The sequence below is a fragment of the Rousettus aegyptiacus genome, unplaced genomic scaffold (genome assembly GCF_014176215.1).
Source record: "Rousettus aegyptiacus isolate mRouAeg1 unplaced genomic scaffold, mRouAeg1.p scaffold_m13_p_5, whole genome shotgun sequence".
Taxonomy (NCBI): Eukaryota; Metazoa; Chordata; class Mammalia; order Chiroptera; family Pteropodidae; genus Rousettus; species Rousettus aegyptiacus.
In genome coordinates, this window is record NW_023416308.1 from 57,913,235 (window position 1) to 58,057,413 (window position 144,179).

Here is a 144,179-nt window from a genome sequence, read left to right on the forward strand (position 1 = left end):
GAATTAAAAGATTTGTACTCTGAAAACTATGACATTGAAGAAAGAAATTGCAGAGGACAGAAAAAGTTCTATCCTCAAAAATTTTTTAATGCGTGAAACAATTACAACTAAAAATAAAACCTAGTTATAATGTACTAGTTATAATGTACAATAAGTACTGTACTAGTGCTATGATAAAATGTTTTTAGTTAATGAAGATGGGAGTAGTTACTTTTGCTTGCGGTGAAGTTTAGGTAAGGAAATGCTTTACAGTAGTGTGGACTTTTGAGCTAAGCCTTAAAAGTAATAAAGAATTTGTATTTGTTTTCTTTTTTATAGATTTGTTTTTATTGTATGGAGATGAAGAGAAAAAACTTTAAGTAAAGAAACTGCATACGCATGCCTTGAGGTATAAAAGTTCATGATTTCTTAGACAATATTCTACCACAAATAAAGAGGAGAGTATAGCAGGTGGGGAAGTTGGAACTGTAGGTGGAAAGTTCTCTATACCATGCTTACGTCTTTGTGATTTTTTTTGTTGCTATTGATGTTTTGATTAGAGAAGTATTCCTAGACAGTTACTTGGAAAAATAAAAGATGCATATAAAACTTATTTTACTTGAGAGAAAGGAAGGCGGGAAGGGAGGAAAAAAGACAGGATTTAGATTTTTAAAAAATACTAACATTTTATTTCTTAATTTTTCTTTCTGAAATTTAGAGATGAACTTCTGCCTTAATATGCAGGAGGAAAAAACATTTGCTTGCTAGAATTCCTATGAAAACATCCGAATGAGCATTTATATTACTTTGGAAATTTCGACTCCTTACCTGTCTGTACTATCTTTCTTGTTGGTAGAGCAGTTGATTATAAACTGCTGAATTTAGATATTTATTAGCATTCTTAACAATAACAAAAAAATTGTTTATATGTGAAAAAATTTCCAACAGTCTTTAAAAAGCTGAGTTAATTATGTTATATTAAGATAGGGGAGATTCTAAGAACTCTGACCTAAATAGGGCCCTTTTGTAGGCAGCTTCTAAAAGGTCCTCTGTAATTCCCACCTCCTGGTATATACACGTTTATTTAATATTCACCCCTTGAATGTAGTCTGGAACTAGTGACTTGATTATAATGAAGGGAATATGATGAAAGTGATTGATGACACTTCTGAGATTGAGTTACACAAAAACTATGACTCCTGTTTTGCTACCTATCTCTCAATTTTCTCTTCACTTCCTCTGTGATGAGCTAACTCTCACGTGTTTTTTTTTTTTATTGAAATATAATTGATACATAACATTGTATAAGTTTAAGGTATATAATGTGTTTATTTGGTACATTTACATATTGCAACATGATTGTGATCATAGAACTAGCTAACACATCTATTAAGTCACATAATTATCATTTCGTTTTTAAGATGAGAACAAATCAGGTCTAGTCTCTTAGCAACTTTGAAGTTGATTATACAGTTTTGTTGACTATAATTTAGCTGCTACATTTTGAGTAGCTTTATAGAGACGCTCATATGGCAAGGACTAATATCTCCTGCCAAGAGCCAGTGAAAACTAGAGTCCTGCAAACAGCTACTTCTAGCTCGAACATGGATCCTCCCTCAGCCGAGTTTTGTGATGACTGCAGCTCTGAGCAAAACCTACATCACAGTTTTGTGAGAGATTTTGACATAGATAAACCCAGCTAATCAGCACCTGAATTTCTGATCCATAGAAATTGTAAAATAATAAATGTTTGTTATTTTAAGCCACTAAATTTTATAAAGATATATTACATAGCAATAGATAGTTAAAATGCCTTTCTTTTGAGATGCTCAAATGGCTTTCATTGCTCTATTTTTCCCCCTAGTCACCATCTCTTAGTTTGCTTATTTCTTTCAGGAACAGAACAAAGAATAGCCTGCACTAGCCCAACCAAGTATCACACTTATAACCATATCATAGCGAGAAACATATGACGTATTATTGAATTGTACACTTGAAACCTATATAATTTTATTAACCAATGTCACCCCAATAAACTTAATTTTAAAAAAGAAAAAGAAACATTTGTATATGTATATATGGTGGTAATGACTTCGGACAATGTCTGCTTCAGAAAGCCATAGAAAAGGGGCTGAAAATCCTGCCATTTTGAGAGTGAATGCTTTTTCCTACTAAAAAACATGGTGTGATCTCTCAAACATTCTATAATGGAGATCTTTTTCTTATAAATTTCTTTAGCATGTGTACAATTAACAATTTCATGGGAAAAGGTGTTTAACTCCTCTAAGGGGAAGGGGGTATGTGTTAGTTTGTTAGGGCTGCCATAACAAAACATCACAAAACTCAGTGGTTTAAACAACAGAAATGTATTTTCTCTCAATTCTAGAGATTAGACGTCAAGGTCAAAGTGTCAGCAGGCTTGTTTACTCTTAGGCTTCACTTCTTTTCTTGCGTATGACTGACTCTTGCTCTGGCCTCACATGCATGTCCCTCATCTGTGTGTGCACTTATCTGATGTCTTTCTCTCTCTGTGTCCTGACCTCTTCTTATAAAGACACCAGTCATATTGGCTTGGGCCCTATTCTAATGACTCTGTTTTACCTTAATTATCTTTTTATGCCCTAAATATGGTTACAGTCTTAGGTTTGGATGGATTGGGTTTTAACATAGGAATTTTGAGGAGACACAATTTAGCCTATAATGCGACAGGCAAACGTTCAGGTTTTCTTTTGTTTTTAAACATTGGGTAACACTGAATAATGCAGTTCATGTGCTTGCCTCTATGTATTTTGTGAAAAGGGGCACATTGTAGTCCTAGTTCAGATTTATACACTAGTTCATCTTTCTTGTCAATTATCTTTACAGTATGATGATTTAGTAACAGGTCAATTATTCAGCAAGCATTTGTAGAGAACCAAGTTTGTTCAAAGTTCGTACTTACTCAAAACAGCTAGAGCAGATAAATTACTCTCTTTCTAAACAATCTCTACTAGAGTTTTAAACAAAACTAAGATCCTGATTCAGTTTTTCTTAATATTCTAATTTGTGATTTCGTATGTCTATATATAACATAAAGATGCTAAAAACAATACATACATTTATCTCCTGTTTGCATTTGGTATGAAACATATAAGAACAGAAACCAAGAAGAAAATATATATTGCTTCATATTTATAGATAAAATATGTACATTTTATTCTATTTATTTTGATTTAAAATGCTTTAAGAGGTTGAAGAAAACTGGTTTCAGGTCCTGGCTTGACTATTTACTAGTTGTGTAGTCTTTAGTGAGTAACTTCATTTTTCTATACATCAGTGTCTTCATCTTTAAAAGAGGAGTAAATCATGCCAAACTTGTAGAAGTTCTATGTGAAAAAAAAGAAGCATGCTAATATATGGAAAAATGAATGAGCGTAGAAAAAATTTAAGGTGAAAGGACAAAATATTGCTGAAAATCGAAGATTGATTATTTTATAAGGTTGCTTTTTAAAATTGTTTTGAAAATAATGTGACATCTGTCATGGAAACCGGTTACAATGTTATATGATAAAATGAGTGAAAGAATGAAAAGCCTATTATCCTTACTTTCCTAATAGAATTCTTAAAACATTTTCTGTGCTCCAGAAAATATTGCCTTGATATGCTAAGTAGAGAAGCAATGTGTTTAAGACTCATTAATCTCAATTAGCTTTATTTTCTATCCAAAAGTTGTTCAAATGACCTTACCTATGCAAATTAGGCCTAATTATTCTCAGTAAAGGAGCTAAGTTCAATTATCTGATATCTTGGAGTTTAGCCAGTGTGTTTTGTCCCAAAAATTTCAAACCTTCAGGAACTCATTTAACATCTCTTTTAACAAAATGCCCCTTATGGCATCCAGAATCTATAGAACTGGTGATATAACTTAATTTGTAATTTACTGTGCTTTGTCTTATCAACATATCTTAATCATGGCTTTCCTTTAAGCTAAATAGGTGTAATTAGAAACTCTGCCAAAAGTAGCAGCACAACTTCATTTCAAAACCAATATATAGTAAAATGAAAATCTTGAAAATGAATGTCTCATAAAAGAAAACAAAGTTTTAGAATTATTCCTAAAACCAATTATATTTAATGCTCCTACTATATTGCTGATCTTTAGCATCAGAGCACCATTGTTTGAGTAAGAAACAAACACTGACATCTTAAAATGTATACTTTGTACTGGTAGTGTAGTGTGTACTTTTTAAAATGTTAGACATATATCGTGTGTGTGTGTGTGTGTGTGTGTGTGTGCATGTGCATGCGTGTTTAGGTGGTAAAAAAAATAAAAATAAAGGTCCAAGGTGCTAAAAAATAGGCATCTATGGTTTGATATCTGGCTCTATTAGATACTAGCGGTATGAATTTTAATGTTAGCCTCAGTTTTCTTATATTCGAAGTTGGGACAATAATGGTACCTACTATTTAATCAGAATTAAATGTGATAGTTTGTGAAAGTGTTATTAGCACAGTATTTTATGGAGGAAACATTCAAATGGCATAAGCCATTATTACTGCTATGATGTTGACATCCTTCTCAAGATCAGTAGTACTTAACTTTGTTCTATGAATTGGAGTGACATATAGTTGCTAGGCAAACTTAGAGTTCACCAAATGCAAACTCAAAATGTGCCTACTCTTTCAGGACCATTTGGTACCTTTAAAAACTCAGATGAAACAAAACAACCAAATGTAAACAAACATCTCTAAATTTTTTTAAGCAAAAATGTTAACATTGCTTTTGTGAAAAATAGATTATTGCAGTGTCCCCAAACCAATAGATAATTTTATGTGAAAGACTTTGGCCTCCTCATCATTCTGTTTCCTAAAGCAAAGAACTGCTCAAAGATTGCATAGGAGATGCCAAAATGTTTAATAATCAGCTTAGATTTCACTGCTCTAAAGTAATGTTGTCACTGAGATTAGTTATGATGAAACATGCTTCTCAAGAAGTTGTGCTTTCTTGGATAAAACTGAAATTACACCTAAAAGCTCTTTAAAGTTCTGAAATATCTGTCATACAATATTAATATTTTTGCTTAAAAGAATTTAGAGATGTTTGTTTACATTTGGTTGTTTTGTTTCATCTGAGTTTTTAAAGGCACCAAATGGTCCTGAAAGAGTAGGTACATTTTGTGTTTGCATTCGGTGAACTCTTGTTTCTGTCCTCTGGGATACCAGAATGATATAATATTCTTATTTATATTTGTAGCAAAAGAAATCTCATTATGTCTTTAATTTAATTTTGTAGTTTATTGTGATAGGCAGAAAGATGCCTCCCGCAAAGATGCACCTGACCTAGTTCCTACAATCCTTTGAATAAGTTAGACTGCAGAAGGTACTTTGCAGATGTAATTATGGTTGTATACCTTAAAATAGGGATATTATTCTGATGAAGCCCAATCTAATCACATGAGCCCTTTAAAGATAAGAGCTTCATCTGACTCAAAATAGAGGAGAAATGAGACAGATGGAGAGAAGAAAGAGTTGAAGAATGTAAAAGACATCACTTGATGTTTCTGGGTTTGGAGATGGAGACAGATGGACATGAGCCTGGGAATATGGGTGGCCTCTAGAAGCTGAGAATCACCCCTAGCCAATAAATGAAAACCTGTAAACAATCATAAGGAACTGAATTAAGCCAACAACCTATATGAACTTGAAGGGGAATTCATCCCCAGAGACTTCCAAAAGAGCACAGTCCTGTTGACACCTTGATTTTCACCTCCTGAAACCTGGAACAGAGATCTAACTGAGCTATGCTCCCAGAGTTCTGACCTACACATTATGAGACAATAAATGAATATTATTTTAAAGTACTAAATTTATGGTAATTTGGTATGACAGTAATAGAAAATTAATGCATGTATTAATATGTTTTTCTGCATCCATGAGGATAATACTTATAAAGCCAATTAAATTTGGTAGAACAGAGATTTCCATTTCCACTCTAAAACTATTTTTATTTGCTTTCTGAATCCCCAGCTTAAATGCGTTTTTTATTTTATTTTTTATTTTTCAAAATGTCACATTTCTTGCTATTTATGTATTTATTTATTTAATCTTTACAATATTGAGGACAGATTAACTCTGTAAGAAATAATATGTATCAAAACTATGGAATAAATCTTTATTGGAATATATTTACTTCTTAGAGACATTCAGTTCTAACCCTAGAATATACAACCCTGCTGTGGCAGATAGGTAGCTTCCATCATTCCTGTTTCCTGGTACTTGTATGATTCTCTTCCTTTGAGTGAGGTAGGCACTGGGACTTACTTATGATAAATGGAATATGATATAAAAATATTATAAGAGATAAAGAAAGGCATTTATGAAAAGTAAAGGGCAAATCCAAACAGATAACAGTTAAAAAAAGTATGTACACCTAAGAAGTTACCACCAAAATACATGAAGCAAAAACTGGAAGAAATAATGGGGAAATAGATTATTCAACTATAGTAGTTAGAGGATTAAAATGCCTCATTTTCAATAATGGATACAGTAATTAGCAAAAAGACCAACAGAAAATAGAAGACTTTTATAAACCAATTTGATTTAACATATACTAATAGAACACTATAACCACCAGTAGCAGAATATACATTTTTCTCAAGTACACATGAAACATTCCCCAGCATAGACCATACACTAGACCATAAAACCCCAATGAATTTAAATGGATAGAAAAGGACAAAACATGTTCTCTGACCTCAAAGAACTTAATTTAGAAAATAATAGCAGAAAGAAATTTGGTATACTCACCAATATAGAAATTAACACAGTTATAAATAACCAATGAGTCAAATGAGAAATTAAAAGGAAAATTAGAAAATATTTTGAGCTGAATAAAAATGAAGACACAGCATACAAAATTTATAGGATGAAGCTACAGCAGTGCTCAGAAAGATATTTATATTGGTAAATGCCTATGTTAGAAAAGAAGAAGAATCTGAAATCTGTAACCCAACTACAAATTACAAAAATGGAAAAAGAAGAGAAAATTAACCTATGGAAAGTAAAAGGAAGGAAATAATAAAGGGGTTAATAGCTAAAGAGATGGCTTTACTTTTGAAGTGAGAAAAATTTTCTAAAATTGACTTTTTGATTGTAGTAATTGTATACTTAAAATGGATGAATTTTATATTTAAATTATATTTCAATAATACAATTCAAAATAATGTTAAAAAATTAATGTATTATCTCACAGACTTTGAAAAACATCACCAAACTAAAGAAGTATATTTTATTCATTTGCAATTATATGTACTTATAAATAAACATAGAATAAACATACTAACAATTGTGCCCTATATTTTTAAACCCTATATAATTTTTAGTAGAAATTAGAAATGTTTAGTTTTGTAAATTTTATTTAAACATCTGTACATTTAGGAATGTGAATATATAATAATTTTATAGTTCAATAATTACATGTGTAAACAGCATACACATCAAGAAGCAACATTATCTGTATCCCAGAAGCTCTTTCTGCCTTCTTGCAGTCAGTGTTCCCACCTCCTAGGATAACTAGTAGCCTGACTTCTATCATCATAGATTTGTTTTCTTATGCTTCTCTTTAATTGAAAAGAAATCCATATATAGATATATAAATACAAATGTGGATATAGATATATTTCCATATATATTATCCTATAAATGTCCTATAGCACATATACACATATATATACACGCATACATAATTTTATATCTGGATTTCTTGTTCAACACTGTATTGTTCCCTGGTGCTTTGATTTTCCATTATAATTATTAAATCATGTTCTAATTAAGAATGCCGATATGTTAATGTAGATTATGTTGAATCTATAAATATATAAATATATTTGGAGATAATTGATATATTTGTAGTAGTCAGTCATTCAACCTATGAAAATGATATATCTCTAAGTCAATTTTTTTCAATAATATCTTGGAGTTTTTAAAGATTTTTTATTAGATTTATTGCTACCTATTTATGTTTTATGATGCTATCATAAATTGTATTATTTTTAAGTTTTCACTTTCTGTTTTATTTGTTGCTGGTATATAGAAATATTATTGATTTCTTCATATTGAGGTTACATCTTTAACTTTGTTCACATGAGTTCAATTAGCTCAACTATATTCTTTTGATTTTCTGTGCACACAAAAAATGTCATTTGTTTTCTTTATAGTAGATGATATTAAGAAATTTTAAATCATAGAATTGTCAAAATTAAAAATTTTCTAGACTTGGAGATGAATGTCCTATTTAGAAAGGCCTTCTATACACTGAGTTTATCAAAACAATAGTATTGCATAATTTTGTTAGGGGCAACTATCAACCCCTTGGCTTCATGTTTACATTGGAAGGGACTTCTGCTAGATTGGTAGTTCCCAGCACTGACCAAATATGAAAGTCATCTGTGAAGTTGTTGAAATACACACACACACACACACACACACACACACACACACACACACACACACAGACAGATTGTTCAGGCCTGTCTCCTAAGACGTTGCTATTGTATTGACCTGGGATGGTTAGGACATTATTAGTTTTTTTCTTTTAAAAAAGTTTTTTTAAAAATATAGCTAACATACAATATTATGTTAATTTCAGGTGTGCATCATAGTTATTTAACATTTCTATACCTAAAGAAGTGATCACCATGATAAGTCTAGTAACCATCTGACACTGTACAATGTTATTACAATATTATTGACTATATTCCCTATGCTGTAAGTTATATACATCCTCATGTCTCTTTCATAATTACCAATTTGTACTTTTTAATCCCTTCACCTTTTTCACCGAGCCTCCCAATGCTCCTCCCATCTGTCAACCATCAGTTTGTTCTCTGTATCTATGACTATGTTTCTGTTTTATTTGTTTTGTTCTTTAGAGTCCACATATAAGAAATCATATGTATTTGTCTTTCTCTGTTTGGCTTATTTCACTTAGCATAAGACCTTCTATGTCCATCTATGTTCTTGCAAATGGTAAGATTTCATTCTTGTTTATGTACATTATTTGCTTTTAAAAACTCCAGTACTTAGGGAGGATTAATAATTTATAAGCTAAACAGTATTCCTCAAACTATTCTGTATCAAAATCAGCCATAATGCTAATTCAGCGAATGTGTGGTGGGGCCTGAAAACTGGCATTTCTAACAACTTCTTCAGGTGATTCAGATGCTGATAGTCCAGGGACCACATTCTGAGAAACACTCCTCGCTTGACTTCATGCCCTGCTCATTCTATCTAGAATGAGGAAAACATGGTTGAGGAGTTTCGGTGTCTTTAGTAATTGTTTTTGTGGATAGTGAATTGTGGTTTATTTTTCCTTGTAGTTAGACATTATAACCATACAAGCTCTGCCCATGTGAGAAAAGCTTATGTTTATTCAGACCTAATTACTCTGGGTGGGTCAAACTAAGGAACGCTAGCATATTCTTCTGGCTGTACCCTTTAAGATTCAAATTCTCAATAAGGTTTATCAGTAATAAAGTTACTATATTTCCACTGTCATATTTCTCAACTAATTATAAATTTGGAAGGGGCTTGAAAGAGTGTTCGATAATATTGAGCAATTTAACATGTACATAATTGTAGTTTCAGAAGTTAGAATGGAGTAGAATATGTATTTAAAGAGAAAATTGCCAAGAATTTTCTATAATTACTGAAAAAGACTAAACTACAAATCAAAGAATTCATATGCATACATATGCATACCCTATGATGCATCAGATCCTCCTAGAAATAGACATAAAAAAATGTTAAAAGGGGTAGAACAAATGTTATAAAAATATGCCCATAGTAGTGCTCTTCATGGTACTCCAACACTAGCAAACCCAAATGACTAACTACAAGGAATAGGTAACTTCTTTCAATGAAACAATATACAGCAATAAAGAGTCTACTATTATATAAAAAACAATAAATGTCAAAAGTATAATATGATGATCACATTTAGATGTAGTCTATGAACAATTAATCTACTGTGTTGACAGTCAGCATAGTGGTCCTCTCCCTGAGGGAGGAGAGAGTGTTGATTAGACCGTTTCATGAAGGAGACTACATAGTTTTGTTTTCGCGTATATGTTATATTTCAACAACAAAGAATAATAATAATTTGTATACATATTTTTTCTTTTATTTTTTGCATTGATGCTAGCCAGAAATTTATGAATTTTATTTTGACATTTGTAAAGAACCCTCTTTTGCACTTAAGGATTTATTTAATTATTGTTTGGTTTTCTAATTCACTTGGTTTCTACTTTATCTTTATTTGTTTATCCCTCCTGTACTCTTAGCTTTGTTTCTAATTATCTTTTAATATGTGGAATGGAATTGATTATATTTATTTTATCTTTTATAAATGAAAAGAGCTTTTTTAAAAGGATACTGTTTACAGTTAGGTTTAGTCCCTTGTTTCATAAAAAAGCCAATGTTTTAAGGGGGTATTAGAGTAAAATGGCTTTTAAGTTTCAAAGGAGTACTGTTTTTCTTAATTTACCATAAATTGTTCTTTCCATTAACCTGATATTTATATCTATCCTATGGGACTGATTGCATCTTGATCAGACAAGAATGTACTATTTGGTCAAATAAAAAAAAGGCTCCAAGTAATGTTTTCATACAGTTTTCTATATATATTTTTTAATTTAATTAGTTTCAAGTATATAGTACATTGGTTAGATATCTATATAGTTTGCAAAATGATCTCCTCAATTGCTCCCTCCCTCCCTTTCCCCACCCCTAGCCAATGTATTAATGCTAACTGCATTCCCTATGCCATGCTCCTTTTCCTCGAGACCATCCATCAGCTACTAATTTGTACTTCTTTAACTCTTCACCCCATTCTCTCAAACCCCCAAACCTCCCTCTCCTCTTTCCATCACTAAATTATCCACTATAGTCTGTTTTTTTTATTAGTTTGTTCTTTTTATTCCTTAGATTCCACATATTAGTAAAATCATATAGTGTTTATCTTTCTCTGTTTGACTTAAGTACCTTCTAGGTCCATCAAAGCAGTATCTTTTTTCATCCTCTTCCTTTTCATATGTAGGGTTCTTGTTTTCTTATCCATTTAGCCACTCTATCTTTTTGTTGGAGCACTTAATTCTTTTCCATTTAAGGTACTTATTGATAGGAATGTAGTTGTTACCATTCTCTATTCCTGTTTTTGATACATTTTTTCTTCTTAAAAAAAGGCCCTCCAACATTTCCTGTAATACTGGCTTGGTGGTGATAAATTTCCTTAGCTTATTTTTGTCTGAGAAGCTCTTTATCCGTCCTTCAACTCTAAATGATAGCTTTGCTGAATAAATTATTCTTGATCGTGGATCCTGGGTTTTTGTCCTGTCAAATATTTTGTGCCAAGCCCTTCTGTCCTGCGTAGTTACTTTTGAGAAACCAGCTGCTAGTCTTATGGGTGTTCCCTTATAGTTAACTAACTTCTTTTTTTTTTGCTGCTTTTAAGATTCTCTCTTTGTCTTTAACTTTTTCGCATTTTTATTATGATGTGTCTTGGTGTGGGCCTCTTTGAGTTCATCTTTCCTGGGACTCTCTGAGTTTCCTGAGGTTTTATATCCATTTCCTTCATCAGGTTAGGGAAGTTTTCCATCATTATTTCTTCAAACAGTTGTTCAACATCTTGATTTTCTTCAATTATGCCAATCAGATGGATATTTGGACTGTAAATAGTGTCCCATATTCTCCTTAAATTATGTTTATAATCTTGGCATCTTATCTCTTGCCATTCTGATTGTATGTCCTTAGCTTTCAAGTCCTTTAGATAAGGCATTTGATCCTTTTCTTTATTCCCTTTGTTTATTCATTTGTTTATTCCATTTAATATACTCCTCATCTCAGATAATGTATTCTCCATTTCACACTGGTTCCCTTTTAAAACTTCCATTTTCATTTTTATGTTTTTTTTTTCCTTTGTTGGAGTTCTCTACACTTCCTAAAAATTCATTCGGCATCTTTATAACCAATGTTTTGAACTCTGCATTTGTTAGATCGCTTGGCTCCATTATTTCTGGATCTCTCTTCTACTCTCATATGGTTTCTGCTTCATTGTCTTCCCATTTTGGCTGCCTTTCTATGTCTGTATCCATGTACTAAGCAAAGCCCCTTTAAGAGGTGTCTGCCACTGCTGCAGCCTCTGTCTCACTCAGCAGCTTGAGACTGACAAGCTCTGCATCCTTGCCCTGTCCTACCTTCTGCTGTTGCAGGATGCTTTCTTGGATTTCTCCCTAGTTGTGTGGCTTGTTCATCTAGATCCCAGGTGACTTTTCCTTGCTGCTGCTCCTTGTTTCCATTGCAACTTTGATTTGGTTGCCAGAGGCATGAACTGAGGCTCTATCACCTATGCCATTTATTTCCCTCTCTTATTTTCCATATTTTCAGTATCTATAAGTTTCACTGAGGTGGAGAAAACTCTCCATTTGTAAGTATTAGGTGAAAAAAATCAAAATATAAAGTAGGATTAGGCACATTTTTAGGAATATGCTCTATAGTCTTAATTAGACATTTATAAACTTTCATGGACATGCTTTAAGGAAAAAAAACTAGACATTTAAATATTTGATATTTATAAGTTATTAACATTTCTAAAAGCTTTAAATATAGTTTACTATATAGGTGTATATATATATATACATATATATATATATTTTTTTTTTTTAACAAATTCAAGGTTTGTGGCAATCCTGCCTCAAGCAAATCTATTGGTATTGGTGCCATTTTTTCAACAGGTTCAAAAAAGGTTAACATTTTTTAGCAATGAAGTATTTTTAATTAAGATTTGTACTTTTTTTTAGACATAATGCTGATAAACTCTAGACTACAGTTTAGTGTAAACATAACTTTTATATACAGTGGGAAACCAAAAGTTTTATGTGACTCACTTTATTGAGATATTTGCTTTTTTTGTGAAGGTCTAGAACTAAACCTACAATATCACTGATGATTGCCTGAACTGTAGATCAAACATGCACACATACGCATGATATTCACCCAATGTAATATTATTTATGAAGTTTACTCTTGTAAGAAGTTAGCGAAAAGAAAAAATAATTATAACATGGTGAACAATAACAATCATTTTAGGTATGCATGCTAAATTAAAATATAATCCAATCTCTTGCTTCTCAGAATATATTACTTGATAATATGTTTAGTGATAAATGTTTCATGCTTAGTATACAACTTTTTATTTGAACCATGTTTGATACTTTCTAAAATTGTTTGACCTTTATGAGAAAGAGCCAAGATAGACTTTAAGACATAAAGCATTGATTAGATTTTGATATAAAGAAAAACGTGCTCATTATTCTAACATTGTCATTCCAGATATTTCATTTTATTTATCATACCTCTGTACTGTTAAAATTTAAAGTAACAGGAATTTTAGAAATTCTTGCTCTCAGTCAACATAATTTGTAAATGGAGATGCTGAAATCCAGAAAGGATTAATAGATTTACTTGTTAGGTACTTACTCAAGTATAAAAGATGATTAGAATCTGATTTTCATACATTCCAATAAAAGCATATTTCCTACTACAAAAAAATACCTCTTTAAATTTTTTAGGCATCTCATATTTCAAAATTTATATGTCCTAATTTGTATAGGTACATTTCTACTATAATAAAACTTAAAATATTAAAATGGGATTTTTGGACACTTTTCTAGGTTATGCTTCATTAAAACCATGACCTACTATCAGTGATATATAATAATAAAGTTTTTTTTTTTGCTCTATTATATGTGCTTTATGGATTTTTTTTCTGTCTCTATGCTGTCTTCAATATAGAGCTCATAATTCAGGATTAGGCCCTTAGATAGAACTCAGGGTAGATAAGGATAAATGCAGTAACAGAGCTAGGTAGCAGCTCTTAAAGCTCATGCTCAGAAGTGACAAGCATTCCTTTTGCTCATTTTTTCTCTGGGCAAAAAATATGGCCAAAGTGACTAAAACTTATGAAAATGAGATAAGAAGGTATATTTTTCTTAAAGGGCAAATATTCTTAAAGGGAATATTTTGAAAAATACCATTTTCCACAAACTTTAGTTATACATATTTTCAAATTTATTGAAGTATAATTGAAATAGAGGAACTGCAAATAATCAGTGTAAAAGTAGGTGCGTTTTCACATATAAATATATCCATGAAATAATTTCCAAAATCAAGATACAGAACAATTCCATCATCTGCAAAGAATGCTTCATGCTCTTTTGCAGTCCCTCTCACCCTTTGGTGCTATCACTAGGCAACAAATTTAAGCCATGAAATTTTGTTCACTTTGCCTGATATACGAAAGGGGGTCATATTGGATGTATTACTTCTTATCTCATTTCTTTGGCCTAACATAGAATTTGAGATCCATCTCTGTTGGTTGCATTTTTCAATATTTTGTACTATTTTAATTGTTTAGTAGATTCTATTAGACATATAAAACTGCATATGTTAATTAGTTATTTCTCGTTATTAGCTAATTTTTTCCAGTTATTGGCTACTATGATTAGTAACACTAAGAACACTCTAAAAATTATCTGAGTGGGTATATATTTTGATTCTTTTTGGATAAATACTTTGGAGTAGCATGACTTGATTGTGTAACAATTGCATACTAACTTTACAAGGAACTGCAAACTGTTTGCCAAATAGTTTGTATACTTTTCATTCAGATAGCAATATCTGAGAATGCAAACTGTTCTATATCTTCGACAACCATGGGTTTTATCAGGGTTTTAATTTTACTCATTTTTTTTTTGGCTGTGGTGGTTTTATTTGAATTGCTCTAATATTGATAATTTTTTCATGTACTAATTGGTCAATCAAGTAATTTAATTTCCTTAATAAAGTGTTATTCAGATTTTTAATGTTTCCTGTTTTAAGTTGGATAAGATATATTTCAAGGCAATTGTTTATTTTTTGGAAGCATCAACTTTGTTGACATGAAGATGTTCATAATTTTTATTAGCCTTTAATAATTTAATTTCTCTAGAATTACTGGCGATAACATCCACTTTAGAAATGTGTGTTCTTTCTTTTTTCATTTCATGAGTCAAGTTAGAGGCCTTTCAATAAGATAGACCATAAGTTTTTCAATGTTAGTTTTCCTAACATTTTATATTCTCTGTATTTTATTGAATTTCTGCTCTTAATTTCATTGTTTCATTGTTTTTCTTATTAAGGTTTACTTTGTTCTTACTTTTCTAGGTTAATATGGTGAAACCTTGGGTTCTTGATTATAAACTTTTAAAAAATTTTCTAGTATAAATATTTAAAGCTATAAATTCCTCTCCTAGCACTGCATTAGTATCATCTTAACAAATTTTATATATACTTTGTGTTATTATTTATTTAATTTTAAAAATTCCTTGTGATTTCATATTTATTGTTTAGAAGTGTTTTCTATAATATTGTTTTCCAAGGGTTTTCCAAGATATTGTTTTCTTATTGATGTCTCATTTAATTACTTTTTGGTTCAATACAGACAATTTTGTATATATTAAGACTTTTTATATTTTGGAATATCCTCTTAGTGATTATACCATGTCCACTTGAAAAGAGCGAATATTCTGTTATTCTCAGATATAGCGCTCCCTTAATATCAATTAGATTAAGGTGGTTGATAGCATTGTTCATATATTCTGTATCTTACTAACTTTTTGTTTAGTCTATCAATTACTGAGAGAAGGATTAAAATCATAGATCATGATTGTAGAATTATCTATTTCTCTCTTAATTCTGTCAAATTTTTACTTCATATGTTTGGAATCTTGGGCATTAGTATACATATTTTTACAGTGAATTTGTCATTGTTAAATACCCCTCTACTTATGATAATATTCTTTTTCTAGAATATGCTTTCTAATCTGATACTAAAATACCACTCCAGGGCTTTTGGTTTCAGTTTCAATTTGTAAATGCTGGGAAGTCAGCAATCATATTATTATAACAAAAAATTAAAAATAAACAAAATGAAAATTAACAGCTTTTCTTAGACCAGTCATAGAAAAGTGGTTCAGCACAGACTATCACCTTGAAATCTGGAGAGGCAGACAAATCGAGAGTCACAGCAAAGATCAGCTTACCTGGAACAGAAACAACTGGAACCATAAACTGGCAGGGACACTTAAAATAAAATTCTGATGAATAGCTGCACTAATATAAATGAGAAAGTCTTGGGCACTGCAGTGTAAGTGGACTCCTACAATTTGATGAGTTTTAACTCCTAGAATCCTACCAGGGTTTACACTGAATATCCAAGAATCACTTCTCTCATGACTCTAGCAGGGAAAGAGCAAAAGTAACCATTGTGAAATATGCTTATAATATTCTCCAGAACAAAAGTCTGTTCTCCAAGGGTCATATCCCACCCAGGAGTAGAAAATTTTTTCCCAAATCCAGCTCTTTCGTCCTACTGTGTCCACTAAAGAAGAAAGAAAAAACTCAGAAATATTTGCTAGGGTCACATTCCAGAGACACAATCCCACTAAAAGATTGAGATTTATTTGTAAGATTATAGAATGATTTTCCTCCCCAGCACCTCACCAGTACACAAACATAGCTCCAGTATAGTAAGAGTAGACTGCAGCTGGCAGAGCTACAAGACTCAGACTTTATCCAGGGAGCAGTATTTACGGAGGCCTAAAGTCAATCGAGGAAATAAAACAATTAAAATATAGAGCTTTAAAAGACTATGTTTATATTTGTGTTTTAGCAGGTCTTATCAGCCTTATGATCTTTTAAAGAAAAGAACATGCATCTGACACCTTTTCACTGAAAGTAGCTTGGCAGTGCTTCTGCTCACCTCTCAAGCTTCTCTCTCCTTTGCTTCCTATATTTATTGTGCTCTAGCCATGGTGAAAAACTTGTATCTCCACATTCGTTTCATCTCTGTGACTGTGTACAAACATTGCTTTCTGTATTGAAATGTCTTCTTTTCTTTTCTTCTTTTCTTTGGTAGCTTCTTATTATTTATACCCAATTCTCTTCTTTTTCTCCTTCGTTATATTTCTGTCATCCTTAAAAAGCATAGTTAATTGTGTATTCCTTTTTACCAGAGCTTGTAAAGATATCTGTTATGGTACTTATAAATCTGCATTTCACTTTTAACATACTTGCCTTCCTCACTGTGTGAGTTCTTTGGGAGAATAAAAAATATCCCATTTATCACAGTATTACCATATTCTCTATTAATAAATTATTCAATGAATTTTGTTAAATGAACACACATGTATATATTAAAGCTAATGTCGCTATCACGTGAATTTCAGTGAGATAACATGCAATCACAGTGTCCCAGTATCTTAACACAATAAATATTTACTTTTCACTCACCTCATAAACCAGTACAAAACAAGTCAAAGGATAAATAAGACTGTGGAAAAGGGTTTATTTTCTACATCAATCAGATGTAGTGGCTTTATCATTTATATTCAGATTCTCCATTAGATTCTCTGCATGTAACTAGACAAGAGTAAATAGAAGGAAAGTGCAGAACATAACCCCAGATATTTTAAAAGGCAGAACCTGGAGCAGAACACATCACTACATCTACAAGTTCACTGTTCAGAAATCAGTCCTTAGTTCCTACTCAACTATAAGGAGTGTGGGAAATGTAACTATGTGCACAGGAAAAAAAAAAAAAAAAAAAAAAGGAAGAAAAAAAGTGACTCGAGAAAGAAATCTAGTATTCTTTAACATAATATGTGTACCAAAACCATTTTTTTTAAAAAGCAATTTAGTTGGAGAATAGCAAACATACTGTGTTTATTGAAAAAAAAAATGAATTTTTTTTGATTTGGGTTTTTATATTCAATTTGACAAAAATAGCCAGGTAGCTTGCCATCCTTAGATTGTCAGCATGAAGACGCAGCTGTCAGTATGGTAGCAGTCTGGACATTTTCTTTGAAGTATAGGGAAGAATTTCTCTTTCAGAAGCCACACCCTTCTACAGGCAACAAAGGATTAAGTTAGTGTTTCCAGGTATAATTACAGTTCACTGTCCTCTAGGGAAGAGCCTATCTGACCAACTAAACCAAAACCAGGTAATGGCATATAAGACATAAACACAGAATAGTCAATTAATGATACTATAAAGGGATATCCTATACATTGAATCACCTCCTTGAGTTTCATAGAAATGTCTTTTTTAGTCTATCACTCTGCTTTTTTTCAGAGTAAATCCACTGTTTTTGGATATTGAACATCACAATAGACAATGTAGGACTATGATTCTTGAGGGAAAGTAAGCAAATGAAACGAAAATTTGATTGTCTAAGTTTAATGCTTGGAAACATTTTGTAGGCCACAGAATAGGAAGGAAAGTAAATAGAGCCTAATGGTCTCACTGAGTTTAATATATATATATATATATATATTTTTTTTTTTCTTTTCTTTTCTTTTCTTTCTGACAGAGTACTAGAAAGGAGAAAGTTGTACGGAGAGAGAGAGCTCCTTGGAGAGAAGAGTGCTCTTTTCAAGGTTTTGTCTGAATACTGATCTGCATATGTATAAAGTGAAATTATGTGAGACTGCACCATTCCACAAGCATAGAGATTTTAACATGTTCTGTCAATAACTGATAGGAAAACAAGATGACAGTATCAGTAAAACCATTGAGAAACTGAACAACACTAACAGACATGTTAACCTGTGTGATATTTCTAGAATGTTCCTCTCAAAAATGACAGAATGAGCATTCTTTCAAGTATACATTGAAAATTCAATAAGATAGACCATAAGCTGGAAATTAAAAAATGTAATCAATAACATAAAATTTTCTAGGAAAACCCCAAATATTTTGAATTTAAATATTTAAAATTTCCTAAGATGCTTTGATATGCTTAACATGGCTGTTGTGTTGGGAATACACTGGAATGAGGTGATATTAATGAAGACATTATAGCAGCTCAGGCAAAAGAGTTATGATAGTTTCAATTTGGGTGGTGGCAGTAGAAGTGAAGAAGGAAGGATGAATTTTATGGTAAAAACATCAGGCTTACTTATGGCCCCACAGTTGAGGGCTCAAAGTGGGGGCAAAATCAAGAACAACTTTGAAGTTCTGGTTTGAGAAACTCAGTGGGTAGTGGTTCCATGTATTGAGATGTCAAAGACTAGAAGAAAATATGGCTTGAGAAGGGAAGTTTAGGATAACTTCAAGCCTTTCCAGTGATACAGAAAATAGAATTTTGGGAACGTTGCTTCAAATTTTATATATAAGGGTCCGATTGGTAATTCTCAGTGTATGAGAAGAAATGGATTACATTATCTAGGGAGAAAGAATAGAGAAGATATAGGATCTATCTCAATAGTATGCTTATTATTCTCCATTCAATATATCCTATTTAGAATGGCTTTCTTTCCACTTTCCAAAAGCAGCATATTCTCCTCTGTTTTGAAACCTGTGTATGTGCTACTGTCTTTTTCTCAGATGCTCTCCCCCACTCCACCTGGCTAATGCCTATACTTATTTCTCATCAGTTTAAATGTTATTCTTCTTCTGAGTATTTCCTGATTCCCAGTGTAATGTAGGTGATATTTTCATCCTAATACTTATCACCATTTTTATTATATGTGCATTTGTATAACTATTTATATAACGTCCATGAGTATGTCAAATGGAGATATATTTTAAAATGTAAATAACAATCTTAGTACATATTGACACACAAATATCATATTTTCTTCGGTTGCTAATCAATTGTACAAATACAATTTAGCATATCATCTCTGAAAGTTCTATCATTTATAAAGAACTGTGTTTTAGATATGACATTTTATTTAGGAGGAAAATGTGATCTTTAAAGTAAAATTTTCTGCTCATTAAACATTTTTAAATATTTCACTGAAAACCCTTTAAAATATTAGTGTAACAGTTGTAAGGAACTACATAAATATTTCAGTTATACTTATACATGAAATTATTTGATGGATATTTTGAAAGCTGATAATTTGTTAGTGTGTAAATAAAATGAAACTTGAGGGGAGGTATCCAAAATGTATTCCAGGACTACTCTTAGAAATAGTCACTGAGAATATATTCATGATTGTTCTTTTACATAATCATTTACTTTTTCTCAATTTTATTGTCTTTAATCAATTAGGTATCCAAAGATTTTAGGTACAATAGTGCTAAATTAAAGAAACTATTATTTATAAAATAACATTTTCAACATTTACCTTACCTAACTACCTGTCTATACCAACATATGTGAATGGTGCAAATATATATACACACACACACATATATATATATATATGTGTATACACACACACACACATATATATCATTCTATATACACACATATGTACACACTCACAGACTCTCACACATACAGAGTGAAGGTTTTCATCCTCAGGTAAAAATATTTTATATGAAAAATTTCTTTAAAAATTTAGTCTTAGCTAAGTATTTCCCAGAGACATTTTATTTTAACTTTTAACTCTCAAATACTGTAAAATAATAAACCCAAGGAATATAGGTCATTGAGAAATAAACCTATTTCATTGCTCTTGTAATTCTACCTAGATGAATCAAATAAACTGTACAATAAGAGCATATGTTACAAAGAAAAACTATAAGTAATGCCTGAAACTAAAGAAAAGTAACTAATGAAATAGTAGTCACACTTTAATGAAGAGACCTATATATTCATCCACCTTATGCAGTGTGACTGGCTGTTTGAAATTATGTATTTATGATGAATACCATCACACAGAGAAAATGCAGAGTATACTTTAAACTGGAACCCCTCAGACATTTTCTACTGCTTGATTATGCCTCCTTATAATAGGATTCATTTTATCCTTGGTGATAGAATGCTGTTTCAGCAAGAGGGGAATCACTTATCAGGCAAATTAAATTCCTACTCAATTTCTTTACAATAATTCAAAAGAATGGATATCTGAGCTTTGGGACTCAGGAGAATTTATTACAAATCAGAAAATACGTTTTGTTTGTATGTACAATACATTTTGATGAATACTAAAATATTGCAAATGATTATAGGATTCATTTCAGCTCTAATACACTTAATATCAAATAGGAGTAAACAGGTGTCTCTCATTCCAATTATAAGTTACATATTGAATTTTCTTTCCACTAAGAATAAAGCAAATTCCTAAAATTATATTAATTTTTATTTTTTCTGCTGAGGATTACTGGAGTAAGCCAAAGCACAGACAATGTACTGAGTTACTTATTTCTTTATATGAATAAAACAATATTTAAAACAATTTATTTAGTTATTGGATATAAAGAAAAGTAAATTTATAATAGTTACTTGATCTAACAATTTACTAAAGTGTGTAATTGAGCACCAATAATATACTAGGTATTAAAATGGATCCAGAATTAGGCACATAATTATAGGGAATGCAGGAGGAGGATTCTGCCCTCAAGAGATATTTGGCATAGAATGGTAACTATAAATAATAATAATAATAATTTAAAAAATCTCTTGATTCAGAGTTATAGAGGTCTGTCTAGCCACTAACTATTGAGAGTTAACCATAATGTAAATTCTTTCCTAGCTTCTTTAAAAGTTAATTTTCCTCTAAAGGTAATTTAAAAACATTTGTTGAAATAAAGTTTTTTATTATTATCACTATTATCTTATTCCTGTGTTTCAGGGTAATATAGTTTAGATAAAATAAGAAAGTTCATATATTTTGAGTTATTTTGATTCCATCCTAACATTGCTATACTATAGCACGTTTACCTCTATCCTGCTAGATTTATAGGGATATTCCTAATTCCCACATTATATTTTCGTTTATGTTTTTAAAATGTTTGTTAGAACATTATTCTTACTTAGATCTTATAACTAAGCCATACTAATTCGTTTTAATCTTATGTACAAGGAGAGTTTAATTTCCCAACTAAGCCCTAAGAGAAGAGAACACAAGACAGTTGGAGGGAGGAGAGTTCCAGGTTCAAACACCACAGACTATTTCTTTAATACTTTCTCACAGATTTTCAGGAACAGATGTTTCTAAATGTTCTGTTTGTCCTTATGACCATTTCCAGAGAGGCTTTATATGTTTGTATATGTGTATTTATAACATATATACAATACATTATGTAATATAAAATATATGCTATATATACACATTTTTCCCCCGACCACCAGTTTCACTGAAAAGTGATTTAGCAATGGTCCTCATCTCCTCATGCTGGAATCCTCACAGCTCTTTACCAAAAACGGTAAGTTTTTCAACAACTAAAAAATAGAGCTGAGTTTTTGCTATGTAAGAGGTAAAGCTTGTCACCATCGAGAGTTATTCTCTCTATGTGTTTTACTGGTTTATATGTCTATGAATTTAAAAAGCCTTTTTGGTTTTGCCTCAGTTTACTTTTACTTAAAGTTTAAAAGATTTTTTAAAAGACAGGACTTGCTTAGCTAAAAAGTCATATATTAGTGATCTACTCTGTTTATTCTATTTGACTAGAAATCAAATGGACTATTCTCACTTTAGCTGCTCTCAAGCTTCAACTCTTCCAGATCATTTATTCCTAATTATATATGAAAATCTTTTCAGGATGTATGAGAGTAGGTAGAGCTGGCTTTGTTTATAAAATTTGTAGTAATTACTGTGGAGGATCACAGCAAATCTTTATTTAGGATTAGTAATGTATATAAATGAGTACTTTAACAGGCATGATCTTTTATATTAGAAGATGAAACCTAGAGTGCTAATGTGCCATGCTATGTAAATGCAAAAAAAGAATAATGAATTATTGGCTTTCAGTTCTCATTGACCACTTCAGATACTTCAGTTACTTTGTGAAAAATTAAAAAGCGAAGTGGGGAGCTTAACAAATGTTAATCATGCATTGCTCATTTGCTGGAAAAGTAACATGTCAAAGTGTGAACAACTTCAACCATCAACAGAAAAGAATTCTAACCAGTCTTTAAACTCAGACTGGCACTTTGTTGCTTCACTTACTTCAATTGTATAACTAAGAGATATTTACATAATACTCACATTGACCATTGACTGTTGTCCTCTGTAGTACACCAAATGAGGAGAGTTCACCTCAACTTCTAAGTTGTAGTCACTCTACAATTTTGATATGTCATAAACCATGTGAAATGGGGTGTCAGAGGGATATTTACTTAAGTGACTAGAAAACCTGATAATTCATCAAAGTGATGAAAAGTATGAATTTAAAAAATGCAAAATACTAAAAAAATGAAACATTGTAGATTCATTCTATTGTGCCAGGTCCTCTATTGAGTACTATATTTGCATTGCATGCTTAATACTAAAAATAAAGACTATGAGATTAAAAATAAACAAGGTATTGGTAATTAATGAGTACAATGAAGAAAAATGAAGTAGGATAAGAAGACAGTGATTTCAGATGGTCAGAGAAGTATTTTCTGAAGGGATGGCCTATGAACACAGAGACCTAAATGAAATGAGAGAGCTGTTGATAAAAACGTTTTATAGACTATCGGACCAAGTAAAAGAAACTGAATCAGTTGGTTATTGCTGCATAACAAAACCACCATAAAACTATGATTTAAAACAACAGGATGTTATTAATTTGTGAGACTATTGGTGATTCTTTTGCTGATCTTGCCTAGGGTGACCTGTGCAGCTATTTTCAGCTGCCAGGTTAGCTCGTAGTTGACTAATCTAGGATGACTTTGAATGGTATGCATCAGTTCTGCTCCAGGTGCTTTCTCATCCCTTAGCAAACTAGTCATGATTGCTCATTTCAGAGGTCCAAGGAAGAGAGGTAGCTGACGAAGCCTCTTAATTGAGCCCCTCCCCTTCACTTTTGTTATATTTTTTTGAAGTAAGAAAATTACAAAACCAGACAAAAGATAAAGGGTGAAAGAAAGAGACTCTATTTCTTAATGGAATGAACTGGAGTTATTTTACAAAGGGTGAATATATGGAGAGGGGTAAAGAATTAACAGCATTTTTTTTTTTTTTTTTTTTACTATCAATCTACCAGATTAACTACATTCAAAAGGCTCAAACTGGGAAAATGATTGTCTGGAACTAATGTTAAGAACACAGTGAGCAAAGAGGATATAGATACAGTCAGAGAGAATGCCAGGAGAGGTAAAGTCTCTGGTAAGCAGTTTATATTTTAATACAAGTGTTACAGGAAATCATCGAAGGTTTACAGTAGGTGATTAACCTGATTTGACTTCCATTTTATAATTTGCATTTTTAAATTCTCAGTGTTGCTGTTATTTGAAGGTTTGCTTTCAGGGGCTCAAGAGTAGACACAGTGAAACCAGTTAGGCTGCTGAATATAGCACCCCAAAATATGTCACTTTGGCATATGGATTATTTTGAGCTAAAGGCACTTGGGAGAGAGAAGGTACAAAATGGACACTCTGATCTCCCTCTCTTTTCTTCCTGAAAACAGGAGGCGGAATTCCCATATGAAAACTTCCCTTCCTCTACTAGAAGAAGATAAATATTCTTATCAAGGGTGGAAAACTGAGATTGAAAGAATTATGCACAGACTTTATTAAAATAATTATTTTATTCCTTTAGTTACCCATGTATTTTAGTTACTTCTCCACAGTTGCCTCTCTTTATTCAACCTATTATAAAAGAATAGAGGTTTTACTGATTTTGGGGGTCTTCATTTCATTATGAGGACTCTTATGTTATATAATTCTTATGCAAATTTATGTTTTTCTCTTGTTAACGTGGGTTATGTCCTTTTAATTCTCTGTCCCATTGAAAACCGTAAGTGGGTGGAGGTAAGGTTTTGCCACCCCTACACAATTTAGGCAAGAGACTGGAAAATATTGGTAGCAATGTCTGACACATGGAATACTTAAATTAAGAGATATATTTTACATGTTAATTTGCTGACAGATTTGTGAGGGAGAAACATGAGTCAAGAAATACAAGTTTTTAGTAACAATCTTTGCTTATCACACTTTCCTTCTTTAAGCCATTTTGTTCACTGGCTTTGATTGCAGCATTCTTCTTTCTTTATTTGCTGGTTTGATTTTGTTTTCTCATTACTGTTGCTATTTCACTAGTGGCTCTCTTTTAGCTACTTTTCTAGATGTTTCTCATCCAGTCACCCTTTAAATGTTTTTCATCCAGTCACCCCTTAAATGTTCAATTTCTTCAGGTTATGTTCTACATTATTCTCTTCTACAGATAGTCTCTTTACTATATTACCTTATCCATTTTTATAGTTTCCTTTTTTATCTTATACTGGCCTTGGCATTTCTTCTAGGCTTTAGAAAAAACAAAGTCCAATGCCTATTTATACTCCATTTGGTTGTCTTACGTGCTCATGAAACCTAACATGAAAGTACTAAATTCAAGTCTTCTCCCTGTATACCTGCTTCTTTTGTATTTATTCTTTATAGCAATTTGATCAACTCAATATTATCTATTCAGAAATCTGAATGTAATAATTATTTCTTTTGTCTTTTTTCATCTATTCTACAGGTAATCAACTCCATATTCTTTATTCTCCACCACAAAATCTCCACAATCCACTTATTTTTCTCCATTCACACATATGCATTCTAGGCAAATGCACCATCAGCAAACGCCTGCAACACATACAGCACTAGTTTCTTTACAATCTCTTCTCTATTCTACACACTACAGAAGAATATATTTTTTACAATTACAGATTGTCTTGAATCAATCCCATACTTAACATTTTTTCAGTATAACAACATTTTATTGAGAATAAATACCAAAATATGTAATACAATTCCAGAAATTCAACATAATCTTCAGTTTCTGCCCCAGCCTCAGATCATGCCATGATTCCCTTTACTCTCTATTAATCACTCACAGTACTTTTCTTTTAACTTGGTGTGTCATGTTCAGTCCCTTCTTTCTAGGCTCTGCCATGCATTGTTCTATCTTACATATTATTCTTTAATATTTTAATCCATTAATTCTCACACAAATGCACAATTTGTATAGCTAACTTCTATTAATGGATGTAATAAATACTTAACATAAACTAGAAATTGTGAAATCTTGGCAATGTTCATTTTTCAGGTTGTAGGTTAAATGTTACTTTCTCTTGGAAGAATTCTCTGATACTTTCCCTTCTGCTACTCTAGAATAACTAAACTTTTTTAAATTATAAATTTTCATGCACCCTATTTTTTGTTTAAACCTTTATCACAAGCTTTATCATTTACTTACTCAATAGATTTCTTCCCCAGAATACTGCAAGTGCCAAATAGGTCATGTACCACTTTATTTCTCAATGAAAGAGTATAGAGTCTCATAAAGCCTATAAGCATAATAAAATAACTACAAAAAAGGAATAATTTCTTGTGTTTTGTCCCTAAAGCTGTCATTTAATTACCTTAGATTTGAGTCTTTACAAAGTCTCTCATTTTAGTGGGTTCTTTAGATTCCCTTTTTGTAAAGCAGATTATTATTTGATCTGAGCATATTAGCTTGAAAATACTATAATCAATGAAATTTTGAATGTTTGTATGGGTTGAATAGGTAGGTTGCATAGCTTCTCAAAAAGAGACAAAGCAAAAATATTTAATATCAATTATGTCATTTTTTTTCCTGGGACTGTCTCCACACAGTTACAGACATTGGATGTAGTTATAAACAAACCTTAAAACTCAAATTAAAATGACAATGACAATAATAATAATATATATAAAGCAGTAGAGAGCTTCTGTCTCTGAGAAGGGTATAATAAGTCATAGCATGCCATCTACAAAAGCAGATATATTAGCAAAATAATGTATTTAAGGGCATCAGAGAACTGTGGAGACAGTAAAAAACAGATAACTAAAAATTCAAAGAAAAAGAACCATAAACTTCTGACATAAGCTTTTTATTGCAAGCCACTTTTCCCTGAGGGCATTGTCAGTTGTATCTGCAGACTGAGTAAAGGATTGGGTTTTTTGAAATGGGAAAGAAAAATCATTAGTATGGCCGATTTTCCATACTGGATAGCTAAGTCTGGAGGCTTCATAGGAAACAAGCGTGGCAGGCCAAGGGATTTTATATAAAAAGTGAAATATCCTGTAGGTTCATAGTACATCAAAAATGTCACACACATGCATACTTATTTTATATTGATACTTTACAAAAATTAAAATATATACAACAAAATCCTAAATATTTTTGAGGGAATAAAAAGTTATATGCCAGAAGATAATGGAGTGGGTCTTTATTCAATTATAATATAAAAAAGTTCTTCATAGAATCATGAGGGAAAACAACTTTTTAACTTTGAATCTTATATCAAACCAAAATGTATTTAATAAAGAAATTTTCAAATATGTAATAACTCAGAAAATTTGCCAGCAGAATCCTCTATATAATAGCTAGTAGATGTGTGCTAACAAGGATAAAATTAAACCAAGGAGGAGTTGGGTAGAACAAAGTCAAAGCTGAGAGGAAAAGAGATTGCCATATATGGAGGAATGAAGGAATGAAGAATTTGACAAATCATCTCAAAAAGAGAGAGAGAACAAGCATAACACACACACACACACACACACACACACACACACAAATAACAATTATAAAACTGAACAGAATTGTTGACAACAATTTCAGGTTTCTAGAAATTGACTGAAGGCAAAACTGATAAAGCTTAGCGTAAGAGAAAGTGAGAATCTACCTTCTAATTGCTTGGGCTCTTCTCGACTAGTCTTCCTATCACTCTCTAGTCTCCTATCAAATTGGTAAGAACTGTAGTTTCACCAGAGCAGGACTGAAAAACAAGCAGTTTGGTTCAGCGTGTGCAAACTCAATTTAGTGTGAGGATAGGAGATAAAAATCCAAGACTTTGTCAACTAAAACTCATAAAATTAATAGGACATGAATAGTAAAACCAATTACTTTGAGCAGCCAAAGTTATGGTCCTGATTGGGGTAAATTATAAGCTGGCCAGAAATGTAACAGAGAGATCCTAGCAATGAGAGAGGCATAGTGCTGTGGACTGAATTGTGTCATCCTGACCCTCTAATTCATATGTTGATCTCCTAACCCATACTGCAATTCAGAATATGACCATATTGGACTTATGCCTTTAAAGGGATAATTGAGGTTAAATTATGTCATAAAATTGGATCTTAAACCAATATGACCGATGTCCCTTTAAGAGGATGGAATATGCTAAAATATGCACTGGGAATATGCTAAAAAAAAAAGTGCATAAAGTGAAAGGGTATTTTCAGAGATGACTAAATATTGAATTTGCTTCTTAATCCACAGACAGACCAATCAGCATTATATAGAAGCCTTATAGGTTTGAACAGTTTGAGCAAAACTTCAGCTCAATTTATTATCTGACAACTAAACAAAATGATGTTGAGCATGACCCCTCAGAAACTAGCTTAAAACAATAAAAATAAGAAACAACAATAATTTAAAAACACAGAGGTATCAGGTGCTATGTACTTTTTAGAGACAGATTTTGTACTTTTAGTCCAGGCAAGTTTCTTAAAATAACAATAATAACTAGAAAGATAATTTAGAATACAATTTTTAAATATATTATCAAAAATGTCCAATTTTCAACAAAAATATGAAAAAAAATATTTTGAAGCATACTCAGGGAGAAAATAGTCAATAGAATTTTACTATAATGGGCTCAGATGTTGAAATTAGCTAATAAAGATTTCAAAGCTTGATTTATAAATCTGTTAAAGACATCTATGTCCAAAGGAGTAAAATTAATATAAGGGCAAGAGTTTAACAAATAAGAAATTTTGATATAGAATGTTACCTATGAAGAAGAACCAAGTGGAAATTCACTAGATTTCCTCAATACAGTTTTGCAATGGCAGTAAAGTCAGGAAACTCAAAGTGAGATGTATGAAAATTATTTAGTCCTAAGAACAGAAAGACAAATGATTGAAGACAAATTAAGAGAAACTCAAGGCTTGTGGGATATAGCAAACTTATCAACAAATGTGTGATGGAGTTCTAGGCAAAGAAGGGGAAGAACAAAAGGGCAGAAAAGAATTGAAGAAACAATGGCTGAAACATTTCCAAATTAATTGAAAACATTACTTCTCAAATTTAAGAGGCAAAACAAAACCCATATAAAATAATGACAAAGAGAGCCATCATTTCGTAAATTGAAACACTAAATATGTCATAACTGTATATCATAGGCAGAACAGACCACACAAAAAATATCTGGATTAAAGTTACCTATTAGAAGTCATAGAAATTGTGTGTTTGTGCATTTATATATTTTATATATGTATACACATTTATTTCATCTGTATGCTGTTTAAAGAATTACTTGTAAAATAAAAACACGACTAAGTTTTAAAATAGAGGGAAAAGAAAATGGTAACAGTAAAAATGCCAGTGGTATAATAATAATTAAATGAAATAGGATTAATTTAAAATATCAGAAAGAATAAAGTGAGTTATTTCATATTGATAAAAAAAAATCCACAAGGAAAAATAGCTTTTGGTAATAAACAGTAACACTTCTAACAACTCAATTTTAAAATATACAATTCAAAACTGATATAAAAACTAAGAAAGTAATTGTCAATCTCAGAAAACATTGAATCAAGGGCAGAGAATGACATAAATCTGTTGGGGACCCGACCATACTTAAAATGCACAAATCTAAACAACAACAGTAAAAACTTTCATATAAAAATATGTATGTTAATACCATTTATTACTAAATAATCCTAGCCCAAATAAACTATATAGGCAAAACCCTACAGTAATTTCTAAACCAATACACAGAGAAAAAATCATAACCTTAAAAGCCTTTATTAAAAAAACAAACAATAAAAACAAAAATGAAATGCCTGAAGAAAGTACCTAAGATTTAAATTTCTTAAAAAGCCTCTAAATAAGTAAAAATTTATAAGCATAAAACAGAAGTAAATGTATTAGTACAACAAAACAAAATAGACAGTTGATGAATAAGTCAAAACTTTTTAAGGAATAAATTGCCTACTGCAAACAATAAGGAAGATAAGACAAGGTATAAATTATCTTTATTAAAAAAGAGACTGTAATCAAATAAAGAAGTTGTTTATAAGACATCATTTCTATTAAGATAAGTATTAAACCCAGGTAAATTGGATCTCTTCCCAGGTATACATGAATGCCACATCGACTTAAGAGAAATAAAAAAATAGAATATACTATAAGCAGAGAAGAAATTAAAGCTCTAGCTTCTGAAAAAGCACTGTTTTAGGTGAGTTGTATCAAGATTTGTAGGACTCGTTATTTCTTATTTATATAAAGAGATTCAGAGAGCTGAAAATAAAAGGAACCATCAACTCTCTCTATAAGGCTAACAAAACTCAAACTCAAATTTATAATACAACTTAACCCAAATTCCTTGAGCACTTATCTTAGATACATAATGCATAAAATGCACTAACATAATTTACTACAGACTAGACTGAAATAGGAAAATAATATATTTTATACCAAAAAACATTCAATATTATTAAGCTTCTAATGCTATTGAAAATTGTATGAAAATAGGATTAGAGAGAAGATACTTCTTACCATGCTAGAGATTAAATACCTCAAATCTAAAGCAAACATCATGCTAAGTAATGACACATTAAATTGATGACCATAGAATCTGAATTAAAACAAGAATACTTGATTTTATTTCTAACCTTCAATGTTATATGGAAGAATAGCCAAAACAATAAGATAGGGATAATAATAAAAAGGTATTAAATATTGGGAAAGAAGAGGATTTGTAAAGATTGATTTTAATATTTAATTAATTATATAACAAATCATTGGCAAGCTATTATAAATCATAATTTAGTAATCTAGGTAAATAAAATGTCAAATACATAAAAAATCAATAAATTTTATATCTGAAACAATTATATATGTATATATATACACACACATATATGTGTGTATGTATATATATATAAATATATACATATATATATATAAATTGGAAAGTAGAGTCCATTTATAATAGCAACCAAAACCTGAGGAAACTCAGAATTAACTGAATCTCTATGAAGAAATGGTAAAACTACTGAAGAATGTAAAGAAGATCTTGAAAAGATTGCTATTATGTCTATGGATCCTTTCCATTCTGTGAATACTTCAGTAATGTTAATTTTGCCCCAAGATAATCAATAAGTCCAATGATAGTTCAATCAAAATTCAAACAATATTTTTGATGCTTATCAAGTTGATCTTAAAATTGAAATGGGAAAACACATCTAACAATAAAAAGAACAATTTTGGAAATTGAAAACAAAGATATGACAATTTTCTATTTCAGGTGTCCAAGCATCTATCTATGATTTTAAAAAATGTGTGTGTTGCCACAGGAATAGACAAGTGAGTAGAACATAAAAATGAGAGTTCAAAGAGTACAAAAATAGGCACATATACATAGAGATATTTTGTGTACTGTAAAACTTCACATATGTGTCATGAAGATGGATTCTTCAGTAAAGAAATTTGGGATATTTGGGAGAAATTTAAATTATTTTCTTATTTGGTACTATTTATATAAACTCTAAACTTCAAAAATATTACACAGAAAGACAGAAAAATATGTTTATAACACTAATTACTACAAATATGTCTCAACTGATCTTGATGTGAATCTTTTGTCTTATGGTGACCAGTGTCAACTGAACTTCTAGAGACAATGAATTTAAAGGCATTAGACAAACACAATAGCATATGATAAATTAGAAACAAAGAAAACTAAATATTTAATTAGCTGGTCTTGATTCCAAATGTGAATTGAATATTTTTTACAAGTTTATTGGTTAAGATTTTTTTCTCCCTTTCTATTTTAATTTGATTAAAATGAAAACAAGACATACATGACCTATAGAGTTTACATATTGCAAATCTAAGCTTCTTATGTGTTCTTTTTATTATTTTGAAATGAATCAAAATATTATAGATTTAAAGGTTTTGTTTTGTTTTGTTCTACTTTTTTCTGGAGAGATTTATCTAAAGACAATAAAGAAGAGGGAATATTTGAGTTAATTTGGATGATCTGAGGCCAGCTTTTGTCAAATCGTATTTTCATCATTTCTTAATAGGTATTAGTTAGAAAACATATTCAGTGGTGAAAGATTGAGAAATTTGTGGTTAAATATAGTTTATATGAATGTTAATGAGAATTGTATCTCTTTATAAGAAATATATTGTTTTAGTGTTTCCCAAATTTATATAACCACAGAAACTTGTTTTATAAAACATATTTTGAGAATGTGCAATTTTTGCTAATCTTTGTTATGTGTTTAACACTGTAAAATAATTAGACTCTGAAAACACAACTTATAAAAGACACCATGGGCTCTAGGTACTAGTTATCTAAAGATATTAATTATTCTAGAATTAGAAGGAGTTCAAAGGCTATGTCTTTCGATGCTCTTTTTCTCTCACTTTCTTTTAAAATTCTACATATCCATTTACTTCTATATCTAAAATGAATCTTCTCAAATGAATAACAGGCATTATTAGGTGGAAGAAAAGTAATGCAATCTACTCTTAACAATGAAAGGCACTTCAGTTTATTAAATTAATGAACATTAATTTCAGCATTTCCAATTAACCTTCTCTATCCCCAAAGTCTCCTAGAGTTCTCAGTTGTCATTATACATTAATCTTTCCCAGCTATGACTTGAATCATGCTTTTGGTAATGTGCCATTCTCAGTGACAGTGATTAGTTAGAAAAGAGCAGCTCATTAAGAGGTTGAATTCCAAAGTACCAACAGATATAACAGTCCTCTGGCAGATCATCTGGTAAAAGAATTGTATTCTTGCATCTATGGAAAGAAAAATGCAGGCTCATTAATACTAAGAACCTCCCTTCCTTGTTATAGTCATTACATATCAAACTATTCTTATGTAGATGGAACTACTTTTTCTCCTACTGCATAAATCATCTATCCATAAAATTAAAGTTGGTATAGAGTAACATCTTAGTGGAGGCTGAAAACTTGATCTAAGATAAGATTTCCTTTGAAAGTAAATTATAAAAGTTATTTGTCTTATGATTATTACCTAATTTAATAGTCATAAAAGCTCCTTTAACGAGGGGGGGAGGGGGGAACACTCACAAAACCTATCACTTTTGTTTCCATGATGGAAACACCTACTTACCTTTTTAAACAGAAGACTATGATAATAGTAGGAAAACATTGTAGTAAAATGTGGTTTATAAAGTATGATCACTATAGTTCTTACCTCTTAAAACTATTCTTTGGAAATCAAAATGATTGTTTACATTTAAATCAGATTATCATGTTAAACTGCATAGCTAATAAAACTATTTTGTTTAATATATCTTCATTTTAAACCCTTAGCAAAGGCGATATTTTGGTATGTTACAAATAAAAGGAGTCTTGTTGATAGGCCAACTGCCCTTTTTTTTTACAGAAATATCAAAGATTATTTCAACTATTTTTATCTACTAAAGCCATGTGGCTGGCTAGAATGGAAAATAGGAATTATTTTCTTGCCAGTAGCCTTCTAATGTAGATGTTCATAGTATGCCAAAAAGTTCTTATACAGATGTGAAATATTTAAGTGGCTTCCTAAAAATACTTTAGGATATGCCACTGTAGCTATTAAGTCAGAAAGTGATTATTGTTACAAATACTTTTAGCATAAAAAATAAAAATGATAATTTTACCCTGTTTTCTCTTTGCAAAAAGTTATTTAGTTCCTTATATTTAATACCAAACCAAGATAAAACAAAACAAAAACACTTAAGGGACTGAGAAAATACCATTATTTTTAATATTGAAGAAGTGTGTTCTCAATATTTATGAATGATAAACATTTTAGCAAAGGGTCTATTTTAAAACCTAAGAAAGAATATAATCCAAATAAAATTATCAGTTTTCTGTTGAGATTCACAAGGGAGGCATATTACAGATATTAAAAAACATGTATGTGGTCAATGCAGTGTGTCTAAACAGTATGATAAAGTCCATTCTCTGTTTACCATCAAAATAAAAATCTGGGCCAGCCAATCAAAAATATAAGTTTTCCTCTAGATTTGGGCAAGCTACGTCCAAATATTCAAATAATCCATTTACAAAGTAGGTATGGACATCAGCCTGTTTATAGGCAATAAAAACAACAGAACAGGAGATTAGATTGGAATATAAAATGGTTTACTTTCAAATTCTGTAACTATAAATAAGTTAACTTCTCTGAAGCTTAGCTGCCTTATCTGTAAAATGCAGTTCTGGTATGACTGATGAGAGTCCATGTTTCCTTTAAAGCATTTAGTATGGTGCTTAGTGAGAAAAAAGAACAGTGTTTGAAAGCATGACTTTTGGAATTAGATTGCCTAGTTTGATTCCAGCTCTGCCAGTTATTAACTAATTGACCTGGGATAAGTTACTCACTGTGCATCATTTTCCTAATCTGTATAATGGTGATAATATTTGTATATATCACCTAAGATAATTGCAAAAGCTAAGGGCTAGTTATGTAAAACATTCAGAATTGGGGTTAGCCCATGACTAAGAAGAAATATATATGTGCTATTTTAATTACTAGCAGTTGTTGTATTCTAATGCATTTAAGAAGTAATCGTCATTTTTAACAATCTCTGTATGTACTGATGAGAATCAAAAAGCATGATAGTAATAACTAAGAAATATATTATATATTTCATTTCAAAATATTGTACAGTTTATTTCATATTTAGGAAATACAGCAATGCATTCATTACTAAAATAAAGATGATCTAAAGAAGCCTAAGGGATGAGGAGGTAGGGGTAAGAAAGAAGAGGAGAGAAAAAGAAGAAAGATTGAGGTTATCTAAGGTTTCTTCCGGTGTAAAATTCTCCAATCTGATTAGTTTTGAGATGGGAAAAATTAAGGAACAGAAATGATTTGCCCAATTTTTCTCAAACTTATTATTCATTTTTAAATTAAGAATTAACCATTCTTCCATTGTAGAAGAGAACTGAATATGAATAAAGTGGTTACTTATCTAAGTGTATGTGGTTATTGAAGCTTCATCTTTAACTATGTTTACAATAAGTCTCTTGAAACTGGAAAGCTTCTAGTTTTATTATGTCAAAGATAACATATAATTGATTTTTTTTTTCTGCTCACAACTCATGTCACAAAAAACAAAGAGAAACTGAACCAGAAAAGCAATGCCATTTTCTACAAAAATACAAGCTTCTGTAACTCTGAGCAGGGACAGGAAAAGCTGCTACACTAAGTAAAAGTCAAACTGAGAAAAGATATTTAGAAAAGATGATTGTAGTACAGACCTCAGAGCAAGACAGCTCTTCAAAAAAGGCACCAGTTCTTTGTTTATAACAAGAATGGATGCACAGTCTGGCAATGAATGCTCTTTTTGAATTTATATTAAAGGCCAGGTTGAACAAAGAATCATGATGACATATAATCTTGATAGCAAATAATGAGTAGGTCAGTTGCTGCTAAAGAGAAAGGTTCTGAATCAATACATCCTCTATAAAACCACTAAATATTTAAAGAGATAGCCATTTCAGGGTTGTTATAATAATAAAAAAGGAACAAAAATATTCTTCAAAAGGAATCCAATTAATAATTTGATACATCATAGCTGTAGAATCACACAGACATACAATATGTTACCAAGACATGTGAAAGGGAAAGATGCTATATTATGAGAATAACTGTTTTTTAATCTCTATAGAGCAAGAAGATGCAAAAAAATTTAGATACTCAAAAAATTCATTGTGACTCAGAATCATTTCTAGCGAGAGCAACATGGTCAAGGAAGCACCAGCCTTATTCAAAATTAATTTTTTTAAAAATCAAAAATTAAAAGATACAAATGGATCAAAAAATAAAAGATAAGTGGATTCTCATATTACCATGCAGCTGGTAAAAATTATTAATAGTCTTCATATAAATTTTAACAGTAGTGAGATAATGGTCTGTACTAGTTATCTATTGCTACTTAAGAAATTAAATAAACCTTAGTAACTTCAAAGAACAAACATTTATTGGTCACAGTTTCTGTGGTCAGGGGTTCAGGGAAGCTTAGCTGGGTGGTTCCGGCCCAGAGTTTCTCATGGGATGTCATTAATATGTCTGCTGGAAATCAGTCCAGTCATCTGAATTCTTCACAGCGGCTGAAGGATCCACCTCCCCATTCATTCATGGGACTGACACCAGGACATATCAGTTCCTTGTCACGTGGGCTTCTTCATAAGACTGCTAACAAGGTTGTAGCTTTCTTCCCCCAGCGTGAATAATGAAAGAGAGAGACAGAAAGAGAAGAAAATAGCAGTCACAGTGCCTTATTATGTTCTTGTCTTTGAAGTTGCATATTATCACTTCCGTGTTATTTTATTTGTTAAAAGCAATCAAACGGAGAGGAATTTGGGTCCACCTCTTGAGAGAGAAGTATCAGAAAATGTGACCATGTTTACAAATATGGCATATCACCTTTTTAAAATATGAGCTCAAAGCATGGACATAAAAGCCCAGAAAAAATATGGAAAGGTGAAGCATAACTGGTAGAACTCAAGAAAATTGAGATAAAAAATGTAGAATAGAGATAAAAGCTAAATTAAAAACAGAGGAGAGGAAACAGTGATAAAAAATATAGTAAGGCAGACTCGAATTAGAGAACTGAGAAAAACAAAATGAAAATAGACCCTTTATATGTATAAATATAAGAAAGCAAGAGAAGACCTTAACTAAGAGTGAAGATGAGAGAGGAGCCCTGGCAAGTTTGACGGTAAAGGAAAAAGTATGAAGTGACCATGACAAAAAGTAGGAAAATGAGTGGATTAGAGAAATATGATATAATTGCTGAGAGACTTAGGAGTCAATGTGAGGCAACATGAAGAGCACACTTGACAGTTTGGCTTGGTAGTCTCTGGAAGATCTTTTATAGCACCTATTCTTATCTTTGGTGACATCTATTTTCCCTTTTAAGGTTCACTTCCCACCCTTCTCCATCCTGCTCTTTGCACCAGAAGGGTGACTGGTGTGGTTTCTATCAACATACATTTTTGCTCTATGATTTGCGATGTGCATTCAACATTAGGAAGCATTAGCTAGGAGATTGGAGTGATGGAGTGGAATGTTTACACCACAGGTCTCTGTATCATGTCCTTGTGGGTTAGGGACAACTATCTACCAAAATCCACAGGTTCTATCTGGCTGCTGTTTCTCTATATCCTTTTGTCTGTGTAACTGCTTTCCGCTTTTTCCCTTTCAGGACTAGGAATCTTAACAAATTTGCTATTACAAGTCTTAGGGCCCTGCAACAAATTATGGTGCTTTTTAAAAATGCTGCTCACAACTTTGTAGATAAGTAGTCTCTTTATTAAACACTTTTAATTACCTAGTTTGAGTATTTCATCTGTTCCCCTTAGGGACTCTGCCTGGTGTGCTATCATGGAGCCTCTTTTCTTTCGGAATTCTTGATTTTTTGTTGTTGTTGATTAATAATTACCATTATTTGTTAAACAATAACACCTCGTAAGTTTTATATATTGGAAACATTCTTTTTAATCTTTCATTTTATGAAAGCCCTTCACTGAAGAGAAATCCATAATTTTCATATTTTTTATTTTTTGGCTGTACTTTTCTGCTTATATTTAAAGCATTTCCCAGACTTGTCTGCATCGGCAAATAATATACTCTGATATTATTTTCTGTTAACTTTATATTTTTATTTTCAATTTTTGGCCTTAATTCATCTTTTATCCAGCTTAGCACATAGTATTAAGTAGTGATTGGTTATATTTACTTATGTTACTGATCCCGTTTTCCCAATAGTCTACTAAAAAAATCTGTCCTTCTTCAGTTTCATATTGTCCTCTTTGATGTTTAAGTAATTACCATAAATATATGAGTAATCTCCAAAATCTCTTCTATGTGATTGTTCTAAAGTTCTATTCTTGCTTTTAGTACTATCTTGGTTTTATTATGATGCCTGTGTATTATCACTTAGTATTTAAAAGACCACACTCTTTCTCAATCTTCTTTTTCAGAATCAACAACTATTTAAATAAAAAATTTTGACAAAATTATTACATTTTTCATGAAATTTACTTTGAATTTAATAGCCTTTATATATTTATTTGGAGAGATCTGACATGTTTTTGTTATTTGTCTCAACCAAGAACATGCAGTGTTCTCTATTCGTATACTAGAGTTTTTACATTTTCTCCATAGAAGTCTTGTGCATTCTTTGCTATGTAAAATTTTAATAATTTATACTTCCCTCTTGCTAATATGGAAGATACATTATTTACAATTGTATTTATAGTTATTATTGCTAGTGGAGATAAATGCTATTGATTGCTTTGCCCTCACACTTACGGATCTTCTCCAATTAGTTTTAATGGACTGCTGATTTTTCATGAAATGATAATAACTTCTACAAATAATGACAATATTATTTTCTCCTTACTAATGTCTAAAACTCATGTGTACTTTTCTTTTCTATACCCTCGGCTATACCACCCAGTACTATGTTGTGCCAAAGCTTTCGGCTTCCCTGAGTATGGTGGTTCTAGTAATTGGACATTCCTCTTGTCAGAATCTTAGAAGTTATGTTCATTGACTGTTACAGAGGTTTTGGTTTTACTTTTTAAATGCCTGGTCTATAGGGAGGGTAACTTTCACATTCACCCTTGTGATATGATTCCCTTATATCTGAGTTATTACTTGGCATGTGAGTGTATGGATGTGAGCAAGAAAATAGTCCCTGATCTGCTTTGTTGACTGAAATTGGGACACCCACTTAAATGATGACCTGATACTGCCTTGCTGACATACCATGTTTCTGGCTTGTATCCTTGCTACCTGATTTGGCTTTTTGGAGTCTCTTGAATGTCCACTTGAGACTAATACCTCCAAAGGTGTGTGTTGTAGTGTCCAAAATAAGATGAACTTTCAAAACCATTTTTCAAGGAAGTGTGAGTAAAAAGCTTAGGAAGGGAAATGCTAAAGGAAAATTAGGCCCATATGAGAAACAGAACTACCTAAAATAAGGAGGATCATGCTGGAGGAAAATAGCACTTTCACTGGCCATAAGAATCTGCCTGAAAACTCAGTAATAATTCGCCTGGTTACAGTGAGATTGCTTTACTGTAGTATTTATTACAATATTTATTATAAACAGCATGTGTAATAAATGCCATCGTAGAGGTGGTGGTATTATTGATTATAATGGTTATTTTCATTTGTTAACAGGGCTACAGGGTGCCTAGATATTTGGTTAAACATTATTCTGGGTGTGTCTGTGTATTTCTGAATGAAATTAACATTTGAATCAGTAGACTGGGTAAAGAAGTTTGCCTGCCCACTGTGAGTGGGCCTCATCCAATCCATTGGAATCCTAAATAGAACAAAAAAGCTAACTAATTAAGAATTGGTCTCTCTGTTTGTCTATCTCTGAGCTTGGACACTGGTCCTCACCTGCCATTAGACTCTGACTGGAGTTTACACCATTATAATCCCGGATCTCAGTTCTTTTGGTTTGGATGGTAGCTTACCCCATCAGCTCTCCTCCTGGTTCTTGTGCCTTCAGACGGAGGCTGGAGATATACCATTGGCCCTCCTGGATTTCTCCCTAAATATATGCATATATGTATATATAAACGGCTTTCTAACAAGTTTCCCTGACTCCATCTTTATCATACTCCAATAATACAATTGCCAAACTGACATTACTCATAAAAAATATCTGGCCACGTCACTACCTGCTGATCAGCTGTTTTATAGCTCTTCATTTTGTTTGTTTGTTTGTTTGTTTCAGTATAAAAGTTAAACTTATTATGACCTGTGGTGCATTTAATTATCTGAAAACAATGCTATAAAATAACATTATTAAGATGCAACTATTATAATGCAGAAATGCCATAATATACTACCAAATTATCTTTCAATTATAAATAAAACATAAGAAAAATTACCAAGCTCTTGAATCTGTTTAAAATAAAAGAGAAAATACTAATTGTGAAATGGCGAGATACAGATAATGCAGAATTTAGAGAGAATTTAGGTATTTGGAGATATTCCATTCACTTGGGTACTTAGAGCTGGTGACTACTAGCCACATGGCTCTGAATTATTAGATTTAAATTAATTTAAATGTATGGAATATAAATAAGTATATTTTAAAATAAATAAAAGTTAAAAATTAGCTTTTCAGCTTTACTAGCCACTTTTCAATTGATCAATAGTCATATGTGACTACTGGTTACTATACTGGACACTTGCAAATATAAAATATGTCTAACGTATCAAATGTACTACTTTAATATTATTTATTCATTTTTAGGTAAAAACTGTATCTCTTTTATATATTATCAGTTCATCCAGGTCCTTGATCCAATCTGGAGATAAAGTGACAAAACAGAAAAAGGATATTTTTTAGGGGTTAAACTATTATAAAACCCAGGCATTATCTTGTTTTAGGTCTTAACTTTAGTCTTCAATACAAAATTCTTGAGTCTCTGATACGAGGTTCGTATTCTAGTAAAGGTTTAACCAGTTCATACACAGTGATAGAAGCTCCTACTAAGTCACAGATTTGTATCCAGATCATTGACACTGACGTTAGCACCACCCTTGGATCCCTGCTCAGGCCAGAGGTGAGGCCCAGACATATGCATTACATTACCTTTGGAGCTTTGGGGTCTGGAAGGGCCTCCACTGAACCCACATTTATGCCAGGTTCTTCTAGCCATGTAAACCTACTTAATTTTGTGGGCTGGGGCCTAAATTTCTGGTACATAGGTCTCAGAGCAGATAGGAACTCCATCAGGTTGAAAACAATGCAAATGGTACACTCTATTTTGACTAGGTGTCTCCCAAGTCACAAGCAGGAATGTGTTGGCTCATATGCCTACATTCAGAAATTTATCTATTCCTATATTTGCTTTTAGGCAATATAGTAGTCTAGAATCTCTAGAAAAAGGGAACCAGTATAGAATCTATATCTATCTATATCTATATCATCTATCTATCTATCTATCTATCTATCTATCTATCTATCTATCTATCATCTATCTCACTCTTAGAGTTAGAAAAGTTAAACAGTTAGAAACTATTAGATAATAATAGTTAGAGAAAGTTAGAAAACTAATAGTTAATAATATTTAGAATATTATTGTAAATTACAAAGCAGGATATAATGAAAGCCTAAACAAAAGTGCAACAAAGACGTTGATGAGGAAAGAATAATATGAAAGATTTTGTGAAGATGAAGATCAATGTGAGTGACCACATGGCATGGTCTCCCAAGAATTCAGCATCTCCCATAGCCTATGTATATAGTATGGCAAATCTTTTGGATGGTGGCAACTTTGGTTTTAAATTTTGAAAAGATGAAAATTATTGCTACCAATCATTTCACCTCTTGTATTACTTGTTCATGAAGATAACACCACTATTACCAGTAGTCCTTGTGAAAAGCAAAAAGTTCCAAGCATCAGTGTATCTTTAAGAAGGCTTATTACTTTAAGTGATGCAAAATACATCTCATTGTCTGTTAGATACAAGAGGAAGTTTCATTTCTCATAACTGAAGAATTCCAGAGGTAAAGCTAGCTCAAGTAAAATTTGATCCTGTCATCTCATATATTTTCATAAAGGATAAGAATACTCTTGGTACCTGCTCTGCCTTCTCTGGTCAGCCTAAAAGTATAACTATGTCCACTCGTCAGCTCTTTTGTGGTTGCAAAGTAGGCACACTTTCAGATGTATGTGTGTGCTCGGTGTGTGCAATTGCATTGTATATATAAGTGTGTGCATTTGTGTACATGTTCATATATGTACATATCCACATACCACATGTGTACCCATATGTGTACATACATAACTGATGTCCCAGAGAATATGTATATGGGCCACATTTTGAAGTGGACATGAATTGTAGAATTTTCGAGAAAGATTGCAGAATGGCAATAACTCACATTGAGGAGCGACTGCTAAGTCAAGGACTGGAAGAGCCTCAAAAGTTTCATGTGCAGCAGCAGAAGACATCACTGGTGCACACACTAAGATGTAAGAGCCCCTACAAAGCACTTTTACAGCAGTGGTTGACCTTGGTGCCCCACCTCCCACACAAGTGGTTAAATGCCCAGACTTTGAAGTCAGTATTGCCCTATCCTCATTGATCCTTTTGTTCCCCTTCTGTAAATTGAGGGTAATAAATATCTACTTTAGAAGATTGTAATGAGTATGTAGCAAGATTGACAATGCCTGTAAAATGTTTTAGTACATTTTCTGGCTCAAGAGTTACTAATATACGTCAGCATAGTGTGGCAACTAGTATGTGGGCTCTAGCCTTGGACCAACTGGCTTCCTATCCCAGGTCTGCCATGTATCTGCTGTGCGATCCTAACTGAAATAGGTACGCTCTCTGTGCCTCAGCTACTTCCCACAGTGTGGAGCTGCTGAGTCCCTATTTCATTTTTAGACTTTATACCTTCAGCAATCATGTTTAAAATGAAGGAAAGATTATCCGTATGGTAACTGAGAAAAAGACAAGGAAACTAACTTTCTTTGCCAGAATCCATAGAAAATGTCATTTTTCATTGGCCAGATCTAGGTGCTATGCCCATTTTCAAACATACCATTTTGACTAGGGTTATGAAATAAGTCTATTAGATTAACCCTTTAGTGTCCACTTCTGAGGAGGGGAGATTGGCATAAATACCAACTAAACCATATCCTGAAGACTGGGCTAGTTACTCAAAATAACAGTTATCCAAAGAAAATTTCAAACATCATTGTTTTAAAAGGAGATTGAAAAATGACAGGTGTCAAAAACACTGCTAGCTGGTTGTAGAACAGTTATAATTTTATAAGTCTTCAGGGGAAGAATTTTCTGCCACAAACAATATGGATGTTATTCTTATAATTATTGTCAAATCATATAGATAATAATCTATTGAAACGGATTTATTTCTAGGCTTCCATATACACCATATAACTCTAATTTTGCTAATAAGTACCTATGACTAAAATCCACAAACCCATCAACAATAATGAGATGATTGACATAAAAGTGTTTCCAATAATTCTTTAGATTAGGAAATTAATTTTTGTACTGCTCATAAATGAAACATACTAGATTAATACTACAATGAATAGCTTAATTTTTCTTTTATTATAATAAGTATTTGAATACATTTTAAGGGTTTATGTGCAATCATATCAGTGAGGCATTAGCTAAATGTTTCTCTAATTTGTGTGGCATCTGATAAAAAATAAATTTAAAGCAAGGTGTTGGATTAAGAGGCCAATACATGTTTAAATTACAATATTAAGAAATCACACAAAGCCTATACCCAGAAGGCAAACTTATACTACATCATTCTTTCACATTGTAACATAATCGTTTGTGAGACAATGAATTCTGACCTTGTGTGTAATTGGGTAACAAAAGTTTGGTTTCATTTTCCTATAACACTCCCAAAAGAGAATAAAGCAATATAATAAAATAATAGAGAACACATGCACACACAAAAATTTCTTTTGCTTTTAAAAATATAAAACTTGTTACTATTAACATGTCCAAAACTTTATTAATTAAGCACAGTTATATTTTATATAATGTATCTTTCAGATCTTGTTTAACATTATCAAATTTTAAATACTTTATATCTCTGAATAATATTTTTAGATCATTATGATTATGAATTATTGCAATATTATATTTATTTTTAATGGGCATAATATATCAAATAGCCTTTTATGGATAAAAACAATATATGTATGTGTATGTAAGCTATTTATATATATGTATATAATTATGTACATGCGCGTTTGTGTGTGTGTATAAGTGTGGATGCTTGGGTGCAGAGATGGGTTTGTGTATAGTATGGCAGGAATAAAAATCATAATTATTATGTGTATTAGCTTATTTTATTAAACAATTACACACATGGGCTAATAATATTATTTAATTTATTCTGTAGTTAAGAAAACAAGAGGTGTACTAGAATTCAGACCTAAATATTTTTAGAGGTTGCCCTTTTAGATAATATAATATATAATATACAAAATACATATATATGAATTTAATACTATTATAATGGGGTCAGAAAGTCATGAGATATGCATCAAATTATAAAAAAGTCATCATAATATTTATAATATTTGTAAACCTCCTACAAAGGAAAATATATGAAAATAATACCAAATTTCAATATTATCAAACTATGTAGTAAAGTTAAAACAAAATAAAACTATTATAACACTACTAGTGAAGGAATTATACTAAAGATGTTGAAGTTTAGAGGTCTCTTAAAGTAGAACGGTGTTTCTGAAACTAAGAGTCACCAAATTTCTCTATAATGCTTGTGGCCTTATAAGAATGATTATATATAAAAAAAAATCAATCATATCAGAAAGAATGAGTTCAGATGTTCTGTAGTTCTATATCTCATATATCAGCCAAAAGACTATCCCCTGAAATAGAAATAAAACATGCTAGGGATATGTAGTTTTCTTATGGTAAATACCTCTTAACTCACAGAAGGTTAGGTTCATATGTACAAACTATTAAGAACAAATACATTTTGTATTATTTTTAGGAATTATATACATAACATACATTTTCAACTGGTTTTAAGGTTTAAAATAATTTATTAGAATATCTGACAGAGGAACCTTTTAATCTGTCAGCTTTGCTTTATCTATTTCTAAACTGTACCATTAGATCAAAAAGTTTAGATTTATATGTTATTGAGTTGACATTTTATCATTATAAAATATTATTTATAATATTTTTGTATTTAAAGTCTCTACTTTTTTTATAATATAGTCAAGCCAACTAACTTTTGGTTAGTGCTTAAATGACAAATTGTTTTCACCCTTGTGGTTTCAGACTTTATTTCCTAACATTTGATGTGTCTCATTTAAACATACTGTTCACATTTCTTATACTCAACCTCTTGTTCTTATTATTTTTTCCATACACTTCTCTATACTCTTGATCTATCCTGACCAGTACTAAAGTTGGTTTCTACTGTGTTTATGCTACTATTAAATCAATAAAATAATTTATTAATTTCAGATATTACATTCTGGATTCCCAGGAAATTATTTGATATATTTTTAGAGTTTCAAATTCTCTTTAGAAATACTCTTCTCATCCATTTTACGTACATTGACAGTAACAACCATATAACTGTTAACCAGAGTTTCTATAATAGAAGAGAGAAAATTGTACAGAAGCAACATTTGAGATAATTGGTTGGCAGAAATTTTCCAAGTCACATTTAAGACATCAAACTTCAGATTCAAGAATTCAAAGAACACAGAACAGCACATAAATACATAAGACTTATAGATCTCATAATCAAATTGTTGAAAAGTAAAAATGAGAAAAACATTAAAACAGCAAGAAAAACAGTAGCATTATAGGTAAATTTCAACAAAGGAATGAAAATAAGGTTATAGTAAAATAACATCGCTAAAGTGCTAAATAATTTGACAACCTTAAATCACATCTTTCAAATGTTTTTGCAAATCAAATGAAATAAAAACAAGACATTCAAAGACACAACAAAGAGTGAAATATACAATGATTTTCAAATAAAGAAATAAAAAATGAGGGAGGAAAGAAGAGGATCAGAAGTAATAATTATGTTATTCAATAGAAATGGATATTCATTGCTTAAAACATCAACAAAGACAAAAAATATATAGTGAGATTTATAATGCATATAAAAGTATAAAACATTACAATAACAGCACTAAGAAAGAGAAGTATTTTCAAGACTTGATGTATTATCATAAAGAAGTTGAAATCATTTTTCTTTAACATGTATATATGGACTACTTCTTTCAGCTGGGAAGATTCAGGAGAGTTATGATTTCAGTACATTTACCATGATATTCACTTCCCTAATCTCAGGGTTACACTACTTTCCCCTCATGTCATGCATGATCTTGGAATTGGCACAATTTTCTTTGTAAGGAAAGATGAAATCTCATGATTAAGTATGGAACCTTGTCCTTAGATGATTCTTTTTTCAAAAAAAGAAAAAATTATGTGTTTGTTTGTTTGTTTGTTTGTTTAACATTTTATTTATTTTCCCCCCTCCATCTCCCTCCCATCTGGTAACCACTAGTCAGTCCATTGTCCATGTCCATGAGTCTCTGTTTGTTTGTCTTATTCATTTGTTGCTTTTAGGTTAATATCTCACATATAAGTGATATCATGTGATTTCCAACCTTTTCAGTCTGGCTTATTTCACTTAGTGTGATTATTTCGAGGTCCATCATGTTGTTGCATATGGCAGTATTTCACCTCTTCTTATGTAATATTCCATTGTATATGTGTACCACAGCTTTTTTAGCCAATTATCTATCGTAGGACACTGTGGTTGCTTCCATGTCCTGGCCACTGTGAATAATGCTGCTACAAATATCGGTGTGCAAATATCTTTTTGAATATGAGTTTTCAAGTCTTTGGGGTAAATACCCAATAGAAGGATTGCTGGATCATACGATAGATCAATTCTTAGTTTTTGAGAAAGCTCCATACTGTTTTCCATAGTGGCTATACCAATTTGCAGTCTCACCAGCAATGTATGAGAGTCCCTATTCCTCCACATCGTCTCCAACATTTGTTATTACTTGTCCTGTTGATTATAGCCATTCTAACAGGTGCGAGATGGTATTTCATTGTGGTTTTGATTTGCATTTTTTTTAGATCTTACAAAAGATAAGATTTTATTTAAATTTGTTACAAATAAAATTTTACCAAAATATCAATCAACATAAACCAATTCAAATCCTCCCCACCCCCACAATGAACATTTTGGAAAAAGCCACATTCTCTTAATTGATCATTTTTTTCATATATTTGTTGGCCATTTGTATGTCTTCTAGAGAGAAGTGTCTGTTCAAGTCCTCTGCCCATTTTTTTATTGGATCGTTTTTTGTTTGTTTGTTTGTTTGTTTGTTATTGAGTCATATGAATTCTTTGTATATTTTGGATGATTGTCTCTTTACCTTGTCGACAGTTTCTTCTGCTGAGCAGAAGCTTTTTAATTTGATATAGTCCCATTCATTTATTTTTGATTTTACTTCCTTAGAGGTCAATTTCATATAATCCTCTTTAAGTCCAAGGTCCTTGAATTTAGTTCCCATGTTTTCTTCTATGCATTTTATTGTTTCAGGTCTTATATTCAGGTTCTTAATCCACTCTGAGTTAATTTTGGTGTGTGGTGATAGACAACAGTCTAGTTTCATTCTTTTGCTGGTGGCTTTCCAGTTTTCCCAGCACCAAAGATGCTTTCCTTTCTCCACTGTATGTTTTCGGCTTTTTTTGTGGAAAATTACTTGCCCATATAAATATGGGTTTACTTCTGGACTTTTGGTTCTGTTCCACTGGTCTGTGTGTCTGTTTTGCTGCCAATGTCATGCCATTTTCCTTACTGTAGCTTTGTAATATAATTTGAAATTGTGCAGAGTGATGCCTCCAGCCTCGTTCTTTTTTCTCAGGATGGCTTTGGAAATTCGGCATCTTTTGTGCTTCCATACAAATCTGATGATTTTTTGTTTTATTTCTTTAAAAAAATGCCAATGGGATCTACTAAAAGAAATCGTAAAAGATACAAAGAAATGGAAAGATATTTTGTGTTCTTGGATTGGAAGAATCCACATAGTTAAAATGACCTTTTTACTTAAAGCATTACACACGCTTAGATCATTCTTTCTTCTTACTTCAGTAAATCAGACACATTTTACATCTTACATAGGAGAACCTTAACTTTCACATCCAGCTTTTGTTGATCATTAATTGCTTTCAGCCTTATTTTAAAACTCTTGAAAATTATCTAAAAATTTTAAAAATCTTAAAATTTGCCCACTTTTGGTCATTATCTCTTCAAATATTATTTCTGCCCACTCTTTTCCTGGGACTCTGTTATGCTTATGTTAGTATATTTGATAGAATCCATATTTCTCTGAGACTCCGTTTATTTTTCTTCATTCTTTTTCTTTCTATTGCTTAAGTTGGATGCTTTGAATTGACTTATCTTCAGATTTTCTGATTCCTCTATGAACTCAGATCATCTCCAGAATCTCTTTAGTGAATTTTTCATTTCAGTTATTGTACTTTGCAAAGCTAATCTATATAATATATATAATAATATATATTATATAAAAAATAGAAAATATATCTAATATCTAATATCTAATATATTTATATGTTATATATATGAATATATATGTATATATGTATATATATGTATTTATATTTGTATTCATAGTTACTATTTGAAAAGACATAGTTCCCCTACTTTCTTTTAGCTATGTAGACATGGTTTCCTTAAGTTTTTCGAACAAATTTATAACAGTTGATTTAAATTTTTTTCTACTATATTCAGTTCTGCACTTGCTCAGAAACAGCTTCTAATAAGTGCTTTTGTTGTTATCGTTTCTTTGCATGTCTTGATTTTTTTTATTGAAAAAAAATTTGAATAATATGTAACAACTCTGGAAATCTGATTCTCTCCCTAAAGCATGTAGTTGTTCTTTCTATCCTCTGTTTAATGACTCTCCTGGATTAATTTTGTAAAGTCTATTCTCTATCAGTTGTGGCTAATGATATCATTGATATCTTTGAATCGTTGGCCACAACTGATAGAGAATAGAGGTCAATTGATTAGACAGAGATTTGTGTAAATGACTTGACTGCATGTATCTTATGCTCTTCAACTGCCCATAATTTCAGCCTCATACTACCATCATTATAATATCATGCAAATGCCTGGAAGTTCACGAGTCTTAATTACAACAGACTGAATTCTAAGTAAGCACAGGTGCAGTAGGCAATTGTCAGTCAAGGTAACCTCACATACAGATGACCTCGGACCTCCCATCTTCACCCAAATATAAACAGACCTTCCTATTTCTGCATTGTTACAGCACTCCTTGCTGAAAATTAGCTCCTCCCTTGGACTGTACTTTATCTTTTATCTTTTATCTTTTATCTCTTCACCTCCCAAATTCCACAGGCAGGAACCTTTCCGTAGCGCAGCCTGTCTCTTTCTAAAATGTGCTTCCAATAAATCTCACTTTTTCTGGATCTTGCCAACCTGTAATTCTTTGCTGCATGGGCAGTGAAGAACCAAGGGACAACACAAAACACCACTGTGCTCTTCTCCCATGCTGCTGGGCTGACACCAGATTTCACATTACCCCAGGGGGAACAAAAACAGAATGCCATTTTTTTTTTAAGGTCAAAATCCTGACTAAGAGAATCAGAAAACTGCTCTAATGAGCATGTCTTTTATACACTCTTCTGGGAGTTGTTAAGTTGTCCCTTATATCAGTTGAGACTGAAAGCCAATGACTTGTACATCAAGAGTGTATACTTCTGTAGAATCAACTATTTTAGTTATATTTTATCATTATAGTTACTGCTGGGGGTGATCTAAATCTGCTATTGCCCTGGTGGTGCTGGGGGTCCTTGGTTCTTTCTGCTGATGCAGTAAAGAATTACAGATTAGTGAAGTTTAGGAAAAGTAAGAGCTATTGAAGTACATTTCAAGAGAAAGGGGCTATATGGAGAGGGCCGTAGCCTCACAGAGGCAGGGAGTTCTGTATTATTTCTGGGCTGCAATGGGAGGTTATAAGGGTGGTGCTAGCTGATTGGCATGTGAGGTTGTTTTGAATGACAGTTGACTGTTATATAACTTATTGTCAATTATGTATGTCCTTACCCAGAATTCTATCTGTTATAATTACGTTAATGAACTTTTGGGCATATGTATGATATTATAATGATGGCAGAATAAGGCTGAGGTGAAAAGAAGGTCAGAATAGTCCTCATTGTGCAAGCATTTGTGGGTGACCTAAATTAGTTACTATGTTGTGGCTTTTTGTTTCTTCTTACTTCAGGATGTAGGGATATTGCTAATCGAAAAAATGTTTTTGTTTTTGTTTTCCTAGGAGGTCTATAGTGGCCTTTGGGTTAGGTCATCATTCTTCTAATTCCTATGACTTCAGAAGTGGACCTTTGCTCCTGTAGCTCATGGCCACTTAACTACCTAACGTTATCATCATATCATTTTTTGAGGATTTAAATATAAAATCTACAAACATGTTCTGTATAAATTATAAAAATGGTTTCGACATCACTGTGTATCGTTGTATCATTGCATGTGTGTGGTTTGTGTGAGTATGTATATGTATGTGTGTACTATTGACTACCTTGCTCAGAAAAAGAGGCAATATGTCCCATGAGGAAAATGTGTCTTGATATAGAATTTAGGTCTTGGATGTGCTATGTCATTACATAATGTTGGATGCTAAATTTCTTACTGTTTGATTACATTTTCTTTGATATAAAATGATATATAGGATAGTGACAGAAGTTGCTGAGTTACTCCAAATGTGAAAACTTGCAGTATGAGATATAGATTGGTAAGAATGAGAAAAATGAAGGTTTATTTTTCCAATTTTTAGCAATATAGTTTTAAAGAAAACAATAAATTTTCAAGTAGTTTAGATTTTATGAAGATGACAAATATAAGGAAATATCTGGTTAGGGGTTTGACTTGCGATTGAAATGGAAAACTATTCAGACTTTTTTTTTTACTTTAATTATCTAGGTTATTATTCAAATATTTTTTATTGGTATGATTCTATGGATAATTACCTGTGTTAAAAAAGTTATTAACTAATTAATTAGGTGATGGTTGCTAAGTACTCAGAGCTTTGAGAGTTAGAAGGAAGGACAGCATTACATAGTGTTTTAGAGTTTTCTTATTTTCATTTGAACATATCTTAATCCAAATTTAATTACCTTTTATTTTTAAAACAGCCTTCATTTGGTTTAATGTTTATTGTTCATTTAAATGCTATGTTTTACACACAGTTATGAAGTTCACTATGTTTATATGAAAGCATTGGATTAATTATTGTTTTTAACTCTAACAATTTCCTACTAAATGAATACATTTTCTGTAAGATTGAATAATGACTTATCCTGAATTTTTCTTCACTTCCTCCATTAAACAAGGAACTCATTACATTTTATTACAGGAAAATTACTATAAATTGATAAAACCAGAACTCTATGTTCTCTCGATGTTTACACATAAAAAATTAAGTGAAATTTAACATCATAAAAATACCAAGTGATCGCTTTAAATTTTTAAAAAATATTTTTATTATTTTTAATTCTACCTTCAAAACATTATTATAAACTAAGAATTATTTTTAAAATAGCACATACAAAACTATTTATATATTTACAAGTGAAAAATACAAAACCTAGTCATGAACAGGATTAGTGTTCTTATAAAAGAGACCTCAAAGAGTTCCCAGCACCTTCTACCATGTGAGGTCACAGCAAGAAGGTGCAGACTGGGAGCTAGGAAAAGGACCTCTACTAGAAAACAACCAGGTTGTTGCCCTGATCTTGGACTTTCTGCCATAAGAACTGTGAGAAATGATTTCTATTGTTTATAAGCCACCTAGTCTATGAAATTTTGTTATAGCAGCTTAAATCGATTGTGGCAGTTTGAAAATTTCTGATCTATCCTCAGGTAAAGATAATTACTTCAAAAGGATAATTAATAAGCATTCAAAATAGTTGAAGCTCCTGAGGTTTGCTGTTTGCCTTCATTCTGACTGCCTTGTGATTGGCCATATGACTCGTTCATTCTACTTCACACTGAAAGCTCTCAACTATCAAGTAAAAGTTGAGTAATATATGATTATCTGATGAACTAAAAATCAAAGTTACTCAATAGCATTATCTTTATTCCCCGTGTCAGTAAGAGCCATAAAAATTTACGGTTTTAAAGGTTAAGGATCAAATCAAAGGCTGCAATTTAAAGTTTCAAAGGTAAATGTTTAAATAAGGATGAAAACAACTCACAAATCTTGTGACTAATCTTACTTGGGTAAATAGCATATTTTTAGTTTTCTTACACATTACTTACATTAAAGAAAATTGATCAACCTCATATTTATGGCAACTATTACTTTAATTAGAGACAAAATACAGGTGTTTATTTTGTAATTTATATATTTCTTGCAACACGTAGAATGGGACCAAATCAGGAATAGGGCACTATTTTAAAATCCTCTCAGCTTTGTGATTCTCTCTGAAGCAAGCAGTTTTGCCTAAGAATCTCAAGAACCTATATTTAAATAAATGTGAAATTATGAATGAAATATTTTAAATGTAGAGTGGTCAGCTTCAAGAATAGTATTACTGGGATGAACATATTACCTTCAGTAAAACCAATTTATGTTGAGAAAGGTTCATATTTTCCTCAAGGTCAGAAATGGCAAATATTGCATCATAGTAAATCCTTTCAGAATTATATATTATAATATTTCTGGCCCTAGGGCAGTTGAAAACATAGGCATATAATACATAGTTCATACAATATCTATATAAGCCTAACTGAAATGTATTTATCTTGAACCTGTGTTTCAAATTTAAATTTCTGCAGATAAATCATTTCCTTGCGGTAATTTTCTAGCAGAGGAAAATTAGCACACAAACATATTCAGTGAAACAATAATTGGCTATTTTTATCTTTTTTATTAAATTCTATTGTGTAAAACTAAAATAATGCTTGATGATAGTTATACATAAGCATATTTTTTACCTATCTTAGTTACTTTTGGTTCTACTTATATAATTTAGAAAATGCATAATTTGTAAAATATTGTCTGCACCTATTCTGTTGGGAGTACATTATAGAGGACAAATGAGGATACAAATACACCTTGATATTTTGGAGAAAAAAAAATTATTAGATGTGTGTATATACTATGTGTTGTCATAAGAAAAATCCAGACCCGTAGATAATTTTTATGAGTTTATGTGAGCCAAACTGCTGACATATGCTGGGAAAGAAGATCTCAAATGCTCCGGAGAATAACAGTTTTACAGTTTTTATTTTAATGCATTTGAAATTAAGGAGGGAAAATAGGGAAGATTACGTGAAGATAGGAGAAAGCTAGATGATGATGGGATTACAGGATAATTAAGGAATTATGCGCCCTCTTGAGCGTGGTCACCCTTTAGAAAGGGGGTCTGAAAAAGGAACGTTAAAGAGACATTAATCTATATGTTCGGAAACCACGGACAAGGTTTGCTAAAGGCAAAGATAAGCCTTTTAGTAAAGAAGTTATATGCCCGGGGTGTGAGGGTGTGATTACCCACCACAAACCTGCCCAGATGGGAATTTATGATCAGATCACCCTATGGGTTATTTTCCATAGAACTTTTTTCATTCACATATATATACACAAACACACACACATTATGTGTATATTACATATATGTGAAATATTTTTATTAAAACTTTATTTTTAATTCTTAATAAAAATTAAATTTATAAAATTTCTTAGAGTATCATATTGGTTAGGTATAGATATAAAAATAGATATAGATATTTTGTTAAGGAAAGTTACTTTAGGACCTTTATCATTTAAAAGTGCATAAAGAACTAAATTGACCCTAGATAATATTGGATGATTATATCTGAATCTTGCAAGTAATTAAAAAAAAAAGTCTATATGATCAAGAAGAACTGTATATAGAAACCTCAAATGACATCTTCAGCAACATGAAGATGGAGAAAATACCATAGTTCTCAAATTACCTATAATTAAAAAAATGATATGTAACAAATTATAACAGGCCTACCACTGGAAATGCCGCTATTGTGAGATTATCAGCACAGAGTAGGGAAAAGGAAGTCTAAAGATATTCCATGGAAAAGAAGAGAGATCAGGTTCTAGAATAAGCACAATCAAAACCATTCAAAGAAAGAAGTCAACAAAAGTGTTAAAAATAGAGAAGATAAGTGAGACATTTGCCAGCGTTAAATAAAGGGAAAATTTTAAAAGAAGATGGGACTGAAAGAGGCAGCCTCAAGTGTTTTGATAAGATAAAGAGATAAATAAGGAAGAGAATTGATCCTTGGAGATTTTGCAATGCAGGAAAAAGAAAAGAAAAGAAAGGAAAGTGAGAAAATTAAAGATCCTGTACAAATAAGTAAAATCATAATATAAGCCCAAACTCCCTGCTCCCCACTACCATCTCTATAAAAATCAGCCACTACAGAAACATGAAAAAATGTTTTTAAACTAAGAACACTGGCCCTACAATGCCTAAAACAAGGAAGAAACAGACTAGTTTTATATAAAGCTAAAAAAAAAAAATAGAAATGAGAATTAAAACAAGTTTCAGAAACTAACTCCTTCAGAGGAAATAATGAGCAGAAGAAAACTATGACATTACATTCCCAACTGAATTAAATGTTTTCAAACCTTATCTGGAGTTATATTTTAAAGTGGAATCAGAAAAACAGAGCTAAGAACATATAGATCTAATAAACTAAAAGTAGGAGAGGTGATTAACGTCGCAAAAGAAAGTTTTTACAAAGACAAAAACATTTTAGAATGAGAACTAATTTACCAAGTTCTAAATGGACAATATTTTGTAATCAGTATCCAATAAGAGATATTGAAGAAAGGTCAGAAAGTTACCAGGGAAATATACATGTGCTAAAGAAAGTAAAAAAAGAGTAAGAGAAAAAGCAGTTGTGATGGAATACAGTTAAAGAGGATCCAACATATATGTAACTGAAGTTCTTTGAAGAAACACAATACCATGAATGAAAACTATTATTTAAACCTTTGAATTCAAGAAAAACATTGAAAAATAAGAGTAAGTCTAAATCTACATTCTGAAAATTTACACTATACATGGGAAACTAACACAGAGTTATCCACTCTTGACATAAAGCCTAGTAAAATTATTAGATTTTAAGATGAAGATAAAAATATCAGCGCCTCCAGATACAAAGCAATATAGGTTATTTATCAGAGTAAGAAAATAAGGCTGGTGTCACCCTTCTGAAATGCAGTACTCAATGCAAGGTCACTGTAAAGCAGCATTAAAAAATACACACACACACACACACACACACACACACACATACACACTCAAAGGAAAAATCCATTCGGGGCCCCAGCAAACTAAAGAGTTCAAGAGTACAGTGCTGGCTTTTCTCTACAGACTAGGGCTGCTGATACTAGAAAAAAGATGTCATAGAAACAAGTTCATTAATATCTATGAGAATGATGAAGTCTTGAAATAATAGAGGCCAGGCAGAAGTGTTTAACCACTAGAAGCAAGGGGAAGGCATTTACTACAATGGCTGGCAAGGTCAGAGAGGTGATCCAGAGGAATGAGTTTCTGAAACTCCTCCAGAGAAAATAATGTCAGACAGGTGATCTGGGGCATTTGATCAATATAGCATGACATTCTTAGTGACAACAGATGAGCAGCCATAGAAGATTCTGTTTAACATTTACAATCAGAAGAAGGCAAGAATGAAAGAGCGGAAGGAAGGAAGTCGTTTCCCCAATAAAAATCACATCCCTTACTCAATTCTTGGACTTGAGCCACTTTTCAAATGAATCCTTTGGCTAATGAATTGTTGAGTCTGTAGGAGGGAGGACCCTGCCACATCACCATAAATATATATTGTGATTATGTACCTTATAATTATGTACCTAGTGTCATTCACAAGGTTGAACGCACACCTGAAAGAGTAAATACACAGATGTTTGATGACTCTAGGACAGTGTCTGAGTTGGCAATGATATTCTGAGGTGTATTATAAGAAATATAAGGAGTAGGTAATACATAGAGTTCTGGCTAACATCCAGTTTGTAGTGGGTCCTCTGGATATGTAGACCTACCCAGTGGTCATATTCTCATTGTCTGAATTAAAAAATAGATCAACACACTTGGAAGTAAGAGTAACCCCACATTGGGTACTTGGCCCCTCGGAAAAGAGCTATCACAGTGAAGAAAGCCAAGAGGAAGCATCTTAAATGGTCCTATACCCAGTCAAAATAATAAATGAAAAACAATATTGCTTTGTTGGGGTTATGGAGATTAGTGCCACCATTTAGAACCCAAAGAATGCAGGGCTGAGGATCTTATTATGTCTCCATTTAATTTGCCAGAACGGCTATATGGTACTACTGCTAATTAGTAGTTCCAACCACAGTTTCTATGCCCAATATAGTATCATCGCTAGATCAGATTAATAAATCCTACATCACTTAATAACTTAACTTCATCACTTAATAAAGACCTTAATAACTTCTTTTATATTCTAATAAAAAAATCATAAGTAATCCGCATTTGTTTGGAATGAACAAATTATGTGTTCATAAATATGTCTTACACCTAGATTAATTCTACTGCTCTGTGTCTAGAGAAAGTCCATGATACCTCTGGTCCGATATCTTTGTGAATCAGCACAAAGTGTGGCAGGAAGACTCTTGGAAGCCATTAAAAATATATGGGAATAGCTAGCAATAATGTAATTATATCAGAAGTGACTGTGTACCAAATAAAATATTACAATAAATCTTAACTAATTGTATCCTCAACATTCCTCCCTTTAGCCAGATTCCCAAAATTCTCATGGTAGGTCACACTAGTAACATCATGGGAAGTGTGATAGAAGAGAAGTCAGAATAATAATAGTCAAAAATTAACGTTTTATTTTTTGAAAATGTATTATAATATATATTTTAAAACACATCACTAGCACCCCTTCCGGGGCCTTATATGGATTCATGCTAGGTAGGCCTTTGAGCTTAAGCTTCATTAGTTTCATGATAAGTCTGCCTCTCTCATTGTCTTTAATATTTAAAGCAGTCTTTATCCTCAGAAATTATTTGTTTTATTGTTTACAGAGAGGAAAAAGTAAACGTGACCTTGAGAAATGTTTCTCTTTATAAAATCCACAATTAATAAATTAAAGTTCTCATTCTCAATACTTTAATTAACTTTAATTTTCACCTATTAATAATGTAGTTTGAGCCAGAGTACTTGCCAGTCTCCCAGCAATGTATATTCTATATTTATTAGTTTGACATTTTATTTTGTTTAATTTGGCCCATCATCAGAAGTACAAATTAATCAAATTTCAACATGGCAAACAATCCATAGAGAGTAAACATTATAAACAAAATAAATCCTCAAAATAAATTAACCTAAAACTAATAAAAATGTATTACAAACTCTTATCTAATGCAAAGCACTGAGAAACATCAAATGGAATGAATACTTGCCAACTTTTTTGACCCCAATAAAGCAATAACTAATGAAGTAGCATAGATAATAACAAACATAATATAGCATTCCAAACATGCTTACATAACAAACCCAGGATAACTCCCAAGTCTATTTAAATGATAAAAGGAGCCTAAAATAAAATACAATTGGTATAGCACTTTAGCAAAGTAGCAACAAATGAGATGGCTTTCACTCTGCATTTGAAGCAGCTACTATCTTCTGCATTCTAATAACTTATAGGTAAAATCAGAAGCAGCTATTTTGGTGTGCTAAACATAGAGTTAGTCTTTTACATGGAAAATATACTACAAGTACTCAAATTCACATAGTACTAGTCGGAGTCAACTAGAATCCACAATGTTGGCTATTTACCAATAAATAGGAAGAGTGGTATATAACTTTCTTTAAATTTTATTTTATTATTAGTTTCAAGTATACAGTACATGGGTTAAACATTTATATAGTTTATTAAATGATCCCTCTATTTGCTCTTTCTCTCCTCTGGCTCTTTGGCACATTTTAAGTGACTGTATAAGCATGGATTTATTTCTGGGCTCTCTATTCTGTTCCATTGATCGATGTATCTGTTTTTATGCCAGTACTATGCTGTTTTGATTACTGTAGGCTTGCAGTATTGTTTGATATCAGGTAGTGTGATGCCTCCAACTTTGTTCTTTCTCAAGATTGCTGTGGCTATTTGTGGTCTTTTATGGTTCAATATAAATTTTAGAATTATTTGTTCTAGCTCTATGAAAAATGCCATCAGTATTTTGATAGGAGTTGCATTGAATCTATAGATTGCTTTGGGTAGTATGACCATTTTAATGATGCTGATAAGACTTTTATATAACTCTGTTTCATATCTCGAACAAACAAAAACAGACGCCCCCCCCAAAAAATATAATCTAATCCAAAGATATCCTTTTAGTAGCTGTAGGACATATTTTCTTCACCATTGGCTAGCTGACAAATGTATTCTAACCTACTTTAAATCAGTGAAATATTAGATCAAATTATATAGTCCTGTATTGTTCATACTTCTACGTATATCTCTAAGAATTATTTTGGATCTAATATGAAGAGAACATTGTTGCATCTGAGAAATTGATGACCTTTATTTCCATGGACAATTTAAATTTAATGTAGAATTATGTTTTATTTTCTTTTTAAACCAAGAGAAATATTATCAAATTTATGGATACATTTTAGTAAAATATTTCCATGATTTCCTGGATTAGAGCAGTAGCATTCTAATTTGTTTCTTTGCATCTGGATTTCCCCATAAGGAAAGTGCTTCTTGTAATTACTACTCATCCTGACCACCTGCACTTCATTGGTAAGCATGCAGTGGGGTCTCAGAATTCCAGGTACATGTGTCCTCTCTCCTAATATTCATATGCTTGAAGACCATCTGAACTAATTACTTTTATGGTGAATGCTGTGGAATACTGCCAAGATCATTTAAAGACCTACTCACTGATTTCTGCAGCTGTTTGGAGTGTTGCCTGCTTATTTCTCACATTCAAGTCCTTCTCCAACAGTTATTCCAGGCTAAGGAAGCTGCTTCACCTAACATCTTATCCATACCCTAGAAGCCTCTCTCCAGTGACTAGCTGATGAGGGAGTACAGTGGCCCCTTACATATATTCGGGGTATCTATGAAGGGCCATCTCAGTTCCAAAGTCCCTGTAGAATTGGCTGATGCCTCAATTACAACTAAATTTCAGTTCAACTTCTTGATACCCATTCTTGCTCCCTTCATCCTTTTACAAATTGTGTTTCTAATGACACTTATCAATAACATTTCTGCAAGCATATCTTTGTTTCTTGGGGAGCATGACCTAAATCTGTTGGTATTGTCCATCATCCTAGGAAGCTATTCCTAAAATGGGATTTTGAAGTAGGATAATTGGCCAACTTCATATGCTAATGAAGGACCCCATGACTAGTCAAATTTCAGTAGTGATCACCCTTGGCATGCTGTAGAGATGCAATTGTTAAAAATCTTCCAGTGGTGAATTGAAAAAAGATACAGGTAGAAGGAAATGTGTGGACTAGTACAATATTTCAAGCATTTGGTAGGTTCAGTAGAAGAAGTAATAGTAAAGAATATGGAATTGATGACATTAGCCAGATGTCACTGATTCATTGAAGCAACACAATAAAGGTTATGAATGATTAATAAGCTGTAGAGTCTGGTTAACAGCATATACAAGAGTCTTACCTCCTATGGATGGAGACCAGAAAAAGTTGATTATTTGGATAGTGGAGCTGCAGCACAGGTTGAATCTCAACTTCAGAGAATTTGCTGTGCCAAGAATTGATATATGGGTACCTAAGTGCCCATGCACTTTAAAAACTAATTCTCTGGTTAATCAAAACCCTTCGGGCCTACAGAAGTGACTCACTTCATCTTGTTTAAGACAGTACACTCTGTTTCTTAAAAACTGTACATAAGTCCCTTTCTTATAAGAAAACACATGGCCTTTTCAGCATAATACTACTCCCTCTTTGCCATTAGAATAAAAATTAGAGTCAAGTCACAGCATAACACTAATGAAAAAGTGTAAGATCTCCTAAGTTTATACAGGGTATCCATACCAAACAAATTGTAGGCCCTAGCTAACATATACCAGCACTTAGAACTCTTCAAGTAAAGGAGAGTGTAGATCTTTACATGGAAGAACAGTGCAACACTTTATTTAGCAAGACCATATAATAATGTTTAACCTAGTTCTTTCTCAAAGGAACCTATAGCTATTTAACTATAATACAGAAAAAAAGGACATTCAAACATTGTAAAAACTGTTAGATGCAGGACATTGTTACCTGGAGAAATGAATTGTCATCATAGCCATCCTCCCCAATAAGATTGGCAGAGGACATTGCCAAAGGCATAGGGAGCCATGTAATAAATGAAGCCATAGACCAGGCATGGCTCACAGTGACTCATTGGTCTAATAGGTTTAAAGGACTACTTGATGATGATTTCTCTGTTATTCAAATGTATAATACTTGGTAGTTTGTATTCTTGTTCATTTCCAGAATCCCAACATTACTTACTTGATCTGTGAAGTAAGAGATCCCATAGAAAAAGCCAAGCATAACCCTAAGAGACTAACTCCCATCCCACAAAGATAGTAAATCAAGACCAATATAATATCTTGGAATGAATGGTAGGAAATACAGCCAATTTTTATACCTAAGGGATGCTAAAATTGTGGTTTCATTACATTCCCTTCATTCATTAGGTAGTTACAAAAATCAGCTATATCCTGGCAGGAGAAAGTGTACTATTACAAACTCAAACAAATAGTAGCCTCATTTACTATAGCTGCTTAAGTTGTGTTATAGCCATTAAACACAGATGCCTGTAGTTTGTATGCAGCCATTAATTAGGCAAATGTATGCTTTCTTATCACAATCAAGTGATTGAGAAAAAGCAGAAGCAGTTTGCATCTACTTGGTGTATTAGTTTTCTGGGCCCGCTTTAGCAAATTATCATGATCTGAGTGGCTTAAAACAATAGAAATTTAATTCTCTCACAGTTCTGGGGGCTGTAAATCTGAAATCAAGGTGTTAGCAGGGGCAGTTCTTTCTGAAGGCTCTGAGGGAGAATACCTTCCATGCCTTTCTTTTAGCTTCTCATAGGTACTACAGTCCTTAGCTTTCCTTGGCTTGTATTGCAGTCACTGCAATACTGCCACCCTCTTCACATGAAGTCCTCAAGTGTTTCTGTTTTCTGTTTTTATGAGCACAGCAGTTATTAGAATAAAGCCCACCCTAATCCAGTTATGACCTCATTTTAACTTACTAATTGCATCTTCGAAGATTCTATTACCAAATAAAATAACATTCTGATGTTCTGAGTAGACAAGTGATTTTAGAGGGACATTATTCAATCTAGTATACTTGACATTGTCCACAGTACACATTTACAGTTCTACCCTCTGTAATATTCTAGTACCAAAAGAATTCAATCACTTAGGCATTCAGTATCATTACATTGGTTGACTCTATTGTTGACAATATTTGTAGATGTTGACATTTTGCTCTATAGGCAAGTACCCTGGAGTCTTTTTAATACACATGTACCTCATAAGGTGAGAACTGAGCTCTGTAAAGTTTTTGGAGGATATCTACCACTTTGAATAAATTTTAAGTTTTAATCATGTCGGTAATGAGGAATGTAAGCTCATTGTATCCAAAAAGAAACACCAATAACGAAGCCAATTATTACATTTCTTAGTCTCTACCAATAGAAAAAATTACAATGCCATCTTGAACTGTTTATCTGGGAGTAGAAAGTGGCACATTCTACTCCCAGATAAACACCACTAACCTATTTATCAAATTGTATGGAAACTTATCAGGTTTTAATAAGGCTTGGAAAAGAAAATAATTCTACTGCAGGCTTGTCTTTGGTACAAGTAGCCTGAAGCTTGGGCAGTATCACTTTGTAGACTCTGTGACTCTAAAGGTCTGTAGGTATGTGTGGTGAATATAGATGTCATACGGAGACTGTGGCAAGATGAAAAAGGGAATTTAAAAGGGAGACTGCTGAGGTTGTAAAGTTCAAAACCCAGTCTTGATATGCTACTGGACTCTGACTAAGATGGAGAATTTGATCATGGGATATCAAGAACCATCCAGTCAGAGCTACTCATTACGTTGTTCTCCCAGACACAACAAATGAAAATTCCAGGCAAGAGCTGCGCTTCATTATAAAATGATTTTGGTATATCCATAATCAGGCATAAGGGCTAGGGGGTACAGTTAAACCTCATGAGGAGGTGATCCACATCCCAAAGTAATCCACTGTTCATGCAATGATACCTTTCCCATAGTTACACTTAATAGCTAAATGACAGTTTCCTTAACACTGACTGGCAGAAAAGAAGTCCCACTTTGATTCAAGAAAGGATTGTCTCATTATATGAGTATAATATAAAAATGGACTGCTTTTGGGCCACAGTCCCACGCTTAGCTGGACCTGACAACCAGTGATTAGGCAAAATCTTCCCAATGTGTAGAACCTTGGGAAGTATAACTGTATCTACTCACATTATGTGGAACAAAAAGTGTTCTGATGTCAGAATATACAAAGACACATGGGAAACAAGAAATGCCTTGGTTGTTTGGTTAAAATCCTAGAAGGAGAAACATTGGAAGATATCAGAGACAAAATTTATGAGAGGAATGTGGATGGACCTATCAGAATAGGTATGAAGTACGAAGGTCTTCAGAAGGCATGAAATAACTATCAAAGAACATTCACAATTGGAGAGTCATTAAACAATCAAAGTCCAACCATCTAGGCTAAAAAAATGAGCTCATTAAGAGGGTACCAATGTATCAAAAGTGGAGATTATATATAGTCCTGAGAGCATGGGCTCGCACTGCCCATGGTTGAACTAGTTACTGATGCTGCTGAATCTCCAACTCTGAAACAACTATTAGTTTTACTTTAAAAAAAAAAAAAAATGGACAATTGGCTGATATAAATAATATACTGTTAAAAGAACCCAAAAGTCTAATATTCTATTTGATATAAATACAAATTAATATATTCTAGCAATAATAGTATCTTTTCCCCAGACTCACCAATTATTTATATTTAGTCTTATTTGCTTTCCGTTTTTTCCATTTTTTCTACTGCCTTTTTCTATTTTTAAGTACTTGATTTTTTTTTGTTCTAATTTGCAGTGGTATACATTAATGTTATATAAATATCCCATTCTTTATCAAACCTTTAATCACAAATTTTAGCATTCGTTAATAATATTGTAACTTCATCATTTTTTCATGTTTACTAGTTAGCTTTATTCTCTATCCATTTACTGATTCATTTATTTATATCAGTATGAAATTTCATTTTTTTCAGTAAGTTATAATACATTACCACCATTACTATTTTGACACTCAAATTATGCCAGATGTGGGCAATGAAGACTTCTGTAGTCTGGCTCCTGTGCACTTTTGAAACATCCGCATCATTCCTTCCTTCCTTACGTCACCACAGTATGTTCCAGACACATCTTATGTTTTTCTTTGCCTGTACATGGAATCAGCCTTTTATTTTCAAGGAGTTTTGGCTTCTTTTCATGAAGAATGATGTTTAGAAAAACCAGATATTGATGCTGTGTTTGTCTATTGCTGGATGTATGACATTGATTACAAAGCCTCTAGAAAATAGATAAATATAGACAGGTATAGATAAATTCATATATATGTGAATTTGTTAAAAACTGTAATTTCATTCTAATACCTCTAATTACACTTTGGTACATATAGGTAAATTCTGTTTTCCTCCTTTCCATGATTACAATACCCTTTTCCAGCAATGGATAATATGACTAATTTTAAGTTCAATATATTTACTCATCTATTCATGCATAGTAAACACAGAAATTTGCAAATTTATAACATATACCACTGTAATAATTGAATGAAAAAACTATAGGTTATATTTGTTTAAAATGTTTTAAGGTACATTTTACCTATGCTAAAGTATAAAAATATTGAATTTTGAAAAAGTAATAATTCTGAACCCATTTGTATGGACATAGCTGATTTAGTTCTATTCTATGAGAATTATTTCTCAGTGTCCTCAATTAAAATTCATCATACTATTGACATCTGACTGTCCTCTCTACAATTGTTCCAATGAAGATTTGAAAACTGAAGATGGTTGTTTCAATAATAATAATAAAGTAACAAAATACACATTCAAATGTTTTAAAAGTAGTTGTTACCTCTAAATGTTACTATTTACAGAATAAATAATAAAATAAATATTCAGTATAATTTATGATCATTGTGATGGCCAAGATATAGCTTGATAAATTATTTTTATTTCCAAATATTGTTTTAACCATTTATGATTTTTTAAAGAAAATTCTAATAAATATCTGTTCGTTGTCTTAAGTCTGGAATTGAAAACTGAATGTGTATTAGCAATTTTCCTTTTTTGGTAGCTATTTTGATTTCACTGAAAGGAGTCACTGGTAAGACTAAGGCAAAGGAGAGATTGGAACTCCATATCCAAAATAAATGCTAACACTAATTAAAACATATAATAGTCCCTCCTTTAATTGCCATAGAAAAAAGTAGATAGTTGATAGTTCCTTTATTCCCATAATCCTTACAGTGTTCCCTTTCCCTAGGTATAAAATCGTCAATCCTACTACAAAAGTGTCTCCTTTTGCAAATACAATAATAACCCTGTGAGATTTTATTTTGAATCAAAATTATTGTGTAAACCATTAGTTTATCAATCTCTGCCCTTGCTTTTCTTCATTTGTTTATACCTCCCTGAGGTTCACTATAGCTCTACTATGACAGACACAAATAGGAAGAAAAGAAAAAGGATACTAAAACAGGGAAAGGGTGTTGGAAAATGTTTATTTTTGAGTCTAGGAATAAGAAAAGACAAGGAACAACATGGTATATGTCAATAATTTATGCACGCCTATATCTCAGAGTAAGAAACAGGCTTCTTTATTTGCAGACAAAAATACCTAATGTTAAAATTTTATAATACTGTTTCTCCTCTATAATTTTCTCCTGAATTATTTTTTCCCATTATTTTCTTCACCTTTTACATTGAAAGGAGTACATTTTTGGGTGTGTATATGAGTGTGTAGAGAAATGATCAAAATGGGCCTTAATTTATGGAGACAATGGGTTAGATACATTGGAAAAAATACATACATACTAGGGATTATTTAGAAAGACATTTCAATTGTCAAGGAGGAAGGAAATGAAGGCTGATATAGTAGTAAAGAAATTTAAAGAAATCATCACAGCGAAGAATATTACTAAGGCAGAATTCATATTTTAAACTAAATGTGGTAAGCAAAAGGAAAGGAGAAATAGAAGTTAAAAATTACTTTGCAGAAGAAACAGTAAAAAAAGCCAAGGGACAAAAATGTGCTGACTCTACTTCTATGGATCAGAATTATAAATCATAGGTTCACCACTGTTAGCTTTTGTTTTTGTACATTGGTCCACCTTCTTGTCTACTCTAAGCCTCATTTTTATCACCTGTAAAATGCTGAAGGAATATCTACTTAGCAAGATTTGTAGCAGGAGGGATTACACGCGGTAATATACATAAAGTGTATATTAACGCATATACTGATTAATCAGTATTCAAAAGATGGTAGTTATAAGATTTCAAATTATTCCTGTCAGAAATTAATTTTAAGGCAAACATAAATTTCCATAAAGGTAATGACTCATTCTCTTCTGGATAATGCCTTATTCATTTCATTCACCTTGAATGACATGACCTTTTTGACTTAATTTAACTTAAGGCTTTCAATATACTTCACAGCCTATTAGTAGTTTATACAGTTGCATTATTTTTTTAATGACATGGAATACAGTTCTTAAAGTATGATATTATGGATATTTTTGAACTAGCTTTTAAGTAGGGCTAAATACAAAACCTAAACAACAATAATTACTTTAGAGAAGAAATATACCTCTGGATCGCAACATTATCGTCACTTGTTTAAAGTAAAACTAAAACTTATTTAAAAAAAAACTATTGTATATTATATAATAAAGGACAAAGGCAAGATTTAATGTGAACCCAAAGTAATTTAACTAAGCATATCATTAATAACTATTAAATAAATGATTGGCGTAAAATTATTAATGTGTACCATAAAATGAGGAAAACAAAGGATGACCTTTCCAAATGTGACAAAAGTGAAATACTGAAGCATCTGTTGCCATGGACACTGTATGTTCTTACAAGTCTGCTATTTCTTTTCTACTGGTAAAAAGTTGCAATAGCCGAAGATGCAACAACACTTCAGTTGTGACATTACCTTCCTTTTGTAATTAAAGATACTCACAGATTTTCCAAAGAAGACTGAATGCATTGTTTTAATTGCTTTTCTTTTGAAGTTTAAGCAGTAATATAATAGGCCTAGAACCTGGCACTTGTCTCTTCCAGCAAGTAGTCAGCAGCTGAAATCTGCAAGTGAGATTTCTCCCTTTCAATTCTGGTAACACACTGATTACCTATGGCATTTCTGACCTGGTTGCCAAAGAAACAGAAAAAGGTTTTTTTTTATTGTTTCCTTAGTGCTGAAATTTCATATACAGCAAGTTTATCTCAAATAATCTAAGTATAAAAAAAAAAGATAGAAATATATAAATGCTGTGGATTTATTAATTTTTCTCTGTTCTTTTTCTAAGAGTGCGATTTATGTAGTTTTTTTGGAATTTTATAATTTTATTTGAATATTGAAATCGAAGTAGATATTTGTCATATCTATAAATCAAGGAAAATCATGGGGAAATTTACATCTATATTTATATGGTTATTAGAAGACAGATCACATGCATAATTTCGAGGAATTTTTAAGTGCATGCTAATATAAATCATGGTTTTTAACTTAACTTATTATACTAATTCAGATTAGGAAAAAATATAGGAATATAAATAGAACACTGCTTGAAACAATTGAAATTTATACAAATATTTGGTATGGTATTATGACATACACTATATGACAAAAATGAAAAGTTAAAGGTTACCAATTAAAGTATCTATATCTATGTTTCTATATCTATATATATCTATATATCTATACCTATCTCCATCATATTTGCATGTGTATGTATACTTATAGCTTATCGCATAGGCTAGAATAGGCTTATTGCATAGGCTAAATAGGAGTGAACATCTTTGCCTTGATCTTAGCAGTAAAGTATCCATTGTTTAACCAGTAAATGTAATGTTAGCTCTAGATATTTTATAGATGTCATTTATCAGGTGGAGGAAGTTGCTTTCTGTTTCTAGTCTTCTTAAAGTTTTTTAAAAATACAAAATAAATGTTAAATGTTATCAAATTATTTTAACATTAATTTAGAATATATACGGATTTTTAAAAATTTGTCAATGGTTTATTTTGATTGATTTTTTTAATGTTAAACCAGCCTTGCAGACTGCAATAAACATTTGCTTATATGCATTACAATTTTCTGTATTGTTGGATTCAATTTGCTGCAATTTTATTACAAATTTTGTAGCTGTGTTTATAAGGAATGTTGGTTTGTTGTTTTTCTTTCTTCTTTTTTTTAATGTGTTAACTGGATTGAGTATTAAAGTAATGTCTTGATAGAATGAGTTGAGAGGTACTATCTTGCCACATCTAGTACTATTTTCCATATAATTAATTTCTATTCTGATATTTATCATTTCTTTTTTTAGGGGATATTTTCTTTCATGTTTTATTTTGCTTTTATTGTTTTTAAGGTAGAAACTGATCTCTAATGCAAGTATTGAGTGCTATAAATTTCTCTCTAGCTGCTGATTTAGTGCAAAGCCAAAAAAATTGATGTGTTTTATTTCCATTTTATTCAGTTTATAGTGTGTTTTAAATTTGCTTTTGAATTCTTCTTTGCCCCATGGATTATTTCCAAGTGTCTTGCTTAGTTTTAATATACTTGGGGATTTTTCAAATGATTTTCTGTTATTAATTTCTAATTCAATTCCATTGTGGTCAGACAACATACTTTGTATAACTTGAATTATTTTCATTTATTGTGACTTGTCTCATGGCCAATAATATTTTGGTAAATGCTCTAAATTTTGAAAGTAATGTTGTTCAGCAAAGAATTTTATAAATGTTATTTAGTTCAGATGGATAATGTCGTTCAAATTTTCTATATACATGATTTTCTCTCTGCTTCTTCTATCAATTATTTAATGAAGAATGTTGAATGTGGATTTTTCTCTTTCTATGCATATCTAATTTTTGATTTATGTATTTTAAATCTGTTACTAGGTACATAAATATTTATGATTATTATGTCCTTTAGATGAACTGACTTCTGTGTCATATTTAAATGATCTTTTCTTTAGTAATATTATTTTCTTTGAAATGTATTTTGTCCTATATTAATGTAGCCATTCACTTTCTTTTGTTTAGTTGCTGATATGACTAGGTTTATACCGACTGTCTTGCCATTTGTTTTCCATTTGTCACAACTGTTTATCATTTTGTTACCCTCTGCCTTGTTTATGATTGAATTAATTTTTTTATAGTGTTATTTCATTTCATTTATTGGATTATTAGGTAAAAACATTTGCTTTGCTGATTTAGTAATTGCTTTTGGCTTATAATATACATCTTTAACTTAACACAATCTAACTTCAGGTGATATACTACTTAACATGTAGAGTAAGAACTTTACAACATTATGCTTTTGTTTTTGTTTTTGTTTTTGTTTTTTGTTTTTCTCGTGGTTTTGTGCTATAGCTGTCATACGTATCACTTCAACATATTTGTGTACCCACACAGTAACTATTTTTGTTGTTTTTCTTTCTTTTATGTAGATGCAGATTTTCATTTGATAGCAGTTTTCTTTTTTCCTAAATACTTCCTTTAACATTTTTACTGGTGATTTTTTTCTTCAGATTTTGCATATCTGGAAATATTTTTAATTCCCCTGCTAGTTTGAAATATATTTTAATTATGTATAGAATTCTAGGTTGATAGGTCTTTTTTGTTCTTGTTATTATTGTTTTTTGTTTGTCTTTTATCATTTTAAAGATTTTGCTCCATTTTCTTCTGACTTGTATTGTTTCTAGGAAGAAGTCAACTATACTTCTTATCTCTGTGCCTCTGTACATTGTGCATTCCCACCCCCTTCCACCCACACAGCTCTACTTTGCTATTTTTAAAATTTTTTGTTTATTATTAGTTTTGAGCAATTAAATTATACAGTATGACTTAGTGTAGTTTTTTGTTTGTTTTTCTTATTTTGTGTGCTTCAGATTGGATGAGCTTCTTCAATCTCAAATTTGTAAATTTCAGCTATTATTTTTCATATACTTTTTCTGTCATTCCCCACATTACAAATTTATTAGGCTGTTTGATTTTTTCTCTCCCTCACTGATATTCTATTAACTATTTTTTTTGAACTTCTTCATCTGAGTTTAATTTGAGATTGCTTTTTGTTATGTATTCATATATATAGTAGTTTCCTTCTAGCTATATCTAATCGGCTATTAATTTCATTCAGTATTCTTTCATCTATGACATTTTAGCTTTTGCTATTGACTGAATATTTGTGTTTCCCCTTAAATTCATATGCTGAAGCCCAGTTCTCACAGTGATAGTATTTGGAGGTGAGGTCTTTTAGAATAATTAGGTGACAAGGGTGGAGCCCTTGTGAATGGAATTAGAGCACTTTCAAAAGAGACTCCAGAGAGCTCTCTTGCTCTCTTTCCACCTTATGAGGGAGAGTTCGGTGGGAAGATGACTATCTATGAACCAGGTAGCAGGTTCTAGGCAAACACTGAATCTACCATTATCTTGATCTTGGACTGTCTAGTCTCCAGAACTGTGACAAATAAATGATTTTGCACCTGCCCAGTCTATGATGTATTCTCTTATGGAAGTCTGAATTGACTGACAGTGTTTAATACCTAGAATTATGAAATGGGTAATATATGTATTTTCAGTATCTTATATTTAATTTTTCTTTTAATTTTTAAACATATTGAATACTGTAATGTCCTTGTCTAGTAATTCTATTTGTGAAATTTCTGAATTTCTTATAAATAATTACTTTGTCTGCTCAGTACAGGTTGTTTTGTGGTATTTTCCTACCTCTCTGTATGTCTGATAATTTTGGTTTCACTTTGTTGTGTATAAATTATTTTTGTATTTATATAAATATTGTTGAGCTTTCTCCAGAGATTCGGTTAAATTATTTGGAAATTTTGTTTTGGGTTTTGACTTTTACTTTGCTTTTTATTTAGAAATTATTTTAGATTTACTAAACAATTTCAAAATTATCATGGAGAGTTCCTATTTAGATTTAACTCATCTATTACTAATATTAACAGTAAAATTATAAAATTAAAATAATGACATTTGTAAACTGTCTGCGGTTATTCAGATTTCACCAGTGTTATCTCTGTTGCCTTCCTAACCCTCTGTCTGCCCAAGTATAATTCAGAATATCTATTTTTGTTTCTTAGATTTCTTAGGCAGGACCAGAGAGAGTTTAATTTAGGACTAATATTTTCCAACTACTGAGTTAAAACTCTTGAGTATTCTACTGAGGGTTGACTTAAGAGATTTCACATACCGATTAGAGGAAAAAAACTGTACTTGGTGCCATGTGTGCTTTGGCGCTTGTTTACTCTAATCTTTTGAGTTCTTTTTCTAGAGGTTAGAAGTTTTCTCATTCACATATGGTGATCTATGCTTAGCTGAAGATACAAAGATAATCCTCTTCAGATCTCTGGAATTTTGTTTCTGTGTAGCTTCATTTCTTTGGAACTCTGACCTATGAAATCTAGCCTTCTTAGCCTTTCCAGACATCCTTTTTCTCATTCTCTCAGTGAGAAGACCAGATTCCTTGGAATCTGCCTATACTGCAGGCTAAAATCTCTCTCTAGAAATAAGCTTGGACAATTATAAGCCTTACATTTTTTGTGTCTTACTTCTCAGTGATCACTGTCTTCCATACCTGATTTCCAATGTCTGAAAACTCATTAGTATTATTATTAATTTAGGTAGAATGATAAATCTAACCTCTGATACTTCACGTTGTAAAGTAGTAGAGGTCTAGTTTTTTATGTCGGGCAACTGAGAGACAAAAAACTAGCTTATTTCAAACTAAATTCTAAATTTGCCTTTTTTTTTTTTTTTTTTTTTTTTGGTTTTACACAATTAAATTGAATTTAGATGAAGTCAAGTGTCTCCAGGATCTTCCTTTAAAGGCCTTTAGGGGATACTTAGCATTAGAATGAGAGACAGGTTAATCTGACCTTCTACATAGCTGTATCCAAATTTGATTTCTAACTCTATACTATTCAGTCTACTAAATTCTAACTCCATGTCATTTGGGATTAGAAAATCATTTACTAATGAAATGGATTAATTTTTTTCTCATTTATTCTCAAATTAAAAATTTTGATTTTAATATAGCCATGCAAAAGTCCAGAAACCCTGTATAATACATATATAATGTATATGTATACACACACACACACACACACACACACACACACACACACATTTACTAGTTCTGGACAAAATGGATTCCCCAATATTGTATCTGCCAGATAGTCAGCAGGAAAGATTTAATATTTTCTAGTGCTAAGTCATCCTACTTCTCTGGGTGAGAAGTAAGGAAGCAAAATTCTCATGATGATAATTTGCTTTACTTGTATATACATTACTGGTTTTAGTTTCCTAAATTTTTATTATGAATTTTTGCATCTATTTTCATAAGTGAAATTGCTCTTGTCTGGTTTTGATAACAACTCAATAAAAGGTAAAGTTTATACATATGTTTATACAATCATATTTAACTCAAAAAAGATTGTGTAAGATTTTACAAAGTTGGTACTGCATTTTTCTGGAAATTCTTACATGTGAATTTCAGTTTAAGGCTCATTGTATTAACTACATCTTAAGATCCATGTCTTTATATGTATATGTGCATATCTTCATATACTATATATCTTCATATACATATATTCATATTTATCTCAATCTCTATATATACAATACCAATATACTTATTCAATATAGTTGTGTCTACATTTAGATTTCTCACTCTCTTTATACACACATACACATAAACACATACCACAATATATAAATCCACTCTCTACCAGACATATTCACTTTGATATAGCATAAATATTTTTAAATCAGTATGACAGTTACTAAATGTATCAATTTCATATACTTCCTCCACTAATACCATGGTGATTTATATCAGAGAAGAATGTGAACGTTTCTACCTCTTTATTCTTAATCATCCTCACATTTATATTATCACCAATTCTATAAATCTCCAAAATATTTTTTCTAAATCACTACCTACAAATAAATATACAAAATTTCTGTAATTTTAATCATTATCCTGCCACTTCTTAAGGTTCGTTTGCTAATTGCCAACTCATCTTTTATAGCGCAATTGGAGAGATCACCCAAATGGCAAATATCATCATATCATTCACTTCATTGTTATTCAGTTGTTAAATTATCTTTTATATAACGTTCTCATGATGTTGCTCTGAATTACCTCTCCAGCCACACTCATGTTCCAGCTACTCTGCACATCTTACAGTTTTTCAAATTTGTCACAATCTCACCCAGTTACCAGGCTTCCATTAAGTTTTTTCTCCTTCCTACAACACAACCTCCTCAAACTCTAATTTATCCTTGTTGTCATAACTATATTATTCTTTAACTATCCTCAGAGAGGTTTCTTTGATTTTTCAAATATTTAGTTTTATGTTAAATAATTTATGTAATTCCTTTAACATAATACCAATGTGACTTCATGGAAAAATGTGGTTTTTAGTTGGGTGGTGAGTGTTCAAAGACTGGTAGATTATTAAAATGACAACATGAGAAAATCAGGAAAAAGAATTTTTTAAGATATGAAGTCAGCGTAATAAAGTTCATTTATGGGAATAAAAAAAGTTTGGCTAGAATGTGAGCTGTGAAAGGAAGTAGTGGGGAGTAAAATTGAAAAAAAGATTGTCTGGCATACTTTGAAGATTATTAAATAATTAAATAATGGAAAGAGAATTTTCAGGAGCCAGCTGACATTTTTGGCAAGGAGTGTATTAAATCACTATTAAAGGCTTTAAGATATTCCTTCTCTGGTCTAGAGAAGATGCCGTCTCTGAGTCTGAGGTCAGTGGAATTATCTCATTAAGGGAAAATGTTTAGTTTTGAAGCAGTTCCATTTCATCCTACTGCTACCTGATCTTTTCTAGGAAGCCATGCCTCATAAATCTATAGATTCTGGGAATATTTACTATATGCAACAGTCGGCCAGAGACATATTGTTAAAAATAATCTATAGATACACATAGTATAATAATTACTTATGTCTTTGATATATAACATTTCCTTTTACTCTTGTAATAAGCAAGCAAGATGGGCTTTATTACACCTATTCTAAAGAAAAGAAAACATAAGTGCCAATAATTTAAGTGACTTGTCACATAGTTTAGCCCCAGGCAGGTCTGGGGATCCCAAGGCTGACAGATTGTGTTTGTTTCACATCACAGTTTTATTATAACTGCACAGGTCTCCGTCATCTGGCAGTGACCCCAAAGGCTCTGAAACAGAAACTGAGGAGGGTCTCCTACAGCAGGGGTCCCCAGCCCCTGGTACTGGTACCGGACCTATTAGGAACCGAGCTGCACAGCAGGAAGTGAGTGGTGGGTGAGCCAACAAAGCCTTATCTGTATTTGCAGCTGCTCCCCAGCACTAGCGTCACTGCCTCAGCTCCACTTCAGATCATCAGGCATTAGATTCCTGTAGAAGCGTGAAACCTCCTGTGAACAGCACATGTGAGGGATCTAGGTTATACATTCCTAATGAGAATCTAATGCCTGATGATCTGAGCTGAAGCTGAGGCAGTGATGCTAGCTCTGGGGAGTGGCTGCAAATACAGATTAACATTAGCAGAGAGGTTTGAGCGCACAGAGACCATAATAAATCAATTGCTTGCAGACTTGTATCAAAACCCTGTCAGCAAGTGGCAAGTGACAATTAAGCTGCATCTTGTGGCAGGCTTTACAGTGGCAAGTGAGTTGATATATTTCAGTTGTACAGCTGCATTTGGTGGCAGGCATTAAGTCAGAATCCGACACTTCTTTTAGCCCGTGGGTGGCCTGCCCATTATTTTATCTACCACTTACCTCTCCCATACTGTCCACTTGTCTCAGTCACAGTTTTAGTGAGTCCAGAAGCTACCCTAGCCAAAACAAGTAAAAAAATAATGTCACTGGAGAGCTTCTTTGAAAAGGGGGGAAGACCCAATGATGAGACAGCAGAAGACTCAAAGGCTGCCAACAAAAAGAAAGCTGCATTTAAAAGAAAATACCAAGACTCCCACTTAAAGTATGGGTTCATTGCAAATGATGATTCACATTCTCCAAGCCTGCTTTGTATAATATGTGGCTAGCAGCTATTCAACGAAGCTCCGAAACCTTCAAAACTGCTTCACTACATAGAGACGCAGTACCCTGTGTTAAAAGACAAGCCTTTGTAGTTTTTCAAAAGAAACAACATAAACACGAAGAACAGAAGCAATTATTGAAGGCCACCACTTGATCGAATGTGTCTGCACTGAGAACATCATTCTTAGTGGCTAACTAACTACATTGCTAAAGTTAAGAAGCTCTTTACTATTGGTGAAGAGTTGACCCTGCCTGCTGCTAAAGATTTGTCATGAACTTTTAGGAGAGGCTGAAGTTCAAAAGGTGGCGTGTATTCCTCTTTCAGCTAGCACCCTAAATAGACAAACTGATAAAATAGCAGAAAATACTGAGGCTTAATTTTAGAGCAGATTAATGAGCCACCATGGTACCCAATCCAGGTTGACAAGTCTACCAATGTGGACAACAAGCCAACAATGCTTGTTTTTGTGTGATGTATTTTTCAAGAGGATGTGTATGAGGATATGTTATGTGCAGTTTTGTTGCCAACCAACACTACGGCTGCAGAAATATTCAAGTCTCTGAATGATTACATATCAGGAAAACTGAACTGGTCATTTTGTGTTGGTATATGTACGGATGGAGCGGTTGCCATGACTGGATCTTTCTGATTTCACTACTTGGGTCAAAGAGATCACTTTTGAATGTGAGTCTATGTACTGTGCCATCCATAGAGAAATGCTGGTTAAAAAATGTCACCTGAAGTTAACAACATCTGCAGGATGTGATTAAAATTATTAACCACATTAAAGTATATGCCCTTAACTCATATCTGTGAGGAGATGGATGCTGAGCACACATCTTCTCTTATATGCAAAAGTGAAATGGCTTTCTGGTTATAGATCACTGGCCAGAGTTTTTAAATTACAAGAGCTGCTCCAGAAATTTCTTTTAGAAAAACAGTCACTGCTGGCGGCACATTTCAGTGACACAGAATGGGTTGCAAAACTTGCTTACTTGTGTGACATATTCAACCTGCTTAACCAACTCAATCTGTCACTTCAGGGGAGAACACGACTGTGTTCAAGTCAGCAGATAAAGTGGCTACATTCAAAGTCAACTGGAATTATAGGGACGAGTGAACATTGGGAACATTTTTGACATGTTTCAAACATTAGCAGAGATTTTGAAAGAGACTGAGCCAGGACCTTCTTTCTCCCACCTGGTGCAAGATCACCTATCTAGACTTTCAGAAGAGTTTGAGCACTACTTCCCAACCACAAAAGACCCCCAAATTGAAAGGAATGGATCCGTGACACATTTGTTATAAATAAGCCAAGTAAATCGACTTTGTGCTAAAAGAGAATCAATTGCTTGGTATAGTAAATGACAGTGGCCTTAAAAGTATGTTTGAGAAAACTTCGAATCTCCATACATTCTGGATTAAAGTTATAAGCGAAACATCCTGAGATTGCCACAAAAGCACTGAAAGGCCTGCTTCCATTTTCAGCATCCTGTCTTTGTGAAGCAGGTGTTTCTGCAGCGAAGCAACCAAAACAAGATTATGGAGTGGACTGGACATAAGCAACACATTTCATGTGTAACTGTCTTCCGTCACCCCCTGATGGGACCATCTAGTTGCAGCGAAACAAGCTCAGGGCTCCCACTTATTCTGCATTATGGTGAGTTGTATAATTATTTCATAACATATTACAATGTTTATAGAAATAAAGTACACAATAAATGCAATGAACTAGAATCATCCCCAAACCATTCCCACCTCCCCCCTTCACAGTCTGTGGAAAAATTGTCTTTCACAAAACCTGTCCCTTGTGCCCAAAAGATTGGAAACCACCACTATGAAATACTAAGATGAATCTACAACTATTCATATGTGTGTGTGTGTATTAGGTTGTAAACATTACCCCGGATTTCTTTTGAGAAGTAATCTATAGGATGTGTAATGACTCTTCATATCTCTATTATTTTACTGAAATTATTTGCTTTTATCTCCAGTCAACCTAAATTTCTGTACAAACATATTTTATGGATAATTAGAACACATCTCTTGATAAAATGCCATCTTTAAAGAAGAATCTAGTAACCCTCCAAGTCTAAAATATGATAAAGTTTTATATTAAATATAGGGAAAACCGGCTAGTTCTTAACTGTACCAGATTTCTCCTTAGTAAGCTATAGAGTCATAAATTTCAAATTATTTGAACTGTAAATAATCTCTACTAGCACTATACAGATAAATTCAAAAAAGGAGCCTACCCTAGTGACTTCACATTTCCTTGGCCAAGCAGTCTTAAGGAAAACAATTATCTTAATTAACTCAAATAATGGTTTGCACGTGCCAGAACCTAAGGCAGGCAGGGCACCGCGGGAACACCTTGGATTCAGTAGTGTGCATTTTAGCAAAAGCTCTTTAACAGCAGATGTGATATGTAGAAACTTCACCAAAAACATTGGGCAAAATGAACTAGACTTGAGTTTTTTTTTCAAGCTGAACATCATTTGATATATCTAAATCATTTTTCTTAAAAGGTGACTTATGGTGACATCAGACTATAAAAGTTCAAAGTTTGTAGTTACTCTTTTAAAGAATTAATCTGACATCTGAAGGTTTCTGATGAATTCTTTTTAGAATTCATCAACACGTTTGCTTTAACAGTTTATGGAAGGCATCTATTTTGAGCTGTTGAAGGAAGTTGGGATTTCAGTTTGGAAAAATGATGTTTTGACTAAATGCCCGAGAAAGAAAAAGAAGTAGACATGTATTAAATATTAAGTGCAAAAATATTGAACTATTACTCTAAAATATAGAAATTTGAATCAGATATGGCTCTCTCAACTTTAAGTAAAGATCAAATGAAATAATACGAATGCATAAAAAATCAAATATCCTAAAATTACTTTAAGACAATAGCCTATCTTGTAATATGGAACTAGAATAATTGGGATGATGATACACACTTGAAGGGCAGGCATTTTAAGTTTAAGAAACAGTGTACTTAAAAATGTTTTAATTGACATTTCTTCTCTTATCTATGAACTACTGAACTGTAACCATGATTTAAAAAAAAAAATGTATTTATGCCTAACAACATCTGAAATGCCTGACATAGGCTGACATTTCCATGTAGTTAAAATGTGATGTAGTTGTCATTTTTATAACCTTTTATTCTCTTCTTTATATGTGGTATTGTATACCATTACATTACATAGTCACTATGTGGATATTCTGTGTGAATTAAAGAATAAGAGGCTGAGGACAAATCAGAAAAGTTCCCTCTTCTTTGCGTTGCTATCACCCCGCACTTACCATATTAACATACTGTTTCTTTTCTTGGAGAAGGTAAGGTTTTTAACTTCAACCACCATATCTATCTTTGCGTTAATTGTTTTCTCAGTTCCGAGTGTAGAGCCTGGAAAATAATTAGAGTTCAGTTACTAACATTGACTGATTGAAATGTAGTACCCCAGATATGAGTTTATAAGGACCTAAATTAAAGTAGCAAACTAAATAAGAGGGGCTGGGCAGATGTAATATGGAATTTAACTTAAATTGTAATGTGAGAGTTGAAAGAAAGGGATTTGCCAAAGAAAATACAAAATTTTATAGATGCAAAAGTATAATAATGATGATAACATTAAAATAACTATAATAATGGGAGCATGATTAATGGAATGGTGGTAGAAGAGGTGAAGACAAGTTTTGAGCATGTTGATTGGGGATAATGGTGAAACGTTTAGTGGAAATGCTCTAGATACATTTTAAAAAGTGGGATTAGATTGCAAAAGAGAGGTAGGACTGGAAATGCAAATTTAGCTCTATTAGTAGTTTTATTTTTAATATATTGAGAAATACATGAAGTTTTAAGAGAAAGTAATACCTGAAAAGAAAGTATGAAGATAGTAATAAGGAGATTTACCATCTGGAAAAGTCGATAGCTAAGGGGCAAAAGCAAAGTTAAAGAGACAAAGACTTTGATGTTAAAAGAATTGGGCAGGTGCAGAAAGCAATAAGTGGTTCTACCTGGCTCCTTTGGAAAATGAAGTAAGTTGTATAAATGAGAGTCAGTGGGTAGAAGGATTTGGATTGAAAATTTTAAATATGATGATTCTAATCTTTGCTCTGGCTTGAGATATTTAATATCAATATGTGTGGCCTCACAGTCTGTCAGCGCTTTTGTTTTCTTCAAGGCCTAGGAATTGCTAAAGCCAGTGAAAAAAGAGAAGGAAAAAATTGTAGATGTTACTATTTTGTGAACTGAACAAGATGATTTTGTTCTGGTTGAGCTTGGCATGAAATTTGCATTACTTTTGGCTCGTTCAATCTCATATCTTTAATCTTAAAATCAATGTGATTTGCAGCCCCCCTGCAGATCTGATTGCTTTTTTTCTCTTTTATACTTTTAAAATGCTCGACTGTGGGGATTTTGTTTTTAGATAAGCCCCAATTCTTTCAAAACAGACAATGAATCAGCACAGTATTATAAATAATGACATTGTAATGTGTTTGAACTTCAGAGGAAGAAATATCTTGTTGCAGAATTGTTTTTTATTTAAAAAATCACTCTGAAAACACAAAATGAATAGCCATTCAGTCCCAAGTTATGACTTTAAGTCAATATCTACTTCGTAAAAAATATAAAATAATAAGAATAACTGCATGCATCATTTCAAATAAAACTTGTTTGTGATTGATTTTATCAGTATGTCAAAAATATATGTATACAGAATGTTTTGTGTCAAAAACAAAAAATAAAGATCTACATTTTATGATTTATTGATTGTGCATAACCATTTATAATACTTATAAAAAGTATCATTTGTCAATTATTCAGGAAATACTCTGATGCAGTTTTATATGAAGATTTTTTTTCTTTTTTTTTTTTGGGGGGGGGGCGAGGGGAGGAGAATGATACTCTTAAATACCACCAGTGAAAAAGAGAAGGAGGCAGGTGTGAGCAGAGGGAAAATTTGAGCTGCAGAGTAGTTCCTCAAGTCCACAAGGAACTCTGGAGCTGAAATGGCAACTCAGTATCATCCCAAATTGAGTTAGAGAACCAGACCTCCATACTTCACCTGCTTCATCATTGGCTATGATATGTCCCATGGAGGGATTGAATTTTGAGTAGGGATGTTTCATTTGGGAGCAATTTCTGAACAAGGACTTAGATGTGTAGCATCAATGAGTCTCTCAATTTTAAAGGAGGCTTCTAGAAGACATATCACAAATCTGCTGTAAAGTTGATAAAACTGTATTTCATGGAAATATTTTTTACCACTTTCAGAACTATGCCTTTCAAATCCATTTTTCAAGGAAACATTCCCTTCATTTTCTTTTCTATAGTGGACTAAAGAATGCCGTCAATTATTTGACATTTATTCATTAAGAAGTGAGATTTTTTTATCTCTCTCTTTGAATCTGAAGTGACCTGTGGCTGCTTTTACCAAAAAATACAGTGGGTGTGACACCATGGCAATTCCAGGCCCAGTCTTTAAGAAGATTGACAGCTTTTGCCTTTTTTCTTAAATGTCTCAGCTGCCATGTGAGAAGTCTAACTTACTGAGGAAACCACATGGATAGCTCCTGGGTACCCTGATAGATACCTCATGGAGAAGATGAGAAGCACCATTGCGATCAGTAGCATAACTATTACCACCATAAAGCAAGACATATGAGTGTGGAATCCAACATGTAATTGGATCCCCTAGCCCCAGCTGCTGCAGCTGATATCACTACAGTTAGAGATAAATCACCCAGCAGAATTCATTCCTGAACTGCTTGCCCAAAATATTATAAATACAATTAAATTATGCCTTTTTTTTTAAGTCATAAAAGTTTAGGGTAACATTAAGTCAATAGATAGCAGAACACTTTCATATTTCTAGCCAATTGGTTGTGTTGCTTTTATGGACATAGGGATCAAGAGGTTATGGTAGGCTAGATTTCATAATTTATTATGAGCGATGTGAACACATAGAAGCTTTGGAAGATATAAATCAAACATATTACTGGAATGAAGTAAGCAAGATGATTGTAGTAAAGTTGCTGGATACACAATCAACATATAAAAACCAGTTTTTATACACTAAAAGCAAACTATCCAAAATGGAATTTAAGAAAATAATTCCATTTACAATAGCAACAAAAAGAATAAAATGCTTTGGAATAAACTTAACCAAGGAGCTGAAAGACCTGTATACTGAAAACTACAAAACAATGATGAACAAAATTTAAAAAGATGCAAAAAAATAAATAAAGAAGAAAAGAAGAGATATCATATGTTCAAGGATTTAAAAATTAAACATTTTTTAAATGTCCATGCTACCCAAAGTGATCTACAGAGTCAAATCCCAATGGCATTTTTTACATAGATTTAAAATTCAGTCTTCTGGGGTGGCTCCATAGTGTAGTGGTTAGCACATCTGCTTTACACGCAGAAGGTCCTGGGTTCACACCCCAGGCAGAACCACAGACCATGCCCTGTGTGCGCTGGGCCCCCTGGGTGCACCAGGCCCTGGGTGCATGCTGTGAGTGTGTGGGAGGAGACACCCTACCTTCAGAGATCTAGTTCTTAAGGGGAAAAATGGAACCGTCCATAGATCTGGGGTAGAAGTGGGAAGGATTAAAGGGGGGTCCAGAAATCAGTCTTCCAATTCATGTGGAAGCATGAAAGTCACAAACAAAGTGATCTTGGAAAAGAAGACCATTACTGGCAGCATCATACTTCCAGATTTCAGACTATGTAACAAAGCTAGAAGTGTCTTATATGTACTTCCCACTACATCACACAGAGTATTAAAAAGATGTGTACTCTAGTTTTAAAAGTATGGTAATGGCATAAAAATCAATATATTGACCAATAAAGCAGAATCAAAAGCCCAGTCATAAACCCACATATATATGTTCAATTGCTCTTTGACTGTGGTACAAAGAATACACAATGGGGAGAGTCCCCTCAACAAATGATTTTGTGAAACAGGCTAACCATCTGCAAAAGAATGAAATTGAACCCTATATCTTATACCATACACAAAAATCAACTCAAAATAGATTAAATATTTCAACATAAGATCCAAAACTGTAAAAGTCTCAGAAGAAAACATAGGAGAAAAGCTTCTGGACATTAGTCTAGGCAGTGATTTCTTGGATATGACCAAAAACACAGGTGTCAAAAGCAAAAATGGACAAGTAGACTATATCGAACAATGAACAAAACTAAACAACAACAAAAAAAAACAAAACAAAACAAAAAAAAAAACAACCTATAGAGTCAGAGAAAATATTTACAAACCCTATATCTGATAAGTAGTTAATATCCAAAATGTATAAGGAACTCATTCAACCCAATAGCAAAAAAACAAATAACTGGATTATAAAAATGGAAAAAGGACTTGAAAAATATTTCTCTAAGACATACAAATGGACAACAGACATATAAAAATGTGCTTAGCATCATTATTTATTAAGGAAATGCAAATCAAAACCACAATGAGATATCTCCTCATACCTATATTAAGATGGCTATAATCAATAAAACAGAAAAATGTTGAGGATGTTGAGAGATTGGAAAATTTAGATACTCTTGATAGGAATGTGAATTGGTACAGCTACTATGGAAAATAGTAATGAGGTTCCTCAAAAAATAAAATAAATAAAACTATCATATGATGCAGCAATCACACTTTTGAGTTTATATACAAAAACATTGAAATCAGAATTGTAAAGATATATTTGCATTTTCATGTTTATTTTAACACTATTCATTATAATGAAGATTTGGAACAACATAAATGTACAGAAATGGATAAATGGATAAAGAAAATACAGTATATACATGCAATGGACCATCATTCAGCCTTAAAAGAGAAGCAAATCCTGCCATATACAACAGCATGTATGAAACTGGAGGACATTTTGCTAATGATAAGCTAGTCTCAGAAAGACAAATACTTCATGATTCCACCCTTTTTAGATATCTAAAATAGTCTAACTCATAGAAGCAGAAGGTAAAATCGTGGTTGAAAGACATTAGGGAGAAGGAGGAATGGGAGTGTTATTCAATGGGTTCAGCATTTCAGCTACATAAGATGAATAAGCTCTAGAGATCTATGATACAATGTAGTGCCTGTAGTTAACAATACTATAATGAACACATAAAATTTATTAAGTAAAGTTTTAAGTAAATGTGGGCAAATTTCATGTTAAGTGTTCTTGCCACAGGAAAAAAAAAATCAAATATATTACAACATGTATTATCATACTTTCTACCAGCTGGAATGTTGGGTCTCACACATCAATACCGGTCAAAAATGTGTTTACTGGTCCGTTTGCTCAGTTTCAAAGCTTTTGAACACAATATAGTATTTTTATGCTGTTTTGCTAACCAGTGTTTGAAGAATATTAACTATTTTCCTAAAATTTTGTTAACTTTAAGAAGAAATTTATCCCTATTATTACATAATTCTAAAATTATTTATTTTAAATGGCTAACTAGATTCAATTTATTTCCAGCAAAATAACATCTTTGGCACACATGTTTGCATGTGTCACACATCTGTGAAATTTAGGGGTAGTCATTTGACAATGGACAAAATTCCCTTTAAATGGTTACTTTTGTGTAGACAAGGCACTTGGTGACTCTTCCTACTTTTTGAATTTTGACAGTATGTTCTCTAAACATAGTCTAAAGCACAGAATGTTTTTACCTCACTGTGTTCTCATTCTCTTTCCCATATTAATTCAGAGCTCTGTAAATCACTCTGACCACGAATATCAAAGATATGCTAATAAGAATACATTATAATTGTTCTCCACCTGCTCCTTTACTGTCCTTTTTCTGCTTACTCAATGAAATACATTGCCATGGAGTACAATTAGTTTTTGATATCAATTAAACTGGAGCCCAAGGAGAGGGAAGAGAGAGAGAGATTGTGGTGTTAAATTTCTCATTTTATTTGTTGATTCTTAGTCATCCTTTCATAATTTATTTTAGGTCTTAGGTATATGACCAAGCTCTACACGGCCATGTCTTCCATAATCACAGTCAAGTTAATTTATTTTAAGCTTTTGTTTTATATAATGTTGTCATAATCCTAAATGTGCAAGAGCAGTACTATTTCAAGTAGGGTTTTATACAATAAAGTTGTTTTCTTCTTATTTTAAATTTACAGTGTCCTAATTTTTGCACTTTCCACAGGCAGATTTGTCACTGGTTTGTGATTGGTATATGAGGTCATGTCAGTGTCTTTGGGTTGATAGCCAACCCTAATATGTCACAGAACAAGAAAACCCTGCCTCAGTTTCTTTTTATAGATTTGAATATTTGATAGCAAGAATTGATGTATAATAATCACTCACATTTATTGATATATTACTAATGCTGCCAATCATTTTAATGTACATCAAAAGTTTTGAGAAAGATTGCTTAAACATTTATGTTAGAAATTTGTGTTTTTTAACTCTATTATGGAAAACTTCAATCATATATTAAAAGATAAAAAATAGATTAACTTTCATATATCCATCAAAAAGATTCAAAAATTATCAAATTCAACCATTTTTTTCTCCTTTGTATTCTTATCTACTTCTCCTGCCTCAGATCATTTTGAACTAAGTCCAATGCTTCATATCATTTCATACGTTAATATTTCAGTATGCATCTCTAAAAATGTTTCTTTTTTAAAATGATAACCATAATACCATTAGCATATGTTAATAATTATATCATGCAGTATCTAAGAAGTGCTCATATTTTCTTCTTATCACATAAATGCTAATTTTTTTTAAGTTTAGTTGAATCATGATGTAAATATTTTAAATATATTTTAAGTCTTTAATCTGTAGGTCTCTATTTCTCTTGAAATTTATTTAATAAAATTTTGTCAGTTTACTATAAGGATAACTGTTATCTACAGTATAAAATGAAAATATAGCAGGCTTATATTTAATCCATCCATCCTTTTATGTACTCATTCACCAATTATACATATCTATATTATCTGTCGACAGCCTGTCTTAACTAATGTGTATCAATTAATATTTTAGTGTGGCTACTAAAAAAATGACACAATCCTAATGACAATAGCAGATTACACACTGGTGAATAGTGAGGCTTTTGTTTGTGAGAGCAAAGCAATTATAGTATATGAATATTTGTAGGCTTTCTCTTAACCATGGCAACCATATTTTGTCTTTAACTATCTTGATATTTTTCTTATTTCTCAAATGCTGAGAATGGTTACCCTTGACAATTTTTTGAAGGGTATATTTCTGATGTACAAAGTAGAAGAAATGATAAACTATTAAAAAAAATGTTCAAAGTCTAAGGATGGAAACAAGGTAGTCCAAGTGATGGATTATATTTTCTAGAGTAAATTGAAAAATTATTGAATGTTGTAGGAAGCCAGTATATAGTGAAAAATTGGGGAACAAGTAAATTTTGCTTTCAGTGAGTTTGAAGGGCATGTTTAGGGGGAGTAAGAAATTAATAATCTGAAAGAGTGTAGGTCTCTAGGTAAATAATATATTTTAAAATTCTGGTATAAGAGGAAGAGCAATTCGATGTGATGACAAAATAAAGATTAAAGGTGGATTTGAGGAAAGAAATCGAGGATTGTAAACATTGGGCAAGTCAGGGATTGTGAGCTTCTGTGCTGAATAAATTGTCCTTTGGGGGAGTAAAGTCTCCTACAGTTATTCATAGGCCAAAGACATAAAGGAAAATTGTATGTGAGATATAAAAACTTTTCAAAAAACATATTGAGGAAACATTTATAATCAAATGGTTTTTTTGGAAAAATAAAATGGGTTAGAAGGTGTATAGAGAATGATATGAGAATCCACAAAAAATGTTTTTCAGTTAAATTTAGGAAAATATATAAGGAGAGGAATGGAAAGACAGAAAATTCTGACTGCCTCCTTGCTTGTAAGAGAAATTAAGTGTAGGATTATAAATCGATTACACTACAATTAGGGTTGCAGAAGAAGCTGTATTTTCATTCTACAGGCAGGATTTAATTAAGGTACACAGTTATAAGAAGCACTAATTAAGGGTATAAAGATGTGATTAAATTTACTGTAGATAAATAGAAGAATAGAAGAAGATAAAAAAAATCTTAAATCTAGCCTTCCCCCTGTTTCCTCTATGCTTTTCTAACTATGAGCCATGTCTGTGGCCATTAGAATAGCAGGTCTCTACTTTCTTTGTACATTGAAATCATGTGATGATGTCTGGTTTCTATCCACAGATTCCTGCTAAATTTGTTTGGGAAACAGCCTGTATTTGAGAACCATTTGACCATTGTGTGAGTTCCTACTGACCAATCTACATCCTCAAGATCTAGCATCAGCATAGAATGCAATAATCATTAAATATATATGTTTTTGAAATTATCATAGAAACCTAACCTATTTGAAACTTCACATCTAGTGTGTACTGAGAAAGCAATGTTTACCATGATTAATGAGATCGTCACTTTTACCTTTGGATTATATTGGGTTGATTTAAGAGAAACTTTCTTTCATTCTTTCAATATATACTTTTGAAATATTGTACTGATAAAAGATTTTTAATGATTTCTACCTGAAGCTAAAAGAGTGGATCCAGCTCATGATCTTTTGCAATTTCAGAAGATTCCTATCAATTGGAACTGAGCCTACAAGAAAAAAATAATGATTGCAGAACTTCAAGCCAGCATCTAAACTGTAGTATACTAATATGGATGTTGGTCACTTGGTGTAATTATTTCCAGATTCTACAAAGTATGAAACTCATAAAATCTTGAGCCTAGAGGAAGTTAGATTAAAACATAATAAACATTTAGCAAAATCACTAAGAACATAGATTTTAGAATCAAACAAATTTAAGTTTAAATTCAGCTATCTTGTTTCTAGGTGGAAAAAAGTTGACCATATCTGAATCTTTGTTCCTAGCTTGTGCAATAACAATATGAACACATCATTCATTTTTTTGCTATTCAAAATAAATGCTCTATGTGAAATAAAGTAATATTGTGCTTAGTAATTATTTAATGCTCAGTATTAAATATGTATGCAAAAGTAAAAAGAAAAATATTAAGCTCTAAGGGCAAGCAACATAGAATTAGAGCAATTTTTCCCCAAGGTTACTTATTAATTCAAAGAATATTTATTAAGTATTTACACTAAATGTTCTGTTTCCCTGAAGCTAAACCCTAATGGAGAAGACAGAAGGTAACCATGAAATCGTACAAACACATGTATAATTATAAATTCAAGGAAAATACTTTAATGTTAAGTAAAGGTCAAAGATTTCTATAATAGAAGATAATAAAGGAAACTGAATTGAACTGTGTGTGAGTGAATCAAGACTCTTGCCTAAGGAGGTGATACTCAAATTGAAATAGGAAAATGAGTAAGAGTTCAGTAAATAAAGAACTTGTATGTTTGAGTGTGTGTGTATAATCTGTTTTTCTGAGTTTTCCAAAAGAACTTGAGAATCTTGTTTCTGAAAAATACCTTTTAATAAACAATATATACACACTCAAAAATAAAGTTGAGAGGTCCCTAATTTGAAATTTTTTAATCTAGATAATTTCCACTATAGGAAAAGAGGAAGAAGAAGGATCAACAGGAAATGGAAATCTTAATTAGAAAAGAATTGAGAACATGTACAAAGACAAGAATATGACATAAGTCTGAAGATAAGAATTATGAGGAGAAAAGAAAATGAAATTTACTTTGGAAAGTATGAGTTAATATGTTGGCTGAAACAGTTTTAAATGTGCATTGAATGAATTTCTTCCAAATTGATGGTATTAAATTTTAAATACGAGACAAGACTTAAAACTCTAACTCCACATGACTTGAGGATGAATATCTATGCCCATCCTAATACGGATATAGCATCATTTTCATCTAATCTTCATCCATGCTTTCAAAACAAGTTGTTTAACTTCCCTATTTTTCACCTTGAAAGAAAAATATTTTAATTATATAATAGAAGTCATTGGGGGGAAACTGCTATTGTTAAACATCATTATTCAATGAGTTTTACAAAGATTGTCTGGTATGCTTAATATTTTTTCCAAGATAACTACTGATACTATTGTTTTGTTAGAGCTTCAAAAAAAGAAAAAGAAAAGACATTTTCTTCACCACAAATTTTAGCCATCACTGAAATAACATGTAGCAGCTGCTTAATAGCTCTGCAGACAAAAAAACACAGGGAGAAATTTAGCAAGTGGAATGCAATTATCCAAACTGGACCTTATTCAGGTATATAGGGCAAACACTCTTTCATTCTTATAGATTACTTTCTAATATTTGATGACCATAAAAGATTAGTGACTACATTTTTTGTCTCACTCAAAATATATGTAGCTTAATCACCTTAAGAGAAAATTGTAATTATAATTAGCTATCTTGTACTAAAAACAATTCTAATAATACTATTTCACAGTTGGAGAATGATCATATAATAAAGAATAAACATATTTTATGCTTTTAATAAATACTGAGTCAATCTCTCTCTCTCTCTCTCTCTCTCTCTCTCTCTCTATATATATATATATATATATATATATATATATATATATATATAAATTTCCTTTTTTTCCAAGTTGCAATGTAAGTTATTCAAGTGATATATGGGATAAATATATCATAGGATATATTTGTTCACCTGATATGAATATAAAAATAGTGTTTAAAAATTACATATTTGCTTTGTATTGGGACATTAGGGTTTTTTTTTATGACTTGAAAGACTGGTCATCTCTTTATAATCAATTCTCTCCTCTCTAGTACTGATTCTAGTTTAATCCTACTTCAGAAAATAAATCTCTAATATCTGTTTTTTTTGGGGGGGAGGGGGGACCAGACCTTGGTTTTGCTCCAACTTCTGTGACAATGAGATTAGGGCAGATTTTTCCTTACACATTGCCATGCTGCCTCCCACAAAATGGTTTAGATGCTTTCATTTCATGGGCTAACTCCAATAATTTGCTTATATTTAGGGAAAGACAATGTTTTTGGTTTATTTTAATTGTGTGGGAAAAAGTAAATAAATATTTGTGTTCAATGGTTTTTAAAATGAATCTTAGAAATTACAATTAAAGACTTTATACAGATATTGGTCTTCAGATGAAATGAAAAAGTCAAATTGCATACTTTTTCTTTATTTTTTCTCCTGTACAATATCTCATTTGTCTGACCACATTTCATTTAGATTTTTTGGATATTGTTTTACTTAGATTTTTTAACCTTTATTTTATGCTCATTTAAAATTATGTTTCACCCAATATATCAAATTGTACTTTTCCCATGTGAATTTCATTTTGTTTTCCTTTGCTCGTGTTTGTTAACTTTAGAGTTACTTATATTCCTGTCCACTATCTTAAGAAATGTTTAAAAAATAGTTGCTAAACCACTTCGAGATTTTTTTTTTTTAATTCAGTTTAGTATGGAATTAGATTTCTCTCTATCAAGGAAATTTTCATTTAAATACTTGAATCACGGTACTTTAAAAACACAACAAATTACCTGTTGTAATCTATCATAGATAAATAAAGATGCTGTTACTTATTTGTAAGGGATATTTTACTAAAGAAAGAATTAAGGAAGCTTTCAGCTTATGAATAATCAATGAGCAAGGGACTTATCATTAACTATTTAGTATATGACAGGCTTTCTACTAGACAATGAAGGTTAGGTGTTGGAAAAGATAAACCAATTTTTATTTTTCCTGTAGCTTTCATTCTCTTGGATAATACATATAATTAATATGTAAATAAAATGACAATATGAAGCTATCTGTGTATGCGCCGCTCTATTTCCTTTCTGTCTGTCTATCATCTATCTATCTATCTATCTATCTATCTATCTACCATCATCTATTTATCTATCTGTCATTATTACACATGTACTATATTCATAGGATAGTGTTAAAGGCAGTTACTGCCACACACAATAACATTCTTTTAGCTAGGACATCAGAAAAGAGCCCATGAAAATATGATATTTGCTTTTATATTTTAAGAGAAAGAAGGGGGGTTTGTGATGGTGGGAATTCTCCTGGAATATAAAAGAGTTTGATGTGTTTTAGAAACAGTGGTGATGCGGGATATATTAAGCTTACAGTAATTTAACCAACCCAAGTTTAGAAAAAGAGGGAAGGACAAATCAACAAAGTGATGTATATTTTCAAGTTAATTTTAACTGCTCTTAGAAGATGAATACTAAGAAACAATAATAGCAGAAAGAAAAAATAAATTAGAATATGGTTAGTGTAATCTAGATGAAAATTTATTGTGGTTTGGATATAAGTAAAACTGGCAATTCTCTCCAGTGATGGATACGAGTATGGTGGCCACTATTACCCCTTTTATTCAACACAGTACTGGAAATCGTAGCTAGAGCAATTAGACACAATAAAGAAATAAAAGGCAGTCAAATCCAAAAGGAATAGTAAAATTATCTTTATTTGGAGTTGATAATATATAAAAACAACCAAAAAACTATTAAAACTAATCAACAAATTCAGTAAAAAGGTACAGGAAGGAAAATCGACATGCAGAAATCAGTCTTATTTCTATACATTAACAATGAACTATCTGAACTATCTGAATCCCAAGTATAATAGTATTAAAAACAATAAAATACAAAAGAATAAATTTAATATGAGTAAACTGTAGAATGAAATCTATAAGATTTTGATGAAAGAAATTAAAGAAGATACAAACAAATAAAAAGATATTTTTGTGTTCATGGATCAGAAAAAATAATATTATTAAAATGTCCATAGTACCCAAAGCCATCAATAGATTTAATTCAATCCCCATCAATCATTATTTCACCGAAATAGAGAAAACTATCTTAAAATTTGTATGGAACCACAAGAGAGTCCAAATATTCAAAGCAATTTGTATAAAGAACTAAGCTGGAATCATCATACTTTCCGATTTTAAACTATACTGCAAAGCTACAGTAATCAAAACAGCATGGAACTGGCATAAAGATAGACGTATAGACCATTAGAGGAGAAGAGAGAGCCCAGAAATAAACCCCCACATATATGTCAACTACTATTTGGCAACCAAGTCAAAACTACTCAACATGGAAAAATTAGTCTCTTTAATAAATGGTGCTGGGAAAACAGAAAAACCACATGCATGCAAAAAAAGTTAAAACAGATCTACACTAAATACCACTTAAAAAATTTAACATAAAATGGATTAAATACTTAAATATAAGACCTGATACTGTAAAACTCCTAGAATAAAACATAGGGGAAAAGTTTTTTAACATTAGTATTGACAATGATTTTTTTGGATATGATACCAAAAGCAAAAACTATAAAAGCTAAAATCAATAAATAAGACTACATCAAACTAAACAACTTCTACACAGTAAAATTTTTTTTTTTAATTACAAAATGACAGCCTATAGAATAGGAGAAAATATTTTCAAACCACATATCTGATAAGAGGTTAATATCCAAAAAAATATAAAGAACCAATACGACTTGATAACAGAAAAAAAATCTGATTAAAAAATGAGCAGAGTAACTGAATAGATATTTTTCCAAAGAAAACAAACAAATGACCCATAGATACATCAAAAGATGCTCAATTTTACTAATCATCAAAGAAATGCAGATTAAAACCACAGTGTGATATCACCACACACCTATAAGAATAACTATTATCAAAAAGATAAGAGAAACAAGTGTTGGTGAGGATATAAAGAAAGGAGAACCCTTGTGCATTGTTGGTGGTAATGTAAATTGGTTCAGCTACTATGGAAAACAGTATGGAGAGTCCTTAAGAAATTAAAAATAAGACAACTAAGCTAGCAGTTTTACTTCTGAGTATATGTTCAAAAGAAATGAAAACAGGATATCAAAAATATATCTGTATTCCCATGATTATTAACAGCATTATTCACAATGGTGAAGATATAGAAATAACCTAAGTGTCCATTGATGGAGGAATGAATAAAAAAGGAGATGTGGTATACAATGGAATATTCAACCATGAGAAAGAAGGAAATTTTGGTATTTGAGACAACATGGATGAACCTAGAGGGCATTATGCCAAGTGAGATAACTAAGAGAAAGACAAGTACTATATGATATCATATATGTTGACTCAGAAAAAATGGACACATGGAAACAGAGATTAGAATGGCGAGTATTAGGGGCTGGGAGTTGTGCAAATTGAGATGTTCAAAGGACACAATCTTATAGTTTGAAGATGAATAAGTTCTGGAGATCTAATGCAGAACATAGTGATTATAGTAAACAATGCTATATTACATAATTTAAAGTTACTAAGAAAATAGATCTTAATATTGTTACCACAAAAAAAGAAATTATAATTATATAACATGATAGAAGTGTTAGCTAATGGCATGATGGTAATCATATTACAATAAATAAATGCATCAAATCAACATGTTGTACAGCTTAAACTTATTCAATGTTATATGTCAATTCTATTAAAAAAAGGAAAAAAAAGCTAAGTTGAAAATCTAGCGTTGCCACTTTCAATTTAAAAAAAAAATGCCACACTCAGAAGTGTTTGTTAAGAATGGTTTAGTCTTTTAAAAAGTTTTTAAATGATGTAGGAAATATTAAAACAAATAACAAAGATGTTGTAGGACTCCAAGATTAGAAATATTAGTTAAACTCCACCATCAATGGACGTGATTGATGCAATCGAGGAAGTATTCTATAACCAGATAGAGAGATGTTGCTGTAGGAGAAAGCTGCAAGATAAGAGATGTGGCCTTAGGTAGAGGAAAGGAGCCTTAGTTCAAGCTTACAGCCAATCAGGGGGAGTGCTGGAGGAATGATTACTCTTTCCTCTTTTTTTTCACGCTATGGTCTGTTGTCTGTCATTGGCAGAACCCAGACAGGAGCCAAAGTACAAGGGGTTCCATTAAAGCAGTCCATGTCCTGGAAAATAAAACATAGTGAAAAAAAGGTGAGTGAATTGGAGGGGCTGATGGTGATTAACTAGCATGCAACCTAAAATTTAACATCTCTGAGAAACTATTTTCTTGTCTACAGAAAGCAAATAAAACCTCTCATAGGTCATAGAGACAATAAAATAGAATCAACCCAGATGCTACATTATATTTTTTAGCACCTGTTAGCCACTACTGCTTTCTTCACGTTTTACCTTCTCTGTGCAGCACAAAGCTATCCAAAAGGGAGATCCCCCTGAAAAAAATCTCCACAAATAGCATCTATTTGATAATATGTCATAAATCATGACCTCATATTAGTTATCAGGTTTCCCTCTTTCCTGAATTACCTTATAAATCTTATTTCACCCATCATTTCTAATTCTGAGAATGTTCTATAAGTTGATTGACTTTGGAAATTGCCATGAATCTTGACAGTTTTAGTGGTATTATCTTCTATTATGTAGATATCTTTCCTCCCTTTTTCCCTTTATTTTTTAATTTCCTTTTCTCCCCTCCTCCTTTCTTTCCCCTTTCCATACCTCCACGTTTTCTATTTTTTCTTTTCTCTGTCTTACCTTTGTTTTCCCAGGTGATAGAATAATGCTAATCACAAGGAAGTGATTGAAAACGTTTGAATATTACAGAACTCTGTATCTGTCGAACTACAGCTACGGAGTAATAGACTCTAAGCCCTCATAATTTTTACTGTATAACCACTTTCTGATTGAGCTAATGGAGATTTTGGAGTGATAGCCTGTCAGGTGAGCATATTCCTGCTGTATGCCAACTCATTTTTCTTCTCTAAAAATGCTACGATTAGTCGTGCAGTTTCATTTGTAAAATCAGTGAGAAGAATTTTGATAATTTTGATTCATACAAAGAAAAAAAGAATATATTTAACATAGCATACTGTGCAATCCCCTCAAAAGACAAATATTGTGAATATGAAGCATTCAGATTAAAGTTGAAAATAAATTATTTTTAGTCATATTAAATGAAAATACAGTATATTAGGATTTTTAAACATGGTATTTAAGTTTCTCCATGTCAAATGTTTTCCACAAGACTGTGCCTTGGTTTGAATTCTCTCTCACTAATTTTTTGAGAATAGGGCTGAGGCTGAAGCAGGTGTCAATGATTATCTCATCTCATGAGGTATCATTTGTAGAAAAGTCCCCTTAAGATATCTGAGTACAATTTAAAATATATATTTTTGTCAGTTCAGTCCAAGATATAAAGTAGCATTATTTTATGGTCTTTAAGCTAGTGTTCAATGTATTATTACAGATCTAAATAATCGAAGAGTCTTTGTGAATAAGTCTACATGTAACAGTGAAAAGTTGCATACTATCCCTCTTTATCCCCATAAACTGTGCCCCAAACACCAGTGCTCATTGTCTTGAGATTTCATATTATTCCTCTGTTTTACCTGCACTGAGTGCTCTCAAGATATGTCTACTCACTTCACATTGTTCTTCATGGTAAATAAGTAAGCAACTTGCATCTTTTTCTCCAGGTTTTTCTATGCTTTATTAAATTTCCAAAGTCACTTCCATAAATTAAAAATAAAATAAAGTAAAATCACCAATAAACTCTAAAACATTCCCTTGAAAATAGGCAACTAATTTTTTATTTCATGTAATGTTAAAATATGGCTAACTGCTAGATTCATTCACTATCTGTAGGCTGTAAACCAGAGCTCATGTTAAGTATTGATTAGTCAGACTTACAGAAAAGAATATCTAATTGCATAAAATATAGAATTTTAATGTCTTCTTCCCTCCTCTTTTCATCTAATGGACTTGACAGCTAATAAAATGCTTTACTTGTACCTACAATTCTTAAAAATAAAGAAGATGAAAATAAAATACTAAATTAGTGAATTATAAACAAGTATCACCTGGTTTGTCCTACCATTTAATACTTAAATGAGAGTGACTGGAATTCCAATTTTCCAATTTTTGAACATCTTTTCCTAGCGATAGCTTTGATTTCTAAGCTGGGGAATCAGTATCTTAGCCACTGTTAAGTTTTAGCCTTCCCTAAATTAGTTCTATTTATGAATCTTTCAATAACACAAGATTTTCTACCAGTGTTTTGCATAGGGTATAGTCAGTACCTTTCCTTAATCTTCCTATTCTGTCAGTGAAATTAACTAAAACAAAATATTCTATGTGTGATGACCACATTACTCAGAGGAAAGAACTTTAAATTCAGGGTTAGATATCTCTGGTTTTAAATGATTGTTGGACAGCCTTGTCATCAGGTGTTTATTGGCTTGAGATTTCATATGATACCTCTGCTCTTCTGTATTCTCCTCTTTACCCTTTCACTTACTCTTCAGTAGCTTTTCCCGATTTACCCTAGGGAACACTAATGCCATCCCACTTTATTTTGAAAGTCAATTTTCTGTGGCCTCTAATTCATAACAGAGATCTAGGCATATTTGCATATCTTAAATCCACCAACATGTATATCTGATATCACCTTAGAAACAAAATGTAGCATCAAAATCCCAGAAATTCCACTAACGGTATTTTTTGCATCACATATAACAAAGTAGCCATAATAATTGATAGACTCAGAATAATAGCTTAAACATCAATGCTAATTATCTGTTGCTTAAATCTATTCTTTACACATTTTCTCTTTTACATTATTGAAACCCTGTGAAATATGGATAATTCTATTTATCAATTTAACATATATTACAGTATGCATTGGCCCAATTACTAAGCCATGGACGAGTGAAGTTTAAGATAAATGTAACAGTATTGCACATGTGCATTGAATGCAGGAAGAAATCAATCAAATCTATCAAACCAGTAATGAAAAGTTGGATGAGATTTCAGAGAGAAAAATTCAGAATCCTAAGGTTGTGTTTATAAAGATGTAACCTAGTTTGGAACCCAAGGGAATCAAGGTTTATAGAGAGCAGAGATCGTTTCACCTGATGGAAGAAGATAGATAATGGTGGCAGTTGAGTTTTCCAAACATCAATTATTTGAGCAGCATTTTTGCAATTTTGTTATATCACTATAACTTGTATTATTTACTGTTTAACTCAGTTTTAAATTTTGCTTTTTACAAAACTATTATCTAAAATGTGGGAATCATGCATTAATTTATGCAATCAGATAATTATATAGACATTAAAATATTTTATCTGTGTAACTACTAGAAGTATTTTAATAACCAGTGTTACCAATTTAAGAGAGTAGTATACTGTATTGGAAGAAAATATGCTTGAATCTGGCTAGACTGAATGCTCTCTTGCTCCTGAACCAAGAATCAAGATCAAGAACCAAACAGGACAGGTCATTAAATGAACAGAGTAAGTCACTTTTGTTACTTCTCCACTTAAAATTACCCTACCCAACATCGATGGAATGTATACTGTGATAGTCCATGAGCTATGATACTCCTTTTTGATATGAAAAGGGGAAGTGTGATCCTGCAGAGAAAGAACAGGGTACCAGCGAGTACATTCCTAATTTGTGAAAATATAAGATTTATGCTGCTACTACCCATTTATAGATAGTTTGGTATTCTAGACCTTACATTGCAAAGTTACCTGTGAACTAATTTGGGTAGGAGAAAGGAGAAGCAAATTGTTGCACAGATGGAGTTATCAAGCAACTCCAAGGCTTTGATGTTAAAAACCAGGATTATATTCTTCAAAGCAGCTTGATGAGTTTCATGTGAGATATGCAACTAGTGTTTCAGGAGCACTCAGTGGACAGAAAAGGTTCAGTAGTAATGAATAAATGCTTCTGCATACTGATTTTTTTCAGTCAGCTCTTAAGATTATCAGACTAGGAATAGACATTATAATATAATACATATTGAGTTGTCTTGATGGTGATGACATTTACCTGAACCTGTGTATTCTTCCATTATCTCCAAATAGCTGACCATTCCATCTTTCCTTTCTTTGGACTCTAATTTCTCATTTGCTATTGGTCATGGGAAACTGGACTTTACTACCGATGCCAGTACTAACAGCTCCCTGTACTAGAATATAAAGTTATACTAGAATGTAAGTTTCTTAAGGGAAAAAGTATTATATTCACATTGCTCTCTAGTGCCAGGCACAGGGCCCTGAATTTATTAAATGTTGGCAAATATTGATAGAATAGTCATGGATACATGAAAGAATCAAATGTTAAATCTACCACTCTCAGAGACAGATCTATCATTACATCTTGTGTGCTTTATTTTTCTTGAATTTAGAGGAAATAAACAGTAGTTTAAGAACTTTAAGGACAAAAATTTTATCTCTTTCATCCCAAGAAAAATATAATTTATTTTCTATGTATCATTAGTTTTTATAGAATAAAGACTGAGAGATAGGAGCATGTTTTATATAAATCATAATTTAACTTTCAGTTACATACTGCGGATATTGTACTAATGTTATATAGTAGGAAACTTGACTGATATGGCTTAAACAGTAATTTTAAGATGACATAGGTGAAACCAGGATTTAGATGTAAGTATGTCTTATTCAAACACTGTGGTGTACTACTTTCCAAGCATGTCTAGAGTGTTTTAGATATAGAAACAACAATCATATGAAAATAAGTACATGGTCTTATTTAGATCTCCTCATTTATTCAAATATATTAGTCACAACTTGCTAGGACTCTACTATCTTTGGAAGATCAAAAGCCCTCCTCTAAATGTGTTGTATGACTTTAGAACTACAGATTTATGTAGATTTACTAGCTCTATGAGAACTTGTACAAATTATTTATTTCTACCTTAGTTTCTTCATCCATAAGCAAAAAGCACATCTATAAAGTATATATATATATCTTTCCTTCCAATTCCTGCTATTTATCATGTATCACTTATTTATATTAAAATATGATTCTTCTTTCTTTTCACTATTCTGTTCTCAAATATTCATCAGATGAGAAAATAATGAGATTATTTATAATTTATAAATTGAAAATTAACATGTTTTGTGTATATTCATATTAGAGATCAGTATCTTGCCAGTACTCATGTCTCAACCAGTATAACTCTTGGAATTGCCTTTATCTCACTTAAATAGTCCAAAGGTTCATAATGCCATGAATCTGAGCATAGTCTAATAGTTTTAATATTATAATTTTATTCTAAAGTTAAAATCTCACCTTTTTAAAAATCATAGTTAGATGACAGAAAAACATCAGAAATAAAATAGATAATGTATAGATTTTATGTGTCTTGTAGAATATTAAGAACAAAGATGGTCACATACCTGCTTTTGTCTTAGTATAATTAACTCCTTTAGCTATAATATATAATCAATTTTAGAAAGCAGTAAGAAGAACCTAAGAAAGAAAGCAGATATTACATGAAATCTCACCACTCTGAAATTACTGCTATTAATAGGTTATTGACCACTCTTACATTTTTATAAATACATGCAGAGACACACAATGTTATTTTATTATTAAGTTTGTTTTTTTAATATTAGAATTAATATTTTCCATCCTCCCATCTTTTTTCTATTTCTTCTCTATCACTAAGTATATTAATGGGTATATGATAATAAGTAATATTTCATAATTTTATATGTTATAAATATTATATATGTATATATTCATAAAATTATGTTAAATAAATATTAGACTTTTAATAAGTACACAGTTAAAATACAGTATAATACTACGGAGTAGACACTATGATCTTTCTAGTTTAACTTTTAGTGTTAGTACCTAGTATAGTTCTAAAAAAGTTTAAGATTCTCATGCAAATTCTCTACCATAGCATTGGAAGAAAAGGGATATGACTTAAAATGTACTCACAATAAAAATTATATCCATGATCAATTATATTCATTAAAAAATAAAGAAAACATTTAGTAGAGAAAACGGGAGTGCATTGAAGGTGTGGTCAGGAAGCTACATGAGTTTTGACGTGGTCGAAGCTTAGGCTGGTACAAAAATGGAAGAGACATCACATAGGACCTGGAGAATATTGCTGTCTTTAAAAATGGTTAATTTAAACAAACTTCATGTGCTCTTTCATCCCCCTGGTGGAGGGGGCACTAAAAATGGTAAAGGGTAAAGAATATATATAAATATAAAGAATTTATATACTGTAATGCAGGAGCTCTAGGCCAGGAGCTTGTACCTGGGATATTCCAGAAAAATCACCAGGAAGGACCAGAGGGGTGTGACATGTCATTTATTATTTATGGGTCAGGGAAACTTCAACAGTGGCCAGCTGGAGCTGCAGGAAAAGGCACCCAGCCTGAGGCAAACAATGTTTTTATAACCATAAGCATAGGGAGGGGTCATCTCATTGAGGGAGCAGCCTCCTTCTCAGGCAGATGGGAGCGAGATGTGCTGCTTGGTTACAGAAGCAGATAATGTCCATGTGAGCAACAGAAAATGTCCTTGAGAGTAGGCAATGCTGGAAGCAATTTGTGTGCTTCCTTCCATACCGGGCAGCTAGCAGTCCTCTGAGTACGTGGAGGGACTATGTTCTGAATTAACCCCACATATATGAAAATATGTAAATAAAATAAACTCAAAGGTTTAAAAAGTGCAAAAGAGAGAATATCAGTAAAATATTCAGAGGTAGAATACAGATGACTAAATCATAATGTTGAGCATCTCAGGAAAAGATGAAGCTTATGCATCAAGTGAGGGAATCCTAGGACTTAACAATGGCTTTAGTAATTTGAGGAACCTAGAATCTCTGAAAATAACAGTGATAAAAATAGAATATTTGTACATTCATAAAAGTATAAGAATACATGCAGATTCTTCCACACCCTCGGTACCTGGATGACTTATACCTTCCCCTGCTAGAAGAGACAAGGAGTTTATTTTCTGGAGAAACTGAATCTGAAGGATTGAAGGTAGGTGAGAGGCGCATAGCCCATGGGTATAACTGAAGGCAAAGTAACTGTACGGAAATGGAAATTAACTAGGCCAATAAAACCAAAGGATTTGCTCTTAGCCTATATCTTTTCCTTCATTTCATCTCAAAGATAACTTCTCATCTAAAACCAAGTGATATAAACTGCCTCCCAAGACTATCGGGATATCTTTGTATCCTTACATTGGAAACTATTGGAATATCTTTATATCATTACATTTGAAATATGTTGCATAGTTCTTAAAGAAAAATTTTTGCTGTTGAACTTATTCAGCCTATATGTCCTGACCGCCTATATATGTAAGACTCTGTATAAGAATATCTGTGGTAAAAAATAAAAATAAAAATCATAAGTCATGATAGAACTTGAGACTTGTTTGTCCTTGTGATTTTAAAACATAAGAAAGATGAGGCACATGAAAAACCAGTGTTGTATGTGTAGAATGAATTTAAGAAGAAGTCTCAGTGGAATATTTGATCTCTTCCAAATAGATTAATCAGGAATTTATCCTAAATATTTCATTTAAAATCACTTCAAATATTAACAGGAGTTTTTCCTTAGCCAAAAACCCAGCATGCATCCATAGTTTTAACTTCTTTAGTAACATGAGCATATCAGCATGGAAGATATCTCTACCTTCACTTCTATTTTGTTGTAAAAATTGCTCTAAAACAGCTTTTTTAATTAACGAAATGTTTATTAGAAAAAAAATTAACAGGATATAGGTCATAAAGAAGTAAAAAGAAAGACTGGTATTCTATGAACAGAGAAAAAGACTAAAGTATAGAAGAAAAAGAAGTAATTATAGCATAACAAATTGACTAAGTGCAGGGTTTATTTAGGAAATCCTGAAGCTTAATGGGGTCCTCTTCTCTGGAATGTCACTTATTGTGATAGAACTGATGCCTCATCATTAGCCTTATTTTCTCCAGCAAAATAAAACAAAGCAAAACAATTTAGCAAAGATCTCATATTTCCACTAAAGATCTATATATCTAACTTTATTTCCAAGAATGAAACAATGTACTGAGATCAAATTTAAAATTCACAAAAGTACTTGAAAATGAACATTAAGATCACACTGACTATGGAATTTTGTTTTACAGATTTCTTATAGAGCCACTCTTTTTTTATTTTATAATTATTTCTCCCCTACAGCTAGGCTGGTATCTAGTAGGAAAAATACTTAATGGGGGATGAAAAGAAAGTATTAGATGTAGCCGCGTGTATATCTGTCCATTCTGCATTGGCAACAAGTGAAATATTTTTCTCTATACTCAACAGCCTCAGTATGTCAGTGTATGTATGTATGCACTTTCAGAAACAAATCTCTTTCAGTTTAAGAAGTGCACAGAACTTCGAGATTATTCAGAAAACACTTCGATCTTTTATACTCTGAGTTTAGAGATTATGTGTAAGGACTGGAAGACTCACAAAAAATAATGGTGATTATTTTTAATCTTTGGTCTAAGACATTTACTTTTAAGGAAGGAAGGCATTGCTTTGGTCTATATTGTATATATAACATTCAAACACTGCTGAGAAAAAATAAAATAAAATGGCCAAGCTATTACTTCCCCAAAGAATATTGAAGTGTTCTAGTCTCTAGTCACTAACGTGCCCAAGAAGAAAACATACAAATATTGACATTTGTAATTCTTTCAAGGAAATGGCTCAGCCATATCACAGTATGCCGAGGTCCAGCACTTGATAAGCCTGACGTTTGTACAAAGCTTTCATCCAAGTATCACTAGACACCTGAGAAATAGTATTAGCTTGGAAAAGAGAGTAACGAACAAACATGATGAAGACAAAAAAAAACATAGAGGAAATTGAAACATGAAAAAGGAAGGATTGAAGAAACCATGTCTTCTCTTTTAAAACATATGACAAAATGGAGATGCTGAAAATCTCTTTCTCCAAAACAAAACTAAATGTTTTAGATAAAATAATAAGAAAACACATTTTTGAAAGAGTAGATAACTGCCAAGAAAGTAAGCAAAAATTCTTTAACTTAGGAAAAGATCAGGAGTAAGAAGTTTAGAAATGAGAGGGCAAAGAAATTCTGTGTATTATGTTTCTTTGTGGGCAGATTCAGAGAAAGAAGCTAGTTCTGAGAAAACTTCCATGAAAACAGAATAGAGGATAGGATTTGTTTTTCTGGAATACTTTAAATTAGGGGAAATATATTCCCTAGAGGAAGAAGGCAAAGAAAACCTCGAGTCGGGCTTGGTGTTAAGAGCGATTTCAAAACGTTTTTCATGGTAATTCATGAACACTAGGGATTGTGTAGGTGTATTTAAAATTGTCTACAAAATTTTTTAAAAGGCAAAAAATAAACGTATGTCTGAACTAACATGTTAAAAAATAATTGATTATGAAAAGAAAAAAAAAAAAAGCCCTATGATTTGACCAAGCATGACATCCATCCTTAACAAAAATTTCTAGCAAACTAGGAATGGAGGAAAACTTAATCTGATAAAAGTATTCTCCTAAAAATAATTAATGATGAAATATCAACACTTACTCTCTTCAGTTCAGAATGAGTAAATCATAGCTGCTATCACAACTTCTATTAACAATATACTTAAATCCTGACTCACTGGACTAAACTTTCATTATGACATTGAGGTAGGCTATGATAACTTAAATGAAACATATATAGTCCTATACATCTAAATGAATCTAATAAATATTGGAAAAGAAGAAAGAAAAATCTAATTATTCAAAGATAACATTATCATATAAGTTAAAAATCCAAAACAAATATAGGGAAGCTTTTAGAATTAGTAAATATATTTAACAAGGTCATTGAATGCAAGTCATTTTCAAAAATAATTCGTAGTTCCACATATCAGCAATGGACACTTATAAAATAAAATTTTTTAAATTAAATTATTGAGGTGACATTGGTTAACTAAATTATGTTTCAAGTGTACAATTCAGTAATACATCATATTTAGATTGCATGTGTGTTCACCACCCAAAGTTAAATTTCTTTCTGTCATCATATTGTTGACCACTTTAACCTTATCTACCTCTCTTCCTCCCCCACCTTCCCTCAGGTAACCATGAAACTATTGTCTGTGTCTGTGAGTTTCTGTTTGTTTGTCTTGTTTGTTTGTTGCTATCAGTTTTATATCCTACATATAAGTGAAATCATGTGGTTCTTAATATTTTTTTGTCTGACTTATTTCACTTAGCATGATAATCTCAAGATCCATCCATGTTGTTGCAAATAGCAGTATTTTATCTTTTCTTATGGCTAAGTAATATTCCATTGTATATATGTACCATAGTTTCTTTATCCAAACATCTATTGAAGGATCTTCAATTGTTTCCATGTCCTCGCCACGGTGAATAACACTGCTATTAATATCTGGATGCATATATCTTTACAGATAAATGTTTTTAAATTTGGGGAGTAAATACCCAGAAGAGGTATTCCTGTGTCATATGGTAATTCTATTCGTAATTTTTTCAAGAACCTCCATACTGTTTTTCATAGTGGCTGTACCAATTTACATTCCCAATAGCAACCTCTCCCACACTTGTTATATCTTGTCCTCTTGACAATACTCATTCTAACAGGTGTGAGATGGTATCTCATTGTGATTCTGATTTGCATTTCCCTAATAGATAGTGATATTGAGCATCTTTTCATATGTCTGATGGCCATTTGTATGTCTTTTTGGGATAAGTCTCTGTTCAGGTCCTCTGCCCATTTTTTAACTGGATTGTTTGTTTTGTTGTTGTTGTTGAGTCATATGAATCCTTGTACATTTTGGTTATCAGCTCCTTATTGGAGACATTGTTTACATATATCTTCTCTCACTTATTTGGTTGCCTCTTTGTTTTGTTGATGGTTTCTTTTGCTGTGAAGAAGCTTTTTAGTTTGATACACTCCCATTTATTTATTTTTGCTTTTACTTCCTTTATCTTTAAGATCAAATTCATAAAATCCTTTCTAAATCTAAGGTTCATTAGTCTAGTACCTATGCTTCTGTACAATTCATTGTTTCTGTTCTTATATTTAGGTCTTTGACCCATTTTGAGTTAATTCTGAGGTATGGTGACAGATAGCAGTTTGGTTTTATTTAAAATCCAGAACTGAGACACATAGCATTAAAAAACAAAACAAAAAAAAAAAAAAACTTTTTTACAGAATTTTTCATTTACAATAACATCTAACTTTGACATATCCAGGAGTAAGTTATATATCTAGGAGAAATGTGATGAATACCTCTGTGAAGGATCAAAATGGCCACAAATTATTTGATACTTTTCCCATTAAGAGGTGAGCTTATGTCTCCTCCTCTTTATCCTGGATGTGACTGCTTTGGCTAATAGAACATTTTATGTTTCCAGGCTCAGGCCTTAAGAGACTAGCAGCTTCAGTTCTTACCTCTTGGAATGCTTGCTTTTGGAATCTACCTGTCCTGCCTGCAGAAAGACCAATGAGAGGCCCGGAGCCAAGAACTTCAGCACAGCCATTAACTGACAGTCATCCACAACTTGTCAGCAATGTGACCAAGCCATTTTGGTAGTGTCCCTGGCCGAAGCTATATTGAAGAAAAGTAAACTGTCTTCAGAAAACCCTGCTCCAATTGTAGATTAATGAGCAAAATAAATTATTGTTGTCTTAAGCCACTAAATTTTTGGATAATTTGTTATGGAGCACTAGGTAACTGGAAAAAAATATTTATGGCTTGAAAAATAATACATTGTAACAAAATTCTCTGCAAACTCATCTACAGATGAAGTATAATCCCCATCAAAAATCCAGATATAAAAAGAATATATGCCATATGATTATATTCATTAATGTTTAATATTAGTCAACATGAACCTATGTTATCCAGAAATTATGATACTGCTTACTTTTGGCTTGAAGTGAGTTTGAAATTACTTGAGAAAATATAACTTCTTTGTGGACAGTAATAATCTGGGTGCTGTTTATATGACTGTATTTGTAGAAGGAAAACCAAGCTGAACGTGTATAATTTATACTTAATTCTGCATTCTTAATACTTAATAAAAAGTTTACCAATATTAAGAAGAATTACAGAGAAGAATTCACAACAATGAAAAATATCCATATAAGATGACACTGATTATATAAAGCTTTACTTAAGGAAAATAATATTACATTTGTATTTTGTGATGAAATATATTTTTTTGGTTAAGTTATAATACAAAGCAAAATTAAGTTAATAATTCTTGCAAATAGACTTGGAATGTATAGTTTTCAATCATTTCAGTAATATTTAATTTAGTAAAAACTCCCAGATGAAAATATGAATTATCACAATTGATAAAACTGGAAAATGGTTAAACAGATGTTATGTTTATTATACATTAACATTTTCTATAATAAAATATTTTATAATTTAAGAAAACATGAGACAGACAAGGATCTCAATCTTGGAATTGTCAAGTAATTCCAACTAACAAACTTGGTGCATTCTCAATCCTAGGTCTGAATTTTGGTCTGAATTTTGCTGAATTGCACACAAATCTTTGTGCACTATACAGCTGACAATACTGTAGTAGAGCTCATAGATCTTGGATTTCTTTATCTCACTGCTTCAACTAAAAGACAAAGGAAGAAAAGACCCAAAATGGAAAGTGCTTAGATAGCTTCTTTCTTCCAGCCAGGTTAACTAGATTCTTTCCATTGTCTTTTTTTTTTTTTTTTTTTTTTTTTTATCCTCTGTGGATAATGGGAAAAGAGAAGACTATCCAGAGATATTCTCAAATTGTGCTGGTTCTTATTATACCAGTGTCAAGGGAGAAAGTCCCTGTGCCAAATGTTATAAAAAACTCCAGTAGAAGAAAAGATCTCACATAATTTCTTTAGAATTCCCAGCTATGCGTTTTAGCTGGTTCTTACACTTTTCTTGTTTGGTTTAAACCTAGTCGTCTCCAGAATTGGAATATATTGTGGGAGGTGGAGGGGGTGTGCCATATACTGTTACTAGGATTGGAATATGTGTCTAACACATTAGCAGATGCTCAGCACATATTTAATGATTTTAAATAATAATTTCACTCTCATAGGAAAATTCATGTTAAAAATACTTTCCAAAGGTACTCAAAAGTAAATCAAATTGACAGTAATACTTTATTAGCCTTATAAACATATCCCTAAAAAATATATATTTGTACAATTGATTTTTTAAATGCTCTTTATTATTAGATATAGTTTTCAAATTAATATACATTTATGTTTTAGCTTATCTATAACTTTTTAAATTGTATAATTATGCTTTACTTAAGTAAACCCAGTATATGAAACTTTGGACTGATGTAAAAGATAGTCCATAATCCATAATGCTATTTAATAAAAATGCTTTCAGTGACAATTTCCCAAATATATTTTGAATGTGTATTTATTTCAAAATTATCCACAGTAGACTTTTATAACATACTTATGATTTAAGGTGAGCTATACCTACACAGAGATTACTTATTTGAAACATTCTTGGTTTCTTTTCTACCTATTTTTTTATAACATTCCTACCACTAAGATCTATCAATTGGAAAACTATCTTATTGAATCTAGTTTAGAACTACATGGCTGGAAAAATGTGCTTTGGGAATTTTTACTTTGCCTGAAATATGAAGAAATTGTCACTGCTGGAGGCAGCAAAGCAGACTAAGTGGACCGAAGATCTTCCCAAGGAAAAAATAATGTATTTTAAACTCAGTACAGAAAATTTTGTGTTCAGAGTTACTAAAGTGTGGTAAAAAAAAAAAAAAAAAAAAAAAAAAAAAAAAAAAAAAAAAATCCCGTTTACTGTTCAAATGAAATACAGTTTATTGAGTTAGCTATAAATAAAATATTTAATAATAAATGACCAACTATTCAAGTAAAATAATTCTTAAGGGAAGGAGAATATGCAGTGAAAAAATCAATACATTTGTTAAAAGCTATAGAACTTTATAACACGAAGACTGAACTATAACATATGAAAATAAAAAAAAATAGGTCAAAGGATCTTAGGATGGATTGTAGAATGTGAAAAAACAATCTAACTGTAATATGAATGTATGAAATAGCCTCGCTAATGGGGATGTGAAAAAATGGTGCTGCCCTAAATAAGTTTGGAAATGAGTGGAGTCTGTGAGACTAAAAGCAAAAGCAACTATACATACACCTTATACTACTCAATAATGTTCTTTCCTGAGGAATTATATGTTAATGATTCTGGCAGCATCATTCGATCATAATGAAATTGAACAATTAAGTAAATGGCTAGTGGGAACTGGATTTCTCATTGTTGGAGAAGCTTATAGGTAAGTAAGAGGAAAAAAACTGGAATTATCCGTATTGGTAATAGTAATGAATTACAGCTAAGCATATCAGTATGTACTCATGTTCAGCTTAATATAGGTACATATGATTACATATGAAATATTTATGGATATATGCACATATACATGTTATTATATTCCCATACATTTCCTTGCTTTGTCAGGTGAGAGGGCCTAGAAAAACTATTACCTAAAGGGTAGCATATAATAATTTTATTCTAAAGAATACTCTGTCAGAAGGAGAAACAGAATAACTACAGTGGAGAAACCTGAAAAACACTACCTCAGCCAAATTTTCAGGTTTCACATCAACAGTGATAAATCATGTTAAGAGTATATATATATATATATATACCCCTGATACGATGTGAGAAATGGCATTTTACCTCTTCCATCCTCCTCCCCAAAATATGTAACCTCAGTCTAAACATGAGAAAAACACCAGACCAACCTCAACTGTGGCATATTTTACAAAATACCTGACCAGTACTCCTCAAAACTCTCAAGATCATCTTCACCTAATAGTCTAAGAAAACCATTTGGCTCAATCAAGTCTTTACATCCAAGTTCCAAAGAATAAAATTTGGGGACAAGAATATAAAAGTAATATGTCTTTATTTAAATGTCTTTATCTCATACATGCTGAGTTTCAGATAATTATGGTGCTTTTATGTGGGAATAGTCAATGGATAGAGTAACTCAGGAAAGGGATTAGAAACAGTTTCACCGTTGAGGCTAAGTCTCAGACATTGGCAAAAAGCCTGCTTAACAGACTTGAGTATAAACTAAGCTTAGATAAACAAAAATGAATAGAGTTAATTCAATATGTGGTAGGGTCAGACTTTCTTAAATATAGTGTAATATCTGGAACTTTGGGGCGTAATGTGAGCTGTGATTTCAGTGGAACTGCTAGGTTTCTGTTAAGAATAATGGGATAATGCTTAATGAATCTGATATAACCAGCAGCCTCTGAGATTTTGTTAACTTGTTCCAGCCATTTTCATTGCTCATTTATCCAACAAAAATTATTATTTTTTGCCTACTATATGCAAAGCATTATTCAAGGTACTAGAGATATAAAAATGAATAATACAGAAATAACCTCTATTTTTAAGGTTCATATTATTTAGGGTGCATAAAATAAATACTTGAACAAATAAAATATGATTTTCGATATTTATGAATTCAAGGTAGAACAGAGATAAAGCAGAGGAATTAGATAGAAAGTAACTAAAAGATAGTGATATTAATTCAGATAGATGTATATCAGTAAGAGTGCATTGAACAGTGAAAAACGAACAAAAATGTAAGCAAAAATAATGACAGCAATTCTGAAGGCTGGGTAGACTTCAGTGTTATTTATAATTAATAGCTTAATGATAGCCACAAAGGCCCAGATTTAGTATCAACTTTATCTTAAAGTAGACTTTCTATTGTTCTCTGTGTGTCAGACACTTTCCAGGCTACAAAATTTCTTGACCTTGTCTTAGTTGAGAGAGAGAAGAAGAACAGTAAAATTTAAGTCTTCTTTAAATGTTAAGAATGTTAATCCTATGCAAACTATGGTGTTAGTTTTTCTGTATCGCATAGGTTCTGATTAAGTCATTGTCCTCTCTTTAAAAGAATGGCCATAGTTAGAGTTGGTAAAATTATGAGCTTAGAAAAAAAAAAAATCATCATTTAGCTTAGAGTGTAGTCAAATTCCTATAAAATGTAAATGAGCATTGGAAATAATATTTAAGTTACCAGAGAAAAGGGACTTGCTATTGTTACAGCAACCTGCTCACTGTTATAGATAGCCACAATGCTCCCTGTCAATGGTGGGTGAAGTTTCTCTGAAGAAGTGACATATAAGTTGGGAATTGAATTACAAGTAGGAAATAGGTAAAGATCAGTTGGAATAAGCAAGAAGAAAGGTTATTTCCTACCCATGAGGTAGGAAAAAGCTGAGTGCTTTGAGTAACCCAGTATAGAGCAGCATAGTGAATGAAGAGAACAAAGTGAGAGGTGTGAAATGAGGTTGGAAATATAGGAAAAAATGTCAAGTAAGCAATAGCAAGAAGGTGGCATTTTTTCTCTCACTGTAACAAGCTAGTGAAGAGTTTAAAGTAGAACAATGATGAAATCAAGAGATCACATTGTCTACTCTATGGAAATCATGACAAGTCCCAAATGGCATAGATTGCTTGAGAGTTTTAATAATTATCCGAGGAGTGATCATATTCAGAAAACAGAATTTTAAACCAAAAAAAAAATGGGTTTTCAAAAAATGTACTTTTCTTCTTTTGGTTTCTTCTTAGTTTTTCTTGTATTGATTATTTTTAAGTTATCAACAATAGCCTGTTTCACTTTATATAAAATCATTGTAAACAAATAAGTAAATATTAGAGAAAACAGTGTTGAAACCTAATCATATGAATCCCTTAATTTCAGCATGAACTTAGCTTTTATATAGATACTTCTAAAATCTACCTTTTCTGTTTCAGAATAAGTGATTGTATATAGTTCATACAATATAATATAATGAAAATATAAGCACCTGCCTCTCACGTAATGTGTTGGAATTTATTTCAGTTTTTAGTTTTACCTAAGTATCTTATAAGAAGAATAAAATTAGGAATTAAAATCAACACAGACTGCTTTAAAGTCATCCTGTTATAACAAGAAGAAATATAAACAGCCTACCAATTAGAAATTTACCATACACTTGCCAGTTATATTAAAATAATTAGTTCAATGTAATTTGATTTTTCTCTAGGCTCTCGACCAGATATCCACTTTAGATAAACCATCAAAGAGAAGTGAGCTTCCTTCTAAAAACGGCTCAGTGATCTGGTGGTTGGAAATAAGTAAAATAAAAATTAAGGGTGTTTGTTTGTCACTTAAAAACAAATATAAGGCTCAGACAAAACAGCATTTTGTTGTATAAATTTAGTGTTTCAAGAGTATGTTTAGTAAAGTTCACTTGAAAGAAACTAATCACATAAAATGTTTTTGGCCAATACAAAACACATAATTAATATTATACACCCACAAATATCTCAAAACTTGTTATAACTGGTTATGAATGAGTTTCCTTTCTTAATTAAAGATAAAAATAATTTATAATTTTAAATTATGTGATTGTTATTACAAAAACAATAAATATACATATATAATAATCATAATTTTTAGATTATCAAAATTAAAAATTTCATAAATCAAACTAGAAATAATTATAAATGAATAAGCCAGTAATATTTTAATTTTTATTAATTGAATACAATATAGTTTATACATAGTTAAATATTAAAATTAAACAGTTCTCAGATAACAGTTCTCAATATTTAGAAAATATTGACCACAGATATTTGGGCAAAAATAGTGTTCATATCTGGTTTCTATGCCATTCATACAATGTAACTTTTTCTATAACTGAATTTTCCTTCAATTCAGATATCTGCATTTTACCGTGTATGACCAAATAATTTTTCTCTACTTCCACATACATTTAAACATATGGTAATAATAAAATTTAATGAGGGAAGAACATGGGGATTATGAGTAAATGTAGTAGACAATCCAATTAATTGCATGTGTAATTGCGTGGATTCTAACCAGACATGCTGTAATAGAAAGAATTAGAAAACACTTCTAAACAACTCCCCATAGATATTTTTATATTTTTGCTAAGTAGAATTACTCAATTTTTTACATTTATCTTTAATTATAGAGGTAATTATATGCCTTTATTTTTCTTTATTGTGCAGCTTTAATGAAAGTTGTTTTCACTTATAGTCATGCTAAGTTGGTCAAAAGTGGTGAAATTTGAAGGATTTATTTTAATTTTTAAGCTAAATCACTGAAAAATTTGTGTAAACTTTTACAAAGTAATCAAGGGCAGTGTTTCATTAATAAATAATTTTTCCAATGATTTATTTATTTATTTTGTTTGTTTGTTTATTTATTTGCCTACAACACCTGTCTTCCTAAATGGTCTCCCATCCACGTACTAACCAGGCCCGACCTTTAGTTTCCAAGATTAGACGAGATCGGGCGTGTTCAGTGTGTCATGGCCATAGACTCCAATGATATCTTTATAGAGTTATAACTTGGGAATGTTGTAGAACGAGTAATCATTTCTATGTTGGATCCTAGCACTTAAATGTTGAGGTTTTGGTGTCAAATAGACCCCAGTTCAAATTCCTAGTGCTTCATTTTCTATCATGTATTTCTTGGTAGTTATCCAACTCTTTTTCTTTTAGAGTTCATGATTTTATTAATAATCCTTTGGCCAAAGAGTGAAAATACAGATGGAAGGAGTCTTAATATCCTCTAGGAAAAATTTTATAAATTTTAAGATGGGTCATGAATACAACTGGGAATATGTTTTACATAATAATTAAGTAGCACCTTTGGGAAAAAGATGCTCACTTTCCGTAAGAGATAACATTACCAAACTTCTTTTACCTAAGCCTTTTTTTTTTTTTTATCTATGTGATTGAGGTGTGACCTAGACACAGAAATTAAATGGAAAAAATACATTAGGTATTCATATTGGAATGGGATAAATTAAATTACCTCTGTTTGTAGACATGATTTTCCAATTAGAAAATCCCAAAGAATCTACAAAATATTTAATATACTTAGCACTAATAATTAAGTTTAGTAAGATCACAGGATTCTAAGTCAATAAGCAAAAATTTATTTCTGTACACTAACAATGAGAAATTGAAAAATATTTTAAGTGATATTTAAAATAGTTCCAAAAAACATAAAATGTTTACTTATAAATACAACTCGATTTTTCTCTTTTGAGACATCAAGTGGAAGTAAAAAATATATCCCTATTTGTGTGTATGTTCATTATGTGATACATATACACACGCACAATAATTGTCAGTATTCTTTTACTTTTAAAAATTAGGTCTTGTTGCTTTTGCTTTTTGACATTTTCTTACCCATCAAGTGAAGTACATACAAGTTGCTAGGAAAGATAAACGAGCTATTTTAATTTCCCTAAAAGGAATCATAATTTGTTCAGCTAGGGAAGTAAGATGTGAAAAGTCATTAATATATGGCATCTGTATGTCATAATGAGAGCCATTTGGAATCTAGACTCAAAACAGCTGATATTCTTAGTATTCACTTGCTATGTCATTTTGTAAAAGTGATCATATCTGTGGTGGAACAGTGATTGTTCAATATTTACAGGTCAAAGAATCTCTCAAAAACTTGTCACGGAAAGGTTCTTGCCCCTCCTGTCTCAAATTCAGATCTGAGAGGTATGGGCTTAAGACCCAGAATCTCAATTTCATCAAATGCTACATGTGATTCTGATGAGGTATCCCTAAGGCCACACCTCGGAAAACATTGAGCTATTCTAAAAATAGATTTTGAATCTGCATCTCTAGATCAATATGAACTATGTAATAATCTGTGAACCGTAATATTTTACTTAACCATTTAAATATCTGACTTTCTAAACAACATCTCCTGATCATTCACTCATTTTTTTACAAGTACTTAGGCATGTACCTTGCATATAGCAGATATATAATGTTTGTTAATCTGTATTAAATTTTATATACTGAAGTGCATTAGTAAATATATAAAATATTTCTGTAGGAAAAGGGTTAGAGGACTATGGGAAACTTTGTGGAAAAAAAATTGGGAGAATGAGATTGTAGCTAGAAGAACTAACTGGGAAGGGAAATTTAGCTGAAGGTAGAGGTTGTGAAGAAAACACATGAAAGAGGTAATACATATTCAGAAAACAAAAACAATACTGTTTGAAAATAGCAAGCGAATGACAAATAATGGAAGTTAGATGCAAAAGTACCTCTTTACAGTGACTAAATGACCTCAAATGCTCAGTAAAGAAATTTAAGATTTACTCCAGTAACAAGTAAAGGTTTTTGACCTGGCAAAGATATTTCAACATTGACATCCTCTATTACAAAATTTTTGGTAATTTAGAATACCTTATATTTGAGAAGATTTTGTGGGAAAGGAGGGTTACCAGGCCGAGTCTTTAATAATTATGATTATAACCATAAATAGCAATGATAGGTTTGTCTTGCATTTAAAATTTATAAAAGAATTATCTCACATATTGTCCCGCTGCAAATTTATATGGTAGATATTTCTGAAATGTATTTTTCAAAGAGGTTTAGTGGGTCGCTCAAGGTCAAAGAGACTCCAAATGTCAAAATGAGGATTGATACCTGTTTTCTCATAACATTTCTTCTAATGCATTCCCCATATCCATGGACTTTTCCACCAGTGCTGTATTCTAAATAGGAGAGTATAATCCTCGGTTTTGCTTTGCTTTAAAGTCTATATTTGTTTTTCTGACAAATGGTTCCAGAATGGAACTTTTGCTTTAGTCTTTGTGGTGATACAAATATGTGTATTCTTGGTATGGTTAGCTAAGCATTTTTGCCAAAAGTCCTACCAACAAGCTGCCTCTTACAGGCTGGAGGGTGGTAAAGTTCGTAAAAAGAAAAGGGTACAGATGGAACAATGTAAACACTGTCAAGAGCACTGTATGTTGAAATCAGAATGGCAGTCAGCATTCTCTCACAGATAATTCCTGCACCCACTATTTTTTCCTGTAATGTAATGTCAAAAGCACCAGGAAATATTAATTTTTTTAAGTTCTCTGTGGAACTATGGAGAAAAGGGGAGCAACATTTGTCTAAATACTTTTCTGACAGTGTGAACAGGACTACGAAAGCACCTTTGGTCGTATCTGACTTGCTATTTGTGGATTTTAAATTTAAATGCCAGTCGAAGTTGAAAAATAGTTTTTAAAAAACAATATCTATTAAAAGTATTAGTCATAACTTTTCATTTGCTCAGATTTTCCTCCTGGAAGATATCACCTCATCATTTTATATTTCTAAAGACAAATCTTTTGAAGGCATTTACCCTAATCAATTGTGAAAAATATTGTAATTCAATATTATGTTGGCATAAAATATATTCAAGAAAGGAAGTTAAAGGACAGATTCAGAATACTTGCCAGATCCCAATAAAGATAGTGAAAATGATTTAGTCCAACTCATTACTTCCCACTCAGGCCTATATAATTCAGAACTAGTCAACATACTTAAATATAATTTGAATAGTCAGCCAAATGGAATCTGAGCTTTACTTCGTTTTCTATCGACTATTTTCTTCTCACTGTCAATCTGGAGACTTTTTAATTCTCAGATTAATCTCCATTACTACGACATACCCCATATCAGTGAGTATTTTGAGTTCTTATATAGAAACTTAAAATTAAATTGCCCAGTCACAAAAATTAACATTAGACATTATTAATCTGGTATAGGTGATTTATATTATTTAACAGATTTTTAGGATCTAAGTGAGGTAGTTTCCTTCCTCCAAGTATAGTCTGATAGATTTAGGCTGCTGCTAAGACTTCCATCATGTAGGAAAACTACTAGTTTTCAGATGTGTAAGTTTACTCAGATTGCATATACTGCTCACAATATACATGCAAGTGATGAGTGAAATACAGTTTTAAGGTATTTTCTATAATTTATTATAATTACTAAAAATAGGCTTGTTTTTCTCCCTTACAGAAGGTGCTAGTTCTTTCCCACAAGTAATGGAGTTATGATTTGAAACAACAGATTTTAATTCTAGTAAAGGATAAAGTTCTTGTGTGTTGTAATACACATATTTTGAAACTTTAATAAAAACTATATATCTGTGTTGAGTTTCGTGCTTTACAATTTCCTAGACTATTGATTGAAATAAGAGCGAGAAGGAAGAGCAATGTAAGTGAATGAATTTTAAGTCACACAGTCTTTTTAGTGTTTTATCCTAAATATGATCTACATAAACCATATGGTTGGGATAGATGTATATGAGATGACTAAATATAATTTTCTACTTCAGGAAAATTACAATATTGATAGAATTCTTATTACTTTTGGGGAAGGGAGATATTAATAGATCTATATTTTATGAAGAAGTAGAAAACATGGAATACTTTTTCTTTTATTTACTGTCTATTTAAACTAAGAGAAATAAGGAGGACATATCATAAGATGTTCCATGTGTCATAACCGTTTTGCATATAGTGTGACTGCAAGGAAACCGTGGGGTTAAATATTCATTTCTAGAACTATAGCTTCCTGCCCTGCAACCCATTCCCTCAGAACAAATATAATCTAATTTTAGTTCAGGGCCTCTATTCAATATTTCATTTTTCCCTTTCAGTTAGAATCTTGAGAAATACAGAGGAAGAGAAATGATGTTCTAGCTAATAAGACTAAAATTAAAAAGTGAGTAAAGATATCCAAACAGAGAATTAACACTTCCTAAAAAGTAGTTGAAATAGTAAAATCCTATAAATGTTTATATCATAAGGAGACCAATAAAGCGAAACCTGAAAAGGTATAGATAATATAACAAATGCCAATCACTTCAAATTGTAATTTTCATTACTAGAACAATCTTTATATATTTATGTATACTTTTTACAATCCTTGAAGTTGCCTGTAATAGAAAAGTAGGTGGTAAATTTATACATTAACTGAGACAGCATATCGATAATTTATGTTTTAATATTAGTGCTCTGAAAATCTCCAGATATTTTGATATCTAGAAGAAATATTGGTAGAGAGTAAGTTTAGGTCCAGATTAAGGCGTTGGCTCTACTTTATGGTAAAAGTTATGGAAATAGTGGCTGTATTTCTCCCAGTACGAATTAGTAGAACAGGACAAATACACATGACACACACACACACACACACACACACACACACACACACACATGCGTGAATGGTGAGAGACCAAGAGTTAGCATGTGAATGTAGGTTAAGTGGAAGCAGAGAGCAGTTAAGTTCTGTATACCCGCTGACTCAGATAATTCAATTATTCTCTTAAAAGAATGAATTATATTTAGAATCTCTAAAGATAATCTCAACTACCATATATAAATATGGCAAACATAATCAAATTAATATTTGTGATTTCTCTACACAAGACAAGGAATTTAATAAAGATAAAAATCATTATTTTTTAAAAAGTACATGGGGAACATAAAATCATCTGGAATATTATGAAGATATTAATGCTAATGTTTATTAAAAAAATACCATAGAGTTGCTTCTGAAAACTAAACATATATATACAAGATACTGCAATAAATGTACTTATTTTTTATCTTAAAAAATACACATATAAATAAAATAATTAAGAGACATCAGTATATTAACAGTAATTGTATTTCAGTGACTGGACTATGAGTGAGTATCTTTCTTTCATTTTTTTCTTTATGATATATTTTGGTGTTTAAAGATTATCTTCTAATTTTAAAAATGTTTATGTTTAATTTCATAAGAAATACTTTTTTAAACACTTTCAGGTAAGATTTCTCTATATTTCCCTTTTCTTTCTAATTACGGAGTTCACTGAATACCAAGGGTAACAATTCATTCAAATGTATATTATCTTTAGCTATAATTTTACTTTCTTAAACAAATATTGACACATCTAGGAGTTCTGTATGCTGCTAAATGCTGAGAAATAACTTTTTCTATTTATTTATTGTCTTGCTATCAGAATTAGACAGGAATCTCATATCTCTCATTTTATTTGATCATTTATAGATTATTTTTTCATAACAGATAGATAAGAATAATGAAAGAGAATCAAGACCTTCTAGAAATTGTACTTATGGTTAGCTAAATTTGTTTTTCAGGCTTATGCCTTCCTATTTATAAGTAGTTTATAAGAAATAAGGTTAGAGGCTTTTTAAAATTTTCATGGTCACCTAGGCATAAATTTTTCCTGGTATTGTCACAGTAACCATCACTCTAGAATCAGGAGTAAGAATCTGTGATCATGGTTAGGAGTGTAATAAAATACCCTACATTATACACACTCTCAGATTCAGAATCATTAATAATGTTAGGTACTCTACATTTACTGGCTGAATTCCATTGAAATGATTGCCAATACAGAAACAGAACTAGTATCTTAATTAGATTTTGATTCAATCCATTTTTCATTTCATGAACGAAGTGAATTTTATAATGTAGGGCAAAGCAGCTTTTTCCTTCTGAAAAAAAGCAGAGAAAGAGTAGTTATATCTCCTCCGTGGGTCATATACGCTTATAAAAATATCCTGACTAGTCAGAAAGAAATATATGTAGATTAATTCTTCTTAATATCACAGCATAGTTTTCTGGAGTGTTTCAAAATATTGTACCAATAAGATATTCATTAATTCCAAAAAAATCTAAGATATTGGTGGCATGTTTTCTAGTCCGTATTATTGCATATTGAAGTGATGAGGAGTAAAGAGACTATTTCGGCAAATAAAACCAGAAAAGAAATATGTTTCCTGAGTATTAGCTAATTGCAAAGAAATAAAGATTGTTCTATCATTACATTTTTGTGGCTATTTATTTTCTCACTTCTGTGTCTTTCTGTGACATCCCTAATGGAACCTCACCCTCCTCCTTACTCCTGGCACTCACTTCACTAATGATTTCTCATGTTATTCAGTCAACAAGAAACAATTTATAAATCAACAATACCAAGATGGCTAAAGAATGTCTACTCTGAATTATTTTTATTACCACCGTAAGAGCATTTATCACTTGTATTAAAATAATTAGATTTTATGGCTTTATTTTTGTTTCATAATTATAAAATCAAGTATTATCATAAATGTTTTAAATATTATCCCATTTATTATCTTTTAAAGTTTGTCACTTTTCTACTTTTGTTTTAAAAGTTTTGGGGGACATTTACTCATCTAAAATTTTCTGTTACTTTTATATATTAGTCATCATGCCAGGCACTGGGGGTATCAGTGTCTTCAGTCAAAAGTATGTATAAAATTAAGAGAAACAACCCTTTGAAACACAAGGCAATAAATGCTACTATGACAGGCTGTGTAAAGAAGAGAACACAAAATATATAAAAACAAAGAATAGGACCTAAAGTATATTCCTGAGAAAAAGTAGGCATTTTATATTATTACATAGAAATGTTTCTGCCACTTCTCTTTCTACATAACCATGTAAAAGGTAGAAAGCTTCTGGCTCAATGCTTCTTTAACATGAAAGACCCTCCTGTCCTCATTATTCATAAAATGCACTGATTTTTAACTGTCAGGTAAACCCCAATGAGGAATTAGAAGGGTACTAGGAGGTGGCATCTTTTTACTTATTTGTGTCTATACTACAAATGTCATATATACTGTTTTATTTTTTTAACACATAGTAAACTCAATGTATGGAAGGAAGGAAGGAAGGAAGGAAGGAAGGAAGGAAGGAAGGAAGGAAGGAAGGAAGGAAGGAAGGAAGGAAAGGAGGGAGGGAGGGAGGGAGGGAGGGAGGGAGGGAGGGAGGAGGGAAGGGAGGGAGGGAGAGAAGGGAGGGACACAAGCTGAATCTTGGCTATCGTTGTTTCAATCTTTAGATGCAGATAGATGGACATGGTTCAGAAAAAAAAAAAAAAAAAAATGGAGAATCGAAGAATGAATGGCATCTAAAATGTCCCTGAGAGGAAATGTACTCCTCTTTGGAGTAAATGATATTAAAGTTAATTAGTTAATTTCCAAAAAAAAATTAAACAGACCATCTAGAAATTTTAAAAGAAGAAAAGTTCTTGACTAAGTTCTCAGTTCAGAATTTTGGAAGTTCCCTAAGTGGTAGAAATCATCACATGGTTGATAACATTAAAAGAAAAATAAAAATGACTGAAGTGTTTGTTGTCTGGTGGGAACAGATCAAATCTGAAGTTGTGATTAATATGATCTGTATATGTTTACTCTTATTTCCCGTATCTTCTCCAAACGAACTCTTTAAGAAGGTAAAATTTTAGATTGTCTTGCTCATTACAGTACTCTCGCTACATTGTAAAGTGCTAGAACATGATTAGGTATTTCCAGAGATAGTACCTCTTTATGTTATCTGGTTTGGAGCTCCTTTCCATTGCCAAAGTGTCTCAGTTTGGACAATAAATTGTGTGGTTACCCTATAGAGCCATCATCCAAAAATTATTTATAAAATGGATGAATGACTATAACATCATAGAAGACATAAAGTTCACATTGGTATTATTTTTTGTTTCGTAATTAAAATATTAAAGCTATGCATTTTTCTTCAATTATAGCCATCGTTCCAAATGTAGAATGGATCATAGTGAAGCAAAAATTATCATACAAAGTCTGTGGACAAAACAAAAGAGAATTTGTCATGGAAGCCAAAGAAGAATGCCTCAAGCAATGCCTGAGCAGTCTAATTCTTCTCAAAGATAAAGTAAGTTATAAATTGAAAAGTTATCCATTGGATTTAACATATAGAAGTCACTGATGACCGTGGAATAAGATTTTTAGGAATGATTAGTATACAAAAGAGAATGGAATGTGTTGAGAATGAGTTGAGATGCATGAAATAAAGACAATGAATGCAGATAGATTTTTCAAGAAAATTAATCGTGAAGAGAAAGGGTTGAACAGATTATTAGATATGGAGAAATAGACAAAATGAGATACAAAATGTTGGAAAAGATTGAATATATAGAAGACTTTTGTCAATATGTTGATGGTTTTTAATTTATAGCGCAGTGTAACTACTGAATGCTTAATAAAAAGATAAAGGAGAAATTGGGTAGTTGCAATAATATTAGATTGGAAATTCTGGAAGATGTACTACAAGAAATGAGAAGGGAGGGATTTTAATAACACCAGCGAGAATGTTACTAAAATTAAAATTTATAGAAAATAAGTTGGATAAAAAGGCAAGTGAGAAGAAGGCATAGCTAGTGGGTTGGAAATAAGTAAGAATGGCTAATAGATTCGAGGTCTAAATAAGGTAGAAAAAAAGATTAAATTAATTTAAAATAGTACTGGAAGAAGCATCATTGTCTAGACTAGTGACTTTGTAGTTGGAAACTACTATGAGTAGTGACAAGATCCAATGTATGATCATGGGAATTAATGGATAATGTGAAGTGGAAGATAAGGTGGATATAGATGAAAATTTCAAGGAATTATAAGTTTATTTAGAATCTTGTGGTTTTTGTAGTTCCTCATGACCATAGTAAGGCTTTATATTTAAAAATAGAGTACAGGAGATCAATAGATAATAACACTGAAGGTTTGGGAAAGAGATAACTCTATCTCAATGGTATAGCTTCAAAGGAATCAAAGGAATTTGTGTGTGTGTGTGTGTGTGTGTGTGTGTGTGTGTGTGTGTGAACATGATTTTAGAAGAATATTGCTCTGAAATGTCAAAACAAAAATATCATAAGCTATACCTAACATTGAGTTATATGTGGCAAAAGAAAATTAATGGATACCAATAAGATGGCTAGAGAGGAAGTACTTTATTTTTTTGAGTGAGAACATTTAAGGTTCTGTTCCTCAGCAAATTTCAAGTATACAGTACTGTATTATCAACTATAGTCTCCACGTTATACATTATTAGATCCTCAGACTTATTCAGAGAGATGAAATATTAAACTTATGGGAGAAATGGGTTTAGATTAAAGCAAGGAATTAGAAGTTACTTTTTACTTGAGAGAAAGTTTGAAAAAGAGTTTTCTGACAGAATTCCCTCCCAAAAATGGACTAGCTACAACAGAGACCACATGGCCCATAAAGCCTATTTACTAGCTAACCTCTCAAGAAAAAGGTTCTGTTTCTCTTTTTCCCCTTTTACTTGATCTTGAAGGAAGAAAGATCTTTTGACCTTTTATTTGCCCCAAAGAAACAATGGATGTATTCTTCTTGTGAAAATCCTTGTGAAACTCAGTATCATAGATTTCTTTCTTATTTTAAGAATTAAGTTAAGGATGGTGATATTAATATATTGTGTAAACCTAGTTAATCGGAAACTGAAAGTGATTCAAGAATTTTTAAAAAATGGAAGAAAATGTCTCCTTTGAAGGAACTTATTCTCTGCTTTTTTTTTTTTAATCTATGTAAATTTTCTGTTATTTTCTCACTTTCTTTTCCTTCTGGGATATTTATAATGTGAATATTTGAGCACTTGATGTTACCCCAGAAACCCCTGTTACGGATCATTGTTCTACATTAGCTAATCTGATATTGACTCCTTCTAATGTGTATTTTAATTTTAGTTATTGTATTCTTCAGGTCTGCTTGGTTGATTGGTTGCTTCTTTCATATACTTTTTCTTTGTTAAAGTTCTCTCTAAATTTCTCCATTCAAATATAAAGTTTGTTGAGGAAACATATGACCATTTTTTTGAATTCTTTATCAGACAGATTACTTACCTCCATTTCCTTAAGTTTCACACCCACCCCCCCCCCACCCCCCATCATCTTTGGGGATTTTTTTTTTTATTCATTCAAGAGATATTCTTCTGTCTTTTCATTTTGTTTTGTTACCATTGGGTCTGATTTGAACTTCGGTGTCCCCCCAATGGCATGGGAGTAATAATGGTGAAGAAGTGTAGTTAGCATTTTTCCTCTTTTTTTTTCTCATTGATGATGTGAATAATCACAGGTCAGTGAGATTTAGAAAAGATTTACTAAAAGTATATTTTAGAAAGACAAAGTATGCCTCAAGGAGGCACATGGTTTTAGTGAAGAGCTGTAACAGAGCACTGTGACAACAACCACAACAATAATAATCAAAAAGACCACCAGAAGTGCGAATGTCTGTATTATATTTGGGCCGTGATGAGTGGTTCCAAACGCATTCTTAGGTGACTGGCAAGTGAGGTCATTTTCACTGACACTTGGCTGCTATATAACTCTTTGCCCAGTGTGCACATGTGTACCCAAAATTATGCTACCCTTGGGGGTGTTCTTTCAACAGTCTCTAGCCTGGGCCCCTATTCTTTTGTTCCCCTGTCACTCTTGTCTGACTGGCTACCTAACAGTTTGACTTTCTGTGTTCGTTTATACGAAGTAGAGAAAATAGCTGTCTCTTCCAGTTCTAGAAAAGTGGTCTTATGTAGAAGCGGCCTCTATGTAGGCTATGTGTGCCAGGCCGTTTTTGCAGGCTGATAGGAGCCAAAAGGGTCCTGAAGGCATCTGGGCTCTGACCTAAGGAGCTCGAGCAACTCTAGGTGGGGAGGCCAGGTGCATGTAATTAATAATGCACAGTTGATCCTGCCTGCTCTTTTTATTCAGGCTGAAATGGGTTTTGGCTATGTGCCTCAGAACACACTGTAAAAACCTTGCAGGCAGGACCAGTAGAACCCTTGCCCACCCATGGATGTGGAGGGGGACATGAACAATGGCACTCACCGGTCCCTATGACCCTAGAGAATTCCCCATGTCCTTGGAGAGCTTCCAGAGCTCCCCCGTGTTCTCTGTACAACCACTCTCCAGTTTGTTGTACAGAAAGTGGTCCCACGTAGAAGATACCTCCGTGTAGGCCCTGTGTGCCAGGTAGTTTTGGGAAGCTGCTTGGAACCCAGCAGGTACTTAAAATGCGTGGGGCACTAGCCTGCCACTCTGGACCAGCCCCCTACAGGGAGGTCAAGTGGGTGAGTTGATGCCCTGTGGTTCCTGCTTGTTCTGTTTGTTCTGTGGCAAAAAGCTCCAGGAAATGTGGCTGTGAAAGTACTACATTGATCTAGTATGTAGGCCAAAGCACCAGAATAGAGCTCCAGCCCACCTTTGTGAATGGAAAGTAAACAATGGCTCTCACCAGCTCTTCTGACTCCTGAGAGTTCCTGCCACTTCTAAAGGGCTCCCTAGGCTTCCCAGCCTTCTGTATTCAGTCTCTGTCTTTCTCATTTGTTGTCAAAAGCTGTTAATTCAGTGCTCAGTTGTTCTTATACTGTTCATACCAATTCATCATGCACAGTACTCCCAATCTCAACAAAGCCTCCTAAAAAATTACACTGATAAAATGATAAAAAAAAAATGTAATTGTTATAGCTATTAGAGAGAAATAACTTTGGTCTTTGAAAGACCTTTATTAGCATCCTGGGTGTCGCACATTAGGGTTATGTCTCTGTATCTCTGCACAACCTTGTTGCCTACTATCACCACCTTGATATGGGGAGAGATAGCATTGCTAAAAGTACCATTTAGTTGCAAAAGCAATGGATTATTAGAGAAGATCATTGCCATTTACATATCTTAGAATTGTAAACGTGCTTTACAAGAGTCATGAAATAAAGACAAGTGAAAAAAATACAATTCTTATCTGAATGAAGTAGCATCAAGGAAAAAACAGCTGGAAGTTACAAAGTTGTTAATTATCCTCACCTGTCCACATCAGAAATAAAAAATAAATTGCAGAGTTTTAGAACTTATAGAAAAGAAAGAGAAATAAATCATTTTGAAGTCAATTTTTACATGTAGATTTTTATGTGTGAGAGAGGCAAGAGACCATTATTGTATTTCTTAAAAGTTATCTGATATCTAATATTGATACAGACCTTAATCAAGAGGGAAATATAGAGTCAATGTGGGTGGCTATATATAATTCAATAACATTTTCCCTAATGCCTGTAAGATCCAAGAAATAGAAATAAATTTAAACATTTTCCTTAGTTATCAAAAAAGGATTTTTGTCAAGGTAAAGCTGTAGTTTAACAAAATATAAAATTTGGTGGGATTACATGTAAAATTTTAAAGAGTTTGGAAAGAAATTGAATCAATAATAACACATTTAGGAAAAAACAAAAGTATTAGCTTTGACCCTTTGGAACATGGCTATTACGTTTGATTTAATCATTTCTATATGGTGAATGTAATTGTCCTAAACAAGCACAATATCTAATTTGAAAGGCATTTTATTTCATATAGTGAGAACTTTGTGATTTTATATTTTTAAATGTTTTTGTTAAGCTAAAAACTTATAGACAACCATGTTCATTTTAAAATAAATATATATAAATAGTGCTAATAAAATTGAAAAGCAAGACCAAAGTTTCACCTGACATTTTGGTTGAACTGAAGGCGTTGATTAGAATTTCACTGATTGTTAAGATAATAAAGCCAACGATCCTGTTTTTATATTTCTAACTTTTAGGAAAGCCTACTCTCCAGACGGTTGTTAGAAAAAAGAAAATTTCATCCAACCTTATTTAAAAATGAATGTTTCTTAATATATTAAGACACTGGGTTTTAGGACATGTGGAATAAAGGCACATAATGGAAACACAAAAGTTACAGACAGGGAACATACATTAAAAGATATGACATTCTAACTTTGTCTTTATGAAGTAAACATAATGGGGTTTAAAAGAAGAATAACATTGACATGGAGAAGAACATTTTAGAATCCAAAGATAGAAGAAAAAATAATAACAATAACATTTAAAATGAAGACTTAGTTTCCAGGTCAGTACTAAACACTAAGCATTTTTAATCTTTTATCCCATTTAATTATCACAGGCAATTTCTGACACAAGTATTAGAAGTATTTCTATTTTACATATTAAGGAATTAAATATGGAGAAACTTACTCAATGGCACACAACTAAATAATGTCAGAGCTGAAGTCATTCCAACCCAGCTATTTAGAGCACAGAGACACCCCTCTTTAACCAGTATGCTGTATATTATATGTACACTCATATATTAAATATATGTAATATGTATGTGTACACACAAACACAAACTATATATACACACATATGTATAGGGTAAGTGACCATGGTGTTATTTTTTAAATTCTCTACTTAATGAATGTAATAAAAATATTTATAGAGCACTTAATATGAGAGTTAGTGGTGAAATAAAGAGATAATGTCTGGAATACTAGTTTAACTATTGTGTCAGAGATGCTTTTGCATCAATGCACTTAATGACTTTAGGCATTGAGCTCTCACTTAGCCCATAAAAGGATATTACAGAAATGACAGTCTGGTGTTGTATACTTGAAAGCAATCTTAACATGCTAATTTGAATTTTTAAAAAAGGTCTTAATAACTATGAGGAATAACAGTGAATATTAAATTTGTAGTAGATATATAATGTGTCAGAGTCGTTAATCACTACCAAGGGGGTAACAAATCTTGTGGTCTTTAGGAGTCATTTTCAAAGTCTCTTTGTTTCTTTACTAGGGGAATGCTGTATATTTCTTTCATATTGGTACCTTTATTTTTGTTAGCTGGTTCATCTTCTGCATAACAGTGGAATTTATTACCTTCCTAGTTTTTTTGCTCATTTCTCTTGAAATTCTTCCATTAAAAAAAAGAAGAAGAAGAAAAATTCATTTAGAATGTATTCCCTATTGTCCCCATACTCTCTTGTCCTCAATTTTATCTTCTGTTCCATATCATCCTCCCTGTGTTACAGTTATCACTTAGTTATATATCACATCACTCCAAAATTAGTAACTTCAATGATAATTTATTTTGCTCAAGAGTTTGAAATATTGGCAGGACATGATGAATAAGATTCATTTCTGTTCCATGTGGTGCCAGCTCGGGAAGCTCATCTGGATTAAAGGATCCGTTCCTAAAACTCTTCTCTTGCATATCTAGCTGTTGTCCAGTACACGCATTCTTCTCTACAGGCTCTGCCCTTGGGGCTACCTGGATTCCCTTGCAGCATTGTGACAGGGTTCTAAAACAGTAACAGAAACTTAAAACATATGACATTACTCAAAGCTGCAGAGCTAGTGGCAGCTCCCAATGGCTTGAGGCTTACGGTCACAAATTGACAGTGGATCACTTTTATCGTTTTGTAATGATTGAGTAGTACGTATCAGAGCCCACAGAGATTTAACTGTTAGGTACATAGGGTACTCCACTTGAGGAAAAAAAATGTCAAAGATCTACCACAGTCCACATACTGGCCACAGATTATCTTCTTTATTTTTCTCATGTACAAAATATACTCATTCCTGCCACAAGTTTCATCTCATTGAATCCAGGATCTCATTGTCTAAATCAAGTCCAGATGAGCCTTTTTGGATGTGGTTCGTATTACTATGAAGATGTGAATCAAAAATGTGTCTGCCTCTACACAGCAACATACAATGTTGGAATTGTAGGACAATGGTTGATAGCCAAAATATTACTCCCTTTTCTAGCAAGGGGCAGGGATAGAGACCAAAGGCATAGAGCAGTCATGGGTCCATAGAGATTCTTAAATCCATTTTGCTGTATGTTTCTGGTTCTCTGAGTATGGCTGAGCCCCTGGCTCAGCCCCAGGAGATAACTCTTCCTTCTCTCCCACAAAAACTGCCCATATTTGCAACTTAGTAGCCATTTTGGCCTGCTCCCTACTCATTGAAGTTTGGAGATCCAAAATAAAAACATTTAAAACATTGTATAGTCTCTCTTTCCTTTTCGATTCAAGCTAATAAACGTCACAGATTTTAGGTTTCAGAAGGCAGCACACCACTTCCAGGTATGAAATAATGCATTCTGATTATCTATTGCTGTGCAACAAACCATTCCAAATTGAGCAGGTTAAAACAATAACAATTGTTTATTTTGTTCAAGAATCTCCAATTTGGGCAGATTTTCCTGGAGATGGCTATGTTTTATTCCATGTGGTGTCAGCTAAAACAGCTAGACAGAGCTAGAAGATTCACTTTAAAGATAATTCTGTCACAAGGGTAGGAGATGCATGCTTGCTGATCCAGAACAGCTCAGCCAGGCAAGATGACAGAGCACCTCCCTTATCTTCCACATGGGCTTCTCTGTGCTACATTTGAGCTTTGTTGTTGTATGGTAGCTTATTTCCAAAGTGAGCATTCTGAGACTCAAGAAATAGATCCTGACAGCTTCTTGAGCTCCTAAATCTGCTCTGGCAATAGCTCTAAGAGTAACCCGTGAATAGCAAACAATGAATAGTGAATAGCATCACTTTCACCATCTTTTCTATTAGTCAAGAAGTCAAGAGCTCACCCAATAACCAAATAATGGGATCTAAACTCTAAGGTAATAATGTCGAAGAATTTTAGTTATCTAATCCCACAATACTATGTGCATCCCTCATAAAAAGCACAATTTGTGGAACATATTAGTAAAAACTAAATTATTTTAAATAAAAGTTTATTGTTGAAAATTCAGGTAAATATAAAATTTGAGGTAACATTTTTCCTAAACTTTGATTTGTTTACATCTTTGAAGTAGAGTAATATTTTGAAAATTTAAATATGTTCTAAGATAGCAGTCCCCCACCTTATGGCACCAGGGACCGGTGCTCCTATGAGAAGCTAATGTCTGATGATCTGAGGTAGAGCTGAGGCGGTGATGCTAGCGCTAGGGAGCAGCCGCAAATACAGATATGAAGCTTCACTAGCTCGTCCACCCATCTCCTGCTGTGTGATCTGGTTCCTAACAGGTCATGAACCAACACCAGTCTGCAGGCCCGGGGGGTTGGGAACCCCTATCCTAAACAACTCCAAATTTTCCCTTTAATATAAATGTAGTAGTGGGGTATTGGCTCGTGAACTTTATTCTTGGTGTTCTTTATTTTCTAAAGAGTATTTTAAGAATTTTCTTAGCAAACCTCAAATTTCTTCCTTGTCTCAATCATTTCAATCGCTGTATCTTTTCTTTATGTGTTTTTAAAGTTTAGTATTTACATTCTCATAAAATATGTATCAAATTTTATACAGCCATTATAAAGGTGAATTCTTCAGATAATATATTTCAAATACTAGTGTAACTATTATAGTGAGAAACAAATAAAGCTACTCTTATCTCTTTTTATTTATATGCATAATTGATACTGTTAAAATTAATAAAGTTTTTGTATTAAAATATTAAAATATTATATATTATTATAATGTGGTTGAAATTATCTATACATACATTGTTGTGTATTTAGGATTAATATTTTTAACATTGTGTTTAAATACTGATAAAATGTTATACCTTTAACAGAGAGAGGAAAGAAACGAAAGAAAGGGCTTAAGGGAAAGATCAGACGTTTTTCTTAGGCATAGTAAATTTGATGTGATAAGAAGACATTTAAATAGAGATGTCTTGTAGACAGAGCAATAAGAGAAACTAGACAGAAAGAAAGAGGTCAGAAATGAGAGAGCTCCTTCAATCAGTGTAAATAGAAAGCTATGAGGGAAATGAGAGCTTGAACTACATGGTTTTAAAGAGGCAAGAAACCTGAGAAAAGTCCATAAAATATAAAAGAAATTACCAGTGGCGCCCACCAAAGCAGGCTTTTCAGTACTAATATCATTTGTATAGCTTTTTGCAATTATGAAAAGCCTTCACATACATTATATAATTATCATAATGTGTATAAGAGTGATAATTATTGTTCTTTCATAGACACTAGTGATCTGGTCTATTGATTTAGTAGTTATGTTTTTAATAGGGTAGAAGTGTCTCTAAAGAGGTCCCAGACCTATCTACTCAAGAAACATTTGATAGGGAATACATTCGAATGGAGGTTCTAGTACTCATTTCTTTGCTTTAACATCCGTTTCTTACAGCCAAATAATATGCCGAAGATTCTCATAGTGACTACCTGCTAGCTTCAGCTTCTCTGTCGACCTCCACTGTAAACACTGTCAGATTTCCCCTAATTTCTGAGCAAGTCCCATTTCCACTCATCCTGACCTCTCAACTATAATCATCATCATCATAATAATAATTAATAGAAAAATCATATCAATTTAAAGCTCTAGGCTTATTTTATGTTTTTTTTTTTTTATGGACAATGAATCATTTAAATATCACAGCAATCTATGAGTAAGAGCTATTAGCATTCTCATTTAATAGAGGAAGTAACTGAGGCACAGAGAGGACTTCTTCCAAGGACACATAGCTGGTAAATGTCAAAACTGGAACCTGAAACTAAGCTTTCTGTGTGTGTGTTTGTGTGTCTGTTTTATTGAAAGATGGTGGTTCTTAAAAAATCAACAGTAAGTAATTTAAAGCTCAGTAATTTAAAATTTTGGTTTTACATAAAACAAAGATTCACCTATCCTAGAGGTAACTCGTAAGCATCTATTATGTGACAGACATTCTTCCACTCATGCCAGTAAATAAGACAAAGCCTCATGTCTGTGGCGGGCCTAATCTGTTCTGTAAAAAGGCCCTGAAAGGAGAAAGAAAAGTACATGTTGTATAAATACAGATTGCTATATGTAATACATGCATAAATACATATATAATATTTCTATATACACACAAATATATATATATATCTTATCTATCTTATTAATTAAAAATGGAAAGAACAAAACACCTATTGGTAATCACACAATATAATATATAGATGTCAAATTATGATGTACACATGAAAATTATATAATTGTATTAACCGATGTTACCTCAATAAACTTAATAAAAAAAAAATTTCTTCCAATGAAAAACGGACCTAACAGATACTTCACAAACGATGATATGAAAATGGCTAATAATCACAGAAAAAAAAGGGACACTTAACATAATTAGCTAGTAGGAAAATGCAAATTAAATCCACTGTGGTCTACTACTTCGCAATCACTTACAAGAGTTAAAAACAACAAAGCCGACAGCAGCCAATGGTGACGATGTGGAGCAAGTGGGACTCCAATATTTCGATGGTGGGAGTGCAATATGGTATAACTTCTTTAGATAACTGTTCATGAAGAAATAAGAAAATGAAACAAAATGTACTGGAATTCATATGACACACTCTTAATGGTATCCAAAAAATTGGCAGCAGTTTAAGTGTTCATCAAAAGAAGATCACATAAACAAACTACGGTCTAGCCAATACAATGGAAAAATTCATCAGTAATGAAAAAAAATAAAACCAGGCAAATACATGCACAAAATCTTAATAACAATATGTTAAACAAAGGAAGCCAGACAGATAAAAGTGTATACAATATCATTCAATTTATATGAAATCCACATGCAGAAAAACTTAAACATTTTTGTGCTTTGCAAAATCATATAGTGGTTCTGAAGAATATAGAGATGGGATAGAGATGGGGAAATAGGAAATTAACTAGATGAGGAATTGCCTAAGGGAAGAGCAAAGAACCTTTGGGAGCAGGGAGATGGAAATGTTTTATATTTTATTTTGGGCAGTGGTTACTCAAGTGTGTACAATTGTCAGAACATCCAGCTAAATCGTTCATATCAATGCATTTTATTGCATGTTAGCTATATCTCAATAAAAAATAATTCTTCATCTATAACAGCTTCATAAATTTTTAATTCTGATTCTTAATAGCCTGCTTTTCCTCTATTATTGAGTTCTTTAGATTTTTTTTTTCTGTATAGTCTGAGGTTTACTTAACAACTGCTCTCTTCAGTTCCAAGTACTATGTTAAGGAAATTGGCTAAGCAAGAGAATTATTATAAATTGACATTGATTGTAAGCTGCCAACAGGGAAACCACTTTAAATCAGAATTACAGAATGGTTATTTTAACTGGCTATGGAATACAGACCTTCCTTTAAAACCCCAGTATTACTCCTTAATAGCTGTATATACTCCTTAAATTTTCTGTGCCTCATAATTCCTTATATGTTAAGTAGCTATAATGACATTTTTATCACAAAAAAATTCATAAACAAAGCAGTTTGTTTAAATTGATACCACTTTATACATGATAATTAGATCAATCCAGCCTGGCTATCAAGGCCTTTTGTGATTTTCATTCATTTATGTTAACACCTTATTTTCTTTTCCTTCATTATAAGAAATCACTATTTCAATTTGTAGATGACATGATCTTCTATATAGAAAATCCTAAAGAATCCACCAAAAATCTACTAGACCTTATAAACATGTTAGCAAAGTTCTAGGATACAAGAATAATATACAAAAATAAGCTGTATTCCCAATCTGGAAATACAAATTAAATTAAGAAAACAGTTGCATTTACGATAACATCAAAAAGAATAAAATGTTTATGAATAAATTTAAGTAATACTAAGGCTTGTACACTGAACATTATAAAACATTGAAAGAAATTTATAGCAATGTGAAAAAATGGTAAAACATTTGTGTTCATGGATTTAAAGACATTATTGATAAAGTGTCAATATCCCCAAATTAATCTACAGATTCAATACAGTTCCTATCAAAATTTCAACTGCATTTCTTACACGAATGAGCAAACTATCACTAAAATACATAAAAATTAAGGATACCGAGTAGCAGTGTCCTTTGTCCTTAAAAATTAAGGACAAAGTTGGAGGATGACTGCTTTCAAACATTTTGTAAATCTCCAGTAATCAAAGCAATGTGTTATTGGTTAAAAGATAGACATATATATTAATGAAATAGAATTGAATATCCAGAAATCAACTTATACGTAAGTAAGCTCTCTTATTTATAGGCAATTGGTTAGCAACAAGTGTGCCAAGACCACTCAGTGAGAAAAGAATAGTCTTTCCAAGAAAACTTAGGGGACAATTGGACATCAACATGCTAAACAATGAAATTAAACTGCATTTACAAAAACTAACTAAAAGTAAAAGTTAAAATATAAAATTCTTAGTAGGAAATGTATGCATAAATCTGCATAGCCTTGTGTTAGGCAACGGTTTCTTAGATATGACACACAAAAAAACATTAGCAATAAAAGACAAATTAAAATTTTTTTAAATAAAAAAACTCTCGCACCTCAAAGAACAGTATGAATAAGGTAAAAAAAATAACTTACAGAATGGAAAAAATATCTGCAAGCTATATATCAGATAAGGGCCTAGTATCTAAAATATATAAAGTACTATTAAACCTCAACAATAAAAAGAAAATAATCCAGTTTTTTAAATGAACAAAAGGTTTGTTTAGACATTTCTCCAGAGAATATATACAAACTGACAATAAGCAATGAAAAGGTGCTTAACATCATCAATCATCAGGGAAATGAAATCAAATTCACAATGAGATATCACTTAACACTCACTATGATCATTTAAATTTTAAAAGAATTGAAATCATGCAACATATATTTTCCCATTCAAATGAAGTAGAAAATTATTATCAGAAAGAATTTTGGGAAATTCACACATAAGAGGAAATTAAACAACATACTACTAAAAATGGGTCAAAGAAAAAATCACAAGTGAAACTAGAAAATACTTTTGTGATAATTGAAAATGTAGACATAATACACTGAAATACAAAAGATACTGCTAAAGGAAATTTATCATGAATCCATGAGCCCCACGCAATCCTCAAAGATGAAAACTGATTCCGGTTATCTGCTAGTTAGGCCATTCGTGGAGCTTTCCAAGTGAAAATATGAGAAAACAAAAGTTAACCTCAAACACAAAACGAGCTAAGCCCTGCCTATAAGTTTCTTCCAATTGCCCCCTACTGTTCTCCCCTAACAGTTAATGAAATAGTCAATCATATAAAAATCAATCCCCGTGGCGCATTGCATTAATTCTTCCTCATTAACCATACCCTTTTGTGTATAAAACAAAAGCTAATTGTGATTTAAAAATATATATGGAACTTTTCATATAATCTTATTGACATTAAACAGCAATTAGGAAATGCTGCAAATTGGTACATAATTATAAAAAAGTCGTAGTAGTTAAACTTAAGACCTAAACTTGGGCTAAAATATGTATTAGTTATGTAGCTATTGGCAAGTCACTTGAGCCCTCTAAGATTATTTAATTGTCTGTAATTTTGGCTAAAAATATTTACTTATTGTGAGGATTAAATAAAATTGTATATTCTGCTTCCGTCACACTGTAGATAATAAATACTTCATATCATGTCATTGTCTTAATTATTACAAATTATTCTGAAATGCTTGGCAGGTCACCTATAGCTATAATAACATACGTTTATTTAGTATTTGTAGAAATATAAGCTATTAATATATAAATGAATAAAATATTTCTCTAGGGTAAAACTTTAATTGTGAATCATAAGTTGAAAAATAGTCAGTAGAATTTACAAATAAAATAAATTATGCAGACTGGAAATATAATTAAATTGTAAGTAGAGAGGAATTATAACCCTAGATTAAAATGTGGAAAGTTCTAAAATTAGTCAGTGTAATAAAGCCTATAATCATATAACTGCTTTGGTATTTGCATTTCCACTGATACAATGAACTATCGAAGCAAAGGTATGATGTATACCTAATTGCATTATTGTTCCATATTTATGGATTTCTTTTTTGTGTGTGTGCCTGTGTTCTTAAAAGTCCTATTATTTGCTTTTAACTCATATTATCTCTTTCATGAATTGATTACTTTTTAAAGTGATGGTTAAAAGAACTACTTTTTATTAATGGTATTTTATAAATCTCTGGCTCCATGCTCTACATTTGATTTCACATTATAGATAAATAGGTAGATAGATAGATAGATAGATAGATAGATAGATAGATAGATAGATAGATAGAGATAACACACAGGAAGCTGTTAGGTTTGTATAAAATGCTAGTAGAGGGCTTAGCTTGTAGATTTCTGTATCTTCATTTCCTTTAAACAGAGCAGCTTGTCTTTTATATTTATTCATTTTTACACTTTCATATAAAATTACTTGAGGAAAGAATATCTAGGTAAAAAATAATGTTTGAAAAGCATCTATTTTAGAAGATTGACTTTCTTGCTGTTAGACTGCACCTGCATCTTACCATATCCTAGTGTAAAGTGATCAGAGCCTTGAAAAATATCAGCTTCCTCTCACCTGCAGGAAACTCTTTAGATACAATTTCCTTTGTGTAACCAATGCATTAAACAAGATACAGAAACAATTCCAGATCTTCTTTAGTAAAAAAAAGAAAAGAAAAGAAAAGAAAAGAAAAGAAAAGAAAAGAAAAGAAAAGAAAAGAAAAGAAAAGAAAAGAAAAGAAAAGAAAGAAATAAGAAGAAGGTAAGGGGAACATACCAGCTGGTGTAATTATCCATTTTTTAGTCATAATTATAGAATTAGAGGGTTCATGTATTTGTAAGACTTTTATATAATTAAAGATAAAAGCCTACATCTGAAAAAAATATATAAGAATCTTTAAGATACGTGTTTAGGAGGGAGAGTTTGCTAAAGATGAAATGTTTCCTTTTGCTTTTTTTTCTTCCAGAAAGTATGTGGACTAGAGATAAAGCAACTAATCAAATTCTGCTTACATTTCAATAAGGGAATACTTATTTTAAAGAATTGATTAAATATAAATATTACCATTACATATTGAAAAAATAATAATTAATCTTGAGACTCATGAGTCATAAAAAGTGCTTTTCTTTGGAGTGAAATATATATGTAAGATAAATGTACCATTTTATCCAGCCAGAATATTTCTGTGTGAATCTATCAGTTAAGAGTTCACCCTCTGTTATCAAAAGAAGCACATTTATTTTTTAATTGAATGTTCAGTCATCTATAGGTGGCATAATATATAAAGCTCAATCAGGTGTAAAGGGTAACATAGTGTAACTTTGTCATTTAGCTAAGGCTAGGATCTGTGCAGAAGCTCTACAAGAAGAGCTTGTCATCTTTAGAAATAATTTGGCATTTGAAGCAGAATAGGTTGCATTGTGGCTATATCCTAATTTGAAAGAGTAAACACCTCCCATTAATAGGAATATGACACTAAAAACATGTGCAAGTGGATTGTTTGACCTTTTAATGAAACTAGAGATTTCAGTGTCAGAATTTGATTTCTGACTGACCCTGTGAGCAATAGCATACTATAACTCACATTCCTACTCAAAAAACACAGTCAATTAACCACCAAGAGAAATGAAGGAGGTTTTGACCTCAATTCCACAAGCACTTTCACCTTATTTCTGAAAGCATCCCACAATCACTAGGCTGGCCACATGTGTGGCAGCTGAATTCCCTAGCAGGTGCTTTATGGTGAGCTAAAGCCTGGCTGGTAAGTCAAAGAAGCAGTTTAAGGGCACTAAAGCAGAAATTAAAGTGGCACCATATAGTGGCTTGTCTGCTGGGAAATAAGAAAGTAGCAGATGGAACCAACTAAACAGCAAAAATCAAAACCGAGTGCCATCAGAAACTTAGGGAAGATACTGATACAGAGCAGGGAGAAGGGCAAATTTTGCCAGGGTCTGCAAACTGTGACTAGCATCAACAGACAATTCTCATGGCTTACTGTGTAACTTTACCCCATTGATTATGTTAGCATAGCATTGCACAAGTAAATGGAGAAAGGCTGTTTGGAATCCTAGATGGTATTTTAAATACAGAAGGCACTATGCTTAGGTCTTGGGATAAACCAAAATAATAAGCAATCTGGATTCCTAAGTACAACTCAGAGGGAAATGCATGCCTTCCACATGACTGTATTCAATAACTTTGTGGATTATTTCTTCATGTACACACTTAGACTATTACTGGCAAGAAAGGGTAACCTGGACACACATTTCACAACATGTGATACATCATAGCCATCCACATGGAACCTTATTTCAAAAGGAAACCTGGCTTCCTGGGAATAATTATGAAGACAACTGTGGCTATATAACTGGATACCTGAAATAAACCTTTGTATACAAAATAGAAGCAATAGAGATTATTCACAAGTATTATTGGCACAACTATTTTTAGAGACACTAAGGATAAAATAAAGATAAATATATCAGAGTCTGGTTGTAAATGAATACAACAATCATATGATAAAGTATAAATAGAGAATGAAATAATTACGAGAGTGATGGGTGAAGTTTGCTCAAAATAGAAAGTATAAGAGAAAATATATTTGGAAAGCACAGAAATAATATTTGAGTTAGGCCTTGAATAATGAGCAGCAATCTGACAAGCAGAAAAAGTAAAATATTTCAGGTATATCTAACAGTAAGTTGAAAGACACAACATATTAAGTGCCCTGCCATTCAGTTCTTCAGTATGCTTCTAAAATGCAGTACTCTCCTAACTTTTTCCTGTTTTTGTAGCTCATGTTAAGATTTTTTTTTTTCCAAGCTCCTATTCTTTCCAAACTTTCTAAACTAAGGCAAATGTTGTATCCCTTACATCTAGGACAACGCTTCTCATTTAGTAAATGTTTAGTAAATACTTTAAATGATAACTCTAATAGTGAAATTTTTAGTTTGGTTACTAATGTTTGCTTGTGTCGTGATCCACGTGTCAAAACTAGCTTATGAGATAATATAAATGCTAGCTGCTCTAATGAATAGAAATCAATGGCTTCTAAATATCAGTGGCTTCACATGATTAAAATTTGTTTCTACTCACATCACACATTCTAATGCAAGTGCACCCAACCCCACAGTTTGCCTCCAAGAGATGATGTAGGACTAAGTCATCTTCTATTTTAGGGATGTTTGCAATCTTCTCCTCATGGCTCCTACATTTATCTTGATTTAATTACATTTCTGTGAACTAGAAAGGAAAAGGGAATGGAGGATGGTGTATGACACTTTTGAATTGTGTATGACACCTTTTTTTTCAAATGAGAGGATTAAGAGTGATGAACACACACATACACACACACACAGTAGTGTGCTGAAGCTGCTTGACACAGGCCCATGAGAGACAGTTGCTCATGCCTCTTCAACTCTGTGTTCAGTTCATGTTGGTAACTTAAAATTGGCCATAGTGAGACTATTTAAATCACAGAGATGGGCAAACTCTACAAATGCAGGCTGTTAGTATTATTATTATTTGTATCATTTATTTACTTATTTTACAGAGAGTCTACTTACCAGCTAGCTAATCAGTCTAATATAGCTTATATCCACTTTTGATTGATCTAGCATTGTTAGATGAAATACAGGACACCTAGTTAGTTATATTTGTATTTCAGATAAATTATACATAATATTTTAGTGTAATTATGTATGTCTCAAATATTTAATGAAACATACTTTTACTAAAAATATATAATTGTTTATTTCAAATTCAAATTTAACTGGATCTCCTATTTTTTATTTACTCAATCTGGAAAGGAAACATGGCCACATGAAGAGAGCCTGGAAAATGTAGTTTATCTGTGTGCTCAGGAAAATAGGAATGCAATTTTAGTTAACATATAGCAATATGTGTCATGCTAACTTAAATTTTCTTTTTTGCTATATAGACTGAATCTCTTACCACTACAGTTCTAATCTTCACCCTGCCCTGTTCTTAGATTACACTGTACTGTATTGAGTGTTAGCAACATGTTCTTTGTCCTCCAGCTTCTGGTTGAGCTGAGTAGTTTGGAGGGAGAAGTAAAAACTGAAGAATCACAGTGGGTTCAGATCAGAGAACTTAATCCCTGCCATGCTCACTGCTTGGCTCCTCCCCCTCGCTGAAGGGCACAATCCTGTCCAGAACTTTCTATAAAATTATCATCATATTTATTTCTCTATTACACAGAGATGGAAGTTTTTAGGTCTTCTCCTATTTATTGCTGATTTCATCTACTCCCCTTGTTGATAAATTTACTTTTTAAAATTTAGAAAATTAGAAATTTAGAATTTAGAACAGATTTAGAATTAGGTGTACACACATGTGCACACATGCACAAATTTATCACAATACATGACTGATATATAAATAGCTAGCAAGTCTATTAAAAAAAAGTAGCATTTTCCTTCTGATGTGTTCAGATATATTTGGGGGTTTTATGGTAAAATGGAAAATAGTTAATAAATTTCTGAATACTGCCTTCCACGGCCCATATGTAAAATTAAACTGGTGTTTGAGTAAGCAAGCATTCATTCAAAGCCATTCAATTTAACTAAGATAAAATTTAGAAGAGCACAAAGAAATTATTGTTACATATTCTGATGATGAATTCAGTGGAAAGGTAAAATTTACTAAAAAGTATGTGAGAAAATTGAGGGGTTTTTTCTTAAAAATAAAGATTTTTAAAGTTTTTTTATTTTTATTTTTTATGGTGACATTGGTTAATGAAATCCAATAATTTCAGGTGTACACTTTAACAGTAAGGCGTGTATTTACACTGTATTTTTTTTTTCAGTTAGGTTTAAAATGCAACTACTTCCTATCTTAAGAGTTTGATTATCTGTGCTTATATATTTAGTTAGTCATTCAAAATATATTTATTGAAACTGTCACATACAATACACCTTCTAGGTTTTGTATATATTATGAAAATAAACAACTTATATACTTTCCTCAAAATATTTTTCCTCAATATAAAAGGAGATTTAGTAAATATGGTTTAAGAACATATCCACTAGGAAGACCTTGCTGAATTCCTGGAATGGATTAAGCAGCTTTATTCTGTGCTCTCAAACACCTTATGCATAGTTCTATAATATATTTATTATATTACATGGGGTTATGTATTTGCCTGGCCCACCCACTAACCTGTTCATTGCTTGAGGGCAGGAGACATATTTTCTCTCTCTCTTTTTTTTTTCTTTTCCCAATTTGAATAACCTGGAGCAAATCTCAGAATATAGCAGGATCTAAATAAATATTAATTTCTTTCAATTTCTAGACTGCTATGTTATATTAATCATAGTTCTGGCAGAAAAAAAAATCACATTTAAGATGAGAAATTTCAGAAGTTTTTAATTATAGAGCAATTTAAAAAGCCGTGGGTAGCTATAGGGAACCCAGCAATGGTTAGTGCAGTAGCAGAAGTCTACAACAGAAAGCCATTTATCTGTCCCCTATATCCGAAAGGCAGGAGGAGGCCATAGTTTTGTAAATCCGAGAAAACAGCTCCATGGAGAGATTTGCCTGATAAGAGTTGCGAGCTAAGGACCAAGAGAATATCTCTATGTTACATGATTTCAAGTCTCCAATTTCTTCCCAATTCTTTCCATTTTCTAAATGAAAGCCAGAGAACAAGACTGTTGGGTCAGCCTCCTGAGGAAAAGAGAAGAATAAAGAATGGTACAATGTGATTATATAGAGACAGCAGAAAATATTCATTACAGTAATATGTTAAATGTGATATATAGATGTCAACATAAGCCAAACAAAGGAAATAAATATAAACACAAAGTCAAGGATATTAAAACAACAATAACACCAAAACTTGTAATCTTGCATTTGAGAAACTATCAGTATTGAATTCATTTATTTTTTTCTAATAAAATCGTCATTTTTTCTAGCTCTGAGCACTGGAAAGTCTTAGAAGCCATGACAACCCAGTATCAGTGAAGACCCTAGTGCTTAGATTATTCTCTTTAATACAATTTCTTATTAAAAAGAGTTTAGACTTTTTAGAAAAGTGGCTAATTTCAGATGTGATATATAGAGTGTATGAGATGGTCCCTGATCATGCTATTGAGCTGAGTAGCACAGAAAGCAAAGATGGTTAAAGTTTTGTAAAAAGGACACAAGAAGTAAGTTGAATGGATTATCTCAAAGTCACTTTGTCATGATACTGTATTATAAATAAGTAAAATGTTACAATTGAGGAAATCGGGAGAAGCATATAGCAGAACTCTTTTTTTCCTTATTTCTTACAACTATTGCTAATCTACAATAATCTCAACATTAAATTGTCTTTAAGAAACATAATTCTGGCAGGTATTTACTGCAAAGGAAACAGAATAAAAGAGAACAAAGAGGAAAAAGCAGACTTTAATGGACTTGAATGAACTTCCATTTATGAGGGACAGGGTAGTTTGAGCACCAGAAAAAATAATAATATCTGCAGTTTCTGAAAAGATGAAAGCTCTATGGATCCAAAGATTCATGATGATAGTAATAGAACCCTATTAGAATTTATTTGGGTACCAATTATCAAGAAGATAGACAAATATAATAAAAATTAAAGTATTTACACTACTTGCCCTGGTAAACTATGTTCAGGTGCACCTAATAATCAGGAAAGCTTTTTCTATAGTAGGGAAATGGAACAAAAAAATACAAATATATTTTTATTACTATTTTGTAACTTAAAATAGTAGACCCATGCAAAAATTGTCCATGCAAGCTAAAACTGTTGGGTAAATGTTTGATGAGCAAATTTATTATGAGTATATGAAACTGATATCACCTGATATAATTGATGGCACATAGGACAGCTTCTGTTTTTATACCATAGGATGTTAACCACACAACTCGCAAATTAAGCTTGCTAAATAAAATAACTTAAATCTAATCAGAGATACATATAACTTCCCATTTAGAGGAAATAGAGGTCAATGGAGAAAAAAAGTTAATACTTCGAGAGAGCCAATTATAGTTTATGGGAATTTCTGAGACCAAAGACTCATTTTTGTCAGGACATAAACAGCAGGAGAAAGAGAAAAGATAAAACTGTTAAAATATTAAACATAAAAAACATACAAACTCAGTAAAAAGCAGAAACTTTTTTATATCCTGATTCTAACAGTGTGTAAAAACTATTTAATTATGTTCGAACAATTTTTAAAGGAAAGTGGAAAGAGAAATTAAGAAAGGTAAAGAAAACATTTAAAATATTATGTCAAAATGAACTGTGTGTGAGATATTTCAAGCAGGAAAATTGGGAGTTGCTTCAATCATCCCTCCTCCCGCCCCCCTCCCCAAAAAAAGAGAAAGGATGGGGAAAAGGAGAAGGGGTAAGAAAAATGAAGCTGAGAAGGATAAAAGAAAAAGAAGAAAGAGGAGAAATACTAGCAGAAAAAAACTAAAATTCATGGTTTAGATAAACGTAGCTTTGGCCACTTCAGCGAGGTAAAGGCCCAATTTATTCAAGGCAAAGAGATGTTTACTGGATGAAATAACTCTTAGTAACTTTTTGAGGAAATAAACTTGCCCTTCACCATATTTTCCTCTTTAGATTTTGGAGTAGATAAGAAAAAAAGTTTAATCTGTTTTTGCGGAAATGTCCTTTGGTATGTTTGGAGTCATTTTGTGTTTTCCTCTTCAGGGTTTTAGGCTAAGCCATAACTCCAAATACTCATGGTCAAAGTAAGTTTCTTACTTTTATCTAAAATAGTTTTTTTTTTAGAAGTCTAAGGATTGTAACATATTTTATCATGCTCCTTAAAAAGTAGTTTTAACATTTATATATTAAGTGTGATAATAATCACTCAATTCACATAGCTTTTTTATTTCCACTCAATTTTGAAAATTTCTTTATATCATCTATAACTGAGAATCATTACCTTTCAAAGAGATTGTTTCAATTCTGGTTTGGTTTGTCTTAGAACATTTAAAATAATTGCTGTGGTGACAACATTAGTGGCCTGTGATTTTTCATTGGGAAATTATGAACACATAATGTAGAAACTACCTCTGTTACTATTATTTTTTTCTTACATTTAGTTCTCTCCAAGATACAATATCTCTGTTTTGTCAACTATCTCCCTTTTCTGAATATTCTCAAAGTTAAAACTACCACTACCTCCAAGGATATCTTGATTCTATAATTGGGTTTCAATACTTTTCTAAGGCTATATGTCTCATAATATCCATACAAATGTAGGTAGATTAACATAAGATCTTTTTTCATTCATGAAATTATGCAATAATCTTACATCATTTTATATTGATTATTTTATTATTGATTTTTATAATTTTAATCATATTTTTATTATCCATCTTTCTCGTGAATTATTTCATACATTTACCTGCATATATTTATTGATAACTTTGAATGAAAATACATGTCTCACCTACTTGCAGAATAGAAGACAAAAGTGGCAAGTAGAAATATGTTTTTTTTATTTTATAAATCCAAAAGTTTCTGTCTTTGTCTCTGTGGACCTCTTTTCTACATATTGCATTATTAGATATTAATAATGTATATTTTATAATATTTAATGGAAGTTTGCTATTCTCTGTCTCAATGATAATTTATACTGACATAAGACAAGAATATAATTCTAATGTCTAATTTTAATGGATTTAGCTATAGTGCTAGATCATCAGGAAAAAATCTTTATTCTGTTTAGGAAATAATATTTTTATTTGACTTTAAAAATTTCCTTTCTTCTATATCCACTGTTTCAGACATGTCATCTCTCCTAGAAGTTAGTCCTTCTAAATATTTTTCTCTTGTAAGTGCTAACCTAGCAGTTTCCTTTCTTGATTGAAAGCTCTTCTATATTACTGACTAGCTGGAATTTTATACTGATTATTTTCTCAACTTTTCAGCTAAGAGATATAATTTTCTGTCAAAAATCATAATAATTACTGACAAATACATGTGTTAAATTTGTTGGGCACTGTTGTAATCACTTTACATCTAAAACATATTAAACCTTGATGAAAGAAACCCCTTTGATAGAGGCATCTTCCACAGACATTTCTCCTACTCATCAATATCAAGCTCTATAGTTCCTGGTACACAGGAGGTTTCACTTGCCAATCAACTAGAAGTTAGGTATGGCATGTGATTTCCTTCAGCCAATTAAATGTGCGTGGACATAATTCGTTTCACCTGACAGTAGGTATATTTAATTGGCTGAGTTCAACTCCCCAGCCTCCTTTTCGGAACTGTGGGTCGTGTGTCGTTATGAAAGTGCTTTAAGATGGAAACAATCTGGGATTCTAAGGCTACCCTTGGATAAAAGCTGTCCCGGTGTGTCACCCAAACCAGTAAGTACGTGAGCTTTAAACTTCAGTTAAGGAATAAACCGGTTGTTTTAATTCACAGAAGGTTTGATATCAAGTTGCTAAATACTCTAGATATTATCAAAGAATTCTCTCTGAAATAAATACACACACACACACACACACACACACACACACAGAAGTGGTTGATGTATAGATGGTATTTAAAAATATGAGACCAGAGGAGATCTTCAAAAGAAAAGGATAAAGATTGAGCCATGCAAACACTTGCAAATTAAGAAATCAGAGAAGAGCAGAGAGCAATAAAGAAATAAGGGAGGAGAAAGAGAGTTCGATCAACTATATCAAAAACTTCTGATAAATCAAATGGGTTTACAATTTAAATTTGACAGTTGCACTTGGCAACATATGAAATGTTGGTGACCTTGACACAAACAGTTTTAGAAGAGTGAAATGAGAAAAACATTAATTTTCAAGTACATGCACAGCAAATAAACTACATCTATTTGAGGGAACTCATTTCATTAACACCATTGGATTGTTGAAGTACAAAATTTATTTGAACAACATCACAATTTGAAAATGTGCAATTTTACTGGCTACCTGAAATGCCAAACATCTGCTGCACTAAATACACTAACATGAGAACAGACTTGAACAAGAGATATAAAAATTTATTAATACCACATTTTACATCATTAATTAAATTTGGAAATAATACTAGCAACAGATTGTAAATCTTACTAAGTTGTATTTTTTAAGCTTTATTGATATGAATGATACATAGGGCATTTAGCTTCTTCATATCAACCTTCTTCCCACTAGCAGCAGAGTACTTAGTATGTACTTTATAAAAGCTGCATGCTTAACTGGGTTCCCATACCTTTGTAGATTAAAAGACAGATGGTGTATGTCCAGACACCTTGACCTAATGACAATATACAAAAGAGAATTAATGATATACTGTTGTTAAAACTATACTACAGTCAATCATTTTTCTGATGATTTGGAAGGTAGTTGAGCTTTAGGAATTACTCCAGGTGATTCTTGGGAGCAAAAGGTATTATTGATGCACTTAGAAGTGTGAAAGTTTTTGCTATTTAATTAAATGTAAAACAAATCACGTTTTATTGGTGTGTGATGATGAGATGACCATTTACAATGAGAATGACTTTACTTGCAACTAATCTCACACTATGAGTGATGTAATAAAATTACAATTTTATGTTTCAGTACAGGATCTTGAGATATATACTGTAGATATGAGGGAACAATACACTTTCTGAGTACATCGTAGGAAGTAGTATTTTGGATTAGTGTTCATTTATTCAAGAAGTATTTATTGTGTATCTACTATGTGCTTACACTATTCCATGTTTACAATCACTTGCATAAATAATCATTTTTATTTTGTTTTGATGGGTTACTATTTTAACAACAAAATAAATAAATGTCAAAATTCATGAACTGTATAATAAACAAATTACGATATATATTTAGACATTGATAATCTTATAGTTCTAATCAGTAGATCAAAATGCTGCCCTCTGTCTTTCATCACAAATTAGAAAGTAAGAAATTTGAGGCTATTGATAAAACGATTAGAGGTGCATGTGTTAAAATTCCTGCTATGCTATATTAGAAAAGTGTTAAATAAATTTACTTATATATTTCTCTATTAATACTTTTTCAGTATTAGTATTTAGTATCACTGAGCATCTAGGGACAGAGTTGGATTTTAACTGACAATGTCTATGTTCCAGTATATCTATCATTTTTAAAAGTACTACTGTATCTTGCGCTTTTCTGTAATTTGTATTCTGTGTACAAAGTGAACAGGACTTGAAACAGCTCAGTGAGAAATCTGAACACTAGTTACCAGATATTTCTCATCAGAGTTGTCTATAAATGACAGAGATTTACAAATAGTAAACTTTTAAAGAAAAAGGAAAAAAGAAACAGCTATCAATTCAACGTTTCGGTCATAACTGAAAAATAGCAAAATAAAGTAAGCTCTAGATTCTCTGTAACAATTGAAAAATAAGTTTATTGAGTCATCTGTGGAGAACACTATCGATAATGGACAACTGTACAAATAAGTCTAGCATGAGTGGTTGAGCCGGAATGAAATGAAAGCTGAATAGTGTACCTTAAATTTCTGTATGCACTGCTGGGACAGAAAAAAAAATGATCTAATATTTTCTTGATTTCCACTGGCTACACTCCTGATTTGTTGAAGTAAGAGAGGTTAGGAAACTAAATGCATTTAGTCTATATTTCATTTTGACAACTATACTTATATTTAGAAAAACTCCACTAATTCTGGAATTCATTCCCTTTCACTTTTTCCTTATGTGAAAATTCTGTATTAATTTCACTTAGTACTTTTGGATTCTCCCATACTTAGCATTCTATTAAGCAATGTAGTAATTATTGAAGTCAAAATAGTGTGTAGTTTTTCACTTAAATGATATTTTCCTTTATACCTTCCTAGTTGATTTTCTCTGTGCAAAGTAGGTATACCATAATGTATAAAAATTTATAAAAATCCTTCTAAAGATTGTGTAATACATTAAAGTTTAGAACAAAGTATAATATTCATGGTTATTAAAAATGGTTATTTTTAATAATACACAAATAAAAAAGTTACATGATAAAGTTATAAAATATTGTAAATCAGAGAA